General features: G+C 37.1%; 6 protein-coding genes and 1 pseudogene across 6 annotated transcripts; 2 read left to right on the top strand and 5 right to left on the bottom strand.

The window, feature by feature from the left end:
- Positions 1-5529: 5529 nt before the first annotated feature.
- LOC140523101 (olfactory receptor 10R2-like) lies at positions 5530-11418 on the top strand (the record flags this gene model as incomplete). Its single annotated transcript, XM_072638158.1, is given in 3 exon segments — positions 5530-5569; positions 5572-5609; positions 10462-11418. Coding segments are annotated over 3 exon segments (1035 nt in total), but the record flags the coding sequence as incomplete, so codon positions are not given.
- A 28331-nt stretch (positions 11419-39749) lies between these two features.
- Positions 39750-45652, top strand: LOC140523100 (olfactory receptor 10R2-like; the record flags this gene model as incomplete). The annotated part of the gene is given in 3 exon segments (XM_072638157.1): positions 39750-39768; positions 39771-39820; positions 44696-45652. Coding segments are annotated over 3 exon segments (1026 nt in total), but the record flags the coding sequence as incomplete, so codon positions are not given.
- Positions 45653-62777: 17125 nt separating this feature from the next.
- OR6Y1 (olfactory receptor family 6 subfamily Y member 1) lies at positions 62778-67151 on the bottom strand. The gene is made up of 2 exons (XM_072638156.1): positions 67137-67151; positions 62778-63728 (listed from the first exon to the last, which is right to left on the bottom strand). The coding sequence occupies exons 1-2, from the start codon at positions 67149-67151 to the stop codon at positions 62778-62780; spliced, it is 966 nt and encodes a 321-aa protein (XP_072494257.1).
- A 14713-nt stretch (positions 67152-81864) lies between these two features.
- Positions 81865-82818, bottom strand: OR6P1 (olfactory receptor family 6 subfamily P member 1). Its single transcript, XM_072638574.1, has one exon. It carries the CDS (start codon positions 82816-82818, stop codon positions 81865-81867), a length of 954 nt encoding a protein of 317 aa, XP_072494675.1.
- Positions 82819-113999: 31181 nt separating this feature from the next.
- Positions 114000-114932, bottom strand: OR10X1 (olfactory receptor family 10 subfamily X member 1). Its single transcript, XM_072638573.1, has one exon. The coding sequence runs from the start codon at positions 114930-114932 to the stop codon at positions 114000-114002; it is 933 nt and encodes a 310-aa protein (XP_072494674.1).
- A 12886-nt stretch (positions 114933-127818) lies between these two features.
- LOC140523098 (phosphoglycerate mutase 1-like) lies at positions 127819-130782 on the bottom strand (annotated as a pseudogene).
- Positions 130783-132977: 2195 nt separating this feature from the next.
- Positions 132978-133982, bottom strand: LOC140523097 (olfactory receptor 10X1-like). Its single transcript, XM_072638155.1, has one exon. It carries the CDS (start codon positions 133980-133982, stop codon positions 132978-132980), a length of 1005 nt encoding a protein of 334 aa, XP_072494256.1.
- Positions 133983-144179: the final 10197 nt, after the last annotated feature.

Raw genomic sequence — 144179 nt, 5'->3', positions numbered from 1 at the left:
TTTTATTTGTTTTCAGTGTTCTATAATCACTTCTATGTATCTTATATTTTTTCCCTTCCCTCCTGCCATTCCCCCTTACCTCCCCACTCCCTCCCTGTGATGACATGCATTTTTATATAGGTTCTACAACTACATTCCTATTAAATACATTTTCACCTTAGTCCTGTTCCATAGAATAATTAAAATCAATGGGAGAAATCGTAAAAAAAATAATAATGCAAAAGAAAATGATCTCCTTCATTCTGTGATTAAAGTTCCTTAGTTTTTTCCCTGGATGTGGAAGACATTTTGTCTTAAGATGCCTTTGGAAATTATTGAACTTCTTGCATTGCAATGAAGTACTAAGTCTACCAGAAAAATTCCTCCCACACATTGGTTGTTGCTGTGTACAAAGTTCTCCTGGTTCAGCTCCTCTCATTCAGCATCAGTTCATATAGGTCTTTCCAGGCCTCTCTGAAGTCTTCCTGTTTATTGTTTCTCATAGCACAATAGTATTTCATTACATTCATATACCACAATTTATTCAGTTATTCCCCAATTGATGGGCATCCCCTTGATTTCCAGTTATTGGTTACCACAAAGAGAGCTGCTATAAAAATGTTTGTGCATGTATGATCCTTTCCCATTTTTATTTCATCTTCTTTTTAACTTCTTACACTTTGCTTCTAGTTTCTTTGAATGTGCATCCAACTTGTAAGCTGCCTGCTCAAGAGCTGCTATATGTTCTTCACTTAAAGTGATCAGATCCAGATAAGGCTGAAGTGCTGCCTATTTCTGTTTTAAATCCCTTAGGTTTCTACTTATGTTTACTGCAATATCTTCCATTTCTAAATACTACAAACTAGTCAGTTTGCTCATATTTGTTCATATTTTCCAGAACTTTGTACTCTTCCCTGGAGACTGTCAGCTTGCCTATCAGGTACATGGCCATTTTGGAGAACATGTCCAGCACAGCCCCTTGACGTCCACCTTGAGGGCCTCTGTCTCCACCATGGCATCATCTAGGTCAGGGAAGGGAGGAGGGAGAAATAATGGAGAGAGGATGGGATATGGGAGGAGGGAAAAAAAAGGGAAGGGGAGAGGGAGAGGGAAGAGGGAAGGGGAAAAAAGAGGTAAGATGAAGAGTCACAAAAGGAGGAGAGGAGGGGGCAGCTGATCACAATTGGGGCCAGCTTACTTCTTAATCACCCTGCCTTGCTACCTGCCATACTTTTATTCTTTACTGGAATTGTTTTTATTTTTTGTTTATTTACTCTATTTCTGTACCTTATTTCTCCTCCTCCTACTCTTCCCTGTCCTTCTTCTTCTTCTCCTCTTCCTCCTCCTCCTCCTTCTTCTTTCCCTTCTTCTTCCTCTTCTTCTTCTTGAAAATGTCTATTTTGTTGTCGTTGTAGACCTTGGCCCAATATCTTTTTTTTCCTTCTTTTCCTAACTCTTAGAACCTTCAATTTATGAGGGAGGTGATGAGTAGAAAAGCATTACAGCATGATAGAAATTATCTTGTGGCCATAAATCTTGTGCTTTGATGCTATCTCCTGTTCAATCCATGATCAATCTTGTTTCCATCTAGCCATCTTCCATTTTAGATATATAACTCCTGCTTCCTCCCCATCTTATTCTTCAGTGGGATGCTATCACCACACTGGGTTAAGAGATAGTCCTTTATTTGCTTTTATTTCAGTCCTTACACTTCCATCATGGCACCATTCTCCTATAGGTTCTATAATGCTGGTGATCCTGTCCATTCATAAGGTTAAGATGATTACTATCTGTATTTTACAGATGACAAAACTCGAATTCAAAAATTCATGTTTTTCAGCTTAATATTCATTTAGGGATAGATCTGCAACTTGAGTCCTGAAACCAACTCCAAATCATCACAATACAGTGATTGGAATGTTAAGGCTGAAATAGAATATAGGGTTTTGCTACTGACCTACAAATGAAATAGTTCCCCCCATGGAAAGGAGAACCTAATTATGAACCTTGAGGCTAGAGAGGTAACTAGATGAGTCAGTTGATAGAGCACTGGACTTGGAGTTAGGACAGGCCTGGGTTCAAATCTGACCTCAGACCCTTAAAAATTGTTTGCTGTGTGACCCTCATGTGCAAAAAGTGATTTAGGCTCTATCTGCCTCAATTTCCTTATCTCTCAAGTGAACAATACTAGCATCTACCTCCCAAGGTTATTGTGAAGATCAAATGAGACAATATTTATAAAGTAACTTGCAGACCTGGAAGTGCTATATAAATGCTATAGCTGTTATCATCATCACCATCATCATCAGTAACAGAGTTATGGATGGTGATCAGTTTAGTTAAATCTGAATTTATTGTATCATTGAAGATGCCCTCCATTCTTGAAAAGCAACTTCCTGTCAAAATGATTGAAAAGGAATTTACTAAAGACTAAATATGTTAAACAATGGACAGACATACAAATAGAAAAAGAAAAATGGTCTCTTCCCTCAAGGAGCTTACATTCTCATGGAGAGACAGTCCTTGAAGTGGAGTAGTGACCATATGAGAGAACTTCAATTTGGCAATTTGCAGGGATAGTAAGTAGACTCTTAGGGGGAAAGACTGAACACACTACGTACAGAAAGGATTCCAGAACTGAATGGATTATGGTTCATGGTTCCAGAACTGCTTGCATGGGTCCATATGAAGAGATTCTTGGACTGACCAAAAAAAAAAGTGTTTGGAGAATTGGGTTTGATGTGCCAAGTGGCTGAGGTGTCGCCTTAAAGAAGAGATGTTACTGGTTACTGACTGGACATTCAGAGTGGGAAGAGATTGGCAACAGATTCCTCTATATAACATATATAACAGAGATTTTTAAGTTTACAAAAAAAAAATCTTTCCTCACAATAATCCAGTGATGTGATTATCCTCATTCTACAGAAGAAGCCACTGAGGTTCAGGAAGGCTCTGTATCAGAAGCTCTAAGTGAATGAATGAGTTGGGACTTCAAATGGAGTCTGGACTAAATGACAAGTGTTCTTTCCAGAGTATCAGGGTACTTTAGCAGACCACAGAAATCATCTGCCTCATGGTACAAATAAATAAAATGCACCAACTTTCACACTGGCACACTCATGGCCAGATCCTCTCTCCCTGTAGACTTGAAGAGAGTATTATGAGAGACAGGATTTACATTAAACTTTCATCACTCTCTATGTCTGTGGGTTTGCTTGTCCTCCCAGAGATCTCCCAGATGGAGTTATGGTGGTTCTGCCTAAACTTCATGCTTAGTACTCTTGTAACCTGTTGTGAAGATGGATTCCTATGGGGAAAGTGAGGGGAGGCAACTGGAGCTTTCCTGAGTCTCATAGGAAGACCTGTGTAAAATTTTCTCTCCAGCCAATTTAACAGGAAGAATTTCCTGGACACAGAACATTTTTACTCTAAGATAAGAAAAGCACCCTTTGGGTGCCCCTTTCAATTGGACCTGAGCATTTTACCACTCCCCTCCATCTCCCTGATGTAGTTTTGAATTGTTGTAACTTCTTTCTCTGCTCATCCAAGATTTCACCTTCATCCTTCACAACCTACTCATTCCCCTTAGGAGAAGGCACAGGGATTGGAGTTGGGAGAAGGTGACAAAGATTTAATAGAGAGAGGTAGGTATACCTGAGGGAGGATATTTTTTGGCTCTATTGATAGTCACTCCTAATTCCCTGCTTCTTAATTAGCCTGCCGGGAACATTCAAGAGGAGACCAAATGCTTTCCCCAATCTATGTCTCAATTTTTTCAACTTTAGCATGGAGCTTTGAGGTCATTGCCCCAGCTCTGGTTGTCCTTTTTGAATTCTATTGGATAATTTTAGGTGGAAGGACTTATGTCAAATTATCCAGTATAGTAAGGACTCCCAAGGCTCATGATAACAAAATTACTGATAAAGATACATTGGCTATCAGTGATAGAGAAAAAAGAAAATATCAGCAGTGCTCATTGGGATGACAGTTTGGAGAAAAGTCCATGAAGAAAAGATGCAGAGGACCCTCTATGAAGACTAGAGGTGGGAGCAATGAGGGATATATGGATGGACTTGAGTCTCCTTCAGTGAGGCCATAGGAACTAGGAATTATAGAGAGACCCTGAAAAAATGTCAGATAGAGATGTTAGAGCACAGTTTCAGTTGAAAGATCCTTGAAAGTGACAGAGCAATAATTGAGAACATATTCCAAATCATTGAAACCCAGCACTTATATGTGAGGTAAGACCTTGGAGTAAATTATATGGAATATGAGGGGAAGACATGTAAGCAGATTTTAAATCATCAGGACCTTCCTGCCTTTGTGATACAAAGACAAATGCCTCTAGGCTGATTTGCTCCCTTAATGCATGGCCTTAATGCATACACTTTCCTCTTACCTCTCTCCCTCCAAGGCATTCACATGCCTACAATTATTTTCCTTTTCAGGCTCAATATTCTGTATCCCTATTTCTCAATTAGCTTCTCCCTGCTTGCCTGATCCTTCTGCCATCAAATACGATCTTCAAGTAGCCTCTTCTGGTTCATGTAAATAGAGAAAATTTACCCTACACTCTTGTCTGAAAAGAATGATCCCACTAATTACACATTTACCTGGACTTTGTAATTCTGGAACCTGGTAAAATTGTTACTTAAGGAACTTTGTACATAAAAAAGGGAAAGCCAATGAGAATGACTGAGTCATTCAGTAAGTCAGTAAAGCTTTACTAAACATGTATTATGTGTCAGGCATTCTGCTAAGGACAGAGGATAGAAAAAAAAAGGGAAAAAAATTCTGCCCTTAGGCTGCTCATATTCCAGTGATGGAGTTTATTAAGAAGATACAAAATTTTATAAGCTCATATCCACATATCTATAGACATGTGCATATATCTATGTAAATGTACACATACTTATTTACACACACACACACACACACACACACACACACACATATATATATATATATATATATATATATATATATATATATATACACATAGACAGATGGAGAACATAATCTTACAATCTCAAAGAGAAGGCATTAGCATCTGTGGTGCATGGGAAAGGCTGTCTTCAGAAAGTGGTACTGAACCTTGAAGGAATTCAAATGTGGAGGTGAGGAGGGAGATTATTCTAGCTATAAGAGACAGTATGTGCAAAAACACAGAGATAAGAAATAGATCATTTTGTGTGAGAAAGGAAGTAAGCCAGTGCATCAGGATTCTGTAGTACATAGTGGAAAATAACACATAGGGATGTTGGAAAGGTAGAAAAGGTCATGCTATGAAGCGATTTAAATTCCAAACCCAATACTTTATATGTGATTCAGGGGGAAATAGAGAGCCAGTGTTGTTTGTTGGTTAGTTGCATAAAGGGATTGACACAGTCAGGCACATCACTTTATTTGCTGAGTGGAGGATGGATAGTGGTGGTAGGTGGAAAAACTTGAGGTTGGAAAACTAATTAGAAGGTGATTGCAGTATTTCAGGTGAAAAGTAATGAGAGTTTGAATGAGAGGTGGCAATAACACGACTTTCTTCCTTGCTTTCCTTGGATCCCACTTTCCTGTGTCATTCTGGGGACATCTCTGCTACAATTTCCAGGATGAAGAGCCTGAACAATCATAAGGTAAGTCCAGTGGACTGGGAAAGATACTGCAAGTATTTGTTGTATTGGACTATCTGTCCTTCAATCAGTCACTTGGCTATTCAACCAGTAGTGACAGAAATTTCATTCCCTCTGGGCATGTATTTTGGATGAGTTGTGGTATCTCAGCATGCAACTCTGGTCCCTCATTGAGTGTACAAAAGAGAAAACAAAGGACTCATTTGTCAGAAAAATTTAGGATTTCTTCCTTGGCCTGACTTGGTAGCTTTCCACATTTGGGTAAGTCACTTACTGTCTCTGGGCTTTAATTTCATTATCTGTAAAATACAGTTCACTGAATTTCAGTTAGAAGTAGTCTCAACTACAGCTACCTCCTAATGCAATTCATATGTGACAATAAAAAATAATGTATTACTCAACATTGTTGTGAGAATCAAAGAAGATAATAGATTTTTGTACTTGTGATCCAATATTTGGTATGAAATTCATTCTCAACAGACATATACATACAATATGTATTCATATACAGATATGTAAATATATATGTGTGTGCATGCATTAATATATATTAGCAATTTATCTGTTTTATATGTGAAATATATTACATATACACACACATAAATACTTGAAAATAAAAGATTTTTGCATCTATATCTATTCACACCAACAACACAATCACACACACATATTACCTTCTTTCTCATTTTTACATAGTTTGTATTTTTACTGAAAAGACAGGACAGGATATTCATGCAAAACACTTGATGACACATTTACAAGGTAGTAGAATAGGGAAAAAAAGGGCATTGGGTTCCCTTCTTCCTATTCCATCTTGATTAGTGTCATTAGCCTTGGGACCAGACAACAAGGTAATTTAGAGCTAATAGTAGACTTAAAGATCATCTTCTATGACTTCCTTATTTTATTAATGCAGAAAACAAGGCATCAAGACATTAAGTACCATGCTAGAGGTTTTCAACAAAACATAGGAGAGGCATGATTTTAACATAGGATCAAGCTATGTAATATTCATTCATTCATCAAAAGTATTGAGGTTTTTTGAGTCAGGCACTGCACTGGCCATCAAGGATGAAAGAATAACAAAGAGAAAATCCTTAGAGTTAAAGAACTTACTGCCTATTTGAATAGTTGAGACAAGGAAACAGGTCATAGCTTCCATAGAAGGCATCATGAACTGTTACAAAAATGATGAAAAAATTGCATGTGAAAAAATTTCAGAAGAGAAAGAAATCACTTCAAGATGGGAAGGGAAGGGAAGACATTTAAACAAGATTTTGAAGAATTGGTTACATTTTCCTAAGAGGAAATTTGAGAGGAGGATATTGAGGGAAAGGAGAATTGACACGAGTCAAAGAAAAGAGGTAAAAAGGCAACAGGTTAAGAGGGGGCAATATATTAAGTGACATATCTATATATATGAGAGTATTTGTTCCCTGGGTCAGATTGTAGCATGTACAAATAAAGATGAAGTAGATAGTGAGAAGTTTAGAACCTTTTGCTAGATTACTGAACATGTGTTTGTAGACTTGAACTTCGAGAAGACATAATAACTATCTTTGAGTGTTCGAAGGATGATCGTGTGGAAGATGGATTACACTTGTTGTCCATGGTCCTAGAGGACTTACCCAGTTGCAGTGGATAGTAGTAACAGCAAAGTCACCTTCGACTTAAAGTAGGAAAAAAATGCTTCTGACTATGAAAACTATCCTATGTTGGAATTTGCTACTTGGAAGATGGCATAATGGGCCAAGACCTCTGTTTGTATCTAGGACCATTGCCAGTCATCTTGAAGAATACCTAGTCACTGGTTCAGAATAACTCTAAAGGAGAAACAGAGGCTGGTGAACTTGCACAGACCTGCCTCACATAAATCAAAGTCAACTACAAGTCATGTCATTTCCCTGATGTCATGGTCCTCTTCAAAATCAATGGACAAACAATTCTTTTTAATGGGAGGTCTTCAAGACAAGACTCATTCATCTTTTGTTAGTGATATTGGGGATGGATTAATCATTTAGATATAAGTTGGCCTTGGTAGGGTAAATAATCCTTTCCAATTTTGATATTCTGTGACTATTAATTGAAGTGAAGAAACTTGTACTTTCAGCATAAGTTTTGTTTCTTCTATTTTATGGATGAGGGCAGGTAGACATTACAGTGGATAGAGCACAGGACTTGGAGTCAGGAAGATCTGAATTCAAATTTGACCTCAGACACTTAGTAGCTTTGTGACCTAGAACAAGTCACTTAACCCTTATTTGTCTCAACTCGCCATCTGTTAAATTGAGACACAGTGGAGAAGAATATGGCAAACCACCTTAGTATGTTTGCCAAGAAAACACCATGGATCAACTCTAGTGGTCACATAGAGTTGGTCGTGACTGAATGACTGAACAACAATTTTATAGATATAGTAATTAGCTGTGTATTTCCCCGCAGCCTATTTTCTTCGGGTTTTTTTTCTCTCTCTCATTTATTCCTGTCCCTCCTCGAAAGATTGTTTTGCTTCTGACTTCTGCTTCCCTTAATCTAACATGTTTTCTTCAAATAAACTAAGGAAAAACCAGAAGGGTAGTTAACAGTAAACATATGATAATTAGAGGTGGAAATGATAAAGCACTCATGAAGATTTATTGCAAGGTATACAACTTGACAAAGAAGGAAAACCACCTTGTTCCTTACCTCAAGGAGTTTACAATCTACAACTGATGAAATTACTGGAACATCAGGGAGCTTGAGATAAGGTAGATTATTAGCAGTTTCAGAAAAATATAGACAAAGTATCTTGGAAAATCTGAAGGAGAATATTTTTAGCAAGTTGGAATAAGTAATCTTTGGAGGAGGAAGTGGCACCTTAATTTTCAACCTCCATGGAAATGACGAATTTAAAAAAACTTAAAAATGAAGAATTTGGAATTAAAATGAGGGATAACATTCTAGCTATGAAGGCTAGTCATCTAGGTAAATTTATTGAATGTTGGGGGGAAATTGGGAGAAATTGAATAGCAGACAAAAGGCTGGTAAAAACAGGAATGCTTAGTAAGTCAAGTGAAATACTGTTAACTGAGATGGAAAGGCAAATGGGAGCCAGATGGTGGAGGACCTTAAAGGTGAAACTGAAAAAGGTTATTTTTTATCTCATAAACAATAAGCATCCAATGAAATTTCTTTAGTAGAGTGACTATCAGAATTAAGTATCATTTGGAGTGTTTGAAGGATGAAGGATAAAACAATTCTTAAAAAATGCTTGGCAAGAGGTCCAACTAAGCAGTGTGATGCTGAGAAGGTTTACAGATTAAACTAGAAAGATGGCAGAGAGAAGAAAGATGGAAAACTGCTGCAAATATATACATATGTGAGATATATACACATATGGATTTATATTTGTGTATACACATTTTAACACCATAGTTATCAGATTGCTTATAGAAGAACTGGAAATTACACTAAAGTGATCAAAGATAGGTAATACAAATAGAGTACTTCAATTGTACAGGTAGGTAGTTTTGGGAGAAGTGACACAACTTTATGTCATTGAGGGATTGATTCTTACCTAAAGGAGGAAAGAGAAGTTACTAAAGTTATGTGTGGGGAGGGCGGGGGGGAAATTTTGATTCTATTACTACTGCAAAAAGAGCAACTAAATTGACATATGATTGCTCCCTATTCCTGTCTCTCTGTCACTGTCTAGATCTCTCTCACATGCACATAGTCAAATTTTGGGAAAATAAGAAGGAAAATCAATTGCACCTTTGATGACGGTATTAGAAGGAAAGAGGAAAATTTTGCAAGGAAAATTCTAGAGCTGACCTTATCTGACATGAAAATTAGAAAACTGCTCTGTGGTGCTCTCCTTAGAATAAAAGAGAAATCTCCTGATCCATGTCCAAGATTCTCTTCTTTTTATTTCAATCCATAAACTTACAGGCTTCGCAAACACTCACTATTAATGGTTATGCAATTTATTAAGAATATTATCAAGAAATAAAAATTTTTAAAAATTAAACAATAAAAAGAAGTCTGTGAGCAGGTTCTCAGACACACTTAACATTTTACTTTGGGAAATACAAAGAATGGAGCATTACTGATTGGACTCCATTCATGCTATGGAAACCTAGTGTCCATAATTGCTAGTCTGACCTCCAGGGTCTCAGCCCCACTTCACAGCTTTGCCATTCATGTCTCTGACTTCTCTCCTTTTCTTCTCAGTTTCCCACCTCACCTTTTTGTGTCTCAGTGTCAACTCTCAGCCTCAATGTTTGTTGTGCCCCAAATATCTGAAGAAAGTCTTTTCTTTTAGTCAACTGGATCCCACAAGACATCTGACTTCCTCTGAATGCCTGTGACAGTTCTCAGGAACACAGAGCTATATATCTATTATATTTTAAGCTCTACTAAGAACTTCTTCCTTTTGTAAATTCCAAAATCTTCCTCTGCAACCTCTGTGTATCACTACTAGTTCTACCCCCTGAGGTCAAGCATAATCAATCTAATCCCTCTATTACACCACAGATTTCCATAGACATAAAGATACTGTTATTTTTTCACCATCTTGTCTTCTCCAGGTTACAGCATTCAAGCTATTCAATCAGTAATCATTTGACTACAGACCCTTGAGTATTATGACTCCCCTTTTGTTTACTCACATTCATTAATGATCAGAGTAATTTATGTTGTATTTACTATCCCCTTTCATTTTTCCTTTTTCTTCTCTTTCATTTTTTTCCCTTGCTTAATTGTTTATTGAATGAACACAAGATAGTGACAACTTCCTAGACAACTGATTATAAATATCCCCAAATTCTGTCACTTCATTGAATTGAGCATCTTCTTCTCTCACTCCTTTCTACAGATGTTTCCCTGGAAACAGCCTCCTCCAGAGAACTTTACCATGGTCACTGAATTCCTTTTGCTGGGCTTTTCCAACCTCCAAGAACTGCAGCTTGTGCTTTTTGCTGTCTTTTTCTGCCTCTACATAATCATCCTGTGTGGGAACATCACTATTGTTACAGTCATCCTCCTTGAGCACAACCTCCACACCCCCATGTATTTCTTTCTGGGTGTCCTCTCTGTCTCTGAGACCTGTTATACCTTTGTCATTTTGCCCAAAATGCTTCTCAACCTGCTCTCTCTGCTCAGGACCATCTCCTTTACCAGTTGTGCTATCCAAATGTTCTTCTTTCTTTCATTTGCTATCAACAACTCCCTGTTGTTGGGTGTAATGGGTTATGATCGCTATGCTGCCATCTGTCATCCTCTACGCTACCCAGTCCTCATGAATTGGGAGACATGCAGAGTGCTAGCAGCTACCTGTGGGGTGTGTGGATTCCTGGTTGGAATGGTTGGCACAACTTTGGTCTTCATTCTTCCCTTCTGTAACTCTAACAAGGTCAACCACTATTTCTGTGACATCTCACCACTTATTCACCTTGCCTGTGGTGACACTCATGTCAATGAGATGATTATATTTATCTGTGGTGTCCTAGTGCTTGTAGTCCCCTTGCTTTTTGTCTGCATCTCCTATGGTTTCATTGTCAGAGCCATCTTGAGGATTCCATCAACTGAAGGGAAGCAGAAGGCCTTTTCTACCTGTGCCTCTCATCTCACAGTAGTTATAATCCACTATGGATGTGTATCCTTTGTCTACCTGAGACCCTCATCCAAGGTTACAGCTGACAAAAACCATTTGGCAACAGTGATTTACACTGTTATTACCCCCTTGCTGAATCCCATGGCTTATAGCCTCAGGAACAGGGATGTGCAGATGGCCATCCGAAAACTTATAAGTGGTGGAAAGTTTTCCCGTTAAATCCTACAACTTCAGCATTTTAGAATTGCTGTGAAATAATTGAATAGATATATGGTTGGGTATATGTGTGGTGAGATCATAGACATGGGTTGAGTGCTATTCTCAGAGACAGATGCTTTTTAAACTTGTATTTGGATTTTTATTCTAACAAGTGAATATTCAATAGAATCATTTAAGGAGGCCAACCATGAGACTTTATTTTGGGATGAAATACCAGGAATATTATATAATGTATCATGATGCAGCATGCCACAGTAGATAGTATTGGTTTAAGAGTCAAGAATACATGATACTAAATTACACTTCTTATGTTTACTATTTAAGCCTGGCCAATTAATCAAACTTCTTTGAACCTCACTTCTTATGTAAAATGGGGGCAATAATGTCTGCTGTACCTACCTCACAGTGTTGTTTTGTGGTACATAGGAGATAATAAATGTAAAACACTTTGGAGATTTGGAAAGTGGGTGACCTATATGGTGAGGGGTGATTAGAATCTAGTTTGAGTGCTCAGAGTTCCAGGGAATGGACAAAGAAACTGTTATTTTGTGAACCAACACCAATGTGAGAGCAAAGAATATATGAAAGAGAGTGCGGAGCCTACTCTCACCCTTGAATTTATTTGGATTTCTTTTCCATGTACAGAAACTGTTCTTGAATGTATGTGGGCATAGCTTTAATACATATATATCCTAAAGAGCACATACCTTTTCCAAGGAAGCAATTATTCATTCAATACTTCATCAAAAATGTATTAAAGGTTTTACTACACTGATGGAATGAAAAGTCTGGTCTAAAGAAAAGTATATAAAATAATCAGGATAAATGCTATACTCAAATGTATTGGGGATCTCTTCAATTAGTAGTTTCCTTTAATGATACAGATCATAACCCATCCATGGATACTATAAAACTCTTGTCAATTTCTTACCCTAATTTTGTCAGATAGTTCCTCAATTGTGCAGTTTACCTTTCTGTGATTTTTCCTGACAGATGTTCATGATATAAATAAGAAGAGCAGCAATGCCTTCCTTCAAAGAGCTTACATTATATGAACTTAAGGTAGTAACTATTTTTTCTACAGAGTATGATGCCAGAAGGCAAATGTCCAGAGAGATTACTAGGTCATATAAGGACAAAGAGGTCAGAAGAGGGAAGAATTTGGGTTTAGTGACATCAATTAGGAGACAACTACAAAGATCCAGGCTAAAGATTATCAGGGCTCATATCAGGATAAATTAAGCTGTGAAAAAGGAGATGTGAAAAATGTTAGGGAGTTAAGACTTAAAAAAAATGTCATTTGATTGGGTATAGATGTCAAGGGAAAGTACTCAAGGGAAGAGTGAGTGGAAAGAAGGTGGCAACATCAAGGGAAATAGAGAAGTTTAGAAGAAGGATGTCTTTGGGGGAATGAAGATATTAAAGATTTCTTTATAAACCTAACAAGTTAGAGATACCTAAAGTGTTGGGGGTGTAAGCTCAGTTTCATGTGGACAGTCTCGGGCAGGTAAAAGTGAGGACTTCTAAACCTTAGAGTTCTCATGAGGCCCCCCAAGGAACAGCTGGGAATTGAGGTGTGAGACCCGGGCTATCTCGTGCATTTCCGCCTCTTCCCAGTGGGAAACTTGCCGGAGAGAGCATCCCACCCTTGAAATTAATCCATGGTCTGAGCACACCTGTTGTTGTCTAGCTAAGGGCTGAGAGCAGGCACGGTATTCAGGTGCAAACTATGTGGCGGGAGACCTTAAGTAGGGTCAGGAAAGCCTGAAGGCTCTCTTTGCACTGAAGGGCCCTTAGAGGGTAGAAGGTCCCTCCCCTCTCCCACTCCCATTCTCTTGCTGTACTATCTTTGCCTCCTTGGGAGGAGGATTCCTCTCTCCTGAGGAGAATTCACCCTGCACATATAACCAAGACCCTGAATAAAGCCTAACCCTTGTTTGACTCTGGAAAGTCTCTTCTCTCACACGTTTATCCGGTTTGGCCAGCCGAAGACCTGCGAAAGGTAAGGAAAGACTCAGGTAGCCCTTAGGCCTCTAGGCTTGACACTGAAGGATATAGGTAGAAATAGCAAGAAGATAATTGGTAATGTGGGACTAGAATGCAAGACAGAGATGAGAGCTTGAGATAGTTATTTGGAAGCCATAGGACCATCCCTTAGTTGAATCTATAAGAATTATTGCAAGATTGTTCAAGAATATATATACACTGCTACATATATATGTATTGTATGTATATGTATATTTTATACATGTGTGTATGATGGATATTATGCGCAACAGTAATAAAATTTTTGTATTTATATCTCTTGCTGCATTTACATTTCTTTCATTGGGGAACTTTTAAGCATGTTTCCCTGATGTTAATTTTTGCATCTATCACTACTTACCCAACACACCCTCAAAGTAATAGCCCTTCCTTATAACAAAAATGTAAAATAACCAAAATAAATCATGGACTATCTGTGCTATGTTATATATTTCTTCTTTTTGTTGTTGATGTTCTTTTGTTGCTTCATTGTTCTATTTTTTTTTTATAATTAGTCTGGTTTTTAATTTTAAAAAATCTCTTCTTTGAATTTGAATATCTCCTTGTTTATTTATTGGGAATTATCAATCTATACATTTTCTAGGTTTTTTTTTTCCATTATCTGTTTTGTTCACTAATCATTTTTTGTTGTTGTTGATATAAATGTAAATGAATGCAGTGAAATGGTTTTGTGATATAAGAAATAATGAGCAGGCAGATATCAGAAAAAAAGACTTGGAAAAATTTACATGAACTGATGCTGGGTGAAGTGAAGAGAACCAGGAGAACATTGTACACACCAACAGCAACATTGTGAGATGATTAACTAAAACAGACTTAATTCTTCTCAGCAGTACAATGATTTACAAAACAATTCCAAAAGACACATGATAGAAAATGCTAACCACATCCAGACAAAGAACTAGGAATACAGATTGCAACATACTATTTTCACTTTTTGTTGTATTTTTCTTTATTGTGATTTTTCCCTTTTGTTTGATTCTTCTTTCACAACATGACTAATGTGGAAACATATTTAACATGATTGTATATCTATAATTTATATCAGATTGCTTCCTGTCTTGAAGAGAGAGAGGGAAAAGAGTTAAGGCAAAAATTTGGAAATCAAAATTTTACAAAAAATAAAATTGGAAACTTTATGTGTAATTGGACGAATAAAATGCTATTAAGGAAAAAAAACTGAGTTCCAAATTTTCTCCTTTCCTTTAACTTCTTCCCCATGCATTGAGAATGCCACCAATATGACATCAGTTATACATGTGAAGTAATGAAAATACATTTCCATATTAGCCTTGCTCCAAAAAAGCAAGAAAAATAAAGTGAAAAATAATTCTTCATTCTGCATGCAGGCTTCATCATTTCTCACTCTAGAGATAGATAGAATTTTACACTGTGAGTCTTTTGGAATTGTCTTGAATCACTCTGTTGATTAGGATAGCTAAGTTTTTCACAGTGGATCATCATTACAATTTTGCTGTTGTGTACAATGTTCTTCTGTCTCTGCTCACTTCACTTTTCATTAGTTAAAATCAATATTCCTAGATTTTTCTGAAAGCAACCCGTTCATCATTTCATATACCACAATAATATTCCATCACAATCATATATCAAAGCTTTTCTAGCCATTCCCCAATTAATGGGTATACCCTCAATTTCACATTCTCTACCAATACATAAAAAAATTGCTACAAATATTTTTATACGTGTACATACTGTTCATTTTTCTTTGATCTCTTTGGGATATAGACCTAATAGAGCTTGCTGAGTCAAAGGGTATGTTAAATTTTATAGCCATTTGGGTACTCTTCCAAATTGTTCTCCTGAATTCACAGCTCTACCAACAGTGCTTTAGTGTCTCTATTTTTTCACACTGCCTCCAGTATTTATTATTTTCCTTTTCTGTCATGTTAACTAATGTGATGAGCATGAGGTGGTACCTCAGATTTGTTTTCATTTACATTTTGCTAATCAAAAGTCATTTAGAGCATTTTTTCATGGGAGTATAGACAGCTTTGATTTATTCTTCTGAAAACTGCCTGTTCATATCCTTTGATATTTTATCAATTGGAAAAGGGACCTTATTTTTATAAATTTATCTCAGTTCACCATATATTTGAGAAATGAGACCTTTATCAGAGAAACTTACTAAACACATCCCCCCTCTTCCCAGTTTTCTGCTTTCCTTCTAATTTTGACTACATTGGTTTTATTTGTGTAAAACCTTTTTAATTTCATGTAATAAAAATTATCCATTTTACTACCTGTGATCTTCTCCATCTCCTCTCTGGTCATAAATTCTTCACTTTTCATAGGTCTAAGAGACAGAGAGCAACAATTTTTTTAACACTTGTTATGATTCAATTATTTAGTCATAATTTAAGTCTGAATTCTTCATTTACATTTCTCTCATTGACTTTAATTTTTATTTTGTTATGATGTGTAAAGGATTGAGTTAACATATCTGCCTTTCTATATCTATTTATGAGTTCTTTTTGTTCTAAGGTACAGTTTTTCTAAATATTGCAAGGAATAAATCACTGAACTTGTAAGCTTCAGAAAATACTAATTCAGTAATTGCTAATGTTCAATCATGTTTTTTTCTTCAAGGGACAAGAGAAAAGACAATACGGGAATAAGGAAGGACAAGAGAACCCTAGAATTGTCTTCAGAATTCAATTGGAATTGAACATCAAGGACTGTCTTTTACTTTTTTCGTAGAACTAGCACTTAGCACAGTTTCTGGCATAGAGTAGGCACTTAATAAATTTTTATTGACTGAATCATTATCTACAAATATTACCACGTCTCACCCATCCTCAACAAAGCCTCCCAATCAATCCCCACTATTGCCCCACCTCTCTCTTGCCTTTTGCAGCTAAACTCCTTGAAAAGGTTCCCTAGAGTAGAAGTCTTTACTTCATTTCCTCTCACTCCTCTCTTAACTCTCTATGGTCTGGCTTCTGACCTCATCAGTTACTCTCTCGAAAGTTGCCAGGTATCTCTTCCTTGGAAAATTTTCTGGCCTTTTCTCTATAGATATTTTTATCCTCATCCTCATTTCTGTCTCTTTTTGTTGACATTTATCCAGGTCATGCCTACTAACCATGATTTTTCTGCAGGGCTATATCCTGGGCCCTGCTCTCTCCATACTATTTCATTTGGTGACCTCCTCAGATCCTTGGATTTCAGTTATGCTTTCTTTTCAGGTGTAACTCTCACATTTATTTGTCCAACCCTCACCTCTCCTCTGATCTTTAGGTAGTTATTTCTAACTTTTATACTGAGATCTCTATTGCTTATGTCAAACTGCTTTTCCCATGCACATCTTAAACTCAACATGTCCAAAATGGAAGCCATTATGTTTCCTTTCCAAACTTTTGCTTCTCTCTAACTTCCTTATTATTTTCTCAGCCTCCAAGGCTTAACACCTAGATATTATCCTTGAGTCCTTACTCTCTCCCTCCTTACTCTCTCCCACTCCCTCATTGCCAGTTAGCTGTCTAATTTCTACCTTAGCAACATCTGTTAATGGCTCCTTCTCTCCTCTCACACTGCTACCATTGTCCTGCAGGTTGTCAACACTTAATGCCTGGACTATTACAAAGTTTACTGGTTGGCCTTCCTGCCCCAGGTCTCCCCATTCCAGTCCATTCTTGCTTCTGCTCACGAATTTATCCTCCTGAAGCCCATACCTCACACTGTCATTTTCCTATTAAATAAACTCTGGTGGCTCCCTATTTAACCACCAGGATCAAATACAAACTTATCTCTTTGGATTTCAAAGCACTTCATCAAGTAGTGTCTAAGTGTTAGACCTTTGCCACCCTCCTAGTGTTCTTACACTTTGCTCTTTTTTGTGTACTCTATCCAGTGACACTGGCTCCCTTGCTGTTCCTCACAGAAGATTCTCCATCTCTCAACTCTGAGTCTTTTCATTGACTGTCTGACATGCCTGGAATTCTCTCCTTTCTCATTATCTCCCGGATCTCCTTGTCTTTCTCCAAATATCAATTAAAGTTTTGTCTTCTGCAAGAAGCCTTTTCCAGTCTTTCATTAATCTTAATGCCTTCCCTTATATGCTATTGCAAATTTATCTCTTTTCCTCCTTGTTTAGAGATAGTTGCTTACTATCTCCCTCATAAGACTTGTAAGCTCCTTGTGAATGGTGCCTGTATTTCTCTTCTCCCTCTTTCCCCAGCACTTAGAATAGTTCCTGGATTGTAGCAGGTCCTTAAAAATGATACTTGACTGAAATGTATAGTGAAAGGTGTATTTTAAAGTCTCTAGGCAATATGATTTACTAGTATTCTAGTCAATCAGAGAAGGAAGATTTCCTGGCCTGTCCTAGCTCCACAAATGGGGGCAGCTCAGGCACTAAAAGATAGTCTGAAGACCATACACAAGAACTGTTTCCAAAAATATAAACTCTTCCCAAATCTTTCTATGATGCACATATGGTCTTAACACCTAAACAAAAAGTGAAAAAAAGAGTGAGGAAATTTAAAATATTGGGAAATGGGATACAACAATATATTTAATAGATTATTTTTTGTGATAAGCTTGGATTTTTTCTGGAATGCAGGGTTGGTTCAATATAAGGAAAAGCACTAGTGTATTAGAAGAGTAAGAGAGGAAAACATGCCTTTTAGACCTATGGATAGGAAAAGATTTTCTGACTGTGTAAGGGAGGAGAGGCTCACAGAGGAAAAAAGCAGATGTTTTCATTACATTAAATTAAAAGCTTTTGCATAAAAAGAAGATCAATGAAATCAGTTGAAATATGAGTTACTACTAAATGAAGCAAAACTGTTTTCTGATAAAGCTTTAGTAATCAAGATATATATAAAGAACTGATTCAAATATGTAAGAAATTAAGTCCATTGCCCAATACATACTCAAAGGTTATGTAAAAGGAAAAAAAAGCAATAAGCATGAAAAATACTCCAAAACATTAACAATTACAGAAATCAAATCTTTCATTTTTTATTTGTAGTATTTTTCTTTTCATATAAATTATTCTCCTGATTCTAATTACTTCAGTATGTATCAGTACATGGAGGTCTTCCAAGGTTTATCTGAGCATATTATCATTTCTTGTGCAATAATATGCATTACATTCACCTAGAGATTAAAATAAATCCAACATTACACTTGACACCTATCAGATAAGTTCTTGATTTAAAAAAAAAAAAGCGGCCTTTTTTGAATAGTATATAGGAAAACCTGCATACTAACGCACTATTCATGGAGCTGTGACTTGGTCCAGCAACTCTGGAAAATAATTTGGAACAAGGCCCCAGCAGTCTTTTAAATGTGCAAATTGCCTTACTCAGCATTACCTCTATGAGACTTACATCTGAAAGAGATTATAGAAGGAGGAAAAGGATCACATATGAAAGATTAATGTTTATACATAAGACATATCACATATATTTTATGTGATACATATTTTGCATATTGTATGTGTATGTATATTATATATGTCCTTATATATAATGCACACTCACACGTACATCATTTTGTAGTAGGAAAGAACTGGAAATTGAAGGGAAACTGGTTAAATTATGGTATATGAATAGAATATAATACTATTGCACTTTAAGAAATGATGAAATAGATGATTTCAAAGAAACCTGGTGAGATGTGGGCAGAATGAATAAGCAGAACCAGGAGAACAATGTGTATAGTATCAGTAAAGGAAGATTTGCACTTTTGATTAGAGAGGTACAAATCAAAACAACTCTGAGGTACCACATCACACCTATTAGACTGGCAAACATTACAGAACAGGAAAATGATAAATGTTGGAGAGGATGTGGGAGAGTTGGAACACTAATTCATTGTTGGTGGAGCTGTGAGCTCATCCAGCCATTCTGGAGAGCAGTTTGGAACTATGCCGAAAGGGCTACAAAAATGTGCATACCCTTTGACCCAGCATTAGTGCTTCTAGGACTGTATACCCAAGAGATCATAAAAATGAGAAAGGGTCCCACATGTATAAAAATATTTATAGCAGCACTCTTTGTAGTAGCCAAAAACTGGAATTCAAGGGGATGCCCATCAATTGGGGAATGACTGAATAAACTATGGTATATGAATGTAATGGAATACTATTGATCCATAAGAAATGGTGAACAAGAAGACTTCAGAGAGGCCTGGAAAGACTTATATGATCTGATGCTGAGCTAAAGGAGCAGAACCAGGAGAACTCTGTGCATAACAAAGACCACAGTGTGCGAGAGTTTTTTCTGGTAGACTTGAATCTTCATAGCAATGCAAGGACATTAAAAAAAAAAATTCCTAATGGTCTTCTAAAGAAAAATGCCTTCCACATTCAGAGAAAGAATTCAATTGCAGAATGTAGCAGATCGTTTGTGTGTGTATGTGTGTGTGTGTGTGTATGTGTGCATGTGTATTATGTTTTAGTTTATTACATGATTTCTCCCATTTATTTTAGTTCTTCTACACAGCATGATTATAATGAAAATGTATTCAATAGAAAAAAAAATAAAGATTTGAGAACTCTGATCATGGCAACGACCAACCACAATTCCAAAGGACTGATGATACACCATAAAATCTACCTCTTGAGAGAGATATTAAACTCAGCACAGAATAAGACATAACTTTTGACATGATCTAAGTGGGAAATTATTTGTGTTTACTTCATTTGCATATTCAGAAATGTGTGTCTCATAAAGACAGACAAGCAGGACAGTTTTGTCAATTGCAAGTCAGACTTGTTGTAGCCTTTTATTTTTTTAGGTTTTTTTAATTTTATTTTCAATATATGGAACAAAGCAACAATTTCCATGACAGAGAACGATAAAAAAAAGATGATTGCACACGAAACTGCAAATACTATGCACAACTTGCTATTCCTTTCAAATAAAAAGCAATTTTATCATGTATATTTCTTTTTTTCTTCCCCCCAACCCTGCTCTAGAGACGGCTATCATTAAGCACAAATAGAGATGTATGTATATATATATATATATACATATATATATATATATATATGTATATATATATATACACACACACACATGTATTTATATATGCATGTGTGTATATGAACAGATGTATATATACATACATGAATGTATATATGTGTAAAATCACTCTCTATATGTTTTGATTTTTTAGTTCTTTCTCTGGGTGCAGGTAGCATCTGTCTTCCCATGCTCTTCATATTTAATTAGGGTATTTATAATATTCAAAATAGCTTAGTCACTCAAAGACTTTGTTAAGACAATATTGTTGATGTTACTATGTGTAATCTTCTCTTGGTTCTCTTTATTTTGCTCTTCATTATTTTGTGCAAGTCTTTCCGTATTTTTTCTAAAATCATTGATCTCATCATTTCTTATAATACAGTACTATTCCATCACAATCATATAACACAACTTGTTCAGCCATTTCCCAGTTGACGAATGTCCCTGCAGTCTTCAGTTCTTGACCACCACAAGACCTGTTATGAACATTTTAGAACAAATAGGTTCATTTCCTTTGTTCCTAATTATCTTTGGAAATAGACCTAGTAGTAGTATTGCTGGACCAAAACTTGTAACTAGTTTAATAACTCTTAGAGCTTGATTCCTAGTTGCTCTTCAAAATGATTGGATTATTTTACATTTTCACCAACAATGAATTAGTGTCCCCATTTTTCCACATTCCCTTCAACATGTATCACTCTTTACTTCTATCATTTTAGCCAATCTGGTTAAGTGTAAAATGATATTTCAAGGTTGTATTAACTTGCCTTTCTCTGGTCAACAAAGATTTACACTAGTTTTTTATACAATTATAAATATTTTTGATTTCATCATTAGAAAACTGCTTGTTCATATTGCTTGACCATTTACCTTATACTTTTAAACAAAAGCAAACTCCAAATAATAAAGGTATAAAAAGTATTATAAGTTCACAATAAATTTTTGAAATTTTGTAAAAAGAATGCATATCAAATGCAAATATGTGTTTGTCCCTTAGCCTAAATTAGAGTCTCAAATTTGAAAGTACAAAGAGCAAGTAAACAGACTTTCTAAAAAGTGAAGGCTATTTCATATTACCATGTGTTCTTCAGACAAAGTAGAGGATGACCCATTTACCTAATTCCTGTGTCATTTTCTTCTTGTGGAGCTAAGAATTTGTAAGGGAATATAAAGATAGATTTTCCTGGAATACTGGAATACTGCCTTCATCATCCTACCAAGTTTAGATCCCTTTTGAGGAACATGATGGGCTATATGAGTGTTGTATATGGAACTTTCTTCATGTATGCATCACTTTGTGGACTCCTATAAGCCTTTTGAGCTTCCTGAGTTTTGGTGAAGAAAAGGGTTGTCCCATACCAATTCTCTTACTTTGCTCTTCATTATTTGGTGCAAGTCTTTCCTTATTTTGCTAAAATCATTGATCTCATCATTGCTTATAGAATAGTAGTATTCCATCACAATCATTTAACACAACTTTTTCAGTCATTCCCCCATTGATGAGTGTCCCTGCATTCTTCGGTTCTTTGCCATCACAAACATACCTGTTATGAATATTTTAGAATATATAGGTTGTTTTCCTTTTCCTCTAATTATCTTTGCAAAAAGACCAAGTAGTGGTATTGCTTAAGTTCATGAATGGAAACTTGGGAGCCTGTTGCTCACTTAAAGGGAAACTTAGACTCAGAATATGCTATAAATACATTACATGTTTTCCTGAGTAACTTCTAGGTAGGGGCAATGAACCCAAGCAAAAAGTACCCTTTGGAGTAAATCACTTGGATTATACTCACTTCCTGGTAACCCAGAATAATGGGGAGTTCAGAGTCAAGAAATACAATATTTTGATACTTAATGACTCCAAAGAAGGTATGTGGAATAGATAAATAGGGTAGAAGCAACATGTAATACTAATATGGTTGTGATCCATGGTAGCAGCCGCTTGATGTTCCCTGACACATGGCCACATTTTCCCTAATAATGTAATGAAACTATCCTCAAGATTTATTTAATTCAGGTAATTCACACTTGAGTTTCCACAATAAACTTCCTAGTCACCTAAGGCACAAAAGCTTAGAGCACAAAAAGATGGTTCTTGTTAGGTTGGCATATAAGTCTCACTATTATCTAAGATATCACACATTTCTGCCTGGACCAAGATAGTACAGATGTGAGGGGAGCTCTGTGCTACTGAATCAATGTTTTATCTTTGTTGAATATTCTTTCCATTCTACTATTAAATTAAAAAAATTAATAGCAATTTAAATAATCAAGTGTTTAATTTAAATAAAAATGAAATTGTTAGATAAATAATAAATACATGAAATTTTGAAATATGTTAAATAAAAAAATTATACATGGCTAAAAAGTGCCCGATTTTATTCATTTTTTGAGTTTGAACCATTCAATTGCCCATGGAAGGAAATTACAGGAAGACAAATATGGGGAGAATGATGAAAAAAAAAACTATTGCTAAATTTGAACCAGCAAGAAAGAGTGAGAGAGATGAAGGCATTGTAGGCCACAATGGAATCTTGGACCTATGTATTATGAGCACTGCATTTACTGTTGTTCAGTTATGTCTGACTCTTTTTGACTCCATTTGGGATATTATTGGCAAAGATATTAGAATGCTTTGTCATTTCCTTTTCCAGCTTATTTCACAGATGAGGAAACTAAGGCAAACTGGGTTAAGTGACTTGCTCAAAGTCTCACATCTACTAAGTGACTGAAGCAGGAATTGAACTCAAGTCTTCCTGCCTATAGGCCTCCCCTGTACCACCTAAGAGGCCCCAACATTTTTGAAAATGAACTAAAAGTTGATGGCTATTACAAGTTGATATAATGTCACAAAAGCAAGAAATTGGCTGTATTTTTAAAGGATAGGTAATAAAAAACTCATTACTAATGTGGGAGTCATTCCTGATTTAGTGATTTTATGCAATCAAATCACTGACTTGTTTCTTAATGATCAAAATTATTACAGAATGCTATGTGAAGTGATAAGGGTTTGTACTAGAGTGATGTCAATGTCATTGGAGAGAAGGGGCATTTATTCGGGAGATGTCACAAAGATAAAATCAGCAGGCCTTGAAAATGGCTTGAATAAGGGGGATGGGGTGAGAGATAGTAAAGAATGACTCCTTGATTGTGAGCCTGAGAGACTGGGAGGACAGCATTAAGCTCTGTGGTAACACGATGTTGGGTAGGTTAATGTTAAGAAGGAAATAGAATCCTCCAAGCAGAAGGAAATATCTTGAACAAGTGAGGGCTTTCTTCTTCAAGATTTATAATGATGGACAGATATCACTACAACCCATACAGTCCAGTACATGGCCATTTTGCAGAACATGTATAGCACAGCCCCATGATGTCCGCCTCTTTGGGCTCTCTGACCTCCTCGGCCATCTCCACCATAGCATCATCTAGGCCATGGAAGGGAAGAAGAAGAAAGGATGGAGGCAATGGTGAAAAGGGGAAAGGGGAGGGATAGGATTAAAAGGGGAGGAGAAAGAGTAGGAGAAAGAGAAAAGGGAAGGAGTTGAGAAGAGGATGGCAGATCACTGTCCAGCCCTTCCTGTTTCCTCTCCTTGAGGGCAAGGATTGTCTTCCTTGTTATTAATTGTATCCCCAACACTTAGAAGACTGCCTGGCATATAGCAGGTAGTTAATAAATATTTATTGTATTGGATGGTTGCATTGGATATCTGATATCCAAAACCAAGATAATGTTAAAATCATTGAACTCAGAAACAGGAGTTAGGACTTAAAAAAACACTAGGATTAGTCCTATTTTGGAAACCCAGAGGAAAAATCACAATTCATTCTCCCCCTAGTCTAGTTCTTCATAAACAGACAGATGTTGTAAAACGTGGGGACTAAGTCAGGAGGATGGTTCATGGAGTCTTTCAATATAGGTCCTGGGACCTAGGGCAAGAAAAGGTCTTCTTTCCATAACTTAAGAGCTGATGCTGTACAGAGAGCAAAAATAGGTGCTAACTTACAACTCTGTTGTTTTTTTTGTCCATGGCACCTTATCATCTCTCGGCAAAAAAACCTTACTTTATACTTACTAATATTTTTTACTAGTCAAAATCCATGTTGCTTCACTTCTCAACCACTTAGAACTTAGCTTCCAATCTGATTACTCCACTAAAATGCCATTAAAAGTTAAGAAAGCTCTTACTCAATTATAAAATCCAATGACATCATTCTTGAACCTCCCTCAGCATTACTTTATTTCCCAGCCTTTCTTTCTAAATAATCTCTCCTTTCAAAGTTCCTGTCATTTCATTGATCTCTTAGTTTTCCTTCTACCTTTCAAGCAACTACTTCTTCCTTGCTGACTCATTATTCATATCCAGATGTATCTGAATGTATCTTATGACTCTGTCTAGACCTCTATGTTTTCTCTTCTTGGTGATCCCATCAACTCCCAAGAGTCAAAAGCATGTGTATGCAGATTACTCTCTAATCTATATATCCAGCTTTCATTTCTTTCAAGTTCCATTTCTATAGGTATCTCGAACTTGAGAAATGTCATTCAGAACTTAATATCACATTACTCTCATTCACAGACTCTAGACAATTTGCCTTTCTTGCTATTTCCCACACAAAATGCTGTCTTTCTGCCTTTCTTGGCTTCTTTACAAGGTGACTTCCATGCCCAAAATGAATTCTTCCATGCCTTAGAATCCTTAAATTTTTTCGAAGTTCAGCTCAAATGTCAGCTCCAATACCAGGCCTTTACTGATCCACTGCAGATGCTCTTAGTCTCTCCCTCAACTGCATGAATTTATTTTTCTCTTATTTATGTATGTAGTTTCCCCAGTTGACTGTAAGCTTCTTGAGAGCAGGATCTGTTATTTCTTTTTCATTTTTGAATCCTCCATGTCTAACACAGTGGTAAATACCTAACATCTAGTATAAAATTAATAATGCTATTGGATTGATTGATTGATTTCATAATCTCCCTGAACTCAGGTTGGATTCTTGTCCTCATGCCCTTGGATACCTCTAGTTAACTCACAGTAGTTTTTCACTAAAACATACTAAATAAAAAGCTTACTGCTTTTCATCTTTTCTCTGTTTAATTCTTCTGTGAAATTGCTTGTAAGTCCCAAAAATGAACCTCCTTAATTGTCACTCAACATGAGGCATATTTCTTCAAAAAAGGAATAGACAAATTAATGTTTTCCTTTCTACTTGAATCTTTTACTATTTTATTTTTTTTTGATGTTCTAAAATCACTTTCAAATAACTTAAATTTTTTCCCCTTCTCTTTCCCTCCTTTCCTATTCCTCTTCCCCTCCCCAAGAAAGCATACAATTTTATATAGGATCTACACATACATTCCTATTAAATACACTTTCACCTTAGTCATATTGCATAGAGGAATTAAAATGCATGGGAGAAATCACAAAACAAACTAAAGTCAAATACAAAAGAAAATGATCTACCACATTCTGCACTCGAATTCCATAATTCTTTCTTTGGATGTGGAAGATATTTTTCCTTAAGAGACTACCGGGAATTTTTTAAGTCCTTGCATTGCAATGAATTTCTAAGTCTTTCAGAACAAATCCTCACACATTGTGGTTGCTGCTGTGTATAAAGTTCTCCTGGTTCTGCTCCTTTCACATAGCATCAGTTCATATAAGTCTTTCCAGTCCTCTCTGAAGTCTTCCTGTTCATCATTTCTTACATCAAAATACTATTGCATTATATTCATATCCCACAATTTATCCAGTCATTCCCCAATTGATGGGCATCCCTTTGACTTCTAATTTTTGGCCACCACAAAGAGTGCTGCTATAAATATTTTTGTACATGTGGTCCACTTTCTCATTTTTATGATCTCTTCGGGATACAGTCCTAGAAGTGGTATTGCTGGGTCTAAGAATATGCACATTTTTGCAGCCCTTTGGGCATAGTTCCAAATTGTTCTCCAGAATGGCTGGATCAGCTCACAGTTCCACCAAAAATGAATTAGTGTTCCAAATCTCCCACATCTCCTCCAACATTTATCATCATCCTGTTTTGTCATGTTAGTGAATCCGATACGTGTGATGTAGTATCTCAGAGTTGTTTTAATTTGAATCTCTTTACTCAATAGTCATTTAGAGGATTTTTTCGTATGACTATAGACAGCTTTGATTTCTTCCTCTGAAAACTGCTTGTTATATCCTTCGACCATTTATCAATTGGGGAATGACTTAAATTCTACTACATTTGACTCAGTTCTCTACATATTTTAGAAATGAGCCCTTTATCACAGGTACTAGTTGCAAAAATTCTTTCCCAGTTTTCTACTTCCCTCCTGATCTAGGTTGCATTGGACTTGTTTCTGCAAAAACTTTTCAATTTAATGTAATCAAAATTATCCATTTTGGACTACATATTGTTTTCTATTGCTTGTTTAGTCAAAAATTCTTCCTTTCTCCATAAATCTGATTAATACACTACTCTTGCTCCACCAAATTGTTTATTGTATCAATATTTATACCTAGATCATGTGCTCATTAGGACTTTATTCTTGTGTACGGTTTCAGGCATTGGTCTATGCCTAGTTTCTACCATACTGTTATCCAATTTTTCCAGCAATTTTTGTTGAACAGTGAGTTCTTATCCAAGAGCTGGCATCCATAGTTTTATCAAACAGTAGATTGTTATATTCATTGATTACTGTGTCCTGGGTGCATAACCTATTCTACTGGCCTACCATCCTGTTTCTTAGCTTGTATCAAGAGGTTTTGATAATTTATGCTTTATAATGCAATTTGAGATCTGGTAGAGCTAGGCCACCTTCCCTAATATTTTTTTTCATTAGTTCCTTTGAAATTCTGGACCTTTTGATCTTCCAGATGAATTTTGATATTATTCTTTTTTTTTGCTCTACAAAATAATTGTCTGATAGTTTGATTGGAATGGCACTGAATAAGCACATTAATTTAGGTAGAATTGTCACTTGTTATATGGACTTGGCCCACCCATGAGCAACTGATGTTTTTCCACTTATTAGATCTGACTTTATTTGTGTGAAAAGTATTTTGTAATTGTGTTCATATAGTCCCTGGGTTCATTTTGGCAGGTAGACTCTCAAAAATTTTAGAATATCTTACGTAGTTTTAAATGGGATTTCTCTTTCTATCTTTTGCTGTGGGGCTTTGTTAGTAGTATATAGAAATGCAGAATACTTATGTGGGTTTATTTTGCAACCTACAACTTTGCCAAAGTTCCTTATTATTTCAGGTAGCATTTTACTTGATTCTCAGGGATTTTCTAAGTATATCATCATATCATCTGCCAAGAGTGATAACTTAGTTTCTTCTTGCCTATTCTAATTCCTTCATATTCTTGTTCTTCTTTTATTGGGAATGGGAGAGTTCATCTCATTCACATTCACAGTTCTGACTACTATCTATGGCTTTCCCTCCATCCCCTTTCCCCCCATTTATTCTTTTAGTTCTTCCTTCTCCCTTCCTTTCCACAATAAAGTTTTAATTTGTGTCCATCACCTCCCTCAGCGTTCCATCCCTTCTTTCAGCACCCATCCCTTTTCCTCACCATTTCCCTTACCATTTCTTCCCTCCCTTTTAGCTTTCCCTTCCTTTTCTTTCCCACTTCTTCTTCACAGCCTATAGAGTTAGTTAGATTTCTGTATTTAACTGAGTTTGCTATTCCCTTCTTGAACCCTATGAGATGAAAACAACTCTCAATGTTCATCTACCTCCTCTCTTTCCCTCTACTGTAACATATTTTTGTTCCTCTTCCTGTGATGTTACTTACCTGTTTTTGCCTCCTCCTTTTCACATCTCCAATTACAATCCCTTCTCATGCTTAAATCACATTTTTCCCATTACATCATTTACTTTATACCATTCCCTCTATGTCTATCCATTTTGTATATCATAATGAATATACAATTCTCAACTTTAACAAGTATCATCTTCTCTTACAAGGATGTAAATAGTTTGCCCCTATTGAATAACAAATTTCCCCCCCTTGTTTACCTTTTTATGCCTCTCTTGAGACCTGTGTTTGAAGATTGAACTTTATATTGAGCTCTGCCCTTTTCATCAGGTAGGTCTTGTAATTCCCTCATTTCATTGAATGTCTATCTCCATGCCTCAAATATTATGCGTAACTTTGCTGGGTATTTGGTCCTTGTTTGTAATCCTAGCTCCTTTGCATTACAGAATATCATATGCCAATCCCTCAGATCTTTGAACATAGAAGCTGCAAGGTCCTGCGTGATCCTGACTGTAGCTCCTTGATATTTGAATTGTTTCTTTCTGACTGCCTGCAGTATTTTCCCCTTTGTTTGATAGTTCTGGAATTTGGCAATGATATTTCTTGATGTTTTTAGTCTGGGATCCCTTTCAGGAGGTGAACGGTGGACTCTTTCCATGAAAATTTTGACTTCTGGTTCTAGGACATCTGGACAGTTTTGCTTGATGATTTCTTGGAAGATATTATCCAGACTCTTTTTTCATCATACATTTCTGGTAGACCTATAATCCTTAGATTCTCTCTCCTGAATCTATTTTCCAGGTCAGTTGTTTTTCCAATTTAATATTTTGCATTTTCTTCTATCTTTTCATTCTTTAGATTCTGTTTGACTAATTCTTGATGCCTCATATGGTCCTTAGCTTCTACTTGCTTGATTCTAATTTTGATCACATTGTTTTCTTCAAATTACTTTTGCAACTTCTTTTACATCTATCCATTGTTCCTTTTAAGGAGTCATTTTATTCAATTAGATTTTGTACTTCCTTTTCCATTTGCTCAATTTTTCTTTTCAGTTCATCTATGAACTGAATATAATATATATGTCATATATAATTTTTCATATTTTTAAAATCATTGCCCAGTTTTTCTTCTATTTCTCTAATTCGGCTTTTAAAAAATCCTTCTTGAGCTCTTCCAAGAATGCTCTTTGGGCTTCATATTCCCTTCTGAAGTTTCAAATGGGAGCAAAGTCTCAATGCTGACCTCTTTGGTGTTTGTGTTTTGGTCTTTGCCCCATAGAAAGATTCTATGGTCTTTTTTTCCTGCTTTTCTTCTTAATCATGATAATCACCCTTTTCTTGGCTTTTAAAGTAGATCTCTTCTTCTGGGGCAAAGGGGCTCTGTCCCACAGTTCTCGTGCTTAGAACTTTAGACTTTGTGTGCTGTAGCCTCTGGTTCTTTCAGCTAGAAGCCAAAATGTTGCAGCTTACCTGGCACTGAGCTGGCTGGTGTTGGAAAGCAGAGGCAAGGTGAAGTCTTTTGGTGTTTCCCCAGAGTTACCATAGAGCTATTGGTGTTAAGTGTGGAGAGGAGCTGATCCAGTCACAGGAGTTCTCCTCTGCTGAGCTAGAGCACAGACAGTCTCAGTGGCTGGTGAACCTATCTGCCCTAGTGTCTTCCCAATTCCTCTGGGGTGCTGAGGCATGCCTTGGTTTTTGGTGTTGGCAGTTTTTGGTGTTGGCAATCTAACAAGTCCCTCACACGGGACTCTGAGTATTCTAATGGTTTGCTGAAGTGGGGCCTTCTGGGACAGCTGTGGGCCTGCACTGATCCCCTTCAGGCACAGCAAGAGGGACCCTCCTTAGTGATTTTTCTAGTCTCATTGTCTAAGAGACAGTTTACCATTTCAGCTGATGCCACTGTTGCAGGATTTTTTCTGGGGAAATATTCTCTAGGCTCTTCAAGGTAAGCAAGGTGGGAAGAGAGCAATTATCTATCACTCCACCATCTTGGCTCCTGGAAGTTCCAGTACGTGAGTTACAGATATTTAATTTGCAGGCTGATAGTCTCAGGAGTGACTACTGCAATTACCTGAGGTTCTCTGTTTCTCTCTCCCTTGGTTCCACTGGACTCCTGTCCTGAGCTGATATCTTTGAGAATCTGTAACATATCTGCAGATTCAGATCACCCGGGGTTTACTGCTTGGCCCTGCCATGCTGCACTGGCACAGTCAGTATGCTGTATACTGTGTGCTCTTCTAGCCCTTTGCAGCAAATCTCTCTTGTTGACCTTCCAGTCTGTCCTCGGTTGGAAATCTGCAACATTCTGTGTCCTATTGGGTTCTACCCCTCCAAAATCTATTCAAATTCTCTTTTTAGAGGTATCTGAAAGAGTTTGTCTTAGAGCTTAGGTGATTAGTTGCTCTCACTCCACTATCTTGCCTCCCTAGACACCATCTTTCATGAATCTATCAAGGAAAACTGCCCTGATATTCTTGAAGAAAAACGGTAAAATGGATATTGAAGAATCCACCAATCACCTCCTAAAAGAGATCCCAAAATAAAACTTCTAGAAATATTATACTGTCACAGTTAATTTGTATTTCTCTAATCAATAGTCATTTAGAGCTGAAATTATCTATTTTATCATTTCCAGTGGCACAAAAAGATTTCACTCCATTCATATATCACAACTTGTTTAGCCATTAGCAATTTAATCCCAGAAAATGTATTGACTCACTTATTCAATTGAATTCTGGAATTTCCTCTGTAACATTTTAGACCTTCTCTGTCTCCGTTTCTGTCTTTCAGTTATGCTTTCATCTTTATTCTATTGTGCAGAAATAAATCTCTTCATGGTACCTTTGTTATTGTTGATGTTTAATCTAATAAAAGTTTCTATTCTCTTTCTAGATTACTTTTATCATTCACTAGAGATTAGATAATTTATTTCAGTACTAATTCATTCCTTGGTAGGCATATTTATTGAAATTTATTACATTTTGGTTATTTGATGTGTTTAAAAATCAGAAAATGTGCTTAAATTTGTTTCCTTCTCTTAACCCCCTTGTAGGAATGCTTCAAATACCTCATATTAAATGAAGTTCCATGTTTTTTCTTTAATGATTGGACTTCAGTTGGCAAGTTATAGCATTCCAATTGTAACATGAGCCTTCTTGCTTTTCAGAAATATCAGTTCATTCCTTTCAACATTCCCTACTGTGTATTGCTCAAATTTTCTTTCTTTTCCTTTCAATATCTTCCTACAATGTGCCTTCAGAATTTATTTTTTTAGGAATTGAATTCTCAGAATTTGTTGTTTGTTATTGGAATTATGAAATTTAACTATTGTGTGTCTTGGAGTTTGAACCACAGAGTTTTGGTTTTGGTTTAGTTTTCCTCAAGGTGATCATTGGATTCTTTCAATTCATATTTAGTTGTCACAGCATACAGAAGATAGAGGGAAACTTCATTTACTATTTCTCATATTCTGGTGCTCCACTTTTTGATATATCATCTTCTTCTGTGAGATTTGTTTTTGTTAATTTGTCTGTGAATAGTTTTCAAGACCAATGCATTTTGTTTGTATAGAAATCATGTGTCTCTTTAATTTTATTACTTTGTTTGCTTCTCTTCTTCTAAGTAGTCCTTTACTTCAGCATATTTTATCCCCTATTGTTTTTTCTCTCTTTCACTCCTTTGGAGGGACTCACCACTGTAAATTTAGGTTTTTCTGTTCTAATTATTTCTGTTTCTTATTATTTCTCTACTAAAAAGCAAGTATAGCATTGGTGGTTGTAGGTGTACCTGTGGGGATGCAGTTGGCCCATAGATATTATCTCCACCCTCTTTTTCCTGCATTCTTTCCCTCTGTATATTTAATAAGCTGCATCCTATTATAATAATTAGCTGATTTTTAGAGTGGCAGATTATAGTGGCCTCTTAGGCCATGTTGCTCCATTCTTTACTACTTTATGGGATTGAATTTAAATCATGAGTTAATTGCAATAGCTCAGCAAAAAATCATAACATTTAAGCACAAATATAGCATTCTGCCTCAATCTTTATAGCTGAAGAAAAAAATACATCGCCAGAAGCCCTGAGGTAGAGAAATGAGCAGAATTTCTTACAATATCTGTTAATACAGTGGTGTCTAAATCAAATAGAAATAGTGGTCATTAAGTAAGGATCTCTGCTGACCATGTATTGACATTATCTATGTACTATTTTATTTTAATTTATTTTGTTAAATATTTTCCAATTTCATTTTAATCTGGTTTGTGTTGCACTGGGGAATGACCCCTGTCCTGGGGTCACATGAATGTTTAACAACTCTGTGTTAATGGACAGGCAGCAAGATGGTCATTAGGAGGAACTGAAGGCCTTTTTCTGTAAATCCCATCTGTTCATGAAGAGATGGGCAATGTTAGAAGTTTCTGAAGTTTTTTCTTCAGAGATGCCTGTAGAGGTCAATGGCCTGGAGTAAGAAAGAATCATTTTCCTAAATCAAAATCCAGCCTTAGACACTTACTAACTGTGTGACTGATTAAGTCACTTACTGCTATTTGCCTGATTTGTTATCTGTAAAATAAACTGGAGGAAGAAATGGCAAACTGCTCCAGTATCATTGCCAAGAAAGCCTCAAATGGTGTCATGAAGAGTCAGACATAATTGAAAAATGAGTGAATTGAAATATGAAATATTGTTTCAAATCTTTAATAATAAAAGAAATGCAAGTCAGAATCATTCTCTTTCACTTCATAGCCAGAAAACTGGAAAGCATGACAAAACATGTAAAAACTCAGTTCAAGAGGTTCTATGAAAATACGAACATTCTATATTCCTTCCAAGATGCTCACCTGAATGGGAAGCAGGCTTTCTATCTTTCCTATACCAATTTCAGCACCCCCAATTTCACAACAGAATAATGACCAATAAATCATTTATGAAAGTAAAAGAGACTTCTTCCATCCTACAACTGGTCAAGAAGTCAGTCAGAATCTCAGAGATTAAAATAGGAACACCTTCCTCCTCCCCCCCACCCCAACCAAAACAATTGTGAACTCTACCAGAGATAGCCAGTGACACAGGTAGCCTAAAATGCTCTGCATCTAAAGGCAACAAGAGCAGAAACTCCCCTTAAAAAGGTACAGCAATGTCAGAAAGCCACAGGACAGTCAGCAAGTCCCAGGGTAAGGACTGTGGTATCCCAGAATAGTGGCAACAACCAGATCAATGTTTCCATTGTGGTGCCATAGATTATGATCTAGAGACAGCTCAGAGATCTGAGGTCACAAGCACTCAGGCCTGAAATGCCGGAGAGGGTCTCTAACATCCAGTATTCTGAACCTAAAAGATTCATGGGCGCTGAATCTTGGAAGTTAGAAGTCAGCTAAAAAATGCAAGAGACCCAGGGTGAGAGCAAGTAGAGTTGATCACCACACTCAAAAGTGTATCAAGTCAGAAACTACATGCTTAGAGATTAAGAAATCAAAGAAAATGCCCAAAATTTTTAAAAATTGAAAAATCAAACTCTGTAACATTTGTAAAGAGAGATACAAAGGAAAAATGAATTTTTCTACATGAATAGCTGGAATCAAGGAAGCTGGAGATGAAAAAGAGAAATAGAGATTCTGGTGGAAAGGATTAGAAGAAAAATAAATAAATTGGAAGAAAAAGTGATAAAACTTACCCACAAAATAGACCTTTGGAAACTAAATAGATCAAACAAAAATCAATGACTCCTTGAAAAGGAGGCATAATAAGGATTTATTTTCTGTTGTTTAGCCACTTTAGTCATTTCCAACTCTTTGTGAATCCATTTGGGGTTTTCTTGACAAAGATACCAGAGTGATTTGCCATTCTCCTCTACAGATCATTTTACAGATGAAGAAATGGAGGAAAACAGGGTGAAGTGACTTGCTCGGGGTCCCACAACTAATAAGTGTCTGGGGCTAAATTTGAACTCAAATCTTCCCAACTTCACGCCTGACACATTATCCACTGTGCCACCTGGCTGCCTAACATTTATTAAGCACCTATTATATTCCAGACACTGTGCTAAGTGCTTGACAAACATTTGATCCTTTCAACAAGCCTGTGAGGTAGATGCTGTTATAACTCTCTATTTTAGAGTTAAGGAAACTAAGGCAAAGATTAAATGACTTACTCTGATCACAAAGCTAGTAAGCATCTGAGCCTTGATTTCAACTGATTCTTCCTGACTCTAGGTCCAGTGATCTATCCATTGAATCATACAACTTGCAAGATTCAAAAGACTGAAAAAAGAAGAAAATGTAAGATAGTACAATTTAAGATACCACAATGTAAGATACCACAATTTATTCAGCCATTCCCCAATTGATGGACATCCCCTTGATTTCCTGTTTTTGGTCACCACAGAGAGCTGCTATGAAAATATTTGTACATGTGGGACACTTTCCCATTTTTATTTCATCTTCTTTCTAACTTCTTACACTTTGCTTCTAGTTTCTTTTAATGTGCATCCAACTTGTAAGCTGCCTGCTCAAAAGCTTCTATGTGTTTCTCAATTAAAGTGATCTGATCCAGATAAGGCTGAAGTGCTGCCTACTTCTGTTTTAAATCTCTTAAGTTTCTATTTATGTTTACTGTAATATCTTCCCTTTCTAAATACTACAAGCTAGTCAGTTTGCTCATATTTGTTCATATTTCCAGAATTTTGTGCTCTTCCCTGGACACTGTCGGCTTGCCCATCAGGTAAGTGGCCATTTTGGAGAACATGTCCAGCACAGCCCAATGATGTCCACCTTTGTTTATTGACTCTATTTCTGTACCTTATTTCTCCACCTCCTTCTCATCTGCCTTTTTCTCCTTATTCTTCTTCATCCTCTTCTTCTTCTTGAAAATGTCTATATTGTTGTCTTTATATATCTTGGCCCACCATCCCTTTGTTTTCTGTCTTTCCTAAATCTTAGAACCTTCAATTTATGAGGAAGGTGATGAGTAGAGAAGCATTACAGCATGATAGAAACCATCTTGTGTCCATAAATCTTGTGCTTTGATGCTGTCTCTTGCTCAATCCATGATCAATCTTGCTTCCATCTACCATGAAATCTGTTTTCTGTGTCCACATCCTTTCACCCTATAAAGTGCCAGTTACCCTTCCAGAGTTTTGTTTCCCTTTCCTTGAGGCATCATGCTGTCCATAGAAGCACATTACTTTCAAAGAGGATGTGGTTTTCCTGTACACCAACAGCCCTAAATTAGAACAATTGCAAGGTCACCATCTTCCATTTTAGATATATAACTCCTGCTTCCTCCACAAGTTGTTCTTCAGTGGGATGCTATCAGTATACTGGGTAAAGAGATAGTCCTTCATTTGCTTTTATTTCAGTCCTTTCCACTTTCCATCATGCCTCCATTCTCCTTTAAGTCCTATAATGCTGGTGATCTTGTCTATTCATAAGGTAAAGACGATTATTATCTCTGCTTTACATCTGACAAAACTCATATTCAAAAATTTATGTTGTTCAGCATTCATTTACGGATAGATCTGCAACTTGAGTCCTGAAACCAAGTCCAAATCATCACAATATAGTGATTGGAATGTTAAGCCTGACATAGAATATAGGTTTTTACTAGTGACCTAAAAACAAAATAGTTCCTCCAATGGAAAGGAGAACCTAATTATGAACATTGATACTAGAGAGGTAACTAGATGAGTCAGTTGATAAAGCACTGGACTTGGAGGTAGGATAGACCTGGGTTCAAATATGGCCTCAGACCCTTAAAAATTGTGTGATGTGTGACTCTGACGTATAACAAGTGATTTCGAGTCTATCAGCTTTAGTTTCCTTATCTACAAAGGGGACAATAATAGCATCTACCTCCCAGGGTTATTGTGAAGATCAAATGAGAAAATATTTACAAAGTAACTTGCAAACCTGAACGTGCTATATAAATGCTATAGCTGTTAGCATCATCGCCATCATCATTATCATCATGGTCACCATCATTAGTAACAAAGGTATGGATGATGATCTGTTAAGCTAAAACTTGAAGTTATTGTATCATTGGAGATGCCCTGAGTTCTTGAAAAGCAGCTTCCCGTCAGAATGATTGAAAAGGAATTTCTAAAGACTTTCAGTTTGTTATACAATGGGGAGGCATACAAATACAGAAAGACAGATGGTCTCTACCCTCAAGGAGCTTACATTCTCATGAGGAAACAGTCCTTGAAGTAGAGTAGTGACTATATGAGAGCACTTTGTTTTGGCAATTTGCAGGGATACTAAGTAGAATCTTAGGGGGAAAGACTGAACATACTACATCCAGAAAGAATTCCAGAATTGATTGGATTATGGTTCACGGTTCCAGAACTGCTTGCATGGGTCCATATAAAGAGGTTCTGGGAGGTATATGTAAACAAGTTATAAGACTGACAAAAAAAGGAGTCTGGATGTGCCAAGTGGCTCAAAGAAGAGATCTTATTAGTTACTGACTAGACACTCAAAGTGGGAAGAGGTTGGCAAGAGATTCCTCTATATAACAGATAAAACAGAGAATTTTAAGTTTACAAAAAAAAAAAAACCTTTCCTCACAATAATCCCATGATACGATTGTTCTCATTCTATGGAAGAAGCAACTGAGGTTCAGGAAGGCCCTGTGTCAGAAGCTCCAAGTGAATGAATGCGTTTGAACTTCAAATGGAGTCTGGATTAAATGACAAATGTTCTTTCCAGAGTATCAGAGTCCTTTAGCAGACTACAGAAATCATCTGTCTCATGGTACAGATAAATAAAATGCACCACCTTTCACGCTGGCATACTCATGGCCAGTTCCGCTATCCCTGTAGACTTGAAGAGAGTACTGTGAGAGGCAGGATTTACATTAAACTTTCATTACTCTCTATGTCTCCATTGCTTGTCCTCCCAGAGATCTCTCAAATGGAGTTATGGTTTTTCTGCCTAAAATTCATGCTTAGTACTCTTATAACCTGATGTGAAGTTGGATTCCTGTGGTGAAAGTGAGGGGAGGCAGTTGTAGCTTTCCTGAAACTCATAGGAAAGCCTGTGTAAAAGTTTCCCTCCAGTCAATTTAATAAGAAGAACATCCTGGTCACAGAATGCTTTTACTCTAATTGGGTACCCCTTTTAACTGGACCTGAGTATTTTACCACTCCCCTCCATCTCCCAGATGTTTTTAAAATACTGTAACTTCTTTCTCTGCTCATCCAAGATTTCACCTTCATCCTTCACAACCTACTCATTCCCCTTAGGAGATGACACAGGAAATGGCATTGTGAGGGGCTGACAAATATCTGATAAAGAGAGGTAGGTAAACCTGAGGGAGGAGACTTGTTGGCTCTGTTGATACTTCCTCCTAACTGCCTGCTCCTTAATGAGCCTGCAGGGAACCTTCAAGACCAGACCAAATGCTTTCTCCAATCTATGTCTCAATTTTTTCAACTTTACCATGGAGCTTTGAGATCACTGTCCCAGCTCCGGTTGTCCCTATTGAGTTCTATTGGATAATTGTAGGTGGAAGAACTTATGTCAAATTATCCAGTATAGTAAGGACTCCCAAGGCTCATGATAACAAAATTACTGATAAAGATACATTGTCTATCAGCGATAGAGAAAAAAGAAGATAACTACAGTGCTCATTGGGATGACAGTTTGGAGAAAAGTTCACGAAGAAAAGATGCAGAGGACCTTCTATGAAGACTTGAGGTGGGAGCAATGAGGGATATCTGGAAGGACTAGTGTCTGATTCAGTGAGGCCATAGGAACTAGGAATTGTGGAGGGACCCTGAAAATATGTCAGACAGAGATATTAGAGGACAGTTTCAGTTGGGAGATCCTTGAAAATGATAGAGCAACAATTGAGAGCATAACCCAAATCATTGGACCCCAGCACTTATATTCGAGGCAAGACCTTTGAGTAAATTATATGGAATATGAGCAGAGGATACCATTGAGGGCAACCAGATTTTAAATCATCAGGACAGTCTTGCCTTTGTGATACAAAGACAAATGCCTCTAGGCAGATTTGCTCCCTTAATGCATTGCCTAGGTCTCCCCTGAGCTACAGTCTATTGTTGTCATCCTTGAATAAGGAGATGAGGAAGATGGACATTAGGCAAGACTGAAGGGGAAGACGTAAAGAGGGGTTAAAGAGGACCAGAGATTGGGAGTAAGGGCAAGAAGTTAGGAAATGAAGAAGTGAGAAGAGACAGTGCTTCCATTGAAATGGTCGCTGAAAAATCATTGTGTTCAGTAATCAACTAGGTAAGTACAGGAAAGTCTATGAAACCTATAGAATAAGCACACCTTGACTTTATGTCCCTCCTGGAACTTTCTCTGTTTCAGAAAATCCTGTGACCTGTGTGTCAACTTCATTTTCAGGAAAATATCCTCTTTATCTATCTGACAACTCACTTTCCTCTTACCTCTCTGCCTCCAAGGCATTCACATGCCTGTAACTACCTTCCTTTTCAGGTTCAATATTCTACATCCCTATTTCTCAATTAGCTCTTCCCTGCTTGCCTGATCCTTCAGTCATCAAATAGGATCTTCAGGTAGCCTTCTCCAGTTAATGTAAATGGAAAAAACTTAGCCTATACTCTTGTCTGGAAAGAATTGTCCTCCTAATTACACCTTTACCTGGACTTTCTAACTCTGGAACCTGGTAAAATTGTTACTTAAGGCACCTTGTACATAAAAAAGGGAAAGCCACTGAGAATGACGAGTCATCCAGTAAATCAGCAAAGTTGTACTAAGTATGTATTAAGTGCCAGGCATTCTACTAAGGACAGAAGATACAAAAAAAAGAGAAAAAAATTCTGCCCGCAGGCTGCTCATATTCCAGTGATGGAGAGAGTTTATTAAGAAGATACAAAATTTTATAAGCTCATATTCATATATCTTTAAACATGTGAATATACCTATGTATATATATACATATATACTTATTTACACACACATATATACATATATGTATGTATACACACACATACATACACACAGAATATAATTTACAGTGTCAGAGAGAAGGCATTAGCACCTATGAGAAATGGGAAAGGCTGCCTTCAGAAAGTGGTGCTGAACCTTGAAGGAATTCAGAGGTAGAGGTGAGGAGGGAGATTATTCTAGCTATAAAAAACAGGAAAGGCAAAGACGAAGATAAAAGAAATAGAGTATTTTGTGAGAGGAAAGAACTAGGCCAGTACATCAGGATTCTATAGTACACAGTGGAAAATAGCACATAGGATGCTGGAAAGGTAGGAAAGGTCATGTTCTAAATTTATGTCAGATTTCAATTCTGCACACAATCCTTTATATATGATTCTAGGGACAGTCGAGATCCAGTGGTGTTTGTTGGTTAGTTGCATAAAGGGATTGACACAGTCAGGCATACCCCTTTGGTTGTTGAGTAGAGGATGGATAGTGGTGGTGGGTGGAGAAACTTGAGGTTGGAAAACTAATTAGAAGGTGATTGCAGTATTTCAGGTGAAAAGTAATGAGAGTTTGAATGAAGGATGCAGTAACATGACTTTCTTTCTTGATTTTCCTGGATCTCATTTTCCTGTGTCATTCTGGGAACCTTTCTGCTACAGTTTCCAGGATGAAGAGCCTGAACAGTGATGAGGTAAGTCCAGGGGGCTGGGAAAGATATTACAAGTATTTGTTGCATTGGACTATCTGTCCTTCAGTCAGTCACTTGGCCATTCATCCAGTAGTGACAGAAATTTCCTTCTCTCTGGGCATGTAACTTAGATCAGCTGTGCTGTCTCAGCATGCAACTCTGGTACCTCATTGAGGGGAGAAAAGAGAAAACAAAGCACTCACTGTCAGAAAAATCTAGGATTTCTTCCTTGGCTTGACTTGGTAGCTTTCCAAATTTGGATAAGTCTCTTATTGTGTCTGGGCCTTAATTTTATTATCTGTAAATTAAAGTTCACTGAATTTTAGTTAGAAGTAGTCTCAACTACAGCTACCTCCTAATCCAATTCATATGTGATAATAAATAACAATGTATTATTAAACATTGTTGTGAGAATCAAAGGAGATAATAGATTTTTATACTTGTGATTCAATATTTGGTATTCAATTCTTTCTCAACAGACATATACTTATGTATGTATATATACATATGTCAATATATGTGTGTGCAAACTTTAGTATATAGTAGTAATTTATCTGTTTTATATTTGAAATATATTACATATACATATACACATAAATGCTTGAAAATAAAAGACATTTGTATCTATATCTCTATACCCAACAACACAGTTACACACACATATCACCTTCTTTTTCATATTCAAGTAGTTTCTATTTTTGCTGAAAAGACAGGACAGGATATTCATGCAAAACATTTGATGACACATTTACAAAGAAGTAGAACGGGAAGAAAGGACGTTGGGTTCCCTTCCTCCTACTCCATCTTGATTAGTGTCATTAGCCTGGGGACCAGACAGCAAGGTAATTTAGAGCTAATAGTAGCCTGAACATCTTCTAGGATTTCCTGATTTTACTAATGCAGAAAACAAGGCATCAAGATATTAAGTACCTTGCTGGAGGCTTTCAATAAAAATAAGGAGAGGTGTGATTTTAACGTAGGATCAAACTATATAATATTCATTCATTCATCAAAGTTATTGAGGTTTTTTGAGTCAGGCACTGCACTGGCCATCAAAGATGAAAGAATAACAAAGAGACAATCCCTAGCCTTAAAGAACTTCCTGCCTATTTGAATAGTTGAGACATGAAAACAGGTACATAGGTTCCATAGAAGGCATCATGAACTGTTACAAAAATGATGAAAAAATTGCATGTGAAAAAATTTCAGAAGAGAAAGAAATCACTTCAAAGTGGGAAGGTAAGGGAAGGCTTCCTACAGGAGGTGACATTTAAACTAGATTTGGAAGAATTGGTAACATTTTCCTAAGTGGACTTATGAGAGGAGGCTATTTGGGGAAGGGAGAATTGACATGAGTCAAAGAAAGGAGGTAGAAAAGCAACAGGTTAAGAGGGGGCAATACATTAAGTGACTAATATGTATATACGTGAGAGAATTTGTCCCCTGGGTCAGATTGTAGCACGTACAAATAAAGATGAAGAAGATAGTGAGAAGTTTGGAAACTTTTACTAGATTACTTAATATGTGTTTGTAGACTTAACCTTGGAGAAGATATAACAGCTATCTTTGAGTGTTCGAAGGATGATCACGTCGAAGATGGATTATACTTCTTATCCGTGGTCCCAGAGGTCAGAATCAGTTGCAGTGGATAGTAGTAGCAGGAAAGTCAATTTGGGATTAAAGTAGAAAAAAAAATTCTTCCGAAAATTAGAACGATTCAATATTGGATTTGCTACTTGGAAGATGGCATATTGGGCCAGATTCTCCCATTGCATCCTGGGCCATCAACAGTTATCCTGAAGAATACCTAGCCACTGGGGGTACAAATGACTGTGGAGGAGAAACAGAGGCTGGTGACCTTGCACAGCCCTCTGTCACTTAAATCAAAGCACACTGCAAGTCATGTCATTTTGCTGATGTCATGGTCCTCTTCAAAAACAATGGACAGATAATTCTTTTTAACTTGAGGTCTTCAAGACAAGACTCATTGATCTTTTGTTAGTGATACTGGGAATGAATTTATTGTTCAGATGTAAGTTGGCCTTGGTAAAGTAAATAATCCTTTCCAGTTTTGATATTCTGTGACTATTAATTGAAGTGAAGGAAATTGTGTTTTCAGCATAACTTTTGTTTCTTCTATTTTATAGATGAGGACAGGTAGGTGGCACAGTGGATAGAGCATAGGACTTGGAGTCAGGAAGAACTGAATTCAAATTTGACCTCAGACACTTAATAGCTGTGTGACACAAAGCAAGTCACTTAACTCTTACTTGCCTCAATTCCTCATCTGTTAAATTGAGACAAAGTGGAGAAGAATATGGCAAACCACCTTAGTATCTTTTCCAAGAAAACACCATGTATCAACTCTAGTGGTCACAGAGTTGGACGTGACTGAATGACTGAACGGCAATTTTATATATATAGTAACTAGCTGTGTATTTCCCTCCAGCATATGTTCTTCTGTTTTTCCTTTTTTCTCTCTTCTAACCCTGTCCCTCCTCAAAAGATTGTTTTGCTTCTGACATCTGCTTCCCTTAATCTAACATATGTTTTCTTCAAATAAACTAATAAGGAAAAGTCAGAATGGTAGTTAAGAGTAAACACATGATAATTGGAAATAGAAATGATAAAGCATTCATGAACATTTATTGAAAGGTGCAGAACTTCACGTAGTGTAGATTATGAAGAAAAACCACCTTGTTCCTTACCTCAAGGAGCTTATAGTCTACAAGTGAGGAAATTACTGGAACATCAGGCAGCTTGAGATAAGGTAGACTGCTAGCAGTCTCAGGAAAAATATAGACTAAGAATCTAGGAAAATCTGAAGGAGAATGTTTTTAGCAAGTTGGAATAGGTAATCTTTGAAGGAGGAAGTGGCACCTTAGTTTTCAACCTCCATGGAAATGAAGAATTAAAAAAATTAAAAATGAAGAATTTGAAATTTAAAATGATGGAAAACATTCTAGGTATGAAGGGTAGTCATCTAGGTGAATTTATTGACTGATGATGGGAAATTGGGAGAAACTGAATAGCAGTCAAAAGGCTGGTAAAAACAGGAATGCTTAGTAAGTCAAATGAAATACCATTAACTGAGATGGAAAGGCAAATGGAAGCCAGATGGTGGAGGACCTTAAAGGTGAAACTGAAAAAGGTTATTTTTTATCTCCTAGACAATAAGGATCCACTGAAATTTCTTTAGTGGAGTGACTATCAGAATTAAGCATTATTTGGATTATTTGAAGGATGAAGAACAAAACCAATTTTTAAAAAATGCTTGGCAAGAGGTCCACCTAAGCAGTGTGATGCTGAGGAGGTTTACCGATGAAAGTAGAAAGGTAACACAGAGAAGAAAGATGGAAAATTGCTGCAAATATATGCATATGTGAGATATATACTCATATGGATTTATATTTGTGGATATACATTTTAACACCATAGTTATCAGATTGCTTATAGAGGAACAGGAAATTACACTAAAGTGATCAAAGATAGGTAATACAACTAGAATACTTCAATTGGTACAAGTAGGTAGTTTTCGGGAGAAGTGACACAATTTTATGCCATTGAGGGATTGATTCTTCTCTAAAGGAGGAAAGGGAAGATACTAAAGTTGTGGGGGGTGCGGGGGGGAAATTTTTATTCTACTACAACTGTAAAAAGAGTGACTAAATTGACATATGATTGTTCCCTATTCCTGTCTCTCTGTCACTGTCTAGATCTCTCTCACATGCACATATGCAAATTTTAGGAAAATAATAAGAAAAAAATCAGTTGCATCTTTGATGACAGTATTAGAAGGGAAGAGGAAAATTTTGCAAGTAAAATTCTAGAGTTGACCTTATCTGACATGAAAATTAGAAAACTGCTCTGTGATGCTCTCCTTAGAATAGAAGAGATATCTCTTGATCCATGTCCAAGACTCTCTTCTCTCCATCTCAATCTATAAACTTATAGGCTAAGCTAACATGAACTATTAATGATTATGTAATTTATTGAGAATGTTATCAAGTAATAAAAATGTTACATAATAAAGCAATAAAAAGAAGACTGTGACTGGGTTCCCAGACACAGATATTATTTTATTTGGGAAATACAAGAAATGAAGCATTATTGACTGGACTCCATTCATGCTATGGATACCTAGTTTTCATAATTGCTAGACTGACCTCCAGGGTCTCAGACTCAGTACATAGCTTTGCCATTCATGTCTCTGACTTCTCTCCTTTTACTCTCAGGTTCACACCCTCACCTTTTTCTATCTCATGCCAACTAACAGCCTCAATGTTTGTTGTGCCACAAATATCTGAAGAAAGTCTTTTCCTTTAGGCATTTGGAACCCACAAGCCATCTGACTTCCTCTGAATGCCTGTGACAGTACTAAGGAACACAGAGCTATACCTCTACTGCGTTTTCAGCTCTACTAAGAACGTTTTCCTTATGTAAATGCCAAAATCTTCCTCTCTGCAACCTCTAAGTATCACTACTAGTTCTGCCGCCTGAGGTCAAGCATAATCAATCTAATCCCTATATTACACCACAGATTTCAATAGACTTAAAAATACCTGTTATTTTTTCACCATCTTCTCTTCCCCAGTTTACAGTATTCAAGCTATTCAATCAGATATCATTTGACTATAGTCCCTTGAGTATTATGGCTCCTCTTTTGTTACTCACATTCCTTTCAATGATCAGAGAAATTTATGTTGTATTTACTATCCCCTTTCATTTTTCCTCTTTCTCCTCTTTCATTTTTTCCCTAGCTTAATTGCTTATTGAACGAATACAAGGTAGTGACAACTTCCCAGACAACTGAATATAAATATCCCCAAATTCCTTCATTTCAGTGAACTCAGCATCTTCTCTCACTTCTTTCTGCAGATGTTTCCCTGGAAACAGCTTCCTCCAGAGAACCTTACCATGGTCACCGAGTTCCTTTTGCTGGGCTTTTCCAACCTCCAAGAACTGCAGTTTGTGCTTTTTGCTGTCTTTTTCTGCCTCTACATAATTATCCTGTGTGGGAACATCACTATTGTTACAGTCATCCTCCTTGAGCACAACCTCCACACCCCCATGTATTTCTTTCTGGGTGTCCTCTCTGTCTCTGAGACCTGTTATACCTTTGTCATTTTGCCCAAGATGCTTCTCAACCTGCTCTCTCTGCTCAGGACCATCTCCTTTACCAGCTGTGCTATCCAAATGTCTTTTTTTCTTTCCTTTGCTATCAACAACTCCCTAATGTTGGGTGTAATGGGTTATGATCGCTATGCTGCCATCTGTCATCCTCTACGCTACCCAGTCCTCATGAATTGGGGGACCTGCAGACTGCTAGCAGTTACCTGTGCGGTGAGTGGATTACTGATGGGAATGATTGGCGGAATCTTAGTCTTCACTCTTCCCTTCTGTAATTCTAACAAGGTCAACCACTATTTCTGTGACATCTCACCACTTATTCACCTTGCCTGTGGTGACACCTATGTCAATGAGATGACCATATTCATCTGTGGTGTCCTGGTACTTGTGGTCCCCTTGCTTTTTATCTGCATCTCCTATGGTTTCATTGTCAGAGCCATCTTGAGGATTCCATCAACTGAAGGGAAGCAGAAAGCCTTTTCTACCTGTGCTTCTCACCTCACAGTAGTTATAGTTCACTATGGATGTGCATCCTTTGTCTACCTGAGACCCTCATCCAAGGTCACATCTGACAAAAACCATTTGGCAACAGTGATTTATACTGTTGTCACGCCCTTACTGAATCCCATGGTTTATAGCCTCAGGAACAGGGATGTGCAGATGGCCATCCGGAAACTTATCAGTGGTGGAAAGTTTTCCCATTAAATCTTATAACTTCAGCATTTTAGTATTGCTGGCAAATAATTGTGGGGATATATGGTTCGATATATGATTGGTGTGGTCATAGCCATGGGTTGAATGAATGAGTTAGATGATTTTTAAACTTGTATTTGGATGTTTATTTTCACACATGAATATTCAATAGAAACATTTAAGGAGGCCACCAATGAGTCCTTATTTGAGGATGAAATACTTGGAATATTATACGATATGTCATGATGCAGCATGCCATGGTAGATAGTGTTGGTTTAGGAGTCAAGAAGACATGATTTTAAATTACAGTTCTTATGTTTACTATTTAACCCTGGTCAGTCAATCAATCTTCCCTGAACCTCACTTCTTCATATGTAAAATGGGAGCAACAATGCCTATTGTACCTACCTCACAGTGTTGTTTTGAGGTAGACATGAGATCATATATGTAAAACACTTTGGATATTTGGAAAGTGGGAGATCTATGTGGTGAGGGGTGATTAGAATCTAGTTGGAGTGCTCAGAGTTCCAGGGAATGGACAAAGAAAATGTGATTTTGTGAACCAACATTAGTGTGAGAGCAAAGTATATATGAAAGAGAGTGTGGAGCCTACTCTCACTGTTGAATTTGTTTGGATTGCTTTCCCACGTAAGGACACTGTTCTTGAATGTATGTGGGCATACCTTTAATATATATACATCCTAAACTACACTAGGATTAGGATGCATAATATATATGAATCCTAAACTTCCAAGGAAGCAATTATTCATCCAACACTTCATCAAAAATATATTAAAGGTTTTACTACACTGATAGAATTAAAAGTCTGGTCTAAAGAAAAATATATAAAACAATCAAGATAAATACTGCACTTAAATGTATTTGGGATTTCATCAATTAGTAGTTTCCTTTAATGATACAGATCATAACCCATCCACTGATCCTATAAACTCTTGTCAATCTCTTACCCTAATTTTTTTGCCAGATCATCAAGTGTGCTGTTTATCTTTTTGTGATTTTTCCTGACAGATGTTCATTATACAAATAAAAACAGCAGCAATGCCTTCCTTCAAGGAGCTTACATCATATAGATTTATGGTAGTAACTATTTATGATTCCTGAATCTAGTGTTCTAGGCAATCAGCGATGGAAGATTTCCTGGTTAGTCCTAGCTCCATAAATGGAGGCAGCTCGGGCACTGAAAGATAGTCTGAAGACCATATGCTAGGACAGTTTCCAAAAATATAAAATGAAGAAACTCTTCCCAAATCTTTATATGCTGCTCATATGGTCTTGATACCTAAACAAGGAGTAAAAAAAGAAAAGTGAGGAATTTAAAATATTAGGAAATGGGATACAACAATATGTTTAATAGATCATTTAAGTTTGGATTTTTTTCTGGAATGCAGGGTTGGTTCAATATAAGGAAAACTATAAGTGTATTTGAGAAGTAAGAGGGGAAAATGTGTCTTTTGGACCTATGGATAGGAAAAGATTTTCTGGCTGCATAAAGGAGGAGAGGCTCACAGAAGAAAAAACAGACATTTTCATTATATGAAATTTAAAAGCATTTTCATGAAAAGAAGAAAATCAATGAAATCAGTTGGAATATAAGAGTTACTATTAAATGTAGAAAAATCTTTTTCTGATAAAGGTTTAATAATCAAGATGTATATAAAAGAACTGATTCAAATGTGTAAGAAATTAAGTCCATTCCCCAATACGTGCTCAAAGGTTATGTAAAAGTAAAAAAAAAAAAAAAGCAATAAGCATGAAAAATACTCCAAAACATTAATAATTACAGATATTAAATCTTTCATTATGTATCAGTACATGAAGGTCTTCCAAGGTTTATCTGAGGATGTCATAATTTCTTAAGGTGCAATAATGTGCATTATATTCACCTAGAGATTAAAATAAGCCCAGTATCACACATCACACCTGTCAGATCAGTTGTTAAATTTTTTTAAAAAGCAGCCATTTTTGAAGAGGATATGGGAAAACATACACACTAGTGCACTGTTCATGGAGCTGTGACTCAGTCCAGCAATTCTGGAAAATAGTTTGGAACAAGATCCCAGCAGTCACTAAACTGCAAATTGCCTTACTCAACTTTACCTTTATGACACCTGTATCTGAAAGAGGTTATAGAAGGAGGAAAAGGATAACATAAAAAAGATTAATGTTTATACAAAAGATATATCACATATATTTAATATAATATATATTTTACATATTATATGTGTATGTATATTATATATGTAGTTATATAGAATGCACACTCATATACACATCTTTTTGTAGTAGTAAAGAACTGGAAATTGAAGGGATACTGAGTAAATTGTGGTATATGTATATAATATAATACTATTGAACTTTAAGAAACGATGACATGGATGATTTCAAAGAAACCTGGTGAGATGTGGGAAGAATGAATAAGCAGAATGAGGAGAACAATGTGTACAATATCAATAAAGAAAGATTTGAGAACTCTGATCATGGCAACAAAAAACCACAATTCCAAAGGACTGATGATGCAGCATGATATCTACCTCTTGGGAGAGATAGTAAACTCAACACACAGAATAAGACATAACTTTCGACATGATCTAAGAAATTATTTTTGTTTACTGCATTTGCATATTCACAAATGCTTGTCTCATAAAGACAGACAAATATGACAGTTTTATCAATGGTAAATTAGACTTGTTGTAGCCTTTTATTTTTTTAGGTTTTTTTAATTTCATTTTTAATATATGGAATAAAGCAAGCATTTCCATGACAGAGTATGGTAAAAAAAGATGATTGTACATGAAACTGCAAATCTACTATGCACAACTTGGTATTTCTTTCAAATAAACAATAATATTATCATGCAAATTTCTTTTTTTCTTCCCCTCACCATATGTATCAATATATATATATATATGTGTGTGTGTGTGTGTGTGTGTGTGTGTGTGTGTGTGTGTGTGTGTGTGTGTAAAATTATTCCACATATACTTTTATTTATCAGTTCTTTCTCTGGATGAAGATAGCATCTTTCTTCATATGTCCTTCATGTTTAATTTGGGTATTTATAGTATTCAAAATAGCTTAGTCACTCAAAGGCATTGTTAAAACAATATTGTTGATGTTACTGTGTACAATCTTCTCTTGGTTCTCTGTTTTGCTCTTATTTTGTGGAAATCTTTTTGTATTTTTTCTAAAATCATTGATTTCATCATTTCTTATAGCACAGTAGTGTTACATCACAATCATATGAAACAGCTTGTTCAGCCATTCCCCAGTTGATGAGTATCCCTGCAGTCTTCAGTTCTGAGTCACCACAACAAGACCTGTTATAAACATTTTAGAACAAATAGGTTCTTCTCCTTTATTCCTAATTATCTTTGGAAATAGACCTAGCAGTGGTATTGCTGGATCAGAACTTACAGCTAGTTTAAGAACTCGTCCAGCACAATTCCTGGTTGATCTTGAAAATGGTTGCATTATTTTACACTTCCACCAACAATGAATTAGTGTCCCAATTTTTTGACATCCCCTCCAACATTTATCACTCTTTACTTCTATCATTTTAGCCAGTCTGGTAGGTGTTAAATGATATTTCAAGATTGTTTTAATTTGCATTTCTCTGATCAACAATGATCTATAGCATTTTTTCATATGATTATAAATTATTTTAATTTCTTCATTAGAAAACTGCCTGTTCATATCTCTTGACCATTTACCTTATTGTTTACTTTTAAACAAAAGTAAACTCTAAATAATAAAGAACTAAAATGTATTTTAAGTTCACAATAATTTTTTGAAATTTTGAAAAAAGAATTCATATTAAGTGCAAATATGTGTTTGTCCCTTAGCCTAAATTAAACAGTCTCAAATTTGAAAGTACAAAGAGCCAGGAAACAGACCTTCTAAAAGGTTCATATGGCCATATGTTCTTCAAAGTAGAAGATAACCCATTCACCTCGTTCCTGTGTCATTTTCTTCTTGTGGAGCTAAGAATTTGTAAGGAATATAAAGATAGATCTTCCAGGAATACTAGAATATTGCCTTCATTATAGTACCAAGTTTAAATCCCTTTTGAGGAACATAATGGGCTATATGAGTGTTTTATATGGAACTTTGTTCATGTATACATGACTTTGTGGACTCGTATAAGTCTTTTGAGCTTCCTGAGTTTTGGTGAAGAAAAGGATTGTCCCATTTCAATTCTCTTACTTTGCTCTTCATTATTTTGTAGAAGTCTTACCTTATTTTTCTAAAATCATTGATCTCATCATTTCTTATAGCACAGTAGTATTCCATCACAATCATATAACACAACTTGTTCAGCCATTTCGCAATTGATGAGTATGCCTTCAGTCTTTAGTTCTTTACCACCACAAAAATACCTATTATAAATATTTTAGAATATATAGGTTCTTCTTTTCCCCTAACTATCTTTGGAAATACATCAAGTAATAGTATTGCTGAAGTTCATGAATGGAAACTTGGGACCCTGTTGCTCACTTAAGGGGAAACTTAGACTCAGAATATATTATAAATAGATGAGATATTTTCCTGAGTAAGTTCTAGGTAGGGGCAATGAACCTAAGCAAAAAGTACCCTTTGGAGTAAATCACTTGGATTACACTCACTTCCTGGTAACTCAGAATAATGGGGAGTTCAGAGTCAAGAAATACAATGATACTTTGATATTTAGTGACTCCAAAGAAGGCATGTGGAATAGATAAGTAGGGTAGAAGCAACATGTAATACTAATATGGTTGTGATCCATGGTAGCAGCCACTTGATGTTCCCTGACACATGGCTAGATTTTCCCTAAAAATGTAATGAACCCATCCTCAGGATTTATTTAATCCAGGTTATTAAGTCTTGAGTCACCTCAATAAACTTCCCAGTCACCTAAGCATAAAAACTGAGAACACAAGAAGCTGGTTCTTCTTAGGTTGGTACAGAAGTCTCACTATTATGTAAGATATCACACACTTCTGCCTGGACCAAGGTAGTGCAGATGTGAGGAGAGCTCTACGCTACTGAATCAATGTTTTGTCTTCATTGAATATCCTTTCCATTCTACTGTTAAATTAAAAAATAAATAAATAATTCAAATAAGAACATGTTTAATTTAAATAAAAATAAAATTGCTAAATAAATAGTAAATACATGAAAATTTAAAATAAGTTAAATAAAAAAATGATGCATGGCTAAAAAGTTCCTCATTTTATTCATTTTTTTTTTAGTTTGAAGCACTCAGTTGCCCATGGAAGGCAATTATAGGAAGACAAATATGGGGAGAACGATGAAAAAAAAAAACTGTTGCTAAATTTGAACCAGCCATAAAGAATGAGAGAGATTAAGGGCTTGTAGGCCACAATGGAACCCTGGACCTATGTATCATGAGTACTGTCTGTATTGTTGTTCAGTTACGTCTGACTCTTTGTGACCCCATTTGGGGTTTTCTTGGCAAATATATTACAGTGCTTTGTCATTTCCTTTTCCAGTTTATTTCATAGATGGGGAAACTAAGGCAAGCTGGGTCAAGTGACTTGCTCAGAGTCTCACAGCTACTAAGTGACTGAAGTGGGAATTGAACTCAGGTCTTCCTGAGGCCTGACTCCAGGCCTCCACTGTACCACTTAGCAGCCCCACTGTTTTTGAAAATGAACCAAAAGTTGATGGCTATTACAAGCTAATATAATATCACAAAAGCATAAAATCAGTTACATTTTTAAAAGGTCAAAAAATAACCAATTCCTAATGTGGGAGTCATTCCTGATTTAGCTATTTTATGCAATTAGATCACTTGTTTCTTAATGATCAAAATTATTAAAAAATACTACAATTGAGTACAAATTGGCCCACAATAAAAGAGGAGAATTAATGGACCTGTCTATGGGAAACTACAAAGCTCGCCCAAAGACTCTAAATTTCTTGAATAATTGGAAAGACAACAGGCAAGCAAATATCTATATCTGTATCTATATCTACATCTATATCTATATATATACACACATATATATGAATATACATATATGTATATATATACATATATTTATAAAGCATGCTATGTATAGGATAAACAGGAAATAATTAAGAGAGGGAAACTACTGGCTTTGGTGGGTTGGGGAAAGCTTCCTAGAGTAAGTCAGATTTTAGTTAGAACTTAAAGAAAGCCAGGGAGATCAGTAGTCAGAGAAGAAGAGGAAGAACATTCTAGGCATGGGAGAGAATACCTGGATCCAAGAGATGAAATGTCTTATTTGTGCAGCAGCCAGGAGGCTGATGTAAGTGGATCTGAGAATGCATATTGGGGAATGAGATAAAGAAAACTCAAATTGTAGGAGGGGGCTAGGTTATGAAGTGCTTTAAATGACAAATAGAACATTTTACATTTGCTCCTGAAGGCAATAGAGAACCATTAGAGTTTATTTTGTGGGGGAGTGATGTGGTTAGAGTTGTGTTTTAGGAAAATCATTTTAGTGGCAAAATGGAGAATGGGTTGGAGTGGGGAGACACTTGAGGCAGACGGGTCCACCAGGAAGCTATGCAGTAGTCTATGTGTGAGGTGATGAGGGTTTGCACTAGAGTGATGACAATGTCATTGGAGAGAAAGGGGATATATACGTGAGATGTTCCAAAGATAAAATCAGCAGGCCTTGAAAATGGCTTGAATAAGGGGGTGGAGTGAGAGATAGTAAAGAATGACCCCTTGATTGTGAGCCTGAGGGACTGGGAGGATAGTGTTAACCTCTGTAGTAACAAGATGACGGGTAGGTTAGTGTTAAGGAGGAAATAGAATCCTCCAACCAGGGGGAAATATCTTGAACAAGTAGGGGCTTTCTTCTTCAAGATTTATAATGATGCACAGATATCACTACAACTCATCCAATCCAGTATGTGACCATTTTGGAGAACATGTCACCACAGCCCTGTGATGTCTGACTCTTCGGGCTCTGTGGCCTCCTCGGCCATCTCCACCACAGCATCATCTAGGCTGGGGAAGGGAGGAAGGAGCAGGATGGAGAGAAGGGTGGAAGAAGGGAAGGGGAAGGGGAAGGGAAAGGATTAAAGAGGGAGGATGAAGAGTAGGACAAGGAGAGGAAGGGAGGAAGTAAGGAGGGGGTAATGCATCATTGTTCAGCCCCTCCTGCTTCCTTCCTCTTTTCCCTTTTGATTGTAAGCTCCTTGCGGGCAAGGATTGTCTTTCTTTTTTATTACTTGTATCCTCAGCACTTAGAAAAGTGCCTAGCACATAGTAGGTAGTTAATAAATATTTGTGTATTGGATGGTTGTGTTGGATATCTGATATTCAAAACCAAGATAATTTTAAAATCATTAAACTCAGAAATAGGAGTTAGGCCTTAAAAAAATCACCAGGATTAGTCCTGTTTTGGAAATCCAAAGTAAAATCAAAATGAGTCATTTTCCTGCCAGTCCGGTTCTGCATAGGGACTGACCTGGGACCAACTATTGTACACTATGGCAAGAAAAGGTCTTATTTCCAGAACTTAAAAGAGCTGATGATGTACAAAGAGCAAAAATAGGTTCTACCTTACAACTCTGTTGTTGTTTTTCCATGCCACCCTGTCTTCTCTCACCAAAAGACCTTACTTTATACTTACTAATCTTTTTTATTAGTCAAAATCCATGTTGCTTCACTTCTCAACCACTTATAACTTAGCTTTCAATCTGATTACTCCACTAATATGCCATTAAAAGTTAAGAAAGACCTTAATCAATTATGAAATCCAATGACATCATCCTTGAACCTCCCTCAGCATTACTTTATTTCCAGCCTTTCTTTCTAAATTATCTCTCCTTTCAAAGTTTCTGTCATTTCTCTGATGTCTCTTAGTTTTCCTTCTACTTATCAAGCAACTATTTCTTCTTTGCTGACTCGTTATTCATATCCAGATGCATCTGAATGTTTCTTCTGACTCTGTCTGGGCCTTCTCTATATTCTCTTTTTGGTGATCTCATCAATTCCCAAGGTTCAACAGCATGTGTATGCAGATTACTCTCTAATCTATATATTCAGCCTTTAAGTCCCAAAAATGAACCTCCTCAACTGTCACCCAACATGAGGTATATTTTTCAAAAAGGAAATGGATAAATTATTGTTTTCCTTTCTATTTGATTCTTTCTGTAGAGTATTCAATTGTATTTTATTCAACTCAGCGCTTACTATGTGTATGGTAAGTACTGTCTCCTCCCTCTCTCATTACTCACCTTTTTTTTGTTTCCTCTCTCATTCTCTTCTTTTCCCATGCAATATATTTATCATTGTTTGCCTTTTCTTTGCCTTGTAGTGGTTCAGGGCTTCAAAGAAAGAAAGCCGTAGGATGATGTGGATCTTGTATAAATACTGAAGAACTACCCACCATGAGAAACCTTAAGCCGCCAGGCTAGAGTCACTACCCTGGAGAACAAGGTTGACATAATACTTATTTTTCACTTCTCCCAGGTGACTTTGCAAAAGATGACTCAGAAGCAAATATTATTGATGCAGCTGCATCATCAACCAGAAGGAAAGTCTCCTCAGGTTTATGTAATAACCAGACTCTGGGACCTAGAAAACTCAAATTGGAGCATCCTGAAATTTGGCCTCTCAAGTTCACGCCCCAATTCCCGGGGCCATCAATTAACCCTATAGATCCTATTCTTTTTTCCCTCTTTTTGACAACTTTCTCACTAGCTAATCATGTCACCCCACCTTTTCCCTTACCTAGGCATTTGTGTGTCAGTTATCAAATGTGAGGAGCATTATCAATACTGTTGACTGCAATAGGAATGCTTCCAAAGTTACTGGAGAAAGCTAGAAGGAACCTTCAGGAAGTAATCAGACTTTCCCATGAGGCAGTAGACCTTGTTACAACTTCTTTTTCCCTTTTAACCTAAAAAAATTGTACTTTATCATCAGCAAAGATGAGTGTTTCATTATGCACAAAAAAAAACCACTGAATATGAAACTGTGAGCTTCTACTGTGTACAGTTTTTAAGTATATTCCATTTAATATTTTTGAGGGAAAAAAGTCCTTGTTTGTGCCTCCTTATTAACATTTTCCCCCACTGTGTGTACTTAATTTAAAAGTTTTATTGTTGTTCTTTTCTTTTGATTTTCTCTTACTATCAGCTTCCCTTCCTCCATAGTTCCTACACTGTACAATGTAAATATTGTCACGTAAAACAATTCAAAACAATGGCCACATCTAAAAATGTGTTTCCCATTGGAGACACCTATTCCATCTCTCTCTGCTAAGAGCTGGGTGGCTACTCTTCATCCTCGTTGCTCTGAAATCATGATTAGTAGCTGTATAACAGAATTCTTTATTGTCTTAATTTCCCTTAGATAATGGTAATTGTTGAATAGATTGTTTTCCTGTTTATTTTCATTTCACCCTGTGAAACGTTCTCCTAGTTTTCTCTAAATCTTTCATGTCTCATTTCTAATGGGTAAATAATATTCTATTACGTTCATATGTCACAATTTGTTCAGCCACTCCCAAAATTACAACTATTCTCTTTGTTACAATAACATCAACAAAAATGTTTTGCTGTAACTATATATATATATATATATGTATGTATGTATGTATGTATGTATGTATGTATGTATGTATGTATGTATGTCTGTCTGTATGTCTTTTCCCTCTGTCTTTGACCTTTTGGGAATATATACCTATGAGTAGCAATGCAGGGTCAAAGAAAGTCAATGATCAATGAGAAAGATCCTCATATATGCCAGAATATCTGCAGTAATAATTGTTTTTGTATATTACCAAAGAACTGGAAATAAAGTAGATGTACAGTGATGGGAAATGGCTAAATAGGTCATGGTCCCTGAGCATAATGAAATATCACTGTACATTACTATCAGAAATTATTAATATGATGGATGTGGAGAAGAATGGGAAGACATATAGACTGATAAAAATGAAGCAGAATTGGGACAAAGATAACAAATGACACAATGATATAAATCAAAAGGACAATGAATAGTTGAAACCAAATCCCGAAAATAGTAATGACTAAGGTTAGTCACAAAAAAGAGATTTGAAAAGGAACATCTTCCCTTCTCTGCAGAGGTAGGGGACTGTGGGTATAAAATACTGCATATAATTACAGTCTTTCAATACACTGGTTAGTTTTAATGAAATTTTTTACACCTTTTTATTCTGTAGAGCTCTCTGAGAAAGGGATGGAAAACCAGAAAATGTAGGTAATATGAAATAAAAGATATGAAGATATTTTCTAAGAATTGTTTTTCTGCAGATCTTTATGAGATTTTTATACCCTACTACGTTGATTTTTATAAAAGTATCATTCAGAGCAAAAAAATATACTTCTTAAAATTCTCATTCAATAATCACAAGAAGATGATGATAATTCCACTTTCTAAAAATTCTCTTTGAGTCCTAAATTTATTTCCTGATTAATCTTTTGTCAGATTTATCTAGGTCCAAAAGGCATAGATTGAAGTCCTTGACAATTATTGTTGTATTAACCATTTCTCCCTGTAGTTCAATTAGCGTTTCCTTAGGAAATAATATATTATATAATCAAGTGCATGAAATTTGAGTATTGATATTTTTTCACTGTCTATAAAAGGTCTAATACCAACTGTTTGGTACACAGGTAGGAAGGTCTTTCTCTTCTCTCATCCTATTCTCAGTTGATACAGGTAAAAGACATGAAATAAATGATGTCAGGTAAAAGGGAAGAGTGGATTTTCACTCCTACAAAGAGACCTTCCCCCCAACTCTTATCAAAACTAGTCTTACCAACAGACTTATGAAGTTTCAGAACAAATTAGCATACTTGCTATAGTACTCTCGGAAGTGTCTCTTCTGTGTTTCATATATCTGGTTAATCTTTAGTTTCTCTTAGTTTTTGCTTTGTCTAGACTCAATCAAAAGTTGGGGAGGGAGGATAATAGAAACTATCATTACTAACATGTATTTAGCACTATGTGCCAGGTAGTATGTTAAGCATTTTCCAATAATTATGTCATTTGATAAAAGATAATTAGCTTGTCATCCCTCCCAGTGCTAGAAAGTTAAACATAAGTATTCCAGTTAAAACCTCTACGCTTCTCAGTCTTCAATGTCAAATTTTCAATTCCAGTGCTTAGAGGAATAGGACACTCCACTACCAAAACCAGCAAGAACCTGAAAATATTTCATTTGCAAGCCTCTAGACTCTGTCTAACTGTCAGACTTCTGAGTCTTAGCCTCTGGAAGGGCAATGGCACTGAAGATGCCTTACACAAGAATTATGTAAGAGAAGTAATGTAAAAGCTGGCACTAAAATGTGTGCCTGGAAAAAGAATGTAGGTGGCAATGCATTCAGAGCAAGGAATAAGCCCGTGGGCAGCAGTGATATGCACACCATGTCAAGTGAGCTAGAAGAATGCTCTCAATATACTTACTGGATCCGTTGTGATGAATATATGAGAGTACATGAACAAGTGTCTCACATAATGAAAGAACATAAAGGAGGGGCATACTGAAGTCAGTTTACACCAGCTCATAACAGCCAATTGTAAAATTGTCATGTGATCATTTATTCCATGGAAATCAGCAAATAGTACAAATAAGGGAATGATTTATTGTTCTATTGACTGAATGGAGTTTAAGAAAGTAACAGAAAAATGTTAATAATGCAAATTAAATTTAAATGTGTTTTATAAGTTCATTTTTTTCAGAAAGCAGATTATTAAACATTTACAAAGACTCCAGCAGGAATTAGCTTTATCTATATCAGCAGAGAAGAGTAAGCACATTTAAGAAACCACAGATCACAAATCATCAAAGCACTAAGATAAACTAATAATTTATATTTCTTTTTTGGAGAACTAATTGTTGATGTATCTTGACTACTTATATATTGTAGATGACTTTAACTCACATACATTTATATTAGTGCATTTTGGATATAAAATTTTTACTGGAGGTATTTGATACCAAAAATAAATCTCCCAGTTTGCTTTTATTCTTCTTATTCCAAACTGAGTTTTTATGATGCATTGATTTTTATATGAGACATTGATTCTTATTTGGAAAACAATCCTTAATTTTGAAACTAGATAGACAGACAGACAGACAGACAGGTAGATAGATAGATAGATAGATAGATAGATAGATAGATAGATAGATAGATAGATAGATAGATAGATAGGTAGGTAGGTAGGTAGGTAGGTAGGTAGGTAGGTAGGTAGATAGATAGATAGATAGATAGATAGATAGATAGATAGATAGATAGATAGATAGATAGATAGATAGATAGATAGATAGATAGGTAGGTAGGTAGGTAGGTAGGTAGGTAGGTAGGTAGGTAGGTAGGTAGATAGATAGATAGATAGATAGATAGATAGATAGATAGATAGATAGATAGATAGATAGATAGATAGATAGATAGATATAGATACATAGTCTCTTAGAAATTTCCCAGTCACAACTTAAGATTTTATCCCTTCTTCAAAACTGTAAAAGACATAGCAAACTTATGTCTTTTAGTTTGTTTTTATAATTAACATGTTGACACATTTGAAATTTATTATTGTGTCTCGAATGAAATGTTGGTCTATTTACAATTTCACCAAATTGTAATCCATTTTTAAAACAGCAATAGTTGCATTCCAATCTTCCTGACTTTTATATTACCACTGAACTTCAATAACTGGAAGAGAGAGTGAGGTTGACTATTACATGCAACTCTGCCTCACTTAAATCCAATTCACACATCAGTCAAGACAACAACCCATAACGTTATTAGTCTTTTTCTAAAACAAAGGATGAACAACTATATTATCTAATCCGATTCACTGATTTATTTTTAATTTTTATCCAATATTGGTTTTTAATATATGTGCATTTTACTAAATTATTGTACAATAAATATTATTACTTTTCATATAACATGTGTCATAGCTACAGAAGTCCCCACTCTCTTGTCTTCCAATCTAGCATCAGGACTACATATTGGACATTTGGAACTGGATATCTTGCAGAAATCTCAAACTTAATGTGGTCAAAAAGGAATTCATCATCTTTTTCCTTAAACCGTATCTACCATCCTCCTAGTAACCCAAGCTTTCAACCTTGTGTCGTCCTTGACTTCTCATTCTCACTCACACCACATATTCAATTTGTTTCATCTTATAATTTCTACCTTCACAGTTCTTCTATGTTACCTTCTTTCATCTTGTAGAGTTGTAAATCGTACCTCATCATTCTAACCAAACTACTTTTTCCAAGGTTACCACTGATCTTTTCATTGCCAAATCTAATGGCCTTTTCTCCTTCCTTATCCCCTTTGACCTTTCTGCAGCCTTTGGCATGGGTAACCATGTTCTACTATAGGATACTCTCTTCTCTCTAGGTTTCTGTGACACTCCTCTCTTATGGTTCTTCTTATCTGACCAGTGCTCAGTTTCATTTTCTGGACTTTTATTCAGGATACTCCTGCTAATAGCAAGTCTCCAGTGGGACTCTTCTTCCTGTAGACCATTTCATTTGGTGATCTCACCAGCTTCCAGGGATTAAATGGTCATCCCTGTGTTGATTGTTCCCCAGTCTGCTTTCCATCCTTAACCTCTCTGCTGATCTCTCATATTTCACATTTCTGATTCTAACTTCTATAAATACATACAAACACTTACCCTAAAATATATCCACAGATCTATGCCAGTTTCTTTATTAGCCATATTTCTTATACAGTTAAAAAATTGTTTAAGATTTCCTATTCTTCTCCATTTTCCTTACAAATAAACATAGAGAACATTCGTAAGGGGCATACACCAACACTAATCCAAATTTCTGAATGGATTCAATGAACTCTGTAGTTTTTGTTTAAATATATTTTCATGTTTATCCTCTCTTTCCTCTTCTCCCTAACCTAGAGAGGAGTATCATGTTTAAGATTTCTTACTTACCTATTTACTGTCCCACTTTTATTGTTTAACATTTGTAATACCAGGAAAGAATTACTCATTTTCATGCTTCCATTTAAAAAAAAAAAGTTTTTGTTGTGGCAGCTTAAGTAATTATATAAATGTTATTTGTCTATCCATTTGGTGACATGCACCCTCAGTCCATTTGTTATTACTGTCATTCAAAATGACTTTGCTGTCTGACATTTTATAAACTGAGTTAGAACTTTTGTGTATTATTCTTAGTTCAATCTGGTAGGGGATTTTGCTGCATTTCCTACAACTTCTGCTCATTTGACTTGAGCTTTAACGGTTTATTTCTCAAATCATTTTCATGGATTTGTTATCTTCATCTCTCTGTTGTTGACACTTGTTATTTATTAATATTGTTCCACTTTCACTGGTACCAGATTTTTTTGCAGATGTCAGATTTTGCTTTGCTAACATTTGAACTTTCTTCAATACCACCAAATTCTCCTTCATTTCTTTTAACGTGTTCATCATCCAATTGGATATATCTTTCGCTAGGTCCTTCCTTCAGGTCTTGGGATATTGTTAAAGTTTATATGTGTGTACATTACATAATGCTTATGTGGGTATGTAAATATATATTTGTATATGTATATATGCAAACACAAATACACATACAGATACATACACATGCAATTGTCTATTGTTTATATCTATCCATGTATGCATATACACATCTGTGCACATATATATATATAGATACACATTATATGCATTTATATATTGTATATGTGTATAATTATGGTGTCCCATGACTTGCTACCATTAAAACTTTTAAAAAGTTAATTCAGTCCCTTAAGATTCAAAGTTATAATTGCTAAATTTGATATTTTTTTTGTCATGCTTATCTACAGTCTTTTATCAGTAAAACCTAAAATCTACATAGGTATATGTGTAATGTGTATATACATATATATATGCACATATATATTTATATATCATATGCATGTATGCATACACATAACATATAAATGTATATATGTATCTATACACACTTACATAAATATGCACACATATGTATACATATATAAAACCCATACACATACTTTTTTCTTTTGACTTCTCTTTGAGATTTTAAATTCAAAATATTTGTTTATAGTGTAGATTTTTGTTGTTGCCTTTTTGTTTATTTTTGTCTCCTTTCCCCACCATACACTTATCTCCTTGCAATTTTTCCCCCTTATCTGATAGATTATTCTCTTTTAAAGGTCTTCAGCTGTCCTTTTCCCCTCATTCTCTGTTTAATTAATTTATTATAATTTGGGGATCCTTTTAATCTATTGATATAAGGACGATAGGTTGAGGAGCTTAGCTCTTTCTTGACTTGTCATTTGCAAAACCATAAAAGAGCTCATATTTCTCTAGCACTTTAGATATATAGATTCTATATAATGGGGGTGTTTGATGTTCCCCATATATGACATTCCACCTTCATGTCTTCATATAGGCTGTCCACTACACCCGGAATGTTCTCCTTCCGGACCTCTGCTTCTTGGAAATCCTAGCTCCCAAGGCTCAATTCACAAAGGTCTTTCTTTATTACCCTGGTTACTAATGCACAAAATTTAAGTCACTATATCTTTATTTTGTAAAGATCCTATATTTACTCATGTGTGACCATGCTGCATCTCCTAGAAGAATGTCAGCTACTTGATGTTAGGAACCAGTTCAGTTTTGTTTTTCTATACTCGGAGCTATGTATGATATCCATACATAGTAGATGATTAAGATATTCTTGTTCATTGATTGATAGAAGAACGAATTGATGGATTACTTGTTCCTCTCAATGTCTTTATAAGGTAGGTAGTATGCATTTGTCCTAACTTCGCAGATAAGGAAATTAGGGTTCATAAAGTTTAGGAGTTTGTCCAAGGAAAGAGGGTAAATGGCTTACCAAAAATCACACATCTAGTAATATAGTATAGCTAGAATTCAAGATCAGGCTCTCTGACATTAAATCTTGTCACTACAGCACATTGTCTCTCTTAAGAGAAAGACAAAGAGTTGAAATGTGATTTTAAAAAAATTTGAATTTTTTTTTTAGATTAGTTCTTCTTAGAAGTGGCTGGTGAATCTACTCTCCCCTAATCCACACCTCTTTTCTCTAAAGTCCAAATGCATTTCTACTATATGATATTATACTAAGAACCATTCATCCTTTAAGAGAGCCTGGACCATGATGCTGACAATGAAAAACCATCAATCAGGCTTAATGATGAATGGCCTTGATCCCCAAGGGATCAGTTAAAGAAACCATCATATTGCCCACACCTCAAGTCTTTCTGGACCTTTGGCCATAGGATTTCTTCTGAAACATGTCAAGGTGACTACAGACAGAGACTAAGTTCTGGGGAGATGTAGCAAGATATGGAAGAAGTAGGGGAGGGAATGATAAATACCAATGCTGGAGGTTATTAAAATATCCAGACTTATTTCTTTGGACTTTCTAGGAACTCATAAATAGTAATAATAATAAAAACTTACATTTTTATAGTATTTCAGAGTTACAAAGTACCTTGCATATATTTTCTCTTTTGATTCTAACAAACATCTCTGTGAACATGACTAATATGAAAATATGTTTTACATGGTTACACATATATAACCTGACTCAAATTTATTGCTACCTAAGGGAGGAGGGAAATGAAGGAAGTAGGGAGAAAATTTGGAACTCATTTTTTAAAAATGAATATTAAAAATTGCCTTTACATGTAATTGGGAAAAATAAAATATTATTTTAAAAACTCCAGTTACAGAAATTAACTTGATATAGAACCAGAAAAAAATATCTCTGTGAGTAGATAGTACATTTTATCATCCTATCCCACCCCACCCCATTTTACAGATGAGGAAGCACAGTCAGAAAGATTAACTGACTTGTTCAAAGGTAGTAGGAGAGTCAGACTTCAAACACCAGTCTTTCAATTCCACAACTTCACTATCTTACATTTTCTCTACAAGAATAAAGAAGGAGCAGGCATCCTTAGAGATCCCTTCTAATGTTCATATTCTCTAGTTCTTCATGGTGGGCACCAATTCCTGAGAACTGGAAACTAAGAGCTAGAAATTTATGGAAAATGGAAAAGGCAATAATCAAAGTGTGTGTGGGTCAGGTAGTTATCATACAAAGATTCAGTTCTGTCACTGATCCAGAAACACTCTGTCTGGCAATCAAGCATGCAAAGCCCTGTCCTCCTCAGTCCCCCCAGCTCTGCAAAGAATGGCCTTCTTCAAGGCCATCTTTACCTCTCTGTTCCTTAGGCAATAGATCACTGGGTTGAGGAGGGGAACGATGACTGTGTAGAGGACAGACACCACCTTGTTGGAATTGTAAGCATACATGAGTTTGGGTCGGGCATAGGTGAAGAGAGTGGTGGAGTAGAAGAGAGTGACCACTGTGAGGTGAGAGGCACAGGTGGAGAAGGCTTTGTAGCGGCCCTGGGCAGAAGGAATCTTTAGGATGGTGGTGATGATGGCAACGTAAGATAACACCACTACACAGAGAGGGACAGCAATAACCATCAGAGCCAAGAAGAAGTCTACCAGCTCAGCCTTAGAGGAGTCCTCACAGGAAACATTGAGAAGTGGAGAAATGTCACAGAAGTAGTGGTTGATGTGGGGCATGCCACAGTAGTGGAGCCTAGCGATGAAAATCATCTTGATCATGGCAGTCATCAGGCCACAGAGCCAGCAGCCCCCAGCAAGGGCACAGCAGAGCTGGTTGTTCATAATGGCTGGGTAGCGGAGTGGGTTACAAATAGCTACATACCGGTCAAAGGCCATGACAGCAAGGAGGATGTACTCTGTGCAGACAAAGGTGACAAAAAAGTAGAGCTGGGTCATGCAGCCTGCAAATGAGATACTCTTGTCATGGCTGAGGAAATCCACTAGCATCTTGGGACTGATGACAGTGACATACCACATCTCTAAGAAGGAGAGGTGGCTCAAGAAAAAGTACATAGGCTTATGGAGTTGCCCATCACTCCGGATGGCAAGGATGATCATGAAGTTCTCCAGCAAGGTCAACAGGTAAGCTAGCAGAAAGAGGGAGAAAAGGAGTAGCTGGATGGCAGGCTGTGTGGGGAATCCTAGGAGGATGAATTGGGTGGTGGTTGTCCAGTTGTCCTCCCTTTGGGACCTGGCATTCATAGTTAGCTGCGGGGATAAAGTAGGGTCAATTCATGTCATGTTCTGAGTACTCATTCCCGCTTCTCCCTCCTGCTGCTAGTGACATCATTTTTGCCTGCCCTCATTAAAGTTAACAATTTAGAGCTAAAAGGGACAATAGTAAACAGAGGCAGCTAGGTGGCTGGCACAGTAGATAGATGACTGGTTCGGAAGTCATGAACGTTTGAATTCATATCTGACCTAAGATACTTACTAACTGTCTGACCATAGGCAAGTCATTTAACCACTACAGTATCTTTGCCAAGAAAACCCCAAATAGGATCACACAGAGTCAGATGCAACTAAAAGACAACTTAACAACTAAGGAAAAAAATAAGAAAATACAGAAAAAGAGTTGATTTAAGGGTAAAATAACATGTAAGCTTGAAGCATCTTAAATTCAAAGCGCTAGTGAGGTAGTCAAAATACACCTAGTTTGCTTATTGAAGGAATAACCATAGAGAATGAATAGAAGAGAGCTGGTCGTATAACTTTATGGAATATCTATCTTTAGGAAGTGCCAATGAAAGAACAATCATCGGAGGAGAGAAAGAAGGAGGTGACAGAGAGCTAGGCAAGTATTGTTGTTATTTCTTTTATTCTCATTAGATCATAAATTCCTTGGGGTCAGATATCTGATTTCTCTTTCTTTACCCCCTAGCACCTAACACAGTGCTCTCTACATCATGTGTACTTCTTAAATGTTTGTTGATGGATCTAATTGACCTAATCAATATTTTTTCATGAAATTCTAGATGCATAAATGAACCAAGGGAGTATAGTGCCATGGAACTAAAGGGTGGAGAAAATTTTAAGGGGGAGCAAGTCTTTGATAAAGAGATATTGAAAATATTAGGGTGAGCATTTTCAGTGGACTGAGGACAGGAGATAGATACTAGAGATTGAGGAGCGAATGGGGGGTAAGGAAATGGAGATGGCAATTATAGACATTTTTCTAGAAATTTACAGATAGAATGAGAAACAAGATGATTGTATAACTGGTAGCCAGGAGAAATTTTGTTTTGTTTCATTATTAGGATGGACGGACCAAATTGTGTTCTGTAAACAAAAGACAAGGTACCTGCAGAGAGGAATTGAACGTACAAAAGAGAGAGGGATAATTGTGGAGTAAGCCTTAGTGGTAGTAGGTGAGGATGGAACTGAAGGTATAAAGGGAGAATAAGCCTTAGCAAGGAAGAGAAAAACTATAGCCTAAGAGACAAGAGGAAAGGAGGAGGAAGAAAATAGAGATTACATGATAGAGATGAGGAAGGCACAGGATCTCATTTTGGATGGTCTTGTATTCAGCAAAAAATGACAGTAACTAACATTCATAGAGTATTTTAAAGTTTGTAAAGTGCTTTACAAATATCTCATTTGATCCTCACAATGACCCTGAGAAGTAGGTACTCTTATTATCTTCATTTTGTAAGATAAAGCTGAGGCACACAGAGGTTAAGTGAGTTGCCCAGGGTCACACAGCTAGTATCTGATGTTCAGCTCTGCCTGACTACAAGTCCAGTGCTCTGGAACTACTACCACCTAGTTGATCATAAATAGGAGGTCATGAGGATGGATTAGGATGGAATTGAACAGATTTGGGAAATTTTGGAACAGTCACAATGGGAAATGCAATAAAAAGTCAACAAGAGATGGAAAAAAGATTTCTAAAAAGCCATGAGAATTGAAAATGCAGAACTATGTCCCAGAGAACAAGGAGGTCATTGCTGGTGGCCCATGTAGGAGCCTACTACCTGAATTTTTTTCCCACAGAGGAAGTTTAAGTTATGGCCTTAGACCTTGGAAGTCCTACTTATTCCCACCATAGCCGACTCTAAGGATTTTTTTTTCTTTTTCCCACCCCTGAAGAGAATTCTCAAAATCTCAAAGTGAGAGACCTGAGACACAATGAAAACTAATGAAGTTAGTATTCAGGATCAATCAGCTATCTCACTAAGGAGGTTGGAGGATGGAAACAAGACTATGTTGTTTAACAAAAAATATTGGCTCATGTCTCCAAAGCCTTGGATAGAAGGAGAGGGAGCCAAAAATAGGAATAAGGAAACTTTAGGGATTAATACAGAGGAAAACATCCAAAAATTGGATCTGGTTGCTTTAGGAGATAATGAGTTCTCCATCAGCAGAGGCTCTCAAGCAGAGGATTAATGGAGATGTTGCAAAGGAGATTCTCTACTCAGGTATGGAACTTTTAGTAGAGTGTAGTTGAGGTCCCTTTCTACTCCAAGACTCTGTGATTCTGTGAAACTTGTCTGTTTTCCTGTTTCTGAGTATTTGGGGAACTCTTGCTCTAAAAACACCAGGAACCCTTGTGATCAATGTTTTCCATAAGTAGTCCCAGCTGGTAGTGGGATTTGTTTATATACCACTCTATGTGGAGGGTAATCATGCCCTTCCTTATGCATACCTTCTTCACTCTAAAATTTCTTTCACTGGAGGTACTGGAGTGCTCAGGAGAAATCTGTTGAATCAGAATAATTGAACAGGGATGTTTACAGGTGGAGAGACCTTAGATTTCACCCTTCAAACCCCTCAATTTACTAGCAAAGTACTTACGATACAATTGTATTGCTTTTAGTGATCCTAACAATCCCATGAAACTTAGGACTTGGAATAAAGAGAATTGAATTTTCATTCCAGCTTCACCCTCAAATGACAGTGTAGCTTTCAATAAATTACTTAACTTACCTGAGTTTTAGTTCAGTTCTAGCAGCGTTTTCCCTTTATCTCAAATTCTGGAGCACAAAAGAGGAAGCCATGTGATGGTAACCAGCAAAAGGGAAACTGAGGCACTAAGGCAAAATGATGGTAATTGAAATGATGCTTCACTGAGAGTCAGAAACTTACACTTTTAAAGTTCTAGCTCTGCCACTAATTAGCTATGTAATTTTAGTTAATTTAATTTGCCTCTCTGGCTCTCAATTTCCTAAATAATGAGATTAGCACTCAGCAATCTTTAAGATTTCTTCAAGCTCTAATATTCTCTGTGTCTAAATCAGTGGGGCAGAGGGATCTCAGGGAGACCTTAATTCAAATTCAGGCTCAGGCACTTACTAGCTGTGTAAGTCTGGGCAAGCCATTTCACCTCAGTTCTGCCTCAGGTTCATCATCTATAAAATGGGGACAATAATAAGATCAAACTTCCAGGGTTGCTGTGAGAATCAAATGGGATATTTGTAAAATGTCCCACACAATGCCTGACATGTATTTGGTTGGTCGTTGTCCTTCGTTCTCAAAGAGGACAAAAATGACATCACCACGTTGGAGTCATGGTACAGTGTGTCCAGCTGTGGCTGATCAGGTCAATATGAGCTCAGAACGCTCTGCCACAGATCAGATACAAATAGTCCATGTGAACATTTGGGGAGGAGATGTGTCTAAGCTGGCATGTAGTAAGTGCTATACAAATGTTAACTATCACTATTATATAAAGGCTAGCCATTCATTATGACGATCATTATCATCATTATCTGTAAAGACAACAGGATTGCTGTTCACTTCAGCCTTCCTCCCAAGTTGTAATGCTTCATATACTGGCTTCCCCACTCCATGTAAAGGCAAGAAACTTAACTCTGACTCCTCTAGAGGCTGAGGAGGACAAATCTGTTTCCTCTGAGCAGACTAAGCAAAGCTGAAGGAGTCTCTTGGCCGTCTCCCAAGGCTCTGATCTTGGTTGTTCCCTTTACATGAAGAAATTTCACTTCCCCCTGCACACACATATACACACATGCAAGTAAATGCCCAGATACTCTCTGCTAGAGTCCAACTCTAGTTTTATTTTTATCATTGTGTTGAAATCTCCATTTTCCACATGGGATAGATGTGCATCCTATTTCACTATATCACAGAATTACAGAATTTTAGAGTTGGAAGGAACCTTAGGATTTATTTATTCCAACCCATAAATCCCAAAAGAATCTCAACTACAACATGCCTGATAAATTTTCCCAGTCACTGCTTGAAGATCCCAAAGGCACTAGCTCCCAAGACAGCCTTTACTTTTTTGGATAGCTTCCGTTCTCAGAAAATTTTTCCTGACATCACTCCTAATTTGACATTTTCTCCCATAGCTCCTGATTCCTGCCTCAGGATCCAAACTGAAGAAATGTAATCCCTCTTCTTCATGACAGTATTTTAAATACTTAAAAATGGCTATCTTCTATACAGTAATTAATTGCTCTGCTTAGGCAAGAGCACCTCTAGAAACCTGGATAAATTAAGTCTCCTTTGCTTATGACCAGTTTCCCAAATTCTTTTTTTCTCTTTCCTCATTCTGCCCATGTACTCTGTACTATGCTTCAACAATAATATCTCTTCTTCCTCTCTATATCTTCATCTAAATCAGGGGTTCTTCATTTTATTTTATTATGGTATGGTGAAACCTAAAGACCCCTTGTCAAAATAATGTTTTTAAATAATTGAAAAAAATTCTGAATTTCAGTTAGAAGCTACTAAAAATAAAAATGCAATTTTTCCCCATCCACGTTCCTGAACTCCCTGAAATCTATTCTTAAATCAGATAAAGTACCCATAATAGTCTAGATGCTTTTGATGCTTTTTGCTTCTGATTATTTGCTTTCCTCACGTGACTAAGCATAGTATAATATAAATTGCTAATCTTCCTCCCCATTCCAATAATTTTTTATTTCTTTTGAATCTTTTCAGAATGATATTACAAAAATGGGAATTTTCCCACCAAGTCTCAGGGACACTTAGGGGGTCAAATATGCTTCTTTGTACTGGAGATTCTAGCTTGCCACTTTCCATTCCTATCCTCCTAATATTAATCATTATGTTCTCAGGGAACAAAAATGTGTTCTAAAACAAGCAAGTAGCAACAACAAAATAAATATATTCTCAAGTTAAATAAAAATAATTTTGGATTATCCAGGTTATGAGCCTGACCATTATTATGGATAATTGAGAGATAGCTTCATTGGTGCTCTAGAAGGAAGTGAAGTGTCTCTCCATAATGCTTGCACACAAAGTATGCGTTTTGAAAATATTAATTGAAATGTTGAGTCAATTCCCTATTCCTCATTCTTTCATAGGTTGGAATTCAACTAAGATTTCAACCTGTAAAGAATACAAGTCCTTGAATATTGGACATTACCACAGAATCTCCAAACTCAGTTGAAGGCTGCTGATCCTGGCTGAACAGTGATGAATTTGGTTGGACTGAACTAAGCAGAGCTGTGCTGAAAGGGTTGAACTTGTCGATGCTTTTTCTCTCTTCAGCTACAGTCAAGACTGGAGCAGACACTCTTTGTGCTCCATGCCCTCCTTGCCCTTTGTTCCTAGTGAGAGACCAAAGACCAATTCCCTGACTTCTCAGGGGAGCCCTCCCTGGAGAGATAACTGCAAAGATGATTTGGCCAATCAAAGGTCCTGGGGGAGACTTGAAATAAGAGTTTGATGGAGGCAGGGCTAAGGATGAACTACTTTAAGTGGTACCCAAGGGCAAAGAAGGTGCTTAGGTCACTTTGAAAGTGCCCAAACCGATCTCCAAACGAGGATATGAATGCAAGTATGGGGAAGGGACTGAAGATGATGGGAGGTGAAGGAAAGAAATGCTCCCTCCACCAACAATCCTTTGCTTCTCTGGCTGGTCTCCATACATAGCAAGGATGTCCAAGTAGAGAGAGTAAACATAAAATGTGAAAAAAAAGTTAAAGTTATCCATGTCCTGATAGCTTGGAGGGGAGGAAAACCGGCTCCTATACCCTTACAAGCATGCATAGTTAGTTTTATTGTATGCAGACGCTGAGTACATATGCATATGTAGTCTGAGGCACCGGCTAAAAGGCTGTCTACATTGCATGAAATATAGTGGAAATGTGAAAAATTTCCAAATCAGGAACCCTGTAAATAGTTAATCAGTTTAACTCAAGTCACAAAAATTTATGAAGCATATATTACATGCAGAGCTCTGGGATTTGCATCTGGGGAGACCCAAAATTTAGAAAATATGAGTGTCCTTACCCTCATAAAGAATACAGTTTAGAAGGAAATAAGATACAAACATGAATAACTACAAAGATAATAATGAATGATAATGTACAGGTCAGAAGTGCGAAAGAAAGTGTTCATTATACTTCTTCCTTCAGATTCTGAAGGGCCTGGTGAAACTGGAGGCCCACAGAGGGCCTCTGCCCAAGTGTGGATTGAGGTAATCAGCCTCCTTAGCTGCAGGCCTCTCCTGTTAAGTTAATTAGCCCTCTGAGCCAAGAGAAGGGCTTAGAAGTGTATGCAGGGCCAGCAAGGTCTTGAAGAACCTTTGACATAAACACAAACACAAACGCTAGTATTTGTGCACTCAGTGAGATTGGGGAAGACCACATTATTCCTAAAGCAAAGAGAAGGGGGAGTAGAAACCAGGATGAGCCACCAAATCCCCATGGAAGGCTGGGTGAATTGTTAAAAAATAAAAGCCATTAGTTTGGCACTTAGGAGTTGAGCTGAGCTAGCCTGACCATCTGTCAGGAGCTTTCTTTTCCCAGATCTACACCTTATAACCCCTCAACACAATTCCTCTATCACCTCCTTCTTTGCTCTAGTCTTTAAGAATGAAGAGTTCCTTGCCAAGAACAATCCCTCTCCTTGGACCTTTAATCTTGTTGGGGTTGGAAGCTCAATTCCGTGTGGACAGTCTCGGGCGGGTAAAGGTGGGAACTTCTAAATCTTAGAGTTCTCACGAGGCCCCCCCCAGGAAACGGCTGGGAATCGAGGTGAACCGAGCTATCTCGTGTATTTCCGCCTCTTCCCGTGAGAAACGTGATGGGAGAGAGATCTCCCCGCCCTCGAGATTGTCCCGGATCTGGGCACACTATAGCTACCTAACAGGCACGGTATTCAGATGCAAACTATGCTGCTGCAGGGTTTAAGTAGGATCAGGAAAGCCTGAAAGTTCTCTTGGCAGGAGGGGCGTGGAGCAGACAGGACAACAAGGCTCCGCTTTTCCTCTCTCTTCTCTCCCCTCCCCCTCTCTCCCCGCTTGTACTTCTACTTCCAATCTCTTATTGTAAGATCTTTGCCTCCTTGGGAGATTCTCTTTCCCTCCTAAGGAAGAATCCCCTGCACTTGTAACCGAGACCCTGAAATAAAGCTCAACCCTTGTTCGACTCTGGAACGTCCTTTCTCTCATACGAGTATCCGGTTTGGCCAACCGAAGACCTCGGGAGGTGAGGTAAGAAGACTCGGGTAGCCCACAGGCCTCTAGGCCTGGCATAATCTCATCAGCTGTCTCCTCTGGGAGCTTGCCCTTTCTATCATACTCTCTATCACCCTAATTTTAAATCTCTCTTTATGTACTGTTTTTTTCATGATGTCTATGAAATATTCCCAAGTTTCTCCCATAAATATTAAAAGCCTTCATATGGTGATGTCTTCTCAAGCAATTGTCTTATATCTCTTTCATGTGATAGTCAATTTCCTATTTAAAAAAAAAATGCCTATTTTCCTCATTTCTACTTTTTTTACTTCCCACTTATTGTGGAACAACTTAGAAACTACCACTTACCAAAAATGTCTCTTCAAGGACAATAATTATCTCTTAATTTAATCCTTCCTTAGTTCTTATTTATCTTTTGTTGGACATTGCTGATCATAATCTCTTCCTGGAAATTCTCTCTTCCCTTGTTTTCTTTCTTTTTGCAAATAGTTTTTTTCATTTTTTTTCCAATTACAGGTAATTTTCCACATTCATTTTTTATAAGATTTTGAGTTTCAATTCCCCCCCCCACTCCTTTCATCCCTCTTCCCCAAGAATGTAAGCAACCTGTTATAGATTGTACATATCCAATCATAAACATGTCCATTCATGAATACACATTAGTCATGTTCTGAAAGAACAGAACTAAAGGAAAAAGTCACCAAAAAAACAACAAGAAAATAGTATGCTTCAATTTTCATTCAGACTCCACAGTTCTTTCTCTGGATGTGGATGGTATTTTCCATTATGGAATTGTCATGAATCATTGTTTTTCTGAAAAGACCATAGTTGATCATAGTTGATCATCTCACACTGTGGCTGCTGCTGTGTACAATTATTCTCCTGGTTCTGCTCACTTCACTTAGCATCAGTTAATATAAGTCTTTCCAGGTTTTTTTTTTTTCTGAAGTCCATCTATTCATCATTTCTTGTAGTACAATAGTGTTCCATTACATTCACATACCACAACTTGTTCAGCCGTTCCCCAATGGATGGATATCCCCTCAGTTTTCAGTATTTTGCCACCATGAAAAGGGCAGCTCTAAATATCTTTGTACATGCAGTTTCTTTCCCTTTTTTATGATCTCTTTGGGACACAGACCTAATAGTGGTATTTCTGAGTCAAAGAATATGCACAGTTTTATAGTTTTTTGGGCAGAGGTCCAAATTTCTCTCCAAAATGGTTAGATCAGTTGACAACTCTACCAACAACATATTAGTGTCCCAATTTCCCCACATCTTCTCCAACATTTATCATTTTTTTCTGTCATATTAGCCACCTCAGAGTTGTTTTAATTGCATTTCTCTAATCAATGGTGATTTAGAGCACTTCTTCATATGACTAGAGAGAGCTTTGATTTCTTCATCTGAAAATTGTTTATTCATATCCTTTGACCATTTATTAATCAGAGAATGACTTGTATTCTTATAAATCTGACTCAGTTCTCTATACATATTTGAGAAATGAGGGATTTATCAGAAATACTGACCATAAAAATTGTTTCGCAGCTTTCAACTTTTATTCTAATCTAGGTTACATTAATTTTCTTTATGCAAAACCTTTTTAATTTAATGTAATAAAAACTATCACTTTTGGGTTTCATAATGTTCCCCATTGATTGTTTGGTCATATACTCTTCCATTCTCTATAGATCTGCCAGGTAAGCTATTTCTTACTCGACTAATTCACTTATATTATCACCTTTTATGTCTAAATTATGAACCCATTTTGAACTTATCTTGATATACAGCATGAGATGTTGGTCTATGTCTAGTTACTGCCATGCTATTTTATAGTTTCCCAGCACACTTTTTATCAAATAGTAAATTTTTATTGCAAAAGCTGAAATCTTTGGGTTAATCAAACAGTATATTACTGTAATCATTTATTACTGTATCTTGTGTATCTGATTTATTTCATTGATCCACCACTCTATTTCTTAGCCAATACCAGGTTATTTTGATGATTGCTGCTTTATAATATAGTTTTAGATCTGGTATTGCTAGACCACTTTCCTTTGTATTTTTTTCATTAAGTCCTTTAATATTCCTAACTTTTCATTCTTCCAGGTAAATTTTATTATTTTTTCTAATTCTATAAAATAATTTTTAGTAGTTTGATTGGCATTGCATTGAATAAGTAAATTAATTTGAGTAGAATTGTCATTTTTCTTATATTAGTTCAGCCTACACATGAGCAACCAATATTTTTGCAATTGTTTAGATGTGGCTTTATTTGTGTGAAAAGTGTTTTGTAATTATATTCATATAATTTCTGGGTTTGTCTTGGCAAGTAGACTCCTCAATATTTTACACTGCCTACAATTGTTTTAAATGGAATTTCTCTTTCTGTCTCTTCTTGCTGAGCTTTGTTGGTAATATATAAAAATGCTGATGACTTAAGTGGATTTATTTTATATCCTGCAACTTTACTGAAGTTGTTACTTATTTCATGTAGTTTTTTTAGTTGATTTTCTAGTATTCTCTAAGTATACCATCATATCATCTGCAAACAGTGATAGTTTTGTTTCCCATTGCCTAGTCTAATTCATTCAAATTCTTTTTCTTCTCATATTGTTAAGGCTAACATTTCTAGTACAGTATTTAATAATAGTGATGATTAGAGAGATCCTCATTTCACCCCTGATCTTGTAGGGAAAGCTTCTGCCTTATCCCCATTACATATAATGCTTGCTGATGGCTTTAGACAGATGTTACTTATCATTCTAAGGAAAACTCCACTTATTTCTATACTCTGTAGTGTTTTTAAGAAGAATAGGTGCTATGTTTTGTTAAAAGCTTTTTCTGCAGCTATTGAGATAATAATATGATTTCTATTAGTTTTGTTATTGATATGGTCAATTACTCTAATAATTTTCCTAACATTGAACTAGCCCTACATTCCTGGTATAAATCTCACCTGGTCACAGTGCATTATCCTGGTGATAAATTGCTGTAACCATTTTGCTAATATTTATTTAAAATATTTTGCATCAATATTTATTAGAGAAATTGGTCTGTAATTTTCTTTCTGTATTTTGGTTATTCCTGGTTTGAGTATTGGCACTATATTTGAGTCTTAAAAACAATTTGGTAGAACTCCTTCTTTGCCTATTTTTCAAAATAGTTTTCATACCATTGGAATTAATTGTTCTTTAAGTGTTTTGTGGAATTCACGCATAAGCCCATCTGGCCCTGGAGATTTTTTCTTAGGGAATTCAAGGATGGTTTATTCAGTTTCTTTTTCTAAAATGAAGTTATTTAAAAATTTTATTTCCTCTTCTGGTAATCTGGACAATTTACATTTTTGTAAATATTCATCCATTTTACTCAATTTGTCAAATTTATTGACATACGATAAGGAAAAAAATATCTCCTATTGCTTTAATTTCTTCTTCCTTAGTGGTAAATTTACCCTTTTTATTTCTGATACTGTTAATTTGGTTTTCCTCTTTTTTAAAATCAAATTAATCATAGGTTTATCTATTTCATTGATTTTTTCATAAAACCAATTAATATTTTTATTTATTAGTTGAATAGTTTTCTTACTTTTGATTTTATTAACCTCTCCAATTTTCAGAATTTCTAATTTGGTATTTAATAGGGGATTTCTAATTTGATCTTTTGTTAGCTTATGCCTAATTCATTGATCTCTTCTTCTCTACTTCATTTATGAAAATATTTACAAAATTTCCCCTAAGTACTGCTTTGACTGCTTCCTATAATTTTTGATGTGTTGTCTCATTTTTATTCTCTTTGATGGGAGTCTTGATTGTTTCTATGATTTGTTTGACCCCCTTGTTCTTTGGGATTATATTATTTAGTTTCCAATTTAAATTATTTTTAATATATCTTTCTATGGCTCTTCATTACATGTAATTTTTATTGCATTAGGATCTGAAAAGTATGTATTTTTTTTCTGTCTTTCTGCATTTGATTGTGAGGTTTTTATGCCCTAATACATGGTCAATTTTGTGTAGGTACCATGTCCTGCTGAGAAAAAGTATATTTCTTTCTCTCCCCATTCAATTTTCTCCAAAAGGTCTATCATATCTAACTTTTCTTAAATTCTACTGGGGAGGCATGGTGCAGGCGGGAAAGGGGGGGGTATGGTGCAAAGCCAAAATGGTGGAGTAACAGCACGGAATTTCTAGAGCACTCACCCCAAGCCCAGCCAAATGCCTGTAAAAAAAAAAAATGATTCTAAACAAATTCTGGAGCTGCAGAATACACAGAATTATGGAGTGAAGCAAATCTCCAGTGGAAGACAGCCTGAAAGGTTACCAGGAAGTGTTTACCACACCACACTGGGAGCAGAGCGCAATCCAGTGTGGGTCACACCAGCACAGAGGGGACCTGAGCAGGCCTTGGGGGAACTGAATCTCTCAAACCTGTGGTAGTTTCCAGACTTCACTACCCCAAAACTCTGAAAACAAATTGAAAGGTCAGTGGAAAAAATCCTGTGGGATCTGTGTGAGATGTAGCCCCAAGGTGGCAGAAGTGCAAAATGGGGGAGAAACCTGTGGCACCACAGCATCAGCAGGGGCAGCAACAGTCACTGTTTCTGGAGTTCTAGGCTCACAGATTGTGAGGGTATCAAACAGCTGACAATACAACACCCACCCCCACTGGAAGCAGAGAACTACCTTGACAAAGACCTCAAAAGTCAAGTAAATGACTGGGGAAATGAGAAAAAATCAGAAAAAGAACCAGATTATAGAATCTTACTTTGGTGACAGGGAAGTTCAAAACATACAAACAGAAAACAACAAAGTCAAAGCTCCTCCAAGAAAAATATGAATTGATCTCAGGACATGGAAGAACTCAAAAAAAATTTTGAAAATCAAGTAAGGGAAGTAGAGAAAAAATTAGGAAGACAAGTGAGAATAATGCAAGAAAATCACAAAAAACGAGTCAACTGCTTGCTGAAGGAGACAAAAAAAATGCTGAAGAAAATAACACTTTAAAAAATAGACTGACCTAAATGACAAAAGAGATCCAAAAAGTCAATGAGGAGAAGAATGTCCTAAAAAGAAGAATTGACCAGATAGTGGTCCAAAAGGTCTCTGAAGAAAATAACTCCTTAAAGACTATAATGGAGCAGATGGAAGCTTATGACTTTTTGAAAAATCAAGAAATTATAAAACAAAACCAAAGGAATGTAAAAATATCAAACAATGTGAAATGTCTCATTTGAAAAACAACTGACCTGGAAAATAGATCCAGGAGAGAAAATTAAAAGATTATGGTACTACTTGAAAGCTATGATCAAAAATAGAGCCTAGTAATGACCTTTGAAGAAATTATCAAGTAAAATTACTCTGATATTCTAGAAACAGACAGTAAAATGAACATTGAAAGAATCCATTGATCACCTCTTGAAAGAGATCCAAAGAGAAAAATTACTAGGAATAGTATAACCAAATTCCAGAGTTCCCAGGTCAAGGAGAAAATATTGCAAGCTGCCAGAAAGAAACAATTTGAGTATTGTGGAAATACAATCAGGATAACCTAAGATCTAGCAGTTTCTACGTTAAGGGATCAAAGGCTTGGAATATGATATTCCAGAAGTCAACGAAACTATGATTAAAACCAAGAATCACCTACCTAGCAAAACTGATTATAGTACTTCAGGGGAGGAAATGATCGTTCAATGAAATAAAGGACTTTCAAGCATTTTTGATGAAAAGACCAGAGCTAAATAGAAAATTTGACTTTCAAACATAAGAATCAAGAGAAGTGTGAAAAGGTAAACAGGAAAGAGAAATCATAAGGGACTTACTAAAGTTGAACTGTTTACATTTCTATATGGAAAGATAATATTAGTAACTCGAGATTTTTCTCGGTATTTGGGTAGTTAGAGGGATAATATACATATAGACAGAGGGCACAGGATGAGTTGAATAGGAAGGGATGATATCTACAAAAATAAAATTAAGGGCTGAGAGGAATATATTGGGAGGAGAAAGGGAGAAATAAAATGGAGCAAATTATCTCTCATAAAAGAGGCAAGAAAGAGGGAAAGGGGAGAGGTGAGAGGGAAAAAGTGAAACTTATTCTCATCACATTTGGCTTAATGCCAAGCCTAGAGGCCTGTATTGGGCTACCCGAGTCTTCCTTACCTCACCTCCCGAGGTCTTCGGCTGGCCACGCCGGATGCACGTATGAGAGAAAGGACGTTCCAGAGTCAAACAGGGGTTGAGCTTATTACAGGGTTTCGGTTACAAGTGCAGGGGGTCTTCTTTCTTAGGATGAAGAGGGGGAGATTTCCTAAGGAGGCTAAGCTTAAGGGATTGGAAGTAGAAGTACAAGCGGGGAGAGAGGGGGAGGGGAGAGAGGAAAGAAAAGAAACGGAGCCCTACTTTTCTCTTTGGCTCCACACGTGCTAAGAGAGCTTTTAGGCTTCCTCAATCCTACTTAATCTTCAGCCACACAGTTTGCATCTCAATACCGTGCTGTTAGGTAACTAGGTGTGCTCCAATCCGGGACGACCTCGAGGGCAGGGAGACTCCACCCATCAGGTATCTCCGGGGGAGAGGCGGAAATACCCGAGCTAGCCGAGCTAGCTCGGTCTGACCTTCTCGAACCCCCGCTGTTCATGGAGGGCCTCGTAAGACTCTAAGATTTAGAAGTCCCACTTTTACCTGCCCGAGACTGTCCACACGGAATTGAGCTTCCAGTCCCAACAGCTTAAGGAGGAAATAACATGCACACTCAATTTGCTATGAAAATATATCTTACACTATAGGAAAATAGGGGAGAAGGGGATAAGTAAGGTGGGGGAAGGATAGAAGAGAGGGCAAATGGGAGGAGGGAATAATTAGAAGTAAACATTTAAGGGGAGGGACAAGGTGCACAGAGAGAATAGAATAAATGGGGGGCAGGATAGGATGGAGGGAAATATAGTTAGTCTTACACAACATGACCATAATGGAAGTCTTTTGCATAACTACATATATAGCCTATAATGAATTGCTTGCCTTCTCAGTGGGGATGGGTGGGGAGGGAAGAAGGGGGAGAAATTGGAATTCAAAGTATTAGAAATGAATGTTGAGAATTATTATTGCATATAACTGGGAAGTAAGAAATATAGGTAATGGGGTATATAAATCTATCTTGCCCTACAAGAAAAGAGAGAAGATAGAGATAAGGGAAGGGAGGGGTGTGATAGAAAAGAGGGCAGATTGGTGGAAGGTGCAATTAGAATGCACGATGTCTTGGGGTGGGGGGAAGGGAAGAGATGGTGAGAAAATTTGGAACTCAAAATTTTGTGGAAATGAATGTTGAAAACTAAAAATATATAAATAAATTTTTAAAAATAAAGTGCAAATAGAAAAAAAAGAATATTCCATCAATGAAAAAAAATGTAAAGGATTATGGCCTAGAAGTACCAGATTTCAAACTCTATTACAAAGCACTAACCATCAAAATAATCTGAAACAGGCTAAGAAATACAGTAGTGAATAAGTGAAATAGATTAGGTACACAGTACACAGTAGTAAATAAGCATAGTAATCTAATGTTTGATAAACCAAACATCCAAGTTTGAGGGGCAAGAACTCAACATTTGACAAAAATTTCTGGGAAGACAGGAAAGCAGAAATCTGTCAGATCTATGAATAAAGGGGAAAAAAGGAAATAGGATCATGGCAACCAAAATGAATAATTTTGATTACATAAAATTATAAAGGTTTTGCACAAACAAAAGTAATGCAGCCAAAATTAGAAAGAAAATGGGGGAAAATGGAGCAAGTTTCTCTGATAAAGACCTCTTTTCTCAAATATATAGAGAACTGAGCCAAATTTATAAAACTAAGAATGATTTACAATTAATAAATGGTGGAAGGATATGAATAGTCAATTTTAGATTACAAAATCAAAACTATCAATAGTTACATTTAAAAATTTCTAAATCACTATTGAGAAAAGCAAATTAAAACATCTCTGAGGTATCACTTTACACCTATCAAATTGGCTAATGTGACAGAAAAGGAAAATGATAAATTTTGGAAGAGATATGGAAAAATAGGGACATATACATTGTGGATAGAACTGTGAACTGGGGTCCAATCATTTTGGAAACAAATTTAGAAGTACATCCAAAGGGTTATTGAAATGTGCATACCCTTTGATCCATCAATACTACCACAAAGCCTATTTTCCAAAGAGATCCAAGAAAAGGGAAAAGGACCTGTATGTACAGAAATAATTTTGCTGCTCTTTGTATAGTGGGAAGTATTGGAAATTGAACAACTTTTGCTGTACAGTTGTGATGGAATATTATTGTTCTGTAAGAAATGACAAGTACAGTGATTTCAGAAAAACCTTGAAAGTCTTATATGAATTGCTGAAAAGTGAACATAACCAGAAAATATTGTTCATAGAAATACCACTGAAGTAATGATGATCAACTCTGAAAGATTTAGCTATTCTGATCAAGACAATGATTCAGATCAAGTACAAAGGACCCACGATGAAAAATGTTGTTGAACATAGTGCAAATTGAAGTATACTTTTCTCACTTATATTATTGTGTCTACATGTGTGTTTTCTTTTGTAACATGGAAACATGTTTTGCATGGCTTCACACACACGTGATATTGGTTGTCTTTTCAAATTGTTGGGTCAGTTTTACTGGCATATAATTCAGTAAAATAACTCCTAATAATTGACTGCATTCCATAAATTTCGGAATGTTGTTTCATTATAGTCTTTCTCAGTGAAATTATTGATTGCTTCTATGATTTTTTTTGACCCACTCATTCGTTAAAATTATGCTATTTAGTTTCCAATTAATTTTTAATCTATGTTTCCAAGGTCCTTCACTGAATGTAATTTTTATTGTATTATGGTCTGAAAAGTGTACATTCAATATTTCTGCTTTTTATATACTTGCTTTTGAGGTTTTTATGTCTTACTATATGATCAATTTTTGTGAAGTGCCATATACAGCTGACAAAAGGTATACTCCTTTCTATTGCCGTTCACTTTTCCCAAGAGATCTAACATATTTAACTTTTGTAAGACTCTATTTCCTGAACTCTTTTCTTATTTTTTTTATTTATCTAGCTCTGAGAATGGAAAGCTGAATCCCTCTACTAGTTTTACTCTCTACTACTGTAATTCATTTAAATTTTCTTTAAGAATTTGGATGCTATGCCATTCAGTCCATATATAGTAATATTGATATTACTTCATTGTCTGTTGTACCTTTCAGCACAATGTAGCTTCCCTGATAATGTCTTTTAATTAAGTTTATTTTTGTTTTTGCTTTGTCTGAGATCATAATTGCTACCCCTGCCTGTCCCAAGTTGTTTCAAGCTTCAGCCTTTTTTGCACTACTGTTTTCACAGCTATCTCTGTAGAGTTAAAAGTTTTTAGTGCTTCCAAGGTGGTATGATCTAGGGAGAGTTGTGGTCACTTCTCTTGTGGTTTGTGCTCTGGTCCTTACCCAGGAAAGGTCCCTGATCTCTTGTGATTACAATTCATACTGATCCTTAGGGTCCCAAGTGACACTGCTCTTTAAAGCCCCTGCTTCCTTGAGATCCAAAGTGATACTGCTTCTGAGGGTCCCTGATCTCTCTTGAGGAAAAGTGCTCCTCTCTATCCTCTACCTGTGACTCAGAAGTGGCTACAGGAAATGGATTTGTCAAAACCTAGAATATTGTTTGAGACTGGCAACTTGAGCTCATTTGGAGCAGTTATGTGCCCTTTTTCTACCTTTTCTTATCTCCAATTTACATTACCCACCTTTTAACATTTTATTCTTCCCAGGCCAAAGATAATTCTATTTGATATGGTATACTTCTGTTGCATTGATTGTCTTACTGTCCAGTTGATTTCTCAATAGATTTTTTTATATCCTTACACCAAAGTTTCCACCTTGGTAAAGCATTAAGAGACAGCTAACTGGCATGACCTTTTGGCAGGTCCTGGCTAGTTGGGAGGTGTTTATTAAAAATCAGAGTGGGTAATTACGAAATTTGGATACTTTAAGATGGTCCTGCTCTTTTAACTTTAAACTTGGTTCTCCACATTTGCAGTGTCAACATTCAGAAAGGGTGATCTCAATCCTGAGGTGTCCCAGGAATAGGGAAGTAGTGATATTTTCTATAAACTCCATCCTGACCAGACCATGTCTGGAATTCAATGTTCTTTCACAAGCATACAGATTGAGGTAGATCATGGAGAAGCTGGAGTCACCCAGAGAAAAGTGAGTCTTGAGACTGTGTGAGTTGTGGATCTGTTCAAAGAATTGGGGATGGTTAGAGTAAAGTAGAAAAGATTTATCAGCAAATTATAGATTTACTCATGTCAGCACTAGAAATGCAGATATAACATAAGAATATGAAACTGACGCTGTCATACCAACCCAGAAATTAACTTTTTCCCCATCTCTTGCCTCTGAAAGACATGTGGCTTAACTCTTCCTGATGCAAAGAGAATGGAACTGAAGGTAAATAGGTTTAGAAAGATGAGGCATCCTCCCCTAAAAGGTTTTTCAGCATTCCAGGACACTAAGGATGGGATTGGGACTGTCACCCTTTGTCTGTCACCTCTTTCAGCAAGTAGTAGAGGCATTCCCTACCTTACCATACATACATCCCTGATGTGGCATTTCCCATTCTTTCCTTTTCCTTCACTTACAGTGGAGAAGTAGAGCTTACTTGGTTGGGGGGGGTATAGATCTAAAAGAATGCATGCAGGGATCCGAAGTATAACCTGGTTTTACACTTTTTCAGGACAGAAGAAATAGTAATTGTTCAAACCCCTGAGAACACCACCTAACAATGGGAATTCTCTCTGCCTGCTTTGGGGAGCTTCACCCACTTAATTCATTTTTTGGCTCTCTACTGTTTACTTTCAATCTTGGAAATTTCCAAGGTGAAGACACCATCCCAACACCGTCTTCTTCAGGGCATCCTTTATTTCCTTGTTCCTCAGGCAGTAGATGGCAGGGTTGAGGAGAGGCACAATAACAGTATATAATACAGATATAACTTTATTGTAGTTAAAGGAATACATAGCTCGAGGTCGAGCATATGTGAAGAGGGTGGAGGAGTAGAAGATAACAACCACGGCTAAGTGTGAGGCACAGGTTGAGAAGGCCTTCTTCCTTCCCTGGGCAGTGGGGATCCTCAGGATGGTCACAATGATGGCGACATAGGAGGAGGCCACTGCCAGCAGAGGGAGTAAGATCATTACCAAGGCCAGGAGGAAATCCACCACCTCAGCCAGTTCCCTTTTTGTGCAGGTGAGGTTGAGGAGAGGAGAGATATCACAAAAGAAGTGGTTGATGACGTTGGACCCACAATAGGATAACCGAGCAATGAACAAGAGCTTCATCATGGAGCTAAAGAAGCCACTACCCCAGGAAGCTATGGCAAGGCGGGTAGCTAGAGTTGAAGTCATGAGGCTGGGGTAGCGTAGGGGTTCACAGATGGCCAGGTACCGATCATAAGCCATGACAGCTAAGAGGACACATTCAGTGCAGGCCAACGCAATGAAGAAGTAGAGTTGGGTCATGCAGCCCACAAAGGAGATCCAAAGATCCTGGGTAAGAAAGCCTCCCAATAGCCGAGGGACAGTAACATTGATGTACCACATCTCCAAGAAGGACAAGTGGCCCAGGAAAAAATACATAGGGCGGTGGAGGGCAGGAGTAAGCCATATAGTGGATACAATAAGAGCATTCTCCAGTACAGTCATCAGGTAGAAGGTCAGAAAGAGGACGAACAGAAAGAGCTGGAGAGGCTGTGAAGTAGGGAAGCCCACTAGGATGAATTTCTCTACATGGGCTCCACTCCAATTTCCCATGGTCTCTCACCTCATGAATGTTACTGGGAGAGGTAAAATGAAAACAGGTGAACAAATAGACAGATTCTCCAAAGCTATCCAAAGATAAACATCAAGGAGGTCCACAGGGAAAGCTACTAGACTGATAGTTGTAATTTTGTCTACTGTCCTTGTTGTAGGGTATGTGTGGTGACCCAAGTTCTGTTAGTGATCCAACAGAATCCTACTATGTGCCTGAAACTGGACCTAAAAGAAGAACATGATGGAGTTGGGGCTCAAGCACAGAAGGTCAGCATTAGGGTGTGTCTCTGTGTTTCCTTGAATGAGGACATTCAGGTCTCAGTGCAGCATTGGGCTGGTAAAGAAACGTTTAACAACTGGCTCTCAAAAAAAAAGAAAAGAGAGGAAAAGAAAAACACATCCAGGACACAATTTAAGTTTAACTTTCTCTATCAGTTTTTTAAGTCCAAACTATAAACAACATAATTGATGAAGCCCTGATTTGTAATGTTTATCCATTTCTGAGACATAAATACTCACACTAAAAATTTAATAATCTCTCTTGTGAGAAGTTTGAGCTGGCTCCATCACACCCCTGCCAAAATAAATGTATTGTAAAGTATATATAGTTTGTGCCTGTCTCTAAGCTTGTGTCTCCGGACAAAAGAAATAGCCTTTGGTCCTCCGATTGTTATGACAATCTAGGGAGCTGTGTAAGGGAAAAGGATAAATAAATAAGGAGCAGGGGTAGAGACTCAGTATTTGAGCTAACATACATGTTAAACATTTAACATATGTTGAATATGGAAAGAGGTGAGAAGTCAGAACAAGTCTGGTTCCTTGCAGGGAGGTTTTCCTCACACCTTCTTTGCCCATTTTCCTTTTCTGTATTTACCTCTACTTAAATTAGTTTCCTGTTCCTCACATCTTCCTTACTCCTTTCTCAAAATCTTCAGAGAAAAATTAAACTAGGAAAACCAAGTGCTCAAATGGTAAGCCCTATTTAGACTTTAAAAAATTATTTGCATGGCATACTACATTAAAAAAGTGGACTTTGGAAACAGAAAATCCTAACTTCAAATCCTACCTCTGACTGACACCATGGGCAAGCCACTTAATTTCTCAGTGGTCCTGCCAACTCCATAGGACTTTATCTGTTGGCAGAGGGAATTTCCTCATCAGGAGTTCCTTATCACAATGAAATCACCACAAAAGGTCTTTATATAGAGGAAAGGAATAAGAATTTATTAAGAATTTATATAAATAAATTTATAAATAAATAAGAATTTATTAAGTACCTATTATATGCCAGGCCCTTTATTAAATGAGGCAGATACTATTATTATTTCTGCTTTTACAGTTGGAGAAACAGATACAAAATGTAGTTAAATGACTTGCTCAGGGTCACACCGATAAAAAAAGTTTCTGAGGCTGTATTTGTTAACTCAGGTTCTCACTCCAGGGCCTACATTCTATTCATTGTACCATCAGCTGCCTCTCCTTACATACACAATTTCAGTTGGTCTTCGCAACAACCCTGTGAGGTAGATGCTATTGCTATCGCCATCTCATAGATGAGGAAACCCTGCATTTATTGAACAGGTTATGCAGTGCTTCGCTTATTGTGGTGTCTATATGGTACCTTCCAAATCTAAATCTGTGACCACACAATTGATGGTTTATGGGTGGGGAAATAGAGTCTCAGAGAAAGTAAATAAGTTGGATAAACTTACAGAGTTGGTGAACCAGAATCTGAACCCACGTGTTCTGACTCCAAACCCAGGTCCCTTTCCTATAGTCTGCATATATCCACCCCTCTCTGCTTTGACTGTCCTCTAATCTTGGCCCTACTCTTGAGACTTTGCAGGGGGAGGGGAACTGGAGAAAGTAGAGGAGACATCATCTTGTCCATGCCACCACCCTTAGGGCCTCATTACTACCTTCCTCCACTGTAGGCAACATTCAAGGTCTTACTGCCTCCAACTCCTTTCCTCTTCTTGGCATTATCACCAGTCTTACTGTTCTTATTCCCTAAGAGAGGCACTACAGTAAAACTAGGAGTCAGTGGACCTGAGTTCAAATCCTGCTTCAGGTACCTGTTGGTTTTGTGGTCATAGGCAAGTCTTGTTTACCCCTCCAAGCTTCAGTTCCTCAGCCATAAAACAAACAAAAGCTGATTTCCTTCCTTTGTTCTGCCAGGAGAAAAGTTCGCAAACTTTAGATGATGGAGAAAAGTGAACTGAAACTTTACTTGTATCATTCCTCTACCCAGATTCTTTTGCGGGGTGTGGAGGTCACCCAATTGCTGACCAAGCAATTCAAACTTTGGTATCTGAAATTCAGCCCCATTTCTCATCAGCTAGATTTCATACTAGTGCCTCTCACATAGATCCAGTCAAATTAAATTACTCACTGTTCCATAGATAGAGGACAGATAAAGAAATAGATACATAGATATATAGCTATAAATATATACATACACATACATATATGCATATATATATACATACATATACATATGTGTGTATGAGAGTGTGTATTCTGCACTTTCTACTGCCAAGTCTTTTCTCCTACCACTGTCTGAACCTTGCTCCCATACCCCAATTTTTGAAATCTTACCCACTCCAAAGCAAAGTGCCCTCTGCTCTGGTGAATCTCCCTGTCTAGGCAGCCACAAGATGTAATGGATATAGTGAAAGATTTAGAATCAGAGGACATGAGTCTGAGCCTTGCTTCAGATGCTTTCTTGTAAAAAACATATTATTGGATTTTGCTTTCTAGTCCATTCTGCTATCCTCTTTCATTTTACATGTAGCTAAGAGGCACAGTGGAAAAGTTTAATTTGAGTTCAGCTACTTTCTAGCAGTGTGACCCTGTGTAAGTCATTTACATTCTCCTGGTCTCAGCCTCCTCATCTGTAAGATGGGGATCATAAGGGCATCTACTTTTAAAGAATTGCTGAGAGATTCAAATATAATGACATATGCTTAAAGCTTTATAAATGCTTATTATTATTATTATCCCCCCAGTAGTTTATAGGTTCAAACATAATCTTCACACAGATGACTCAAAGATGTATTCATCCAGTCTGTCTCTCACTTGAATTCCAGCTCTATATAAAGGGTTTCATGCCAGGTATTTACACAATGGCCCCTGTCTTACCTGGGAGTTAACTGGGATTCTCCACATAGCACATTTGTGAGATTCAACCTCCTTTCCTGAACGAAAGTTCATGCACACACACACATATATATTATATATACATATATATATATATATACTCGTGTTCATCCTTCGTTGCCGAAGAAGACCATGCCATCAGAGAAATGATGACATGACTTGCACTTGACTTTGTTTTGAGGGAGGGCTGTGCAGGTCACCAGCCTCACTTCTCCTCCAGAGCCATCTGAATCCAATGACCAGATATTCATCAGGATGACTGGAGACGACCCAGGATGCACTGGGTGACCCTGGCCCCTTTAGGCCAAGGTCTTTGCAGATACTCACTTAGGGTAAGGCAACACCATATGGAGAGTGCATAGATGCATAGATACAATAGTAGCAGCAGCACCAACAACAAAAATATTCCCTGAGTAATTAAGGGGAAAAGAAACTTGGAGCAAAATAAAATAAGAAAGTTTAAGATCAGATTCACGCAATCCCAATGCTGTTGTTATTCTTTTTTTAAAAAAATTCTCTCTGGTTCTGACACAGTAGTCTCAAGAAAAATATGCAATACTGCCTTTCTTACTGTCTTCCTAGGATATTTCTTAATGTGGTCTTACATGCTAGAAATGGTCAAAACTCCAATTGGTTTTGGGCTGTATAGATGCTGTTTAAATAAAGTCTCAACAGTGATTGTGACTGGATGTGGGGATGGACAAAGTCACCAGCTGAGCATTTGGGATATCTCTTCATGTCTCTCAGACATCTTGAACTCGGTATGCCAAAGACAGAACTCAATAGAGGCATTTGTATGGTACAGTGAATAGAGAGCTGGAGCTGGAGTCAGGAAAATATGAATACATAACACATACCTAGTAGTATGCCCCTGAGCAAGTCACTTTAGCTCCATTTGTCTGATCTGTAAAATGGGTATAATGATAATAACTCCTATCTCCCAGGGGTTGCTGTGAGGATACAAGGAAATAATATTTGTAAAATGTTTTGTGAACCTTAAAGTCCTATATAAATGTGCCACTCATTCAGACTTGTCTGTATCTGTCCAGGTCATCAACATCCTCCTAAGCACCCCCAACTGTAACTTTAGAGTTCTGCTTGACATTTTCCTCTCCTTTATCATCCAAGTTGTCAAGTATTTTTAGTTATGCCTCAGTAATATCTCTCTCCTCCATACTCTGCTCTCCCACTCATGCATCTAGATTTAGTCTACCACCTTGATCCTGGCCTCCTGAAATAGTCTACTAATTAATTTCTTTGCTCTCAGTCTCTCCCCTCTCTATTCTATCCTCTCTACACAGCTGCCAACACCAAGGTGCAAGACTGACCATGGAACTGTCAAATTTTAATTTGTATTGTAGGCAAAGGGATTCACATTCGAGTCCTAGGGCTCCAAATCCCTACACCGCACTATTTTTCTCTTTCCCTAATCCAAAGTTCTATCTTCTCTTGATTGTATCACAAGATCAGTATCTGATTATTGAAGAACATTTCTTAGTAATCTTCTCTAGCTATTTCATACTTCTCTTCCATCTCCCTTGAGATAATAATTTCTCAAGAATTACAATCATGTCTTCTTTCCTGTTCATACAAGTGCTCAGTAATATTCAATAAATGAATCTTTTGAATGTTCATGTAGAGGGGGACAATTGGATTTTAATCAAGTGATTCCTTCCCCTTACTTTCTATAATGATATCACCTGGGAGCATTTGGAGAGGGTCTGGAATTAGCTAGTCAAGAATCGACTATCCCCTACACCTGAAACGTTGCTTATTAGTCTGTTTTATAGGTGACGGTGACATTTATTCATAGAGGTATGAGGAGAAGTGAAATTTGATGAGGGTCACAAATGTCACAGATGAAGCTTCAACCCATGTTTCCTGACTCTACAAGTGGTCATACTACTATATGTCTCCACGAAGGAATATTCTGGTAAATGTTTAACTGGATCTCTGGAAATTAGGTCACACTTTCAAGTTTAATCTCTATTATTGACATTTTTTCATTACTTTCTTAAGTCTAGATAATTAACAAAATAATGAACCAAGCCTTTATTTGCAGTATTTGTTTATCTCCAAAGTGAAAATGCTCTCACTGAAAATTTAACAACAGTCTCTCAGAGCCTCCAGCACATTTCAGTCTCTAGGTCAGGACCAAGGTTCCTTCTTCCTCTAATTGCTTTCTCCCAGCTGCCAGCAAAACAAAATTCCACCATTAGAGTGTAGTGGCCTGATTTGTAATTTTATCCCTTTTACTCGAGCAAGTACCCTAATCTTCTCTCTCACCTTGGTAGCTCCAATTTTAGTTCTAGAAGATAAAGTGGACAGCTGGAAGTAAACTCTTCCCTTCTCCCTCTTGCCTGGATCTACCTAACACAAAGAGTACGGAAGATATTTTAATGCTTGAATGAGCTCATTGAGATTGGTGCAGACTCTGAACTAGGTTATTCAGGTCCCTGAGTCCAGATTTGTTTCCTACACAGAACAATTCAATTATTGTGATAGTCAGTTTCCACTTCTTTGGATGGTCTACAGACATGACTTACTCTCAACATTGCTGACCTCCTCAGACAGATCTCTCTGAGAATAAGTTTCTAAAATAAAAGCTATAGCAAAACCATATTCCCCAAACCTCACCTTCAATCCTAGTCAATGACAGTTCACACAGCCCTTTAGCCTCCATTTTTAACTATGTTTTTAGTTAGGAAGGACACAATTCAATGAATGAAGAGTGGCCAAAAACCACATAAAACTGGGAACAATGACCAGAAGTATTAAAGAGTCAAATTTAGGCTTGATGTGAAGATAAACTCCCTAATAATAAGATCTACCCAAAGGAAGAATAACTAGTCTTGGAATTTAAATGGTTACTCCTCTATATAGAGTTTCAGATGAAAATCATGTGGCCATTTTTCAGCTATGCAGAAGAGGGAATTCATATTCAGGTACAGGTGGGGCTAAGTGAGTTGTGAGATTCATGAGTAAGTATTTGTGTGTGTATGTGTGTGTGTGTTGATTTTCATAGTTGACATAGAGAGTACTGAGCAATAGATGGGCTCCAACATGATCAGCTAGTTTTGTACATAGGGTCTTAGGTTGAATCTAATAGTTGATATTTATATTACATTTAATTGTATATAATGACACTATCTTATCAATACTTAGAAAAAGCTTTTGAGGGAGTTAATGTGGCTGTTATTTTCCTCAAATTCAATGAAGAAATTGATGCTCCTTTTGGTTTGTTTGAACCCAGCTCTTATACTCCAAACCCACTACTCTAAGTGAGTATTTGACAATGAAGAGATGTTTATGAATCAAAGTAATTCAGTTGAAAGGTTCAGATTTGGAATCAGGACAGTCAAAGATTCAGATCTTCTTCTGACATTTGATTCCTTGTCCTTAGTTATCTTACCTGTGAAATCATGAAAATGACTATCAGTACCTATTTTCCAAAGTTGAAAGTCAAATAAACCTTTGTAGAACTTTAAATGCTATACAAATGTCATTTACTATCTATAGTGAATCCAATCTGGCCATTTTGGTGGAAAAGTTTTACTTTTTCATCTTGACAAGTCTAAAAATAAATGACTCTCAAAGGAAAGAAACTGGTGGTTCCTCCTTGTCTCTGGACTTTCCTTACTCTATAAAGCACAGATCTGCTCCCAGTGATGACTCTTCTGTCTTTTCTGTCTTCTATGTTTTACCTGGGGGTTAACAGGGATTCCTCCAACTCTCCTAGAACATTTGTGAGATTCAGTCCCCTCTCCTGAATGAAAGTTCACACATTCATACACACTCACACAAACACCCACAAACACTTAAAGATGCACATACACACAGGAGAGTGCATAGATACACACACAGCAACAGGAGCAAAAGCAGCAACAAAACAATTCCTTCGGAAATTAAGGAAAAGAGAAACAAGAAGCAAAAGAAGGTGAGAAAGTTTAAGATCAGATTCACATAGTCCCAGGGCTGCTGCTGCTATTTTAAGCCCTCTCTGATATTGTGTCAGAACACAATAGAGTGGTCTAGGGAAAAATGTGGAATGCTGTTCCTCTTAATATTTTCCTAAGATATTTCTTGATGAGGTCTTACCTGCTAGAAATGTTCAAAACTCCATTTGGCTTTGGGCTGTGTAGATGCTGTTTAAATAAAGGATATGGTTGGGACTCTGGGTGTGGGGATGAGGACAAAGTCACCAGTTGAGCATTTGGGATAGAATTTCAAGAAAGAGGACAAAGGACTTACCTTTGTCCTTTGGCATTTCCTTAAACTAGTAAGTACCTTCTTCCCCTTCCTACTTCCCTTTTTTCTTATCTGCCTTCTTTCTTCCCTTCTCCTTGTCTCCTTCCCTTCTTCCCTCTTTCTTCTCTGCCCCTTCCTTTCTTTCCCTATTCTCTTCTTCCTTTTCCTTCTCTCCTTCTATGTCTGTTTCTCCTTCTCTCTGGGTCTCTGTCTCTCTCACCGCTTCTCCATAAAAGTCCTGACAGGTAACTATTTTCTGCTTGAGGCAGTCCTTAGCTCCACCAAACTCCATCTTATCCATAGATTCCTCTGCATACTACCTGCCACTGCAAGTCTCAAAGAAGTAAAATGCCTCACCTGAGCCCCGCACTTACCCTCTGCTCTGCTTTTGGGAAGCTCTTGACAATACACTCTTGTATTGCTGTGGTTGGCTGTAGCCCTGAATCAGCAGTTAGGACCTCATGTCCCTTTCCCAGTTATTTGTGCCATAGTCTGTTGGGGACTGATATAGAAGAGCAGACTGCCAATACTCAGCTTCTCCAGTGAGAATATGATTCCCAAGGTTCATCATCGTGGTCTGCCCAAGCAAGACAGTGGTTACCTCAGGGAACTACAACAATAGGAGGATCAGATGGGCAAGAAGGAGGATGTGTAAAATCCCAGAGCTCAGAACAGAGTGACCCTTGTGCCCCTGTCCCCACTTCTGCTTCTAGTAGCTGCTGCAAACTCTTCTCAAGGGCTATGAATGGGACTGCTTACTATCTACACATACTGAAGCAGGCCATTATTCAGATTCATGTTTCCAATTTGAGCATTGAATAATTTATGCATTGAAATATGTTGAGAGAAACCAGAAATACTGATCTGGGGGATCTGGGGCATGAAAATCCATTTGTTATAGGAGAAAGGGCACTGGATTTGCTCTGTCAACCTGTATTTGAAACTTGGTTCTGTTACTTTTTTTAAAACTATATTTCTTTGTTTTTATTTATCTTCATTTCTAAATAGACCCTACCCATTGAACCATCCATTGAAATAAATAATTATTTTTAAGAGGAATTCAACAGGTTCAATATAACCAAAGAACATGTCAGTCAAGTCTAATGGTATATGCACAATTCCAATATCCCATTGAAGACAGATTTTAAGAAGGTATTTTGAAAGGAATGTCAGACTTGTAAGAACAATGAGAAAGCCAGAGCCCAAGCCCCAAATTCCTAATTTCTTATATGTACCAAGAGGCAGCTAGGTGTCACAGTACATGGAGCTCTGGGTTTATTGTCAGGAAGACTTATCTTCATGAGTTCAAATCTGGCCTCATACACTTACTAGCTGTGTGACCCTGGGCAAGTCACTTAAAGTTGTTAAGTTCCTTCACCTGCAAAATGGGCTGGAGAAGGAAATAGCAAACTACTCTATTATCTTTGATAAGAAAATGTTAAATGTGATCATGAAGAGATGGGTATGACAGAAAACAACAAAATGATTTCTTGGGGCTTATTAGTGAAGAATATCTACCTGTGGTATTTAACTGGATTGTTCTAATTGTCTGTTTTAATTTTGGTCCAGAAGCTGTGATTTCACTGTAGAGGGAATTCTGGGTGAAAAAAAAAATTCTTTCCATCAATGCAGATAGGCAATAGTTCTGTAACATAGTCCTAGAAAGTTGTCTGGCGAAGCTGATAAGTTATCATCTGCCCAGGATATTACAGCCAATTTCTGACAGAGGAAGAACTTGAACCCAGGACTCCCTGACTCTATCCACGACATTATGTTGCCTTTTTTTATACTCAGCAAAGCAAACTCTTATTGTCAGAAAAAAATGGCTTATCTATTAAGGTTAATAATAAAAACACCTCGCATTTATATAACACTTTAAGATTTATGCAACATATTTTCCTCACCTATGAAGTTAGGTACTACAAATATTAATTTTCATAAAATTTTATTGATGTCTTCTGTTTTTGACCTGAATTTTCAAAATATATGACTAAAAGACAGCATGCAACCCACAAACACTCTCAGGTGAGGTCAAAATTAGATTAAAATGTAGTTACTTCCTGTATGATTTTAATATGTTGATGTATTAATAAAATAATGATAATAATACCTTACATTTGTATAGCACCTACTTTGTGCTAAGTACTTTGCAATTATTGTCTCATTTGAACTTCACAACAACCCTGAGAGATAGGTCCTATTATTATCCTTATTTTTCAGATGAAGAAACTGAGGCAAACAGAAGTTAAGTGACTTACTCAGGATCACATAGCCAGAAAGTATCTGAGCCTGAATTTGAACTCAGGTTTTCCTGTCTCCAGGCTTGGCATTCTACTTACCACATTACCTATAATAGGTGGCTTTCCAAGTCTATATGTCATCCACAAGGATCCTTATGTACACTTCAATGGTTCCAATTTCTATTTGAGTTTTATACTTCTGTTTTAGATCATAGTAGGTATCCTTAGCATCAGTCTCCCTACTCCTTCAGGAGAGCTATCCCCTTTAGCAAATAATATTATTTTAGAAGGAAAAAAGTCAACGCAACTGACATATTGAAAAAGTCTTAAAATGTATTTAGTACATAACACTTGTAGACCTCCCATCCCCCTTTTACAGATGACAGAAAGCTGAGGTTCATGGGGGGCTTGGTGACAAACCTAGGAAAAATCCTTCTGGAATATGAATCCAAATCTCTCTTGATTCAAAGACTAGGAGTGTTTAGATTATGCCATACTTTAGTAAAAAGATAAGATTTTTAAAAGATCCCCCCAAATTAAGATAGTTTCTTTTGGGTTCAAAAAAAGACACAACTGTCTCCAATCATTCTCTTCTTATTATAACCCAAGCCCCAAAGCTCACTGGTTTGAGACTCTATTCATTGATGAACATCAGTGTCTTCAGGGAGCTGGTGAGAACAAGACAGAGGAAAACTTGAGTCTTTTGATTCTATTCAGGCTCTTCAGATTTTGCAAATATTTGGGGCATTTCTGCCTTCCATCTTCAAGAGAAAGGATGGATTTTTTAAATGGTTTCTGGTTCTGGGAGCCAAGATGGCAGGGTGATCAGTAATTGCTCTCTTCCTCCCCTTGTTGACCTTGACAAGCCCAGAGAATATCTCCCCAGGAAAAACTCTGGAACAGTGGGAACAGCAGAAGGGGTAAACAGATTCTTAACCTGTGAGGCTAGAAAGATTGCTAAGGAGGGTTCCTCTTGCTGTGGCCAAAGGCTACCAGTGCAAGATCAGAGCCGTCCCGGACAGCCCCACCTCAAGAAACTGGGAAAAGATCCTGAACCCTAGGGGGGTGAAGCCAACAACTGCCAACACTAGAACCCCAGGCATGCCTCAGCACCCCAGGGGAATTGGGAAGACACTAGCGCAGACAGCTGAGCTTGCCCATGCTCTAGCTCAGCAGAGGAGACTGCCTATGGCCAGACCACCCCTCCCCCACACTTAACAAGGTAGCTCTAGGGTAACTATTAAGGTAAGGATTATTGTTCTATCAGAAAGCCATGATGAAAAAAAAAGCCTGAGCAACTTCATTCAAGAAATCATCAAAAAAAAATTGCCCAGAAATCCTAGACCCAGAGGGCAAAATAGTCATTGAAAGAATCCACTGTTCACCTCCTGAAGGAGACTACAAACTAAAAACACCAAGGAATATTGTTGCCACATTCCAGAACTATCAACTGAAGAAGAAAATACTGCAGGCAGCCAGGAAGAAATAATTCAAATATCGAGGAGCTACAGTCAGGATCACATAGGACCTTGAAGCTTCTACATTAAAAGATCAAAGGAATTTGAATATGATATTCTGTAAGGCAAAGGAGCTGGGAATACAACCAAGTATTAATTACCCAGCAAAGCTGAGCATAATATTTCAGGCAAAGAGCTGGACATTCAGTGAAATAAGGAATGTCCAGACCTTCCTGATGAAAAGGCCAGAACTCACTAGAAAATTTGATCTTCAAAATCAGGTCTCAAGAGAAGCATAAGAAGGTAAACAGGGGAAAAGAAACTCATTACACAATAAAGGGAAACTCTTCACATCCCTGTAAGGGAAGATGATACTTGGTAATCTTGAGAACTGTATATTTATTATGAAATGTAAAGGGATTTACATAGATAGAGGGAGTGGATATAAATTAAATGATGTGATGATAACAAATGTGATTTAAATGTGTGAAGGGATTGTAATGGGAGATGTGAAAAGGAGGAGACAGAAAAAATAATTTCCATCACAGGAAGAGGCACAAAAATACATTACAGTAGAGGGAAACAAGGGAGTGAGATGAGCATAGTTTGAGAGTATCTATCATCTGATTGGATTCAAGGAGGGTAAAACAAACTCAGTTGAGTATAGAAATACAATTAGCTCTATAGGCAATAGGAGGGGAAGAGGAAAAGAAAAGGGGAGGAAGGCTAAAAAGGAGGGAAGAAGTAGTGAGGGAAAGGGGATTAAAAGGGAGGGGGGCTGAAAGAAGGGAGGGAAGACTGATACAGGCTGTGGTTAAAAATTAAAACTATTGGGGAGGGGAATGGAAAAGAGAGAACTAAAAGCATAAACAAGGGGAAAGGAGATGGAGGGAAAGACACAGATAGAAATCATAATTGTGATTGTGAATTGATAATTATGAATGAGATGAACTCTCCCATAAAATGGAGAAGGATACAAGAATGGATTAAAAACATAATCCAACAATACGTTGTTTGGAAGAAACACATTTGAAACGGGGCATATAGAGAGGGTAAAGGTAAAAGGTTGGAGCAGAATATATTGTGCTTCAGTTGATGTAAAAAAAAGCAGGGGTAGCAATCCTAATCTTAGACAAAGCAAAAGCAGGAAAAGATCTAATCAAAAGAGATAAGGAAGGAAACTATATCCTGCTAAAAGGCACCATAGACAAGGAAGCAATTTTATTACTAAACATATATGCTCCAAGTGATATAGCATCCAAATTCTCAGAGAAGACATTAAAGGAGCTACAGGAAGAAATAGCAAAACTATGCTAGTGGGGGACCTCAACCTCCCCCTCTCTGAACTTGATGAATCTAACCTCAAAATAAACATGAAAGAAGTTAAAGAGGTGAATGCAACTCTGGATAAGGAAGATATGATAGATCTCTGGAGAAAATTGAATGCAAATAGAAAAGGATATACCTCTTTCTCAGCAGTACATGGCACATATGCAAAAACTGACCATGTACTAGACCATAAAAACCTCCCAATCCACCGCAGAAAGGCAGAGGTAGTCAATACATCTTTCTCAGATCATAATGCAATAAAAATTATATGTAATCAAAGTCTGTAGAAATATAAATAAAAAATTAATTAGAAACTAAACAATCTAATCATAAAGAATGAGTGGGTTAAACAACAAATATAGAAACAATCAACAACTTCATTCAAGAGAATGACAATAGTGAGACAACCTACCAAATCTTATGGGATACTGAAAAAGCAGTTCTTAGGGGATGTTTTATATCTTTGAATGCCTACATGAATAAAATAGAAAAAGAGGAGATCAATGAATTGGGCATGAAGCTGAAAAAGCTCGAAAAAGAATAAATTGAGAATCTCCAAGTAAATACCAAATTAGAAATACTGAAAACCAAAGGAGAAATTAATAAAATTGAAATTAAGTAAACTATTGAAGTAATAAATAAAACTAAGAGTTGGTTTTATGAAAAAAAAATAATAAAATTGATAAATCTTTGGTCAACTTGATTTAAAAAAAAAAAAAGAAAGAAAGTAGAAAACCAAATTACCAATATCAAGAATGAAAAAGATGAACTCACCTCCAATGAAAAGGAAATTTAAAAGTTAATAAGAAATTACTTTGCCCAACTACATGCCCATAAACTCGACAGTCTAAATGAGATGGATGATTATTTTAAAAGATGTAAATTGCCCAGATCAACAGAAGAAGAAGTTGAAAATGTAAATAACCCCATCTCAGAAAAAAAATTTAACAAGCCATCAATGAACTCCTTAGGAAAAAATCTCTAGGGCCAGATGGATTCACAAATGAATTCTATCAAACATTTAAAGAACTGTTAATTTCAATACTATACAGACTATTTGGAAATATTGGGGAAGATGGAGTGCTCCTAAATTCTTTCTATGATACAAATATGGTTTTGATACCTAAACCAGGAAGAGCCAAGACAGAGAAAGAAAATTATAGACTAATTTCTCTAATGAATATAGATGCAAAAATTTTAAATAAGATTTTAGCAAAAAAGGATATAGCAATAAATTACCAGAATAACACATTATGATCAGGTAGGATTTATACCAGGATTGCAGGGCTGGTTGATTATTAGGAAAACTATTAACATTACTGGTCATATCAACAACAAAACTAACAGAAACCACATGATTATCTCAATAGATGCAGAAAAAACTTTTGACGAAATTCAACACCCATTCCAATTGAACACACTGTAGAACATAGGAATAAGTGGAACTTTCCATAAAATAATAAGCAGTATCTACCTAAAACCTTGATCAAGCATTATATGTAATGGGGATAAGCTAGATGTATTTCCAGTAAGATCAGGGGTGAAACAAGGATGTCCATTATCATCATTATTATTCAATATGGTACTAGAAATGTTAACTATAGTAATTAGACAAGATAAAGAAATTGAATGAATTAGAATAGGCAAAAAAGAAACTAAGGTATCACTCTTTGTAGATGATATGATGATATACTTACAGAATCCCAGAGAGTCAAGTAAAAACCTACTTGAAATAATAAATAACTTTGGCAAAGTTGCAGGTTACAAAATAAACCCACACAAATCTTCTGTATTTCTCTACATTACTAACAAAGTCCAATGGCAAGAGGTAGAAAGAGAAAACCTATTTAAAGTTATGGTAGACCCTCTAAAATATTTGGAGTCTACCTGCCAAAACAAACTCAGGGACTATATGAATACAGTCACAAAAAACTTTTTGTGCAAATAAAGTCAGATCTAAGTGGAAAAACATCAGTTGCTCATGGGTAGGCTGAGCTAATATAATAAAAATGACAATTCTACCTAAATTAATTTATCTATTCAGTGCCATACCAATCAAACTATCAGATAATTATTTTCTAGAGCCAGAAAAAATAATATCAAAATTCATCTGGAAGAACAAAAAGTACAGAACATCAAGTGAATTAATGAAAAACAATGCTAGGGAAGATAGCATAGCTCTACCAGATCTCAAATTGTATTATAAAGCAGCAATTATCAAAACCACTTGGTACTGGCTAAGAAACAGAAGAGTAGATCAGTGGAATAGGTTAGGTACTCAAGACACAGTAATCAATAAATATAACAAACCACTGTCTGATAAATCCAAGGATCCCAACTTCTGGGATAATAACTCACTGTTTGACAAAAATTGCTGGGAAAACTGGATAACAGTATGGAGGAAACTAGGCATAGACCAATGCCTGACACCATAGAATTTTTGCAACTAGTGTCTATGATAAAGGTCTCATTTCTAATATAGAGAGAGACGAGTCAAATGTATAAGAATACAAGTCATTCCCCAATTGATAAATGGTCAAAGGATATGAACAGGAAGTTTTCAGAGGAAGAAATTATAGCTATCTATAGTCATATGAAAAAATACTCTAAATTATATTGATTAGAGAGATGAAAATCAAAACAACTCTAAGATACCACATTACACCTGTCTGATTGGCTAACATGACAAAACAGGATGATGATAAATGTTGGAGAAGATGTGGGAGAGTTGGAACACTAATTCATTGTTGCTGGAGCTGTGAGCTGATCCAACCATTCTGGAGAGCAATTTGGAACTATGCCCAAAGGGCTACAAAAATCTTCATATCCTTTGACCCAGCAATACTGCTTCTAGGACTGTATCCTCAAGAGATCATAGAAATGGGAAAGGGTCCCTCATGAACAAAAATATTTATAGCAGCTCCCTTTGTCGTGGCCAAAAACTGGAAATCAACGGGATGCCCATCAATTGGGGAATGACTGAATAAATTGTGGTATATGAATGTAATGGAATACTATTGTGCTATAAGAAATGATGAACAGGAAGATTTCAGAGAGGGCTGGAAACACTTATACAAACTGATGCTGAGCAAATGGAGCAGTACCAGGAGAACTTTGTACACAGCAACAACCACAGTGTGCTAGGATGTTTTCTGATAAACTTAGTACTTCATTGCAATGCAATGACTTAAAAAATTCCCAGTGGTTTCTTAAAGCAAAATGCCTTCCACATCCAGAGAAAGAATTTTGGAATTTGATGGCAAAATGTGGTAGATCATTTTCTTTTGTATCACGTTTTGGTTTGTTTCATGATTTCTCCCATTCATTTCAATTCTTCTATTCAGCACAACTAAGGTGAAAATGTAATTATTAGGAATATATATGTTGAACCTATATAAAACTGCATGTTATCTCAGGGAAGGAGTAGAGATGCAGGGGGGGATGGCAGGAGGAAGGGGAAAAAATCTAAGTTATATAGAAGTGATTGTAGAACACTGAAAACAAATAAAATAATGAAATAAAATAAGAGAAAAGATGGATGATGTCAATCCTACTTCAGACTGCTGAAGGGGAAATAAGGCTCTGGGAAGAAGAAAACATGAGAAGGGCCACAGTAGCCATCATGTACCTATCTCAGCTTTGGGAAATTTCCTCTTGGGGTGAGATCTGGGATTCCTCTCTCTTGATTTAGCTGAGTTACCTCCTTTGCAACTGGAGAGCTCGTTCATTCAGTCCTTTCTGGTACATATTCTCCTTTGTGTACTTCTCTGATTTTCTGTTTTGTTATCAGTTTGATAAATGGGTTTCTTTGCTATCTACTATTTGTGTTCATTGTGGAACTGGTATTTCATGGGAAAGGAGTTAGCCCTTGGATATAAAGCTTATGTCCTTCTTTCTCCATTAGTAGACTGTGATCAGAAGTTTAGCTTGTACTTGAAAAATACATCCCTCAGACTAATAACATTTACAAGAGTGGATATATCTGCTTCCCTATATAGATATACCGATGTAGATACATAAAATTCTATATAATCCCACACACGCATATTTGCTATATTACATAGACTCCAGAATTTGTGAATTTAAATTTGTTCTACATTGGTTTACTCCATCTGTCTCTCTGACTTTCATTGCATGTACATCTGCCTGTGTCCTGTGGCTGTGTTCTTTCTCTTTCCATTAAATCCAGAAACTCCTCAAGGGCAGAAACACAACTGACTCTTCCCCTGCCTCCTGCTCTCCACCATATCTCAGATGCAGGATTTGCCTACACAATGAACACCAGACAATAGGAATAGGAGGACTACATATAATTCTTTACCAATCAAATCTGTTAATGTGAAAAGAAAAAGTTCAAACCACTAACAATGACCTATTTTCTATTGTGAAACCTTTGATCTCTGGTCAGAGCTGGGTAACAGTAATGACCTAATGGCAGAATCTTAGTGGTGTAAAGGATCATGTTATCAAGCTAGAAAATACCTCATAAGTCATCTAGACCAAATGTTTTCTTTTATGGATGAGTCAAGTAAGGCCTCAGAGATGAAGTGACAACGTTAATCAATGTATAAGCATTTGTTAAGTGTTCATTACAGCCAGGCATTATGGTGATAAAGAAAGGCAAAAATAGTCCCTGGTCTATTGGAGCTTATATTCTAGTAAATTTAGAATTACAACATGTAAATGAGCAGGTATATATAAGGGGCAGCTAAGCAGTGCAGCATATGTGCTTAAAGTCAGGAAGATCTGAGTTCAAATTCAGCCTCACACGTGTGTTAGCTGTATAACCCTAGGCAAGTTACTTAACCCTGTTTACCTCAGTTTTCTCATATGTAAAATGAACTGGAGAGAAAATGACAAACCATTCCAGTGTTTTTACCAAGAAAACCCCAAATGAGGTCACCAAGAGTCAGAAACAAGTGAAATAACTCAATAGCAACATAGAAGAGGCCTACAAAAGAGATGGCTTTAGAAGCTGTGGGATCTAGGAAAGGTTTCCTGCAAAAGCTAATATCTGAGCTGAGTCTCCAAAGAAGACAGAGACTCTAAGACCCCAAGATAAGGAGGTATAGCACTTCAGACATGGGGGCAGCCAGTATGAGGGCACAGAGATAAGAGAATGAGTGTCATATGTGAGGAACTGAAATGTAGAATATTAAAGGGTAGTACACAAGAAAATATGGAGAGCCAGGACTCAAACCCAAGTTCAAGTTCATTCAGCACCTCAAATTCAGGGCTATTTCCATTGTCCCACACTTTCTCAGAGATCACTTGTCCAGGTTTTCTTAACCTTTTTGTGCCTATAATGATGGTCTGGTGTCTGGTGATGCCTATGGATGTCTTTTCAATTTAATGTCTTGCCATGCATAAAATAAAACAATATGATTACAAAGAAAACCAATCCCATTAAAACACAATGGATTTCTGGTGCCAAGATGGCAGCATGAGTAAGGAACCTTCTGAAGCCCTCCCAAATCCCCCTCCAAACAATTAAAAAACCACTGCAGAATTGATCTAGGAGCAGAGAAGCAGCTTACCAGCATGGCAGGAAAGATCTGTTTCATGGGGTGGAAAAGGAACAAGATCCAAGAGCAGCAATAACCAGCCTCACAGTAGGTGCTCTGTAGCAAGCCTCCAAACCAAAGGCAATCCACCATCTGAGGCCCTGCCCTCCTGCAAACTAGTAGGCCCCTAAGCAATCAAGCAGTCTGTTCAGGGCAGAAAGGTCTCACTCCTGCAACTCCACCCCTAACACAAGCCACCAGCCAGGCCTTGACTCCATTGCTGACCAATAGTGAAGCCCTGTCCTCTGGCTCTCCAACAGCAAGGTTCTGCCCCTACAGTCTACCAGCAGAGAGACACTTTTTCCATAGTAACTCAGGAGCAGGGTCCCATCTCTGTTATAGATCAGTAGCTAAATCTCACACCCAGAGGAGGCCAACAGGGATTCCATGTCCCCCAGTACTAGCTGAAAGGGAAGTCTGTCCTCCAGAGAAAGCAAGTAGCTAAGCCCTGAAGCACAGTGAGACCCAAAGACCCAGCACAAAAAGCTTGGAGTGGTAAAGGATCAGAGCCCAACTCTCACATAAAAACACCAAGTCACAAAAAAGACAGAAAATGAGCAAAAAAACCTCAACCAAATAAAAAGAACTTGACTACAGAAAATTACTGTGGTGATAGGGAGAAAAAAAGGCATAAAGTTAGAAGAGGACAATGCTGTCAAAATTGCTACATATAAAGCCTTAAAGAAAAAATGTAATTTGGTTTCAGGCCCAAAAAGAATTTCTGGAAGAGCTTAAAAAGAAATTTAAAAAACAAATTAGAGAAATAGAAGAATAATTGGGGAAAGAAATGAGAGTTATACAAGAAACCATGAAAGGACAGTCAATAGCATGAGAAAAGATACATAAAAAAATTTACCAAAGGAAATAACTCCCTGAGAAATAGAATGGACCAAATGGGAGAGGAATTATAAAAGCTCACCCAAGAAAATAATTCCTTAAAAATTAGAATTGAACAAATGGAAACTAATGACTCTATGAGACATCAGGATATGATAAAACCAAATAAAACAAATTTTTTAAAAGGAGACAATGTGAAATTTTTCATTGGAAGAAACAACTGACCTAGAAAATAGATCAAGGAGAGATAACATAAGAATTTTTGGACTGCCTGAAGCCATGATTTTAAAAAAGCCAGAAGATCTTTCCAGAAATTTTCAAAGAAAATTGCCCTGATATATTAGAACCAGAGGGTAAAACAGAAATTGAAAGAATTCACTGATTACCACCCAAAAGAGATCCCAAAATGAAAATTCCCAGGAACATTATGACCATATTCCAGAGCTCACATAGCAAGGAGAAAGTGTTGCAAGCAGTCAAAAAGAAATAATCCAAATACTATAGAGCTACAGTCAGGATTTGGCAGCTTTCACACTAAACAACCAGGGGACTTGGAATATGATATATTGGAAGGCAAAGTTAGGATTACAATCAAGAATCACCTATCCAGCAAAATTCAATATAATCTTTCAGGGGAAAAAATGGATATTTAAAGAAATAGAAACCTTTCAAGCATTTCTAATTAAAAGATCAGAGCCAAACAAAAAATTGACCTCCAAATACGAGACTCAAGGGAAACATAAAAAGGTAAAAATGAAATAAGAGAAAACATAAGAAAATAAATAAGGTTAAACTGTTTGCATTTTATACGGCAAGATAACATTTGTAACTCTTAACAACTTTATTACTATAAGAGCAATTAGAAGGAATATATGCAGATAAGGGGTGTGGATATAAGGTTACTTTGATTGGATGATACCCCCCTCAAAAAATTAAAGTGGTAAGAAACAAGATTGCAATGGGAAAAGAAGGGGCTGGGGATTGAATGGGGTAATTTATCTCACATAAAAGAGGCATGAAAGAGCTATTGTAATGGAGAGGAAGATGGGAGGGGATGGGAATGAATACAGACTGAAGCATGCTATTTTTCACTTTCATTTATTTCTTTTATTCAAGTATTTTTGTACAAAATGACTCATATGGAAAAGTTTTACATAATTGCACATGTATGACCTATATCTGATTGCTTAGGGAAGGGGGAGGGAGAGAGAAGAGGGAGAAACAGAACTTGGAACTCAAAATTTTAGATAACTTTTTAAAATTTTAAATAAAAATAGTTATTAAAAATTTAAATAATTTCATAAATATATAAAATCAAAATATAAACATAAAATGATTTGTTTAAAATACACAGACCCTTTGCTTGAAGACAGGCAATTCTGCTCTAAGGGGCTTTAATTCATAGAAACTTTTTTTTCCCTTCACTGACATCAAACCTAAATTAACCACTTTGCAATTGCAACTCATTGCTCTTAATTTTGCCTTCTGGGACCAAAGAGAGCCAATCTGAACTCTCTTACATATATATGGCAGCCCTGTAAACATGAAAATGGTTATGTTCCTCATAAATCTCTTCTCCAGACTAAACATCTTGAATTCCTTCAATCAGTCCTCATTTGACATGGATTTCGTTCTCTTCATCATCTTGCTTGTCCTATTTTGGGAGCTCTTCAGCCTATCCTTAACAAAACATGACATTTGGAATTGAACTCAATATGGCAGAAATGGTCTGAATCAGCAATGACTCCAGCTGCCCTACAAGAAGTCACAGTCGAAGAATTTTAAACTATTCACGACACTAAGTGACCTTGAATAATTCACTTAAGCTCTCCAAAATTCAGTATCTTCTTAAGTAAAATGAGGGGTTCAGCCTGGATGATATCCACATTTCCAGCTTTGGAATTCTATGCTTCATCATTGTCCCCACTTTGACTTCAGGTTGTCCCATCTCCCAGACATGTTAAAGGCAAGAGTGGCAAAAGTATCTCTCAAACACCAGACATGCCATTCCCTTGCCCAAACACCTCCCATTCTGTCTGTCTCTTTAGCCTCAGTTCTACCTCATCACTCTCACTCCCATCTTAACTGATCAAAGGCATGTGTAGACTATTTATTTGTGGCAGATACAGTGCTAAGCTCAGAGAACACAAAGAAAGTCAAAATGTCTCTACCTTAGAGGAAACTATATTTTAATGGAAGAAACACTATAGATGATAGATGAAGATAGAGAGGTAGAGAGATGATAGATAGATAGATAGATAGATAGATAGATAGATAGATAGATAGATAGACAGACAGATAGATAGATAGATAGATAGATAAACAGACAGACAGACAGACAGACAGACAGACAGATAGATAGATAGATAGATAGATAGATAGATAGATAGATAGATAGATAGATGATAGATAGATAGATGATAGATAGATAGATAGAGAATAGATAAACAGAGCATTTAGTGAGGACTTACTGTGTATCAGGAACTTTCCTAAGCACTAGGTAAACAAAAATAAAAACAAAATAAGTCCTAATCTTAAGGGATTTGCAGTTCAATAAAGGAAGATAAAGCATAAAGAAGATCTGCAAAGGGGGAAGGGGGAAGGAGTGTACTTGCCCAGTCACTGCAGAGGTGGAGCAGACTGGAGGGTGAGATGGAAGTAGAACATAGAAGCACTGGAGCTGGACCTTCTCATTATACAGAAGTTCCAGGTACCTGCTTTGCAGTGCTGTTGTAAGGATCATATGAGACAATGTATGCATAACCTGGTTTATCTGGATCATTCTCCCAAGTCTGATCCTGTTGCCTTTTATCCTCTGTCTTCCCCCTTCCCATCTACTCTAAGGGGCATAGGAACTGTCTTTTCTCTTATTTTACGGGCTCAGTGACTAGCACACCAGTTCTGTTTAACCAATAAAAATCAGATTAGTTTTTACAAAGAGGAATGTGCTTCAAACATACAGCAAAAGCAAATGTACAAACATTTTCCCTAATAATTCAGAGGCGCAGTGCCCCCATGCCATTTCATTTTCTAAGGGGTAGGAGGGCATTTGCTTCCCATTTGAGGTTTCTATGTGGCATTAATCCTACTAAAATCGATCTTAGAGCCCAGCTAGGCTAGCATCCCCAGATGTTTGGTCCTCAGAACTGCTGGGCTCTCTGCCACACCTAGTCAGAATGGTTGTTTTTGTTCGTCCTTCGCTCTCAAAGAGGATGAAGGACATCAATAAGATGATGTCTTGGCTTGCAAATGAATTGAATTTAAGTGAGACAGGGCTATGTAAAATCACCAACCCCACTCTCTCCTCCAGTCATCTGGCTCCAGTAGAAAGATATAGATCAGGCGTGGATTATTACATTCCCAGATCCCTGTGATTTGAGCTCCTAAACCAGATTGGAACTCCATTCCTTGCAACTAGAAAGAAAAAGAACCAACAAAAAAGTCAAAACCTCAAACCCATTTCTCAGGGCCCATATAAGACAGGGAGTGGGTGGCTTTTTGGGTATCTCCCCTTATGACGAGTGTCATGGGCTATTAGTGAAAGATAGTAACTAATATTTACATAGTGTTTCCTATGTGCCAGGCACTGTGTTAAGCACTTTACAATTAGTATCTCATTTGACCCTCACAACAGAAACAAAAATAAATTGAGGCAGACAGACATTAAGTGTTACAGAGCCAGTAAGTATCCAAGACTGAACTTGGACCCAGATCTTCCTGACTCCAGGCCCAGCTCTCTATCCACTATACTACTTAGCTATCTCAAGAAAGGAATTCTTCAACCATTAGGACCTGGGCAGATAGGAAAGGTCTTCTGTAAAAAGTGGCTGAGCTGAGTCTTGAAGAAAGCCAGAGATGAGGAAGAACAAACTTCCTGATATAGGTATTTCTAATTTAAAATATCCAACACACTGTTGGTGATATGGGACTAAAGTTCAGGACATAGACGAGGGATGGCTATATAGATCTGGGAATAATGTGCACAGAGATGATCACTGAACCCACGGGATCTGATAAGATCACTAAGTAAGATAGTATAAAAAAGAAAAGAGGATCCCAGGAGAGAGATTTGAGGGACGCATAGTAGGTGTGACATGGATGAAGATTCAGGAAAAGACATTAAGAAGAAGTGGTTGGACAGGTAGGGAAAAAACTCAGAAAGGAAAGAGTATGCAAGAAGATAAGGGGATTACTAGTGTCAAATGCTACGGAGGTCAAGGCATTGAGAAAATATCCATTAAATATAAAGTTAAAATATCATCGATACCTTTGGAGAGGTCATTTTAGTCTGGTAGTGACTTGGATGGTCATCATTTTGGCATGCTTCCACCCACCTACATACTCCTCATTATTTCTCACAAAATTTAAAACCTCCTCCTCCTTCAGAATTAGAGGAGTGAACTGTCTTTTCTAGGGCAGTGACAAACTTGATATTTCTGTCATTTGAATATCTTACTTCTGCCAGCAGAATTGGCTGCCAATGCCATCCTATAATTTGGTGAGGTTGGGAAGGGGTATTTTTGTTATTTATTTTGGTATTTGCAGGTTATTCTTGCTTTTGGTATAGTTTGCATTATATTTTTTATTTTAAAATTCACATCCTTTGACTATTGAGAATTGGCTCTTAATCTTATTGATTTGTTGATTACCTATAGTTTTTTTTTTTTCAGTTAGCAAGTATCTGTCCTCTTTGACTCCCCTTCTACTTCCACTGGAAAAAAGAAAAAGAAAAACAAATCACCTGAAATAAATACTCATAGTCAAGCAAAATGCATTCCTATATTGATCATGTCCAAAACTGTCTATTCTGTCACCCATGAGGAAATGGACAGCATGCTAAATCATGAATCCTCTGGATCATGGTTAATAATTTCATTGATCAGAGTTCTTAAGCCTTTCAAAAATTTTCATTTTTCCAATCTTGTGGTAAAATTGTTCTCATGGTTTTGCATACTTTACTCTGCATAGTTCAAAGTGAGGTTCAAGTGATTTTATCTCCCCTTTGTTTCTTCCTCACTAGCATAGACTTTAATTATACGCTTCAATTTATGTGACATAATGTTCCTCTCATCCATTGTTATTTTTTTCTATTCTAGTATATTATTTTCTCCTCTTACCTTTTAAAATCATAAGAAAACATGAGCAAAAGTCTTCTAGGCCCTCCATCACATTAATGCCCTCCATGATCCCTACTGACATCACAGTTTATAAGAGATACCTATATTATCTTCCCCTCCTCTTTAGAATACAAACACAATCCTTATGGAATATTTTCTAATTCTTGACTGCATTTCTCTTTTTAGTGTTTCTCTTTACTTCTACATTTATGTTTCAAAGTTTCTTCCAGGCTTTGCTCTTTTCATTAGGAATGCTTGAATATCCTTTATTTCAGTAAAGGACCATTCCTCTTTCTCCCCCACCCCATAGGATTATATTCAGTTTTGCTTGGTAAGTTATTCTTAGTGGTAAGCCTACATCTTTTGCTTCTAAGAAAATCATATTCCACGCACTCTATTTTTTATAGTGTTAGATTCTAGATCTTGTGTGATCCTACTTGTGGTTTATATGTACTTAAACTTCATTTTGGCTTCTTGCAATAATTTTTTATTTGACATGCTGTGATGGATTTTAGCTGAGATATTCCTACTTTTCCTTTTGAGGTTTTTTACAGAAGGTAATTGACAGATTCTTTTTTATTTTCACTTTGTACTCTGGTTCTAAGAGATCTAGGCAGTTTCTTTCATGATTTATTGAAATATTATTTCCAGGCTCTTTTCTTGTTTATGCCTTTCAGGTATTTCATATTTTTTGAGTTAGTTCCTCTTTTTAATTATTATTTTAACATTCTTCTTTTTAAAGTTTTGGAGTTCCAAATTCTCTCCTTTCTAACCCCTCCCCATTGACAAGGCAAGCAATGTGATACTCCTTATACATGTGAAGTAATCCAAAAAAAATTCCCTATCAACTATATTGGAGAGAAAGAAAGTAGAGAAAGAGAGAAGAGAGAGGAAGGAAGGAAGGAAGGAAGGAAGGAAGGAAGGAAGGAAGGAAGGAAGGAAGGAAGGAAGGAAGGAAAAATATGCTTCGATATGCACTCATAGTCCATGAATTCTCTCCCTGGAGGTGGATAGTCCACAATTTTTAAATTATCTTTCATTGATTAGTTTCCTAGGTGACTTATTTTTGATATGAAATAGCATAACATTACATTTTTTAAATTTTGTGACAATTTTAATATTTCTTGTTGTTTCACAGAGTCACTAACTTATTTGGTTCCTTCTAATTTTCAGAAAATTTACTACTTATGTTAGATTTTATATCTCTTGTACCACACTGTTAATTCTCTTTCCAACTCTCTCCACCATAGCTCTAATTTCTTTTCTACTTTTTTCCTGTAACGCTCTCATTTCATTTAATTTTTTTTTAACATTTGCTTCATTTCTTCTAGTATTCCTAAATGATCTTATAGGCAGTCTGTGTTTTTCTTTGGGGCTTTGCTTGCAACTATTCCTCCTCTTCTGGATGTGTGTCTTAGGCATTTCTGACTTCATGATAGGTGTCTCTGACTTCATGATAACAAAACTCTTTATCTTTCTGTTTGTTTATTTAATTAGTCTTCCAGAGATCTATCCTGGGCATCCCAAGGTTCTTGACCTAACAATGAGATGTTTCAGGACTGAGCCTGTTCCCCTCTAAGAGACTCATTTGACTCTGCTTTTGGTGATTGTGGCAGACCAAGATATGATATTAGCAATTCCCTTCCTCTCTCCCTCTCAGAGCTTTAGTGACTGAGTTCAGCTTGAGTCCATGATTCAGACCCCAAGCAATTTACCTGAGCTGAGACTGAGTCCAGGTTCTTGCTCTGGGAAGAATAAGATGAGTGTTCTGGAGTCAAAGTCCTGGCTCTAAATTTCTCTGGGAAACCCCTAGCTACTGGCTTGGCTCTGGGCCTGATTGATCAGTTCTGAGCATCTGCAGGTTGCTAGACTATATCACATCTCTGTGCACTGGGTTGGTGCTCCCAATTCAAGCTGTTGTTCCAGGCAGAGTGCTAAATCCATTATCTTCTTTGGGCTAGTCTGTCTTGGAACTCTGGGAATTGCTCTGAATGGCCCCTTGCTGTTGGTTTTGGCAGAGGCTGGATTTGCAATCAACTCTGAGGGCCCCTGGATTGCTGGCCTCTCTCAGAGCTCTGGTTTTGTGGTCCATGATTCCAGTCCACTTTTGTTGTCCAGTTCCTGCCTTTAGGTTGAATCTGTGCAATTATCCTGGAAAAATGAACCACTGTATTTTCTCCATGGATATCTTACTCACTGCTGCATCTGGAATTCTTCTTAGGTAAGTGTTGGAATATTTATAGAGAGAGCTTTAAAATATTTGATGAAAATATTTCCCAGTTTAAGTCTTTTTTTTTTTCTTATTACTGATGCACCACATTTACTTTGTTATGCCTGACTCTTTATGACTCCCTTTGGGGTTTTCTCAGCAAAAGTAATGAAGTGATTTGCCATTTCCTTCTTCAGTTCATTTTACAGATAAGGAAACTGAGGCAAACAGAGTTAAGTGACTTGCCCAAGGTTACACAGCTAGGAAGTGTCTGAGACTGGATTTAAACACAGGAAGATGAGTCTTTTTGACTCCAGGCCCTACACTCTATCCACTCTGCAACCCAGCTGCCCCTAGTAATATTTAGAATTGCAAGAATTTGGAGCTGAAAAGAGCTTCGTTACCCCTACTTGTAAAAGAATTCTCATTGCAACTCTTCTAATCTGTGAGCACTAGGAGGGTCAGTGCCTTTTAAATGTTGGCATACTCAGGCAAAATCTCAGATTCTGCATTGCAGAGTGTCCTGCAAGTAATTAAACAACGTATGACACCATCAAGGATCTGGAGAGGGTGCTATAGCCAAATGGTATTAACTTCAAAGGAAGAATAATTGTTCATGACGGCAACAAGGGTCTCTAAATGGCAATAGAAATACTTCTCTGTTCCTATGAAATGGAGGGTGGATGAATATCCTAAAGGAAGGTCAGCTTTAGAGGTTTCTGGACATAGATTTCTTAAGTGAAAGACTTTATTTCCAGCTTGTTCAGATGATCCTGGGAAGAAAAACGAATAAAGAAGCTTGAGGTCAACGATGAAAAGGAATTTGTTAACAACAGAAGTGTCAAAGGGAGTAGCAGAAGAAGAGAGCTTAATAACTGAGGTAGAGGAGGGTTGAGATATATATTGGTATACACCAATACAGGGGTGAGTAGGTGACACAGTGGATGGAGTGCTGGGCCTAGAGTTGGGAAGATTTGAGTTCAACTCCAGTCTCAGACCTTTCCTAGCTGCGTGACCCTGGGCAAGTCACTTAACCATGTTTGCGTCAGTTTTCTCAAATGTAAAAAGAGCTAGAGAAGGAATTGGCAGACCAGTTCAAGTTTGCCAAGAAAGGCCCAAATGGGGTCATGGAGAGTTGGAAACGACTGAAAACACCTGAACAACAAAAATACCAATGCAACATTAGAAAGCAGAGCTATATAAGGCAGTGTGTCTGGATTAGGAAGAAGTTGGGGAAGCAAATTCAAGAGTGCTAGCCATAGGGAAAGGGGATTACTGGGTAGGAAGATACAGCAGGATAGACAATTTCCATGCAAATGTAAATTCAAAACTGGGATGATGTTTCTCAAGAAGTAAAGTAAAGGATGATATTTTTTGCATGCAGGGAAGCAGGGGAGCTACTATTTTCATAAGCATCACCCAGAGATGCTTGTATCATCATCCAATTTATTTTCCCTTTCATGAAGAGGAAGGAGAGCTGTGGCATGCCAGTTAGTTCAGAGAGAACTTTTGATGTAGCTGATAAAACAGCAATTTTTGAGGAGACATTGGAAAGTTGCGTGGAGGACAAGGCCTCAGCAAGCTAAAGTAAAAGTTTACCAGGGACCCAGTATTAAAGTGCAGATTTCTAGTGAATTAGAGGTAGTTTAGAGAGTAGGACCATGGTGGTGGGTAACCAAGCAGTAAATGAATCAAATACTCTTTCATTTTTATTTCATCCTTTTTAATTTGAATTTTTGTATATTTTATAATATACACAATTATTAATACTGTATGAATGAATGAATGAATGAATGAATGAAGTATTTATTAAATGTTTGTCATGCCAAACATAGCATATAAATAAATAAATAGAGTACCTATTCTCAAGGAGCTCACCTTCTAAGTGAGAGAGACAATACATCATGAGTGCAGCTCCGGGGCCAATGGCAAGGTCCAGGGGTCTTGATGACTAGGCCCAGGAGTTTTTGAGGTGCATCAGAAGATCAAATCATAATGCCCATTTGTAATTAAATACAATGCCTCATAGCAGCAGGGCAGATGATAAGGCTTAGTAAACAAGCATTGTTATAAAAAGGATTATAATTAATAACTCTCTGTTCATCCAAGGGTTATAATCAACCATGTCCTCCCCATTCCAAAGCAGGAGGGGGAAAGATTCATCAATATTGAGGAGAAATTGGGTCTGAAATATGCTGTTTGTGTGGGAACTTAAGTTCCCACTCGTAGGAGTGGGGAATGGCAAATGAAAATCTTTATTATCCAGCTGGAATGAAAGAAGGCATTGTCAACAAGTTTGGAGGGAAAAGATTCCCTTTTCAGTTCTTCTGTGCCCAATAAAATCTGATCAGCAGGAAGACTGCAGCAGAGGAAAGGGGGACTCATACTTTACAAATGAGGTGTTACATACATTGCATAGGCAGTATTTTTATTATTTTGCTTTGAAATATTTTATTCTTACTGACACAGGCGTAAGATAAAAAAGCATTGTAAACGACTTGTCTAATAATGGAGTCAAGTTTGTCCTAATTAAACGTACAGAAATTAGCTGCTGAAACATCTGGATAAAATGACAAGACTCGTGGAAAACAACTCAGTGGCCACTCTAGGTCTTCAAGGGAAAGTCAGGCACTTGTCTGATGGCCTGCAGGAGAGCCTTCACTTTTTTAAGCTCTTCTTCCAAGAGGTAGAGTTGGTGGTTGTGGTTTAAGTGTCCCAGAAATTGGGAAGCAGCTAGGTGATGTAGTAGATACAGTGCTAGGCCTAGAGTCACGAAAGCCTGAGTTCAGATCTAATTTCAGACACTCACTCAACCTGTCTGCTTCAGTTTCTTCATCTGTAAAATGAGGATAATAATAGTCCCTATCCACCAAAGTGTTTTGAGAATAAAATGAGATAATATTTGTAAAGTGCTTTGCAAAACTTTGCAAAGACCTCCTTAAATGTCATTTATTAAAATCATTATCATCACAATAAAGGACTGAGATTTAGGCCTGGTTCAGACCTAGGACTTAGGGCTTATTTCCCTCAATCTCCAGAACCTCTAGAATCAACAGATATAGAACAACTTGCCTGAGGTCATACAGGTCAGAAGTAGCAGAAGTAGGATTTCAACCCCCATTTTTAATTGCAAATCCAGAGCTCTTTCAAGTACATTGCGTTTCTGGCATCCAATTTGAGACAGCTGCAAAAATTATAGCTAAAGGGATTGGGGGTACAGGCTACAAGGTATAGGGAGATGGTGCCTCAGAATCAGAAATAGTGTGTGTGGCTGCTGAATGTGCTGGATCCTGGACCAAGTTTCTGGGTTATGGGGACTGGAAGAGTATGCCTATTGAACCATTTGGGTATGAAGAAAAAACATTTTTTAAAATGGGAGCATCTTGGAAATCTGGAAACCCTTTGAAAGTGGAGACCAAAGAAAGAAAACTTTCTATTGACACAAAGAATGACTGATCTGGTATGGAAAAGAAGGGAGTCCAAAAAGAAAGAGCAAAGGAAAAACTTCAAAGAGGTGCTGGCATATCTAATACTGGGAAATGAAAATTATGTGACTTTATAGGACACTGGAGCATTGACCATCTATTAGAGGGTATGTAATGTCATTTCAATTAGTAACAAGACCTTAATTTCAGTCCTGGCTCTTATACTCAATAGATAGCTAATCCTAGGCAAGTCATTCATTCTCTGTGGATCTCAGTCTACTCATCTGTAAAAGGAAATTTCTTCCTTCCCTAGTTTGGGCCTATTCTAGGCCAGTGCCCTGGAAGTCTAGGTTCAATATTGGAATGAAATGAGACATTTGTAGGATATTCATCAGTTCACAAAAGGAGATTGATCCATTTCCAGAGTTTATTCAACAAGGATAGGCACTGAGGACATCTTGAGTGTCCTCAACTGAGTCAACTCCTTTATCTGATCTGTCCATCTTGATCCATCAAACAGTTATCAGAAAGATCCTAGAGCTCTTCCTAGCTGATCTATAATCGTACACTGAGGAAATGATGCCAACACCATAAGCCTTCAATTCTCTGAACCAAATCAGTCTAGAAGATAACTTTTAAGAAAAAAAGCTAGTCTAATTAGCACAGAGGAAGGAGCCAGACTACTGCTCTACCACATCTACCCTACTGAGAGGAATATCATGAGGAATCTGGGAAATCTTGAAGTGCTATCAAAATTATAAAAATAAACAAAACTTTCTTATACCATATGAGACCTTCATTAAGAGTCTCTGAAAAAGGGTCTTTAAATGAATATGTACACACTCACAAAAATGTACTAGAATTATTATTGGTTGCCTTAAAGGGACTATTTCAGGAGCTTGAGGAAGATGCCATTCTTATTCCCCTCTTCTGCTCTGGGCTGAATGTTATGCCTGAAAATTTTACCATAAGAAAGTTGTTTATTTGGTTAAATATTGACCTTTCTGTAGGTCTTATTTTATAATACAAATACTTCAGAGAAGGGTTCCATATAAATAATTAATAACTTAGTATGACTAGGTTTTCTAGGATTTGGGGCTGTTATCAGAACACCAAGGCTGTCTCTGAAAGAAAGTGGGCATCTAAATGGGAAATTGTACTATGTGCCAGGGGAGGCTCTAGCTATTTCACATTTGAGTTTAAGATTTGGTCTGCACAACTTTCTCATTCTCATCCTTATATCTTCAAATATTGATCACTCCTCACCCCAGCTACTGCTTTGTTTCTCCTGCATACCACCTCTACTCACCCTCTCAACAGTCCATTCTAAATCCCCACATATGATTGGAATGATGCTCCACTGCCTGATTATACATCCCTACTGCTAGCCAATAAAAGTTAAGGTTTCTCTAAGGGGTAAATGGCCACAAGAAAAAGAAAACCTACCTTAATCATGCTGAACACATTTGTGCAATTTCTAGGATCTCAGATTCTGCTGTTTCCTTACTGATCTTTGGGAAGGGAGAAAAAATTCAGGTAATAGGGCAAATGTCTCACTGTTTCTGAGTGTTTACCACCAATGACAACTATCCAAGATCATTTGGTTAAGGCAACTTTCTTGCCCAATACTCTCTTCAGAGAATTCTTCATGTCCTTGTTTCTCAAGGTGAAAATGATGGGGCTGAGGAAGGGTGTGACAACAGTGTAGGGGATAGCCATGAGGGTATCATCTCCCTCTTGAGCCTCTGGCTTCAAGTAGACAATGGAGGCAAAACCAAAATGAATGATGACCACAGTAAGGTGGGAGGCACAAGTGGAGAAAGCCTTCTTCCTCCCCTCAGCTGAGGGGATCTTGAGAACCGTAGAGAGAATGAACACATATGTAAGAATGATGAATAGGAATGTGCCTAGCAAGCCAGACACAGAAATAACTGTGACAACAACCTCTGTGATATCACTATTTAGGCAGGATAATTTGACCACTGCTCGCATGTGGCAGAAGAAGTGTCTGATGAGATTGGAGCCACAGAAGGATCCCCAAAAGATCAATGTCGTCTCTGTCAAGGAGATAAAAAAACCACAAATCCATGCCAAAGCTACAAGCTGCCCACACGCTTTGTTGGTCATGAGTGTGGGGTAACGGAGGGGGTTACAGATGGCCAGGAATCGATCAAGACCCATCACCGTGAGGATGATACAGTTGGTGCCACCAAGTCCAAGGAAGAAACACATCTGGAGGCCACAGCCTGGAATAGAAATGCTCCTATCCTTGGCCAACAGGTCTACAAGCATTTTGGGGATTATGGCTAATGTGTAGCAGGTTTCAGAGAAGGAAAGGGCACCAAGGAAGAGGTACATGGGCGTATGGAGGGAATGGTCCACCCAGGTGAGGGCCATGATGGCCAAGTTGCCAATGAGGGTAAGAAGGTAGAGAAAGAAAAAGAAAACAAAAAACACAACCTGCCAATCTGGGTAGACCGAGAAGCCAATGAGGATGAATTCTTCTAGGAATGTCTGGTTGATCCTCATTGTCCTAAACTTCAGGAAGCTAAAAAACATAAAGGAAAGTCTCAGATTTCATCAACACTCCATTAATTTATATTATCTTGGATGACAAATTATAGCACAGCATATCATACATAAGTATTGAATTAGGAGCAGACAGTTCATCACACCCAACCCCTTTATTTTTTTTTCCTTTTTTCCTTCTTTTCAAATGAGGAAAATCATACCCAGAAAAAATTATTTGTTCAATTCACACAGATACTAAGTGGTGGAGGCAGGAACTGAACCCAAGTCCTTTGATACAGTTTAATACTGTTTCCATGTTACCATGGAGAATTTTTTTTCATTTAAACCATAGGATATAAAATTCTATAGCCATCATTATGAATAAGTTTTTCCAGCCAAATTATGTTTTACTTAGGTAAAATTTCATACTTTTGTATGAACATGAATTTTATTCTCTTGGCATGACATTGTCAGGGGTTAACTGATGGTGAAAGTACTCTGGAATTTGCTGGAAGACAGAGGAAAGCAAGATTTGGAATTCAGTAATAGCTAAAAAACTACCTTTTCACTGTCACCATCAATAATGATCATTATTTCACAAAGAGACAAATGATCCTGACCCAGGGTCTCATATATCTCAGGTAGAGAGTAAGTATTGGTTGAATGAATCATTGATGGATTGATTGGGAAGTGGCATTCTCAATTCCTCCTACTATGAAAAATCTGAGACAATGACTTCTGACACTTGAAGAAGATCAAATATCTCAGTATGAAAAACTACCACCCCAGATAGAAAATAACATCTGCTCAGAAAGATGAAAAAGGCCAATGTCCCATTTATGATGGGGGAAGAAGGAGATAGAAAGAAGAAATATAGAAAGAATCACCCTAGATCTTTAAGACTGGATATTCATTAAAAGCAGGGGTTGATTCATTTATTCAGTCATTAATTTATTAAGTTTAATGAGCACTTACTATGCAGAACACAGTGTGATTAGTGCTGTAGGTGATACATAGTGCTCATCCTGTAGGACTTCACAGCCTTGTAATGATATTAGGATATTCTTACACATCATGGGTCTCTGACATTTCTACACTGGTAAATGATGTTCTGATTGACAAGAACCTATTATATTTAGTCCATCCCAGACCAACCTTCTTCACTCCAGTTATTTTCACTCTACTATCCTGCAAATACTATTCCCTTTGCTTCCCATCTCTTAGAACCTATAATCAGATCAATACTACTGATGCATCTGGAAAGGGGTTGTCAGTAAACTGCCTCATTGTTTCACTCACCTGCTCCTCCCAGATTTCCCAGACCAAAATACCCTTCCCTATTCAGCACTCCCCTATGCATTGTATTATGTTTTAGAATACAAGATCCTTGGGGATAGGGACTGTCTTGGTTTTCTATTTTTATCCCCAACACTTTGCACTCTGGCATATGAATTTTTCATTCATCCATTCATGACAGAGAGCAGAACAAATTTCATGTAAATTAATTGTTATAGGGGGTAGGAGAGAGAGGAAGACATCTAGATTGTAGATTTAAAATCAATTGTCGTAGAGTCATGAGACCTGAATCTGAATCCGGTCTCCATTAATTATTAACTGCATGACTTCAGGTATCACACAGTCTTTTGGGGCTTGAAATTTCCTTGTCTTTAAAATAAAAAAAAATAATACTGAATGAATCTTAGAGATGGAAGGAATCTCTGAAGCTAGACAGTGCAGTATAAACAAGAGTAAACAGAAAAAAATAAAAACTGTGCAAAATGAACAAGAAGACTTTTTACATTATGAGTCTCTTTGAAAACCTCAAGTGGTCATTAGGAAATTGCTACCTTCCAGGGTAATGCCATTTCACTTTTAAAAAGTCTTTCACTTTTTTTTTTAACTAGTAGTGCCATTTTTTTTTCTTTTCTTTTCATCCAACCCTTCAATTTCCCCCATGCATACTGGTTGAGCTCTCAGGGACCAAAAAGAAAAAGTTCAATCCCTCTTCCATCAAACAGCCTTTTATAGTACATTTGTACATACATACATATTCAACTCTCATGATCTTGTTCATTCACTTTCTTCAAATTGTTCTTCAAAATTCCCAATTATTTTAGCTGATCTTCAGGAAAAGGGGTGGTGGTGTTTACACATCTACTATGTGTCAGTCACTGTGCTTAGCACTTTACAAGTATCATCTCATTTGATCCCTACAACCACATGAGATGGGTGTTATTATCATTCCCATTTTTATAAAGGAGGAAACAGACCAACAGAGATTAAGTGACTTATTCAGGGTGCAGCTAGTAAATGCTTTGCTTAATATAGTGGCAGGAAAAGACCTCGGGAGTCATCTTGCCCCACTCATATGTAATTGAGAATTCCCTCTAGAACATCTTTATCAAGTGATTGTCCAGTCTCTGCTTAAAGATTTCTAGTGAAGAGGTACCTATTCTTTTCAAAAATTAATTCCCTTTCTGGTTTACTGTAATCTTTAGGAATTTTTCCCTTACATTTAACTCTTATTTAATCACGGGAGCTTTTTGTTTTGCTTTTTGTTTTGTTTTTGGCTACATTGGCACCATGATGATTGTAAGGTCCTTTGTAATAGATAGAGTGCTAGCCTTGTAGCCAGGAAGACATGGGTCCAAATCCTGCTTCAGACACTAGCTGTCAGTCTTTGGGCAAGTTACTTAATCTTTCTGACTATCATTTTTCTTATATGTAAAATGAGAGTGTTGTACTCACTGGCCTCTGAGGTCCTTTCCATACAACTAAATCTAGAATCCTGCCACCCTGAGGTTTCTAAGAGCCTTCTAGCATCATTTGTGACTGTTTATTTTTCTTTATAAATGGAGATGTGAGGAAAGGAAGGAGGGAAGGAGGAGGAAACAGTATTAAGAAATTGGGTGTGGTCAATAGTATCACATTCTAAAGAGAGGCAAAGGAAGATCAAGGTAACACAAAGTAGAAAAAAGATCACATTTGAAAGGGAGTAAGCATATATGAAGAACCTGCAATGTGGAAGGCATTGTGCAAAGCACTTCAAAAATATTATCATTTGATCCTCACAACAAGCCTATAGCATAGGTGCTATTATCACCCCCATTTTACAGTTGAGGAAACTGAGGCTTAAGGAGGTGAACTGACTTCCCTAAGGTCAGACTTTTAGTAAATGTCTGAGTATGGATTTTAACTCAGGTCTTCTGGACAATCTATCCATTTCACAGCCTAGCTGCCCCTTTTAGTTCAGTAATAACAAATATAAAGCAGATTGTCAGGGATTTAGGACTGAGAAGGTGGTAAGCAAATTGTGACCATGGGTATAGACGACATCTTTGAAAAGCTCAGCAGTGAAAATTATGAAAGAGATAGGTTAATACCTCTAGAAGGCAGCAGCATTGACAAATAAACGGTACTCTTTCTGTGTGTGTGTGCGTGTGTGTGTGTGTGTTTATGTTTTCAACCCTCCCCCTCTCTCTTTTAACTGGGTAATTTTGAGCATGTGTGAATTGACATGGGCCAGAGTCAGGTTAGAAGAAGACTGAAGAAGAAAAGAGTGAGTGGTTACTGGAACAAAGTTATGGAGAAAGCTAGAAGTGGGTACCATAGGGTCGTAGACCCAGGAGAAGGATTAGGCTAAGGTTGGGTGGTGTAATGGAAGGAGAATGGTTTGGAAACTAGAAGATCTGAGTTTGAATACTGACTTTGCTATTTACCAACCCTGTGACAACCAGTAAGTCATTTAATGTGTTTGAACTCTAGTTTCCTCATCTGAAAAAGGGGATACTAAAATTTGTATTACCTACCTCTCAGGATTACTGGGAGGAAAGCACTTGGTAAACCTTCAAATATCCCAAAAAAATGTTGGTATTTGGGGTTACTTCTTCCTCAATAATGAACTTTTTCAAATAGGGTAATGGAAATTGGAAGGCACATTTCACCTAATTCCTCAGAATGTCATAGAGAATACTAGGATCCCACCTACTTTGTATTATTTGTGTTGTTTTAAGGAATAAAGTGCCATAGATCAACATCAATACTGTACTTAGGATGCAGCACTGTGTCTGGTTTTGGGGGCCAAGAGAACGGGTAGCAGTATCCTTACCTTTCTATCTAGAATCCATCTAGTCTAATATGGAACTTGCCCTTGGAATTTCAGGGCTGATGACTAGAAGTGGGCCGTTCTGTTTTGTTCTGCTTTTTAATTGCAGAAGCAAAACACCTTGGGATTTAAAAAAAAAGTACTATAAATAATCAACCAGCCAAACAAGGCATATCTAGAGAATGAAGAAAACTATTGCAGAAAAGAAACTCCATGTAGTCATTATCTAAAGGAATTCCTTAGAATCTCTTGCCCAGAAGCTGAGGTTTTCATTCACTTAGTAATATTTAGATAGATAATTGAACAAGCATCTGATCAAAAATTGATAGAAATTCTGCAAAATGAAGTCAATAGACAAATAAGAAAATTACAATTAAGTTCAATGAAAGGAAAGTAATGGATTCTGGTAAAAATGATGAATATTGAATGCTAGTATTTAAATACTGGGATAGCAACATCTTGAAAATTTCTTGAAAGATAGTTCTTGGGCAGAAGTGATCATCTGATGTCATTAAATGGTCACATCTCTGTGTACATTTTAAGAACGAAACTTGAATTTTTAAAGACTTGTTTATGCTGAAAACTGCAGGTGATTCAATCTTCATCTGTTTTTCTACTGCATGATCTAATGGAAAAAAGAGTGGTGCAGAGTCATGCTATATAGATTCAGATCCCATCTCTGACAAATACTAGCTGTGTCAGCTTGAGTAAATCATTTAATATCTCCAGGTCTCAGTTTTCACATATGAAAATTAAGGGCATTGAACAAGATAATTTCTCAGATTCTTTCCTGCTGACATTTTGTGATTCCATCCATTTCTTTCCTTCTCATTAGTTCCTTCCCTTAATTTTGAAAAAATCTTCTACTCCAATGATTAGATCCTACAGTCTCTTCCTTTTGAGGAGGAGATATTGAGGAGAGATCTAACAGCTTTCTCCCTAGACTTTTATTTACCACCCCTACCCTTCATATCCTAATAAGCATATGCAGATCTCAAATCCCTTTTAATACTATAAACATTTCTCTTTAGATTTCCAAGAACCCTTCTAAAAGGATCCTGAGCCCTTTGAGTAACTTAGGGTATGGGAGGGGGACTAATTTAGAAATGGTTTCTGTAAAGTCAAGATGATATTCTCACCTAGTCTCCTTGATACTAAATGACAGTGGGCTTGGACAGTCTGCTCCATTATGAGGCACGTACAGGACAACCAAATTGTAAAGCTCACAGCGTCAAACTCAAAAGCCCCATCGATAGCCACAACTTTCTCTTAATGTTGAATGTTAGGAGAATTGCAAAAAACAGTAGCAGAGCAGTAGTAACAGATTGAGAACAATCATTGATGCTGCCTGTTGTGGTAGAAAGATCACCAGATTTAGAGTCAAAACCCAGCTTTATAGTTTACTACCTGCATGATTTTGTCAATACATCTTTTCTCTCTGAGGTTGCTGTTTCGTTATTTGTTCAATTGTACCCAACTCTTCATGACCCCAATTGCAGTTTCTTTGGCAAAATTACTGGAGTGGTTTGCCATTTCCTTCTCCAGCTCATTTTATAGATCAGGAAACTGAGGCAAATAGGGTTATGTGATTTGCCCAGGGTCACCGAGCTATTCAGGGTCTGAGGTCAGATTTGAACTCAGGAAGATAAGTCTTTCTGACTCCAGATTTGGCACTTTATTCACTGTTCCCCTACCTGTATAGACTAGGTTACTAATTCTAAAATGAGGAGATTGAATTAAATAACCTCTAAAATCACTTCTTGCTGTAATCTAAATTTAATGATACCCTATGTCTCCTATATCTATCAGATGTACGGATTATCCTTAGCCAAATGTTACATCCTCAGGGGTCTTTTCCCTAATCCTGGCACATTTTTGTGCTATGTTCTCCCGTAATATAATGTTTTGATTCTGGATTTGGAGATAGATCTGGGTTCAAATTTTATTTCTGACACTAACTACCTATGTGACAATGCCCAAATCACTAACCTCTCTGAGGTTCAATTTCTTCATCTGTAAAACGGAGATAATAATAGCATCGCCCCCCAACAAGGTAGTTGCTAGAACCAAATACAATAATTCCACATATGTAGGAATTCCTTTCCTTTCATCTTTGTATCTTCAGTGCTTAGACCAATCTGTTAAACATGATATGTACTTACATCATGTTTGTTCATTAACTAAAGTTCCTTGTAAACTTTAATGCCCATAGCTGTCTACTATTATTAACATGTTCTATACTTTCAGTCTAAATCTGACAAGTATCCTAGTATAATCTTAGTTAGAAGATAAATATATCTCCCAAATTAGTGAATAAAAAACACAGTGAAGTGTATCTATAGTAAAGAACCTGTGATTTTGTTATATGGAGGAACTCCTAGCAATGCAAATCCAAGGCTTGTGCTCACTTGCAGTCTTAGTCACATTAAGTATAAGAGGTACAATTTGAAACCTCAGTTTATAGATTCTAAAACCTGGACTCTGTCCATTCCATATTGCCTTATATGGATCTCACTCAAAATTGTTAATTTGCGAATCATTAACTGATCTGAATGCTCCTGTCACAGTTCTCCTTCATTTTACTGCATATGCAGGAGCTGACTATTAGTTGAAATCACCCAAAACACCTTCATAGGATCACAAATTTAGAGCTATGGAGGAGCTTGTAGGCCATCTGGCACAAAATCATCCCTTTTGAGAGGGGGAAATGGAAACCTAGAGAAATTAGTGAAATTGCCCATGTCAAACAGGTAGAATAACACATGTGAATGCCTGTCTTCTTTTTCTAAATGCATTTCACTGAAACAGACTTCCTCCTCCTTTTCCAACCTGCTTCCTACCTGAGCAAATTTCATGCCGAGTCCCCAAAATTAAATGTTGATCCGATTGTCAATTCCTGCTGGTCATCACAGCCAATATCTTAAAATGACTGAATCTGGCTTAGGAAAGAAAAAAAAGTGTGGTACGGCCACTGACTTTGAGGTGGCTAAAGAGCCTATCCAGTGTAGCTCCCATTGTCTGCTAAACTAAAATGTGTGTATTAGAGTGGGGAAGCATTTTCCCTTTAGCCAAATAGTTCTTAACTGCTTCTCAGTAAGAATTAGTGTTCTCCAGCTCCAGCAGCTTGGAAGTTGAGATTGGAGGGTCCCTGGGGTCACACTTTTCTTTTCTCATCAGAGGGCACTAAGGAAAAGAACTTTCTAGCACAACTTTGTAATTTACTCTCATTAATTCCAGAAGTTGTTTTTTTCTTTTTTTTTTTTCCCATATCATGTGACTTAGAGAACTCTTCAGTGAAGCTCTGGAGTATTGAACTTTACATAGCTTTTCTTGGCCCATAAAAGATGTCTCTTACAGCCCAGTCTGGTGCCTCATAGGGACATTTGTAAATAACTAAGGAGTCAAAGAGAGAAGTGGTTTTCACAAGCATTTTGTACTTCTTTGCCTTAGACTTTCTCCCTCAGATCTCTACAGAAACTTCCTATTGTTCATCACATTAATATGTTAATTTATTGGTGGGTTGGTTATTTCATTGATACATCAAAAACCAAGTACCTAGTCCATGAAGTTCATTGTGCTAATCACTGGGAAGACAAAAACATATAAGAAGCTATCTGATTCTGCCTATAACAACAACAATAGCAACAGTAAATATTTATAAAATCCCTACTATGTGCCAGACATTATAATATATGCTTTATATTGATTATCTCACTTGGTCCTCACAACAAATTTGAAAAGTAGATGCTATTATCCCCATTTGATAGATGAGGAAAGTGAAAGAGTTTAAGTGACTTGATCAGGGTTACATAGCTGGTACATGTCTAAGGCTCCATTTGAACTCAGGTTTTCATGATTCCTGACTTATGACTGTAACTCTATCTACTGTGACACCTAGAAGACACAAGAATACTCCACGAAAATAGCAATAATACTACAGATTACAGTCTACAGGTTGAACTCTAACATTACAGTCCCTGATGTGCAAACAGTCACTCAACTTGCAATTTGATAAGTGCCTACAATATGCTAAGCACTGTGTTAAATGTTGCGAGTATGAGTTACATTAAAGAAGAGAAAGATGAGCCAACACAGGGTGGGTAAGGTCAAATATGCACAAACAAGCTCCCTTCTAGAACCAGTGTGACATTGAGGAGTTGTTATTCTCCATACTGGAAATTGGGGAAAATGTCAAATACTTGGAAAAGATCGTGTTTTGTTTTTTTTTTTTTACTGACCAAATACAATGACCAAGAAAATGAGGATAATTATAGATCCCTATGCCTTCTGTCAGAACTGTACAAAATGTCAGTAAGAATAAACTACATACATCAAAAGAATTCTTGATGATCATGTAGAAAGAGTGCAGATTGGCTTTTACTTATAATATTATACAGTTAACCTCCTGTTTTAACTTTTACAATGATATACAAAGGTTCAGAGAATATAAGCTCTTACAGTGTTTCTTACTTTTTTTACTTTAAAAATTTTAGAAAGATGCCACTTTAAAAATCTCTTTTGAAGTGGAGAGTCTCCAATGCTTGTTTTTTCAGATAATAGAATATTCTTTGAGTGTATAATTAATAGTCATAAATTTATTTAATGACTATTTGACTATTATTATCAAGAGAAACATAAAATAAGCATCTGGAGGGCATATTATGAGAGTAAATGGCAAGATTTAGTGGTTCTCCAGCAAGGGATTGTAAATCAGTGACTCCCTAGTCATCCAAGTGGTGTGAGGAATCATGTCCACCTCATAGCAGATAGAGTTAGGAGTAAGGCCAGGCCTTGAGAAATGAGGAATAGGCTCTGAGGATTTGAGTAGCAGCTAGGAAGGAGTTCTAAGTTTCTTCTCAATCGAATTGGCATGGGTGAGATATCATATGAGACAGGGGTGAAGGAGAAGAAATTGGAAGAAGGCACCTCAGTAATAGAAGATGAGGAAGAGGAGAGAAGAAAAGAGAGAATTCATAGTAAATGACCCGGTTTTTTGTTTTGTTTTGTTTTCTGGAAAACATGAGGCTAAGTTCTTAGCTGAGAGAGTGGAAGGAAGGGGAACCATGGGAGGTTTGAGGAGGGATGAAAACATTTGAAAGAGCCATTGTGATAAGTGAGATAATGAGCTGATAAGGGAGGTATAATAGGATTGCCTAGCAGCGTTGAGGGCTCAGTTAAGATTATCTAACTTAAATTTGTAGTAGAGTTGGAATGTCTGCATAATTTTCTTCCTCTTTATTCAGAAGCACAAGTATATGAGTGAAGATGGCAAATGGAGGGTGTGATCATGGTAGAGGCTTGGTTGGATATAATCAGTAGTATGATAAAGGGCCTAGAGATTGAAGAGGAGGGTAGTGTAGAGTTGAATGGTTCACTAAAGAGTAAAGGAGAAAAGACGAGACAATGGTTTGTGCATAGGAGATGGCTTTGGAGAGAATTGAAGGGTCTCACTGAGGACAAAGAGTAAGATTTCTTAAAATGATGCAGAAGAAAAGGTGAAAAACCAAGAGATTTTACCTGGATAAAAGAAATTCAGGATTCTTTAGTATATAGGTGGTACGTTTGGAGAGGGGAGAGGACAAAGTCAAAAGGATGACAGTACCTGTATGTGGCTGAGCTGGGGTAGAGAAGTAGCTGAGGGGTAGTAAGGTCATTAAAAGAGATAAGAAAGGAAAGTACATCTTGCTAAAAAGGTACCACAGATAATGAAGTAATATCAATACTAAATATATGTGCACAAAAGGAGTACAGTGTCCAAATTCTTTAAGTAGAAGTTAAGTGAGGTACAGATTCATGACCAAACAAAAGATAGCATTAAAAATGTAAAATAAATATTTTGATTAGATTAAATTAAAAAGCTTCTGCACTAACAAAACCAATGCAAGCAAGATTAGAAGGAAAGCAGAAAGCTGAGGAGCAATCTTTACAGCAAATAAGGACTCTGATAAAGGACTCATTTCTCACATATATAAAGAACTGAGTAAAAGTTATAAGAATACAAACCATTTTCCAATTGATAAATGATCAAAAGGTATGAACAGGCAGTTTCAGAGGAAGAAATCAAAGCTGTCTATAGGCATATAAAAAAGTGTTCTCAATCACTTTTCATCAGAGAAATGCAACTTAAAACAACTCTGAGGTATCACCTCATACCTATCAGCTTGGTTAATATGATAAATGTTAGAAAATGATAAATGTTGAAGAGGATGTGGGAAAATTGGGACACTAAAGCACGGCTGGTAAAGTTGTGAACTGAGTGAACCATTCTGGAGAACAATTGGAAGTATGCCCAAAGAGCTATAAAACTGTCCATACTGTTTGATCTAGCAATACCACTACTAGGTCTATATCCCAAAGAGATAATAAAAGGTGAAAAGGACCTACAAGGCAAAAAATATTTATAGCAATCCGTTTTGTGGGGAGATGCCCACTAATTGGGGAATAAATGAACAAGCTGTATTATATGAATCTAATGGAATATTATTGTGCAATAAGAAATAATGAACAGGCAGATTTCAGAAAAACCTGGAAAGATTCCTCCAAATTGACAAAATGAAAAGAACCAGGAAAATATTGTACATTCTATCAGCAACACTGTGCAATGATCAACTATGAATGACTTAGCTCTTCTCAGCAACACAGTGATCCAAGACAAGTACAAAACTTTCACAAAGGAAAACGCTATCCACATCTAGATAAAGAAATAATGAATTCTGAATACACATCAAAGCATACTCTTTTCACTTTATTCCTTTGCATGGTTTCCTTCCTTTTGATCTATTTCTTCTTTCACAACTGTGACCCATGGAGATATGTTTTAGATGATAGTATGCTTATAATCCACATCCAATTGCCTACCATTTTGGAAGAGGGAAGGGGAGGAAGTGAGAAAAATTTTGAACTCAAAATCTTGTAAAAATATTAATGTTAAAAATTGTCTTGACGTGTGACCGGGGAGAAAAATAAAATACTACTTTTAAAAGAGTTTAATGGAGAATCAATGTGAATTTTGAAATACCTTAGTATGAGGGAATCAGGTGGGGAGGAGGGAAAAAAATAAAGTTGTGAGCAAGTTATTGAGCTCAATGAAAAAAGATGGGGAATGACCTGGGGGTCTGTAGACAACAGCTTAACAGGATTTTGTTTGTGTGGTAGTTATGAATAGCATGAATCCCAAAGGAAGAGAAGTTATTGAGAAATGGAGAAACCTATAAGTGGCAATGACCAGTGAGTCAAGGACAATGTGTAAAGGTACGGTCAGTAGTAGAAAGAGTGACCAGGATGGTCATGTCACAAGGAGTGAACCAGATTTCAGTAATAGTAGATGGAAGGAGCAGGAGAAGAAATGCTTGAGATGAGGGGAAGATTTTTGCCTACGGAATAAGCATTACACAGGGCTTAATGGAAGGGATGGATAGAGTTACACTGAAACTTTGGGGTGGAGGTTAGAAGGCGATGAAAACAAAGAATCAGATGATAGGGATTTTAATGTGGTTTAGATGATGAACTACAATAGTTCTGAGTCACTGGGATGTGAAGGGTATGACCAGTTATGAGAATGTTCATCACTGAGTGGTGCATGCCTCTTCCCAACAGAGTTTGGAGATTGGGCAGGAGGCAAGTGCAATACTCTATAAAATACTGTAAAATCCAATAAAACTCACCCTCACTTTACCCATATTAAGTACCTAACTACATCAGGACCCCATTAGACCACTATATATGTTGGTCCATCCTCCCATATTGCTCCTGCTCTGTGTGAGTCTCTACACCACCCACCACTCTTCCCCCAAGCCACAATAAAATTTGCTTGTTGCACTTTCTCACTGTCCCAAGTGATGATATGGCTGGGCTCCTCCTCCTCTTCATTCTTCTTGTCCTCTTCCTTTTCCTCCTTCTCCTCTTTTTCTTCCTGCTCCTTTTCCTTCCTCTCTTTAGTAAAGTGAACAAAACCACCAAAAGTAGAGGGGAGTAAGAATTGTACAGTTATGTTAAAAACAATAACTGGATCCAGGTGGCAGCGCCCAGGTACTGAAACATAATGTGGAAAGGAAATGGAACATAGTGATGCACATTTTGTCATGATCTAGAGGCATTCCACTACTAAAAAGAGAGTGGGGGGGGGGGTCTGAATTACACAGTTGGATACAATTCTCAACCACTTAGAAATCAAGGAATTCTTCCCTCTCTTATGCAGCTTGAGATTTCTGATGACTATCAGGTGAGACAGCTTCATTTTAAAAGCTACTAGCAACAAGTCTAGAAGAAGGGTCTTTTGCAAAAGCAAATGAAAAAATGTAAACAATAGGACTGAACCCCAACCTCCCGGAAAATATTTTTCTTAGATATGGAGGAAATATAATCAAAAGACAGCTTTGATAATTTGTCAAATTACCACCCAGGTTATTTCCAGATTCTTTTGTCATTGAAAGGATGACAGCTCCCTGGGAAGGCTGTACTACTAGTACTAGTGTACTATTAGGAATAACTGGAGCAATTGCCTATTTGCTTCCCCACATTAATTTCTTAGCATTTTCCCCTCCCAAACCCCCACAGAGGTCCTTATTGAATCAAACCACACAGAGGCAGTTTGACTAATGTAGTAGAGGGGTAGGACACAGAAGAGAAACAATTTTTTTGAAATAAGAAAAAACAAAATGAGAAGAGCGACCATTTGTTCTCTTACCTACAACTATATATTATGATTCCTAAGATGATGATCAATGTGGGGAGAGATGTGGTAGGTTCAAGGGAAAGGGAAGGGACTGGCTACTGCTTGCTGTTGTGGATAGCCTCCTTTTACACCCTGGCTTTGTAGTGAACTACCACAACCTTCATGATTTTGACCATGGTCTCTTCATTTCCTTGGAAGTGCATGGTCTTGGTGGGTTTCAGATTCTTGCCCAACTCATACGTAATTGAATACCTTTGGGCAGATTCAGATCCATAACTTCTTCAGACAGACTCTTGTGATATTTGACACTCTCACTAAGGCTATTGCCATGGTCTACAATCAGAACTTACTTTCTTTCCTTAATCTGAGTAACAATTTCCTCATTTCCAAAGGGAAAGCCTTCCACAAAACCTTGGCAATTGTGTCTTTTGAGGTTTCACTGGAAGGTAGTTGATCCTCCTTAAGATCTGTGTAGATGAGGTCCTTACTGATGTTGCTATAGGAGGGGGATGGTTGACCTCCATTGGATGTTATGAAACACTGAAAAAGAGTCACCAGATCTTCACCTGACCCCTCATTATTCTTAATAGCCATCTCTGCTTTGTAGAAGTGTGTCAGATTCCCATAGTACTATTCACTGAGGTAAGAAGTCCCTAATATAGGCAAGTACATCGGATCAATGACATCTAACATTGTCCAAAGGATATAATTTGCTGTCTTCCGAACTATAGGAAAGAAGATAGTAAATTCATAACCAGTATCTCCCAGAGCTTAACCACTGTGCTTAGACTCCTGATTCCTAATGCTCAAGTTCAGGATGTACCAATTTCTGAAGTTTCAGGAGCTCTCTCACTGATGATCAGGATAAGATGATAAAGTCATGGCAGGATTCTTGTTCTCCAAACTGACCTCTCGGATATTGAACTCTGAGATTCAGGGGGTGGTTGGTTGGCAGGTCTTACCTGATTTTCTTCTTAGAAGCAAGAGCAATACAACTATTTTTTCCAAGTTTTTTACTCGGGGGATATAGAAACAGACTTTCCATATCGTTGCTATGATTCTAGGGCTTTGATGAGAGACCCTCAAATTGTGTACCCCTCAGGCTTTTCCTTTTTGCAACATGAGTGATGGATAAGGGAATTCTGTCTTTCTTTGTGCTGGGACTATGGTATTCTCAACTTTCTTAAGTCTATAGTAAGGCAAAATAGAAGAGTTCAGAATTTAGAAATAAGTAAATATACATACATGGAAAGATGCTTATTTTTTAACTTGTAGGTGGCAAAATCAAGAAAGATTAGAAACTCTTGGTTTAAATGATAGATTGAGATTTGTTTGACTAATAGTGCAGGAATCAGTTGCTTAGACATCTGTTTTAAATGATAAGAACAATAGAAAACAATTTAATGACCAAGTGCAGAATATGAGATCTTTAAGGGACAGTGACATGCCTGATGTCTTTGGAAAGAAATTTTCCTTTGTATAATTCTTCTCCCAAGATGGGGCGGTTTTTTTTATCTAAGCCTCCTAGGAATGGAGCCAGTATCAGAGTGGCGAGTATCAGAGTGAGTCATTGAGATTAAGTTCTGGCTCAGGCACTATGAATAAGGTAGGCACAATATCTCTATCTCAGATTCCTAGGCTTTTTCTCATTAGATATAAAGACAGACATGCCCATCACTACTTAGACTATAAATACCTGAATTTTTGCCTTTTTGTTCCACTCGTATTTCTAAATTCAAAACATTTGGAGATGGAAGAAAGCTTGGAGATGAACTGGTCCAATGTTATTTTTTTTTATTGAACTTATTTTTTTCAATTAACATTTATTTTTCAACATTCTTTTCCACAATACATTTAATATTTCTCCTCTCCCCCACTTCCTTCAAGGGAGTAAAAAGAGAGAAGAAAAACAAAACTTGTATAACAAAAATACACACCCAAGCAAAACAAATTCCCTCATTGGCCCAGTCCAAAAAATAAATGTCTCATTCTGCATCTTGAGTTCAATCTCCTTTTAGTCAGGAAAATTCATAGCATGCTTTACCACTAGTCCCCTGGATTCATGGTTGGTCAATGCACTCATCAGAGTTTTTAAGTCATTCCAGGTTATTTGTTTTTACAATGTTTTTTATTATGGTAACATATTCTCCCAGTCCTGTTCACTTCACTCAGTAGCAGTTCATACACACATATATAGTATCTATATATAGTACATAGTAGGAGTTGAATGGGGCAGCCAGGTGGTACAGTAGATAGAGGACCAATCTAGAGTCAGGAAGACCTAAATTCAAATGTGACCTCAAACACTTACTCCTGTGTGACCCTGAGCAAGTCACCAACACTGTTAGCGCTGTTTTCTTCATCTGTAAAATGATCTGGAGAAGAAAGTGGCAAACCACTTCAATATCTTTGCCAAGAAAGTAAATGGGGTCATGAAGAGTTGGACAAGACTGAAACGACTGAACAACAAGGAACTGAATAAATTATTGATTGATTTATTATGACAATAGTTTGGGGCATCACATTTTAAAAACAAAAATGGACAATATCCAAAGAAAGGCATCATGTATTCCAAATCTTCTTGTCTTTTCTTTTTCCCAGCTCTCTAGTCACATAGGATCAATTACCATCTCCATGCAGAAGATTCCCGAATTTACATATGCAGCACTCACCTTTCACTTAAGCTCCAGACAATACAACAACTGCTTTCTGGACTTCTATCTCTAGATGTTCCACAGGTACCTCAAACACAGCATGTAAAAATAGAATTTATCTTTCATTTTAAACTCGCCCTTCCTCTTATTTTCCTTATTTCTTAAAAATGACAGAAAATCTTCAGGGAAGTGTGGGATTTCATAGGACTTTGAAGCACATGTCCCTTGGGAAATGTATAACCTTTGCTTCTTCTTGTTATTTAGTGGAAAGAGAACTGGTCTTGGATCATAAAATCATAGATTTAGTCTATAAGAGAGAATAGAGGTCATCTTGTCAATTCCTTTTTGTGGAGGCAAAAAGGACTATGTTTAAGATCTTACGCTCCTACCAAAGTGATTTTCCTTAAGGCACAGGTCTGACCAGGACATCCCCATACTCAATATAGTCCAGTGGCTCCCTATCTGTATCAAATACAAAATCCTCTATTTAATATTCAAAGCTCTGTATAACCTAGCCCCTTCCTCTTCATGAATTCTTTGATATTGTTACTATGGCCTCTCAACTGTTCTGTGAACAAGATACTCCATCTCAAAGCTCGGGGCAGTTCTCTGGCTGTCCTACATACCTGGAATTTTTTCCCTCCTCCACTCTGAATACTGACCGCCTTGGCTTCTTTTTATGTCTTCAATAGAATCCCACCTTCTACAAGAAGTCTTCCCCAACCCTCTAAATTTCAGCATCTTCCCTCCATTAGTTATTTTCTGTTTATCCTGTAGATAGCTTGCTTGTATATATTTGTTTGCTGGTTTTCTTTTCCATTAGACTATGAGCTCTTTGAAGGCTGAAAGTTATCTTTTGTCTCCTTCTTTATCATTAGCACTTAGCATATTTTGGGCATATAGTAAACACTTAATAAAAGCTTATTGACTGAATAAGGCTGATTGGTCAGTTACTATCTATACGGCCTCTAAGCAAATCACTTAACTTATTTTCCTAAGGCGCAGTTTTCTTATCTATAAAACTGAGATAAGAGCTTTCACTGCCTACCTGATAGGGACATAGTAAGTAAAGTGCTTTGCAAGTTGTAAAGTGTTATAGAGATATTTTTGTTATTTTACTTCTAATTAAATTAGTTTGACTACATTCAACACGCACACAAATACCCACACACACATTTCTTGTGTTGTTTATATCGGGAAGGAGTATGCATAAAGAAAAGAGTGAAAGTTCTCCAAAATTTTCCTGGAGCTCTTCATGTCATAAAAGTCTATTAATCAAGGTTACATAGAGGCACACACACATACACACATATACACCCCTCTACTTTGTTATGTGACATTTAAAAAGTTTCAAGAGACATAATATCTGAGTAATTTAATCATTTTATTAATAATGCCAACACTTTAATAGAAGGATGGTGATTGGATCATCCCTTTCTTAGACCAAAGACAATCATAGCTGTGGGCTCAGAGCTTATATGCCCATTAGAAAAGACGTGTTACCAAGGGTGGTAACTAACTCTGATTGATTAACAATTAGTGAGAGAATGAATATTACAATAAGGGGATGGACCTATTCAAATGGACTTTGATTATATCATTTACTTCTAAGTAACTGGTGGGAAGATGAGGGGTAATATATGCAAATAATTAAATAACTTATCCTCACCCAAACCCAAGTAGAACACAATGGCTTCCCCAGATGGGTCTGAACAAGAAAGTTAGTCCAATCTATTATCAGTAATATTTTCAAGAAACTTAACTTTTGAAATCAGGACATTAGAAAAAGGAGGGAACTCTGAATCTCCCCAAATTATTGTTATTAAAAATTATTTCTCTCAGCTACCTTCATAGGATAATTTGAAGTACAATCCCCAAAATGTCTCTGCTTTGGGCCCACCTATGATGTCTGAAAATTCTAAGTTTCTTTAGGTTAATTGTTTTCTCTTTTCTTAAGTTCCTTTTCTTAAAATAAAGATACTCCAGAGGAAAGTCACACATTCAATCATTAATACGTCAATGTAATCAGCTAGAGTTTGGAGTTGTGATAACTTTAAGATATAGCCAATGAAAAAGGCAAACCCAACCAAAACAGGAGCTGAAGCTAAGCAAAGTTTGACCTACTGTACTTTAGTTTGGTAGAAGATAGAGCCCCTACAACCTTCAAGTTCTCATACTAGGCCTCCTCATCTTCAGATTGAGTACTCCTTAGACCAGCCATCACTTTAGCTCCCTCCACACCACTCTTCCTGTTGCCAAAGAGCATACCATCAGTTCCCAGAGGTTGCTGGTTTAATTCCCCAGTAGCAGCTTATGCATTCCCAACATTCCAGTAGAAAGCAGAAGTTGCTGTCTTTGGGGAAATCTTCAGAAGATAAAGATGGATTTCCAAGTGATAGAGCTAGTTTGCCAAGATTAGGGCTATCATTTAAGCATTAAAGAAAGGTGGACATATTTATGTGATGCCACAATTTCTAGGATCTCAGATCCTTGCTGTACATACCTCAACCTTTGCAAAAGGCATAGGCTAAAAAACAAACAAAAAAAGACATAGACTAAAAACAAAAGGCATAGGCTAAAAAACAAACAATAAAACAAAACAAGCAAAAAGTAAAACCAAACAGAACCAGTTATACTACAGGTTTCAGAGTAAATACCTTACTCTCTTCTTGGTGCTGACCTCCAATAGTAACTGCCCAAAATGATTTGGTTAAGACACCTTTATTATGTAGCATCTTAATCAGGGCATTCTTCATGTCCTTGTTTCTCAGGGTGAAAATCAGGGGACTAAGAAAAGGTGTGATAAGAGTGTAGGGGACAGCTATGAGTATGTCATCCTTCTCTGTAGTCTCTGGCTTCAAGTAGACAATGGAGGCAAAGCCAAAGTGGATGATGACCACAGTGAGGTGGGAGGCACAGGTGGAGAAGGCCTTCTTCTTCCCCTCAGCTGAGGGGATCTTGAGGACAGTAGAGAGAATGAACATATATGTAAGAAATATGAATAGGAATGTCCCCAGTAAACCCAATACTGAGATTACTGTGACAATAACCTCTATGATAGCACCATTCAGGCAGGATAACTTGACCACAGCTCTCATGTGGCAGAGGAAGTGTTTTATAAGGTTGGGGCCACAGAATGAGTCTGAAAAGATTAAAGTGGTCTGCACTAAGGAGACAAAGAAGCCACCAGTCCAACCTAAGGCTACAAGATAGACACATATTTTGCTGGTCATGAGTACTGGGTAGCGGAGAGGATTGCAGATGGCCAGGAACCGGTCATAACCCATGACTGTCAGAATGATGCAGTTGGTGCCACCAAGACCATGGAAAAAAAACATCTGGAGTCCACATCCCAGGACAGAAATGGTCCTACTCTTGGTTAGCAGGTCTACCATCATTTTAGGAACAATGGCTAATGTGTAGCAAGTCTCGGAGAAAGAAAGAGCACTGAGGAAGAGATACATGGGAGTATGGAGAGCTTGGTCTAACAAGGTGAGGGCCATGATTGCCAGGTTGCCAGTGAGGGTAAGAAGGTAAAGAAAGAAGAAGAAAACAAATAAGAAAACTTGCCACTCTGGGTAGACAGAGAAGCCAACAAAGACAAATTCTTCCAGTAGAGTCTGGTTTATTCTCATTGTTCTCAAATGCTTCTGAAAGAAACAATTAGTCACAGATTCAATCAGCTTTCTTTTTACCTACAATCTCATGGAAGGGAACTAAAATGCTGATAATCTAATATACATTTCCCTTTAGATTAAAAAAAAATGTATATGATTTGGGAGCTAATTTCCTGGCTAAATTTTGTTTTACTCAGGTCAATGTAAAAAAAAAGGTATTTTGGAGGGTATCTCTGATGTCAGGTGGTGGAAGAAGGGTCCAAAACCATCCTAGGGGATGGAAGAAGCAAGCTCTGGGATTCAATATTAAGTATTAAACCTTCCCTATCACATGTATTCCAAAACATTTTTAGGCTATATGAAGGTTAAAAAAAGCCAAAGACAGAATCTCATACAATCACAATTCATTAATCAATTGCATAATAAATCAGCATACTTTAAGTGAATATTGTGTGCCAGACAGGATGCTAAGCTTTGGTGATTCAAATAAATGTAAAAATAGTCCCTGTCATCAAAGGGTTTGGATTCAATGGCCTCTAAGGTCCCTTATAGCGATGATTCTATGATATTGGTTCTCTAAGATTTCAGATACAGACAATAGTTCTGTATACTTCTCTTCTTTACAGGTGTGGGGAGAAGGACATATAATAAAGGTTCATGTAGGAGAAAGATTCTTAAAAGAAAGGTAGAACTTTTAAAAGGTGGAGATGATAGACTCAGGGAAATTCCAGATAGATGAAAAAGTAAGCAAAGTGGAAGTAGGACACTGTAGAATATATTTGAAGTGTTCCACTTTGGCTAAAGTTTGGCTAGGATATAGATAGAAAAGTAGAAGGAAAGAAGAGTGGCTAGGTAAATGAGAAGGCTTGTAGAAGATCTCCAATTTCAGGCTAAGGATTTTAAATGTGGTTTGTGGGTCACAGAGTTTTTAAGCAATGGGTGACATCATCAAAGTTGTTATTTAGAAAGGTAGCTCTTAACAATGGGAGGATAGACTGGAAAATGGAGAGATTAAAAGTAGGATTAAGCTACTGCAATGGTACAGATGAGATGCAATGAGCATCTGAATTAAAGGAATGTCACTGAAAGTGGAAATGAGGGGGACACATATAAGAGTTATTGAGGAAGTAAAAGTAATATGACTTGGTAAGTTGTCTGATATGGGAGATGGGTGAGGTGAGATGAATAAAATATGTCTTCAAAATTATGATAATGAGAAACTAGAACAATTATATTACTAATAAACAAACAAAAAAAAGAATTCCAGTGTGGGGGGGAGGAAGAGATGACTTTGGTTTAAGTTAAAGGTGCTGTTGGGATACCCAAGAGCAATATTCATCAGGCAGTTGGAAAGGTGGGGATAAAGATTGGAAAAGAAGGCAGAGCTGGAGATATGATTGTATCCATGACACTAGTTGAGATAATCAAAGGGCAGGAGGGAGAGGAGAAAAGAAGAAAGGGAAAGGGACCATGGGACCTAGGAACAGATCTAAATTTTGGACACAAGAAGAGGAGTAATAATAGTTTTGAGGTGTACATTGCACTTTTCTTTCATTATCTAATTTGATCTTCACCACACATTTAGGAGCTAATTACTCCTGGTATTGTTATCCCAATTTTAAAGATCAGAAAATGATCCTCAGAGAGGTTAAGTGACTTGTCCATGGTCAAATAACTAAAGAGGGTTAGAGGCAGGATTCCATCGAAAATACTATTTTTCCTAAACCACCCACAGGCAAGATAGAAGAGAGGCAGAGAGAGAGAGAGGGAGAGGAGAGAGAGAGAGAGAGAGAGAGAGAGAGAGAGAGAGAGAGAGAGAGAGAGAGAGAGAGAGAGAGAGAGAGGACAGAGTTGTATTATAGGAACAAAGGAAAGAAAAAAGACCAGTAAGTTGAAGATAGTCTGTGTGTCCAGTGCTTTAGAGGCCAAGGAAGATGAGAATAGAACTTTTGTTCTTGGAGACTAGGGTGTCTTAGAGGGAGCAGTTTCAGTAGAGTGGTGGAAACAGAAGACAAAATACAAGTTTTAGTACTGAGTGGGTGATGAAGAAATGAAGACAATGAGGCCAAGCTACTCTTTTGAAAAGTTTGTCAATGAGAGGCATGAGAGACAGAGAGGCCTCAGTCCTTTCTGCCCTGTAATATCCCTGGAAGGGTAGCTCTAGAAAAGTTTAGGGACTAGATAAAGGTGATCTAGACATGTCAGCAGGAAGAGGGCATGTAGCCAGTAGAAAGAGTAATGCTGCAGAGTGGGTATCTGATGGAATAAAATTCTTGAGAAGGCTAGAGGAGGAGGAATTGTGGGAATGGGGAAGGATTAGCCTAGAGGCAATGTGTTAATAATGAAAGAAGGATTAGCTTGGAAGTTTAAAGGAAATGAATCCTGACTATGATCTTCTAGCCCAGGGATTCATGGCTACTTCTTCATCTTCAATGTCCTCACCTACAAAATGGGCATAGCATTGTTTACCTCAGGATCACTGGGAGAAAAGTGTTCTATGTACTTCTTTTGAGCTTGCCATAAAATAATTGTTATTTTTTTTTTGACAAGGAGGAGAGCATCCCCCTCTTTCAAAATCGCCACCCTCTTCTCATAGGGCAGTAGAATTGAATATAATGCCTCCATCAAAGTCCTCAGTATGTTACTCAAAAATCAATCAATCAACAATTATTTATTAAGCCCCTGTCAGGCATTGTACTAGGTAAAATCCAGGTATGTTTCCCATCTTTGTTAGGATAAAAAAGAAAAAAATGAAGCATTGTCTTTTATTCTTAGTCTTTCAGACCTTAGGGTCTATTTTGATTATTGGCAGTGGGGGAGGGGCTCAAGATCAAACAAGGATATATCATATACGAATTTTTGCTCTGGGATGTGAAATGCATCCCTGAATGACAGATAGTTGTGTAGCAATAGACTTACCTTTCAAGTTACATTTCATTCAGTCCAATATGAAACTTTTCCTGGGAATACTTTTACTGAAAGCTCTGGCTCACAAGTTAGTACATAAATGCAGGAAAATAATCGGCAATATAAATAGTCTATGAATAACCCATCAGGCACATAAGGTAAGTCTAAAGAGAGAGAAGACAACTGTGTTGGTTAAAAAAAAAATTGACCCTCTACCTATGTTCTGCACTGGTTAAATGTTAAAATAATCTGCTCTCCAAGGGGGAAAAAAAGCACACAGGACAAACTTTTAAATTTAATTTGCATCATTAACATTTTCCCCATCCCTTTCTTAAACCTAAAAAATTAACACAACGATGAGTCAAACCCTCATTAATAATATTTGTAGATTTCCAATCTGTAAAAGATCACACTGAAAATTTAACAATGGCTCTCAAGAATTTATTTGAACTGGCTACAGTATACCCCTCACTCAAAAGCTTGTTCTAACTAATAGTGAGAAGGAAGGGAATAAACGTATTTGTAGAACCTACTGTGTGCCAAGTAGAGACTGTTATTTTCCCTACTTTACAGCTGAGAAAAATGAGGTAAACAGAGGTTAAGTGATTTGCCCAGGATCACACAACTCTTAAGTATCTAAGGCCACATTTGAACCCAGCTTCTCTGGATTCCAGACCTCGCACTTTTTCCACTGTGCCGTCACTGCCCCTATTTATTCCTAATTAGGCAGGTGACAAGGATACCATCTGTTTTTCCTCTACATGATCTACAGGAAAAAGCAGTGGACTTGGAGTCAAGTGACCTGAGTTTATCTCCTTTCTTCCACTTAATAGCAATGTGAGATTGAATAAATCACTCACTTCTTAGGCCTCATCTGCAAAATGAAGGGATTGAACTAGATAGTTTCTAAGGTCCTTTCCTGTTGATTCCATCTATCCTTTTATTCATTGGTGATTTCCTCCCCTCATTTTGAACAATTTTCTTCTACTCACAAAGAACAAATGCTCCAATCTCTTCCCTTTAATTCTGATGAATTAAAGAAGACTCTAACTGAGCTTCTTTCCATGTATTTCTTTTATCTTGGTCATTTTCCCACCATACAAATCACCACATGCCATATAAATGTCTCCTCAATCCTATAAGCATCTCCATTCAGATTTCCCAGATTGCTTTCGAGGGGGCTATAAACTGCTTGGTCACAGGAAGAAATGAGGCCCAGTTGTAGTAAGTTCTCAATAAAGCCAACATAAACACTCTATAAAACTGTATTGCAGAGAATAAGGAGAACCCAACATTCCCACCTATGATATCAAAGAAATGTGGGTTGGAGGGTTCCCACTGCCCAGTGGGAGCCACATCCAGAGTAACCAAATGGCATAACTCACAGGAATGTACCAAAGACTATAGCCAGAAGCCTTAAGTCAGTCTTAACTTTGGGTTTTAGGGGACCTGAAAGAAGAGTATTAAAGCATCAGTGGCAGATTCTGGGAATAGAATATAGTCATTAAAATAGCTTGATGTGATAGAACGAACACAAGATTTAAGTCAGACCACCAAAGTTCAAATCCCTCCTTGGTTCTTTATTGACTATTTGACCTTTAAAATTAATTTTACCTCTGGGTTTTAGCTTCTTCAGATGAGGAGGCTGGAATCAATAATCTTTAAATTCCTTTCCACCTCTAATTTCTATGATACTGATCTCTCACTTATTCATCTGATTTATGGGTTATCCTCAAGAAAGAGTGATTCTCAAAACAGCTCTTCTCTGATTGTTTCCATATTCCTGGGAGAGCCTCTCCCATGGCAGAGTGTTTATACCACGGATCTGGAATTAGAAAAACTTTTGTTCAACCCTTGTCTTTGAAACTTACTAGCTCTCTGACCGCAAGAAGCCTTTAAACCACATCTGAGTCTCCAATTTCTCCTCTGTAACACACGGATGGATAGCATGTACCTCTCGTGATTGTTGTGAAGATCACATTAAAAGTAAGCATGTTAAGTGCTTTACAGACTTGAAAGCAAATAAATGTCAGCTGTTATTATTATCATTCTTTTGAATAAGCTCAAAACTGACAACCAGAGGAGCGCAAAGCTTATTCCAAGAGGTAAATTTTTCTCCCATGTAAATGAATAACCACTGAAAGCAGTGCAGTAATAAAGGACACTATAATTCTAGTGTGACATCTCCATCAGTCTATGATGATGACAACCCATATGTGACTCACAGAGTTGTTTAATGCTCAGGAACAATAATGAATTGCCATGATCACATAGCTATTAGTTTCAAAAGTGGAATTTGAATCCATATTTTCCTGACTCCAGGAAGAATCTAACACTTTTTCCACTTTATAACTGTACCTCATATAATTTTATGACAAATAAAAATGACCATTTTAAAAATTATTAACTAATTTACATTATTTTATACTATAACTCTTTTCTGATTCCATAATTTATGCTTGGGAACAAAAGAGTAGATTACATTGCACTTCACATAGAATAGATTCCTACCTGAATGTACTTTATTCAAATATCTTAAAGTTCAGTGTTTGTCAGAATCCCATTTCTACTGGTCATAGACAATGTCTTCAAATCCCTTGTACTCACTCAGGAGAAAAGTCAACATCGAATAATTTAAATAATCGTGTGGGTTAGGGCAGAAGAGTGTTTTCTTCCTAGCTAGGAAGATCTTTGCTGTTTTGTATCAATGAGACCTGATGTTCTCCAGCTCCAGGGGTTTGGGAGTTAAGGTTTCAAGGTCCATCGGGAACTACTATCCTCCTCTCATCAGAGGGAGCCAAGGAAACTTTCTCATCCAACTTTGTAATTTGCTCTCATTATTTCCAGTGTTTTTCATATCATGTGATTTAGGGTGCACAGAATATCCAACTCTATCCATCCTTTACGGGCCCACATAAGCTGTTTCCAGTAGTTCAGACTTGTTTCATAGCAAATACCTTATGTTCATGTATCTCCTCTGTCAGGATCTCTATAAAGACTTCTTATTGCCCATCGCACTGATAGATTATTTGATTGGTTGACTGATTAATTCACTCATCAAATACTCAGTATTAGTATATATATGTAGTTTACAGTGCTAAATACTGATAACTCAAAGGTGTATGGTGCCATACATCTCTAACCTCAAGTAGCTTATGGGCTTATGGGAGATAAGATTGCTACATGAAAAATCACATAAGGAAACAAGAGCATATGCAATAAGGTAGACTTTACCATCATAGTCCCTGGTGGGCTATATAAGGAAATAGAAATGGAGTTTAAGAAAAGAGGATAGGAAGAGTATTTATATCAGATCAAGAATATACAGAAAAGGTCCATGGTGGTAGCAACCCAATTTTGAAGACAGTGAGGAATTACTCTCAAAATATGTGAAAAAGCGTTGATAACAAATTATCAAAATGAATAAGTAAATATGAATAATTCTGGGCCCATCTAACCTACTTTCTTAACTCTATAAAATATTTATAAGAGTAAGTTACATATATACTAAAGGTATCCCTGATGAAGACATGGAAAGTGACAAGGTTTTGCTAAGACTATTTATAATTAATATATTAATATATAATTATATAGATACATAATTATAATTAATTAATTAATATAATTTATAATATATTACTTTTGGTTTTTTATTATATTATTTATTACATAATTACATATTATAATAAAAGATAAATATTTATAATCAGATAATTTAGTCAAATAATTAACTAAAAAGATACAAGATGCAACTGTATTTCTAGGCTGCAACTTATTTTTCTAGCCTAAATGGATATTGGAAATTACTCTTCCTCCCGCACTCTAGAAGCCAATCAAATTTTCCTTTTCTCTGCTTCTCTCACATTATGCTCTAGCTCCATACATTTGTACTGGCTACCATATGTGCTCGGAGGGGAATCTCCTCTTACCTTTGCCTCTCCTTTGAAGACACAACTTGAGCATCATCTTCTTCATGATGCCTTTTCTGATTCCCATAATTGCTTGTGACCTCCCTCTCAAACTACTTTATATTTTTCTGATAATTACCTTTATATTTACATCATAAGCACATATGTGTGCATATATTTATATGAATGTGTGCAAATACATATATGTGTGTATACATATATATGTTTCTTGTTGTTGTTATTAACCCAATTAAAACATAAGTTTGTTGAGAGTAGAGATTATTTCATTCTTTGTAAGTGTGTAGGATCCCCTAGTGCTTAATGTATTGCTTGGCTCAAATCAAACACTTAAAAAATACTTTATAAAAACACTGAAGTGTCTAAATATAGGATGGAGGCCCAAGCATGAAAAGGCTTTACTATCAACTTAAAGGTTACTTCTTTCCTCAGACTCCAGCTCCACTGACCAGATTCTTCTCCAGGAGGGTGCGGGGGAGGCTTACTTATATACCTAATTTGATATAGCTGCCAAAAAAAAATAATTTAAAAAGGCCATGTTACTCTGCTTTAATTACTCTGATTGATTTGCTGACTTAAAAAAAAAAACTGATTTGGTACAGAAAATGTCAGTTCAAAGTCTTTTTTCCAAAAGAGTATCTTGCATGCATGTCTCAAGATCATAGTAGATTCTTTGAAAATTCAATAACAGAGATATGTTTGTTTGATGACTGGTTATTAACATCACGTGAAATGTGAACAACTTGAAACAGATGATCACCAAAGGACTTTCTACTGTCATAGAAGATATACAAGATGAAATCCCAATGAAAGAGGAATCAATTATAAATGCTGATATTTTCCAGATATTCCCATTTTGGGATGATACTGTGTTTACTGCATCAAGACCTGAGTTATTGTAGAGTTTTCTAAATAAGATACTTAATCATTCAAAAGGGGTCAATGTAACTGGACACATTATTAAAAAGTAAGTGGATGAAGAATGCCTGCTGTCTAGATTATGACATGCAGTTACATGGGCCAGATTTATAGGCAGTCTATCCAACTATACATTAGTATGGACAGTTGGCATTCTTTATCCACTGGAGACTGACAATGAACAGGGTCCAGAATAGAATAGAAGGAGGAAAATAGACTGGTTTACCTCAGGGAAATTGTACATGCACATGTTTTTATAGATTAACAAGTTTCTGCCTGAATCAAAGGCCCAATTTTTTTAAATAATATCAGTAAGCTTCTAATCAGAATACAAGGCTATAAGGCTCTGAAAAATTAAATCTGTGGTTCATTCAAAGACAAATGGAGAGGAGTATAATGGGCAGGAATAGTTTACAACTAAAAAATCCACAGGAGAGCCTACAGAAAGATTGATATTCCTGGCACAAAGTTAAGTGCTTAATTAATGCTTTTCTCCTTCCTTCTTTCATTAAAGAGATAGATAGGTCACAATGAGAGTAAACCACTTTGGGTTTTAGTGATATCTGTACATTGTTATAAATATTGAAGAAGAAAGCCTAAACTTGTTAAATATACTTCGCCCTGCTTGGAGGATTCTATTTCCTCCTTAGCACTAATCTACCAAACATCCTGTTACCACAGAGGTTAACACTATCCTCCCAGTCCCTTAGGCTCACAATCTAGGAGTCCTACCTCACTATCTCTCACTCCATCTCCCTTATTCAATCCATTTTCAAGGCCTGCTAATTTTATCTTTGCAACATCTTCAGAATACATCCCCCTTCTCTCCAATGACACTGCCCTCACTCTAGTGCAGACCCTCATCACCTCACATATAGACTATTACATAGCTTCCTGGTGGGTCTACCTGCCTCAAGTCTCTCCTCACTCCAATCCCTTCTCCATTCTGCCATTAAAACGATTTTTTTAAAACACAGGTCTAACCACATCACTCCTTTACTAAATAAATTCTGGTGGCTTCCTATTGCCTCTAGGTGTTCGGCCTAGAGGCCAATGAGCTACCCGAGTCTACTCACCTTTCGCAGGTCTTTAGAGGCCAACCAGATAAATGTATTGAAAGAAGAGACTTTCCAGAGTCAAACAAGGGTTAGGCTTTATTCAGGGTCTTAGTTACATATCCATATGCAGGGTGAATTTTTCCTCAGGAGAGAGGAATTCTCCTCCTCCCAAGGGGCAAGGATCATACAGCAAGAGGATGGGAGTGGAAGAGGGGAGGGACCCTCTTCCCTCTAAGGGCCCTGCAGCAAGAAAAGCCGGGGACTCCACATCCAGAAGAGAACCTTCAGGCTTTCCTGTCCCTACTTAAGCTCTCCCTGCCACATAGTTTGCACATGAATATCATGCATGCTCTCAGCCCCTAGCTAATTAAAAACAGGTGTGCTCAGACCACGGACTAATCTCAAGGGTGGGATGTTCTCCCCAGCAAGTTTCCCATTGAGAAGAGGTGGAAATGCACGAGATGGCCCGTGTTTCACGCCTCAATCCCCAGCTGTTCCATGGGGGGCCTCGTGAGATCTCTGAGGTCTAGAAGTCCTCACTTTTACCTGCCCGAGACTGTCCACGTGAAAACTGAGCTTACACCCCCAACATCTAGGAACAAATATAAAATGTTCTATTTGGCATTTCAAAGCATTTCATAACCTAGCCCCCTCCTACCATTTGAGTTTTCTTTATCTCATTCCCCAATATGTATTCTCAGATCCATTTACACTGGCCTCCTGACTGCTCCATGAACAAGATATTCCATCTCTTGGATCAAGGTATTCTCTCTCCCATGCCTAGAACGCCTTCCTTCTCTGCTCAGACTACTGACCTCCCTGGCTTGCTTTAAGTGCCACTAAAATCTGACTTGCTCTAGGAAGCTTTTCCCAACCTGCCAAACTCAGTATTTTCTCTCTTTTAAATATTTCTTTTTTATCCTATATATAGCTTGCTTTGTATATATTTGTTTTCCTATTGTCTTCCCAATTAGATTCAAGAAATTTAGGCATTGGGGGAGCTTTGTAGTTTCCCATAGACAGGCCCGTTAATTCTCCTCTTTTATTGTGGGCCCAATTTGTTGTCAATTTACAGTATTTTGAAATAATTTTGATCATTAAGAAACAAGTCAGGGATTTGATTGCATAAAATAGCTAAATCAGGAATGACTTACACATTAGTAATGGGTGATTTATTACCTGTCCTTTAAAAATATAATCAGTTTCATGCTTTTGTGATATTATGTCAACTTGTAATGGCCATCAACTTTTGGTTCACTTTCAAGGACAGTGGGAATGCTAGGTGGTACAGTAGAGGCCTGGAGTCAGGAAGACCTGAGTTGAATTCCTGCCTCAGTCACTTAGTAGCTGTGAGACACTGAGCAAGTCACTTAATCCACTTTGCCTCAATTTCCTCATCTGTAAAA

This window comes from Notamacropus eugenii, chromosome 2 (assembly GCF_028372415.1).
Source record: "Notamacropus eugenii isolate mMacEug1 chromosome 2, mMacEug1.pri_v2, whole genome shotgun sequence".
NCBI lineage: Eukaryota > Metazoa > Chordata > Mammalia > Diprotodontia > Macropodidae > Notamacropus > Notamacropus eugenii.
The sequence above is the reverse complement of the archived record's forward strand: the minus strand, read 5'-3'. Positions and strand labels throughout refer to the sequence as shown.

Coding starts and splice junctions, on each gene's coding strand:
- OR6P1 (XM_072638574.1), bottom strand. CDS start 82,818: ATGGGAAATTGGAGTGGAGCCCATGTAGAGAAATTCATCCTAGTGGGC.
- OR10X1 (XM_072638573.1), bottom strand. CDS start 114,932: ATGAGGATCAACCAGACATTCCTAGAAGAATTCATCCTCATTGGCTTC.
- LOC140523097 (XM_072638155.1), bottom strand. CDS start 133,982: ATGAGAATAAACCAGACTCTACTGGAAGAATTTGTCTTTGTTGGCTTC.